The sequence below is a fragment of the Pipra filicauda genome, unplaced genomic scaffold (assembly GCF_003945595.2).
Source record: "Pipra filicauda isolate LSUMZ 115617 unplaced genomic scaffold, ASM394559v2 scaffold547_size326079_pilon, whole genome shotgun sequence".
Classification (NCBI taxonomy): Eukaryota; Metazoa; Chordata; class Aves; order Passeriformes; family Pipridae; genus Pipra; species Pipra filicauda.
In genome coordinates, this window is record NW_024104695.1 from 126,218 (window position 1) to 268,243 (window position 142,026).

General features: G+C 47.0%; 1 protein-coding gene across 2 annotated transcripts; it reads left to right on the forward strand.

The window, feature by feature from the left end:
• Positions 1–4,417: 4,417 nt before the first annotated feature.
• DNAAF9 (dynein axonemal assembly factor 9) lies at positions 4,418–77,788 on the forward strand. Of its 2 annotated transcripts, XM_027721270.2 has the most exons (37): positions 4,418–4,522; positions 14,182–14,261; positions 19,628–19,747; positions 20,829–20,953; positions 24,237–24,333; positions 25,382–25,488; positions 28,579–28,656; positions 30,852–30,950; positions 32,515–32,570; positions 33,562–33,697; positions 35,233–35,314; positions 36,224–36,260; positions 39,127–39,214; positions 39,615–39,691; positions 39,970–40,014; positions 40,482–40,527; positions 40,877–40,988; positions 41,441–41,511; positions 42,277–42,327; positions 43,107–43,194; positions 46,250–46,353; positions 49,199–49,345; positions 52,783–52,871; positions 53,107–53,205; positions 53,451–53,568; positions 54,503–54,591; positions 55,775–55,933; positions 57,949–58,074; positions 60,045–60,082; positions 64,395–64,530; positions 64,878–64,964; positions 66,430–66,536; positions 67,247–67,321; positions 67,468–67,670; positions 69,229–69,294; positions 69,621–69,714; positions 71,171–77,788. In XM_027721270.2, the coding sequence occupies exons 1-37, from the start codon at positions 4,440–4,442 to the stop codon at positions 71,281–71,283; spliced, it is 3,528 nt and encodes a 1,175-aa protein (XP_027577071.1). In that variant the 5' UTR covers positions 4,418–4,439; the 3' UTR covers positions 71,284–77,788. The 2 variants fall into 2 exon arrangements, with proteins under 2 accessions (XP_027577071.1, XP_027577072.1); XM_027721271.2 differs by lacking the exons at positions 4,418–4,522; positions 14,182–14,261; positions 19,628–19,747 and adding an exon at positions 19,982–20,030.
• The last annotated feature ends 64,238 nt before the right edge of the window (positions 77,789–142,026 follow it).

The window sequence follows — 142,026 nt, forward strand, 5'->3', positions numbered from 1 at the left end:
ACAAAAAGGAGGAAAAACAATTCTTAGGAAGCACAGCAGGGGATCACCTTGTTTGTTTACCCCACAAGCACAGCGTGCTTCGTGTTTGCTCTCCAAGAAATCTGAATTATTCCCTTAAAAGCACTTTTAGGGTGGGAAAACAGCTTTGTAGGGATAAGGAAAAAGTGAATTGGAAGCCCCAAAGGATCTTAGGAGTCTGACAGTGGGATTTGTGTAAGCCACGAAACTTCTGTGTTGGGTTTCATTGGGAGCCCTTGTGCTGCCACTGGTACCAGTTACCAGCTGCATCGTGGCCCAGTTGAACACCAGGGATGGAGACAGGTCTTCCAGGAGTCCCAACATCCTGGGAAGTCCTGTAGGATGGCTCATGGGTGGCACCAGAACCTCAAAGCCCTCCCACAGCCGACAAGCCCAGCAGCCAATGTTTTCCGTGGGGAAAGGCTGGGCACATGCCAGTGGCACGGGATGTAGCCACTGATTTTTGTTTTAAATACAATTAATTGAATTTTTAATAAAATTCAGCCTCTCTGAGCAACCATCAGCCCAGGGTGAGAAGTTTAGGAATTCCTCGTGGGTGGGGGAATGAGGGACCTCTCCAGGTGCACATCTCAGGGCGAACCACAGCTATTTTTGGCCCCTGTGTATCCACATTGTTTTCTCCATGGATGCAGCAGGGATTTACTAAAAATAAACAGGTATCCAGGGAAGAGGGTGTGAAGGCAGCTGCTCCCATGGGCAGGTGCCAACGTGGAGGTGCCCAAGCCGAAAACACAGCAAGAAACAGCCCCACCAGGTCATGGGAGCAGAGATTTAACCCAGATTTGGTGGTTAATGTTGGACAAGGTCTAGGTCAGGAGGACCCACCAAGGAACACGCCATCCCTGGCTTTCCCCCTTTTCCAAATCACTCTGCTTTCTTCTTCTTTTCTTTGGGAATTGTGGATTTCATTCAGCTTTTGCAGCCCTGAAAACATGGAACAATAGTGGGATGGGGAAGCTCAGGAAGCTGGGGAGCAGGAACAATGGTTGGTGTTGTGTTCTTTCCCCTTCCACATCCCTCCTTCTCCAGGAAGCCTGACCTCTCTGTTGGGTGTTTTCCAGGCTGTTGATCCGCTTTTGCATCCCAAGGGAAACTCAAGGCTGCAGGTCACAGCCTGGTGAGATGCACCAGTGGTGTGAAATGTCTTCCCTTGTTGGTTGAAAGAGTCTTGGAGGTAAAAAATGGCACTAAATCCCGTCCTGGAGAGATCCCTTTTCCCTCTCTGATCCCACCATAGCCCTGCTGGGGCTTTGGAGCTCTGCACACCCCTGGGCAGGCACGTGGATGCCCCTGTGATGGATCCATGGCCAGCAGGGACTTGGGTGCAGGTCAAGGAGGGGATGGAAGGAGCCAATACAGCACCCCAATTGTAAGGACGGGGCTGTTGCAGGCAAAGGAGGCACTGTCAGGACATGTATCCTTCCTTCCATGAGTGTTGGATGTGGAGGGAGCACGGGAAAGCCTTTTGGAGGCTGGTGGTCCATGGACTGGGATGGGGACAACCAGCAGGAGACTGTCCCACTCAGCACACAACAAGAGAGGCAAGAGGGATGTGTTTTAGGAGCCTTCTGGAGGGAAGCCAAGGGTTTTTAGGGATGTGTTTTAGGAGCGTTCTGGAGGGAAGCCAAAGGTTTTTAGCAGTGCTGAATCCCAAAGGTGTCCTCTTTTCCCTTCAGAGCTTCAGTTCTCACTGCTGATGTTTCCTTAGCAACCTCAAAGTGTGTCCAGGGCCTCCAAAAATAGGGAGAGGCTGGGACTGAGATGGTGCCAACTCCCTGCCAGCACAGGGATGGGGCCGGATGGTGTGACCTGTGCCGTGGGGACGTCCGTACATGGATCCCATCCAAGCTTTATCCAACTAAAACACTTCCCAGTGGCCACAGGGCAGTTGGGGCATGGCCCAGCATATTTATCTTGTCTTTGCTTTGTGAGCAAAGACCAGTTTGGTTTTTTGGGGGACAAAAAGGAAGAGCACTTTGGAATGTGTTCCCACCCTCGCCGGGTTCAAGGTGAGGTGGGTGTGAGAGCCCTTGAGCCCTTCCTGTGTGCTCCCCTGTCCTTTGGGAAGGAAAAAGGAGTTTGCTCCGAGCAGCCCCTGCCCCAGAGCTGCAGATTCAGGGCTTTATGCTGCTCTTGGTGTAATTAAAACAAGATGCAGAGAAGGGGTCTTATCCTGCTCTCCTCCGGGGATGAGGAGCCGGGGTGATTAACAGGGATGGGCATGAGGGAGGGAGCTCCTCACAGATTAACACTGGGGGAGGGGGATTAACTTTCGTGGGGGGGGAAAGGACCACGTGGGGGATGAGAGTCTCCACAGCAAATTTGGTTTTCCTCAGCGCTCACTCAACCCCTTCATTCCATGGGGCAGCTTTCCCTTCCCCTGGGGCTTGAAGATGAGGATGCAGCAGGAGCAGGATGTGTCCCCTGTCACTGGGGGATGTGTGATTAACGGGTTCCAAGCCATGTGTCCCTCACAGTTCGTTAAATCCTGGCTCCAGATCCTTCCCTGCATGGTATAGATCTCAGTCATTTAATTACAGATCCTTGGAGGTTTGGTGTGTGGGACCAAAAATCCCATTCCCTGGAAGCTGGGGGTGCTGGCTCAGTTTTTTGGCAACGGTGCAACACACAGGCACAGAGGGGATGGTGGGAAAATGCAATAACAGTAAAATGGGAAAGACTGGGAAGACTGGGAATGGGGTGTCAAAGCTCAGAGATCGTGGCAAGGCTGGAATCTCCAGGCTGGGCAGGACAGGGCAGCACAGAGGAGGCAAAATACCCCAAATTTGTGGTGTAAAATGAATAATCCATGTGATGGTGGTGCTGGTACCAGGACATGGCCAGCACAGATGGGGGCTGGGTGGAAAGGCAGGTTGGTTTTGGGGGGGTAACAAGAGAGGGACCATGGGAGACAGTGGGGTGCTGGGGACTCACCCCATCCCTGGAAGTGTCCAAGGCCAGGTTGGATGGGGCTTGGAGCAACCTGGGCTAGTGGAAGGTGTCCCTGCCCATGGCAGGGAGTTGAAAAAAGATGATTTTTAAGGTCCCTTCCAACCCAAACCATTCTGGGATTCTCTGGTGAAAGAGGTGCCCAGATGGGGCTGTGGCAGTTTGGGGGCAAGTGGGGTGGGGAAGGGTAAATGAGGAGGGGTGACAGGGGGGGTGCAATGCTGGGGGCACACGGGGGGCCGGGGGATGTTCATGTGCTGCAGGGTTTTTTGGGGGCAGTGTTTCGCAGAGGTCAGGGCACATCACCCCGGGGACCTCCGGGTGGGTCTGTGGGGGTGTGTGACACGCTGCTCCGGGGGCTTTGGGATGCTCCAGGAGCTTTGGGATGCTCCAGGGGGGGAGGTCCGTGTCACACGGCCTCGTGGGGCTCCGGGGGATTCGGGACACACCATCCCTCGGGGTTCCAGACCGGGATCCAGGGCACCCCATCCCTCGGGGCTCCGAGGAGTTCCCTCCGTGGGACCTCGAGGGGTCCGTGTCACCCCACCCCAGGGGCAAGTGGGGAGCTCCGGGAGGGTCCGTGTCCCGCTGGTCTTTGGGGCTCCGGGGGGATTCGAGGGGCTCCGTGTCCCCTCGCTCCTGGGGGCTCCGGGGGGGTCTCTGTGTCCCCCCACCCCGGGGGTCTCTGGGGGTCTCTGTATCTCCCCACTCCGGGAGGTTCCAGGGCGTTCCAGGGGGCTCCGTGTCATCCCTGCCCGGGGGTCTCCTTGTTCCCCCTTCCCGGAGCGCTCCGGGGGTCTCCGTGCCAACCCTTCCTTGGGGTTTCCAGGGGGTCCCGGGGGTCTCCTTGTCCCCCCTTCCCGGAGCGCTCTGAGGGTCTCCGTGTCACCCTGCTCCTCGGGGCTCTGTGTCACCCCTTCCCCGGGGCTTCCAGAGGCTCCGGGGTCCTCCCTGTGCCCCTTTCCCGGGGTTTTTTGGGGTCTCCTTATCCCCATTCCCGGGGGGCTCCGGCGGCTCGGACGAGCCCACGCCCCATCACGGGGGGGGGGAGAACACGACAGCTGTAGGAGCTGGACGCGCCCATGAGCGGGTGGGGGGGTGTGTGTGGGCGTGTGTGATGGCACCGGGGGTGTGCGCGCCGGGGGCTGGAGTTGGGCGAGCCCATTCCCGCCGGAGGGGTGGCCGCCCGCATCGCGTCGCTGTGTTCGCTCCCTGAACCTTTGGCTTGTCCACGAATTCCCGACGCCACTCGCTGCGAGACGAGTAAAAAAATTCGAAGATGGACGCTGCGCGGGCAGAAAGGCGCGGAGCAAGGAAAGCAGCGCGGGTGTCGCTCGGCCTCGTCCGTTTCCCCCCCCGCCCGCCGGCGCGGAGTGGTGCGCGCGGCGCGGGGCGGGGCGCGGCGCGGCCGCGGCGGGGCCGCCCCGTCCCTGAGGCGCATCGCGGTCGCCATGGCGCTGTGCGGCCGCTCCGCGCTCCTCCCGCCGCCCCCGCGCCACCGCGCCCGGCCCCGCAACCCCGCCGCCTCCGTCAGGTACCGCCGGGCACACCGGGGAGGGAGGGGAGAGCGGGTGACAGCCGGCGGGAGGGCTGCGCTGAGGGGGCGTGAGGAGGAAGGGGGATGGGGTGATGCGGGGCTGTCGAGGGAGATGGTGAGGCGATAAAGGGTTTGATGTGGCCCAGACTGGGGTGTTCGGAGAGCTGGCTGTGCTGATGGTGGAGAAAATAGGGTTTAATGGCAATTTGAGGTCGTTGGGATGGGAGGGATGGGGGTGTGCAGGGCTTTGGGGGGGGGGGATAGAGGAGGTGCATTAGCTGCGTTAAGGAGGGGTATTAAGGGAGATGATGGGGCGATAAGGGTTTTTTTATGGCCCAAACTGGGGTGTTCGGGGGGTTGGCTGTGCTGATTGCGGAGAAAAATAGGGTTTAACGCCCGTTTGAGGGCGTTGGGATGGGGAGGAGTGGGAGGAGTGGGGGGTGCGGGGCTCTGGGGGTGCTGAGGGGGGCTGGGATAAACGGGCATTAGGGAGGGGTTTTAAGGGAGATGATGGGGCCGTAAAGGGTTTGATGTGGAAGAAACTGGGGTGTTCGGAGGGTTGACTCTGCCGATTGTTGAGAAACCCGGGTTTAACGCCGCTTTGAGGGCGATGGAATGGGAAGGGCGGGCGGCGCAGGGCTTTGGGGATGCTGAGGTGGAGGGGTTGGGGTATTAAGGAGAGGTTTTAGGGGATAGGAGGGGGCATTAAGGGGGTCGGTGTGGGAGAAGGTGAGGTTTTCACAGAGCTGTGACGCCGATTGGGGATAAAATAGGTTTTAATGCCTGTTCGAGGGCGTTGGGGTGGGAAGGACGGGGGTGGGATAGAGGGGTTGGGGCATTAAGGAGGGGGTTTAAGGGAGATGAGGGGGTGTTAAGGGGCTCGATGTGACCCAAACTGGGGTGCTCAGAGAGCTGATAGTGCTGACTGTGGAGAAAATAGGGTTTGACACCTATTTGGGGGCGTTGGGGTGAGCGGAGGAATGGGGGTGCAGGAGGTGGGACAGAGGTGTTGGGGCATTAAGGAGGGATTTTCTGGCGTGCAGGGGGTGTCGAGGTGTTTTGGGGGGTGTTGCAGGGGAGGTTTGGGGTCATTAAGGAGGTTTTGGTGGGGCTGGAGCAGTGGGAGCAGCGTGTGAGGGGCTGGGAACAGGAGGAAAGGGAGTAGCACAACAGGGACAGGCAAATTTGGCAGGTTTGGCTACCAAGAGGGAGGTGTTGGTGGCCCCGACAAGAGGCCAGGCAGGGGCCTGACACGACCTTGTGGATGTGGGGATTGGAAAAGCCGGAATCCTGCTGGAGCAGAGTGTGTGGGAGGCCAGGATGGATGAGGGACAGGGGGACAACAAGGGGAGTTTGGAGGGGGGCTGATGTGGAGGGAGTGGGCTTGGGGTCCTGTTCCTGTGGGGAGCTAAACCTGGCTCTGGTTTGGGAGGGGATGGGTGTGGACTGCCTTGGAGACAGGGAAAAAGGGCTTGGGAAAAGGTAGGAAAGGGGAATTAGGGCAGGGGTAGCCGAAGTTTGGGATGGAGTTGAGGGATTACGGAGAGGAAGGAGGTGGTGCATTTGTGTGGGCACCTGCTGGGTGGTTGTGGAGGGTACAAAGGGAATAAATAACACTCCCTGAGGTTCTGGAATACGTGGGATAGGCCTTGGAGGAGGTGGCGTGTGGGGACATGTGAGATGGTGGCCTGGGCTCTGGGAGCTCGGGTGTCAGCTCAGGTGTCCTGGGGTTGCCAGGGCTCTGTTTCCCTGAGACTTCAGGAGCAGCCTGAAGGGTTTGAATAGAGGACACGGCCTCAAGTTGTGCCAGGGGAGGTTTAGGTTGGACAGCAGGGAAAATTTCTCCACTGGAAGGGTTGTCAAGCGCTGGAACAGCTGCCCAGGGCAGGGGTGGAGTCACCAGGTATTTAAAAGGTATTTAAAAGACATTTCTGTGGCACTTGGGGAAGTGGTTTTGTGGTGGCCTTGGCAGTGCTGGGGTAAGGTTGGACGGTCTCAGAGGGCTTTTCCAACCTTCATGATTCCATGATTCTGTCCCTTAACGCCACAAAGAACAGCCCAGGAACTGAAGTGCTTGGTGCTTTCAATAGTTCCAGCACAATACATGGAAGTATTCACCAGTGGAAAGCCAGATAATAGGGAAACAGGGACGTTGCACGGGAATTGCAGACAAACACTTGGCCGAGCAACCTGGGGGCTGTGTTTGCTGGAGGTTTTCAATGAAAACAAAACAAAAACACTCCCCCCCAAAAAAAACAAACAGCTTTTTATGTTTAGTACAAGAAGGGAACAAAGGCATTTTCACTTTTTTGGACAATGAGGAATTCTGCTCTGAGGGAGAGAAATGGAGGTTGTTCTGCTGGTAACACGTGGACGTGGCTGTGCCGTGCTGGTTGTGTTCCCTCCCTGCCTGCACTTAGAAGTGGCATTGCTCATGAGAGAGAAGCAAAAGTGACCTTTTCAAGTAATATTTTGATGGAATAAATGAATCTTAATTGTTCAGGAAGAGCTCAGTGTTTCTTTAGAGCATCCAAAAACTCACGATCCGCAGCAGAACGCCGGGATGGGAACAAAAAAAGTGCTGCAGGAGAAAATGGTTTCCACTCAAGCCTCTCTCTTCCTGAGTGATTTTTGTAATCTGAGACCCTGTTTTAGAGTTTGTCATGAGAACATTCGGGCTCTGGGAACATCTGCAAGCTTTTGAGCTGCACTAGGAGCTCCAGCCAGCATCTGGAATTTGGCACTTTAGAGGAGCCGTGTCTTCCGTTAATTTTTTTCCTCCTCGACATTTCTTGTTCTTGTGTTCTCTTTTTTTTCTTTTTTTTTTTTTTTTTTTTTTTCAGCCCAGATGGAGGCCAGTGTTTGCAATAAATTTCCCAAGCAGTCAGCAGATAGCAGGCACTTCATAAAAATAACTTGAAACAAAGCAATCCGTGACCCTCCCTCGCCCTGCCCCTGAGTCCCAAACAGGAATGGAAAAATTCTTCAGACTATATAAAGACTGGAGTAAGGGCCAGAGGGAATTCTTGGAGTTCTTCCACAGGCTTTGGAGTTTTGCTGTGCCATGTGGGGAGCAACCCCAGCAAGTAAAGAATGGGTTTGGAAATAGAAATGAAAAATCCCTTGACTAAGGGAGGTAAACTGCCCAAAAAAGGGGATGTTTTTTTGGAGGGTGATGTCATCCTTCCTGTGTCAGTGTTCAGTGGTGAATGAGTGTTTTCCTTCATTTCTGAGCAAAATGTCTGTTACATGGTTGTTTTAAGTATCTCCCCCTGAAAATGAATGTGGGTTTGGTGTGTCTGGGAGGGCTCTGCACCCTCCCAGTTTGAATTCCCTTTCTGTAAAACAGAGCAGGCAAATCCTCCTCATTCATTAGCCCTGCTGGTAACAGAACACAGAATTCTCACCACGTGAGGAAATGCAAAACGAGTCCTTGGCTTAATTTTCCTGTTGTCTCTTCCCCTGTGCTCAACATTCTGAACTGCCCTGTCGCTAATCACAGCCTGGTTAAGGATGTGGCTTTTCCCCTGTGGCTCCAGAGGATCCCTTGGAGGGGTGTTTGGGAGCACAGTGGTGCTGGAAACAAGTTGTTGTGGTGGTTTCCCAACCGGTTTTAACGGGGGGGACCTTGTGTGGAAAGATGAAGTCTGTACCCGAGTGTTCCTGGTGGAATTATGCCGAGGTTCAGGGATTTTGTAACAGCATGGTCTCACTGGATTATTTTTAAGGAGTGCACTGGATTTTAGCAATGCAAAGGCAGAGGTGATTTGACTTGCTGAAGTACAAGAGGGGAAAAAAAGGGAAGCAAACCCCATTCCTTGCATGTGGATGGTTTTCTGCCATGGGAAGGAAGGTGGCTTGAGGTCTGTGCGTGACTGCAGCCGAAGTTGAGAGGGATGTGGAATCAAATGAGTGATGGGAATAGAGAGGTAGAAGGAAAATGGGCCAAGGAGAGGAGCATCCACCCATGGAACCACCCATGAAGCTCCAGCTCAGGTTCCCCCTTTGCAATTGTTTGGATTGAGCTGATGGAAAAGCATCTTGGAGCTTTGTGGCCACGTGGCTGCAGAGCTCGTGCTCCAGGAATGGGAAATTTGAGGCACTGGAGCTTCACTTCTGATTTTTGAGGTGCCAGCCAGTGCCTTGTCCTTCTAAGCAGAGGCAGAACAATCACCCTGGGGCTGCTGCTTCTTCAATTATTGCCTTTTTTTTCAGTGACAATGTTTTTGGAGGGTGAACAGTTGTAGCCTCTGATGTGCCAACGGCATCAGGCAGTTCCAGAGGTTTAGGAAGGAGAGATTCAGGTTTGCTCCTTTGTGCTTTGAAGGTCTCTGAAATGCAGAAAAAAAAATAAATATTAAATGTCCCTGACCATTGGAAGTCAAGAAGTGAGGAATTTGGTCCTGGGAATGCCCACAGAGGTGAAATTTCTTCGTGTCCAGCTTTGATATTTGCTACTTACTGTTCCTAAATAGTTGTTGGATCTATTTGCAGTCAAGACCTCCAGGTTCATTTTAGATAAATTTGGGAAATAGCTGGAAAGTTTTGTATGTTAAACTATGTAAAAATACATATTAAAATACATTAAATTACATTACATAAAACTGTACTTTAAGGCGGGTGAATGCCGTTGTCTTTTGTGAATGCCAAGCAGTAAAAGTTATTATAAGTTATTTTAGTGAGCTATGAAAAAAATAACAAAACAAAAAAACTGAGAAAGCATGTCACTGTTCAAGCTAAATATTAAATTTCAAATAATCTGCTTTTGACATTAATGGAATTCTGAGAGTCTTTAACACGGTCTGACTTCTGGTTTCTGTTTTCACAGCTCCAGTAAGGTGGTGATAATGTCAGAGTGGGGGAAATCCTGGGAAATCCTGGACTCTGTTATATCAGACAGCAATAATAATAATAATGTTTCTGGTAGAAATTGTGAGATCAACAAAAGACCCATAGAAAACAAACTTGATTTTTGGGTGGGGGGGGGCAGAGTGGAAACAGATGGTAGTGACAGCAAGTTAATAAGAAATGAGATTTGGGGGAAAAAAAATAACTTTCCTGTTTATTTACTGATGTTAAATGGAGCAGTTACTGTTCAAAGCGTTGTCTGAGGTAGAGAGCAGGAATCTGTCCGAGCCCTTCCCTGCAGATTCCCCCGGATATGGGAGGATTCTCCCACGCTTGCCAGGGAGAGCAGCTTTTCCCCCTTGTTCGCTGCCATCCATCAAACCTCGGCCACGTGCGGGTTTTTTGGGAGCCTTTGTGGGGGAGGAGCAGCGGAACATCTGCCACGACACGAGAGAAATCCCCCCCCTCTGGCAGCCGGACGGCCCGTGGGAGGGGATCCGTCGGGAATCGGCCCGGGATCCATGGAAATATCGCTGGATTACCACGGCAGGGGAAGGAAGAGCTCGCACGCAGCGCCCAAATCCAGCCGGCAGCGGGGGAAAAGCGGCGCGTTGTGGGGAAAATAACCGGAATTCAATGGAAAATCGGGCGGCGACGAAACGCGTTCGTTCTTTGTGCTGGAGAAAGGCAGAGCTGTTAATATTCCCTTTATTTGCCAACAGCCGGTGCCTCGCAGCGCCGTGTCTGTCCCCGAGCTGTGACAGCCCGGCTGTTGTAAGGCGAGGTGCTTTGCATAATTAGTGTGAAGACGTGAACAGATGAGCACTAATTCTTAGAAGTTAATGATTGTCAATTATCTTCCACCCCCACCTCCCTTTTTTTGCCTTTGGATCTGGTCCAAGATCAGCAGAAAATCGAGCACCTCAAGGTATAGTTCCTTAATTGGCCCAAACACCCTTTTTATTGCCAGATGTCACCCCAAACGGTGGCTTTGCCTTTTGACCTGCCTTCATCAGCAGTCAGCTCAGCTTTGCTGCTCTTGGAAAGCGTCGTTTTCCTTCTAATTCCCGGCCTGGAGGTTGTTTGGGTCCGTAAGCTGATCCGACTTGACACATGGCTGCAGGATCGTTAGTGCGGACACAAAGGCAGCGGGAAGGGCGAGGCCGCCCCTTGGAGCATCTTATCCCGCCTCCAAACCGTGCAGAAATCACATCTTCTGGCCAAAAAGTGCTGGGAAAATTCCCACTTCCCCTCCCCTGCAAGTTCTTGGCCATTCCTGAAGTTGCTTTGTGGGATGTGGAATCATAAACAGCTTCCAGCTCTTGTCCAAACTCATGGGAATGGAGAAATCGTTGAATGAGTTCAATGGAAAAATCTCATTGAAGGATTTCGGGGCTTCCTTAGGAAAGGCTTCATGAAGCTGTGCTTCCAAACACACCTGATGGAACAAATGACTGTCCATTTAATTGTGGTTAATGGATATGGGGGATCCAGAGCCACATCTTCCAGGGAAGAAGCCCAAATCCCAGAGTGCTGTGCCGTGGTGTGGAAACCTGTCATTTGTTCTGTCCTTCTTGGTGGTTTCTGTTGGAAATTGTGTGGCTGTGGTAAAATGCAGAGGAGTAAAAGTCAGTGCCCTTGCAGGGAGCTTGCTTTGGAGTCGGGAAAAGCCGTGGATTTTTGTTCCCAGGACAGTCCCTTTGTTTTTGTCAGATGGCTGGTTAATGTGAAATGCAAGAAAATGCCTTTTTCCCCCCTCCTGCCCCGACTTTATACCCAGTTTAGCCTGTATTGTTTAAAAGCATGTCATAAGAATTCTAATTATTCTCTTCCCTGTCTCTCAAAGGCATCTTTCTCCAGGCACACAAGTCTGCTGTGTTTATTGTCAGCCTTTGAATGTGATGCTTTATCCACACTCGAGATGACGTTGGGAATATTTCTGGGAAGGAGCTTTTTCCAAGGATTCTCTCACAGAAACCACTTCTTTAAAGGAGGAGAAAGCAAAAATGTTCTGCTGAAGGTTGTTCAGTGTTAAGAATGAAATAAAACCATCTCTCTGGCCATTGCATCTCATCATGAAGTCATGAACTTGTAATTTGCCCTTTTGTGTCAGGACTGTCTCCTGCCACCCAGATTTACCTGGCAGAAGTATTTTAGCAGCTTAATCTGAGAACTTCATATATTTTTAAGGAAGGAAAGAAATACCCACCCCAGAACAAACATGCAGGTACTTTCCTCCCCCAGTTCCTCTTCCCTTTTTTTTTCCCACTGCAGTTGACTTGGACAGACCAGAAAATACTTTCACAGAGCTCAGGAAGACAACAAAATAGGTGTATTTTTTGTTTTTCTCTGCTCTGGTCTCCTTGCACAGGCTCTTAAAGTTACTTTTTACTTTAAAAGATAAATGTGTTTGGGTCAGCCTTTTGGGGAAGACATTGAAATTAAGATGTAAAGATCTTAGGAATGGGTTACCTTGTACCACATATATATATAAAATATACATAATGATAATGGTTTTTAATAAATGAAAATATCTTTCCCTGTGAGTTTTTGACCTTGTTCTTTGTCAAACTGAGTTCTAATCATTCTTTTTTTTTATAAAAGGGATCAGTGTGGGGGGAAATATTAAAGCAAACTCAATTTCTGTATTCCTGCTGTGTTTATAATGCACAAGAGGTTTCAGAAATGTTTCACTCTCCAGAAAAAGCTGTGTTTGGCTGGAGAATTCCTTAAACTTGCCTTCAGAGCTGAACACAGGTAGCAGAGGGATTATTGCATCTCCTTTCTGAGGAGCTGAGTGAAAAATCTCCCCCTTGTGCCCTCAGATAGCAACATTATAACGTTCCTTCTGAGGACAGTTTCTCTCCTCACAACTGGTAAATGTTTTAATAAAAGTCTGCTTGCTGTGTCCCTGCAGAAGTCCTTGGCCAGGCTTTCCCATGGTCCTTCCAACCTGTCCTTCAGTTACTCCGGGAATCCTGGAATTGCAAGACAGCTGAGAAGCATTTTGAGAAGCATTTCGCTGATGTGCAGCTTTGTACATGAAGTTATTTCATTTTCTTGTTGTTTTTTAACAGAGGCTTTAGCAGTTCTGCCTCCCTGCAGCTGGTCCTGAAATAGCTGTGGGCTTGTTTCCATACCAACAAATGAAATAAGTCCAATTTGTGCCCACAGGGAGGTTTTTCTTGGTCTTGTGACATGGGAAGTATAAAAATATGAGCACTAAACAAAAATATCCAAGCACAGTTTGTCTTAGTGGATCATCTCACCCAGCTCATCTGGGGTCCTGCTTGAGGATGGGCCAAAAATCTCCCAGAATGAGATAAAACCCCTTAATTTTGGATAGTTTTAGGTTAGGGTTTGGAGAACGAATAATTAGAAGTTGCTAAAATGTGCAGCATAAAGTTCAGTGTGTTGTTTTCATTCATTTCCTGGCACCCCCTCCATGGGCAAACATCTGATAGCACCTGATTAAGTGTCTCTTTGCTGTCATCACTGGCTTTAATTCCTGTTTCCATATTTAACATCAAACTATCCATTCATGCATCCAGCCTGGTGTGTCACAGGAATCAGGAAGTTTGAGGCAAAAAGAATCATTGAGGGTGACCTAAAAAGGGACAGAATTAAAGCTGGAGTGGTTTGCACTGATTTTTTTTTTTTCTGTGAAAATATTCCAGATATTGCCTGTCCTTCCCTGTGGATGTTGGGTTTCCCTTGGATTGGCCATAATGGAAACCTTTTTGTCCTTCAGAGAAAGTAGAGCACGATAATTGTAGTGTTGCTGAAAAGATCTATTTGCTTTTTTTGATGAAAACAGAAATATTTGACCCGACTGTTGTTGTTTGTTTGAACCGCTCATAAATTCAGCTCGGTTGGAGTGTTTCTGTGAGAGGCATTTGTTTCCCAGAGCCGAACAGTTCTATAAACAAGAAAACACATTCAGGAATATCAACAGTGAAGTTTCTTGTCTTTTATCTGTGTTTAAACAAGCTCGCAGAGCGTTGCCTGGAAGCACAAATGGCTTTGCTCTCTGCCTGCCTGCCTGTCGTGGATGGAATTTTTCCCTGGTTTGAAGATGGATATTGAACAACTGAATTAAAATTTACATTGTGAACTGTTCACTTTGGTAATGAAAAATCTGGGCGAGACTTGGCATCGCTTCATTTCTTTTTTAATGTTGGGCTCGATGATCTTGGAGGTTTTTATCCCAAACTTAACAATTCTGATGTAGATTATCAAAGATAGATTTATAGTTTTTCTAACTGTTTATTTTCATGGTTTATGGAAATAATCCCGTGATTTCCTTGGGCATAGAGGGGGAAAATTCCTGCTTTTAGGATTGCACTTGCCAGAGGTCTGGGATGTGCCTGGATTTTAAGGGTGGAAGTGCCCTGGAGGTGCTGAAACTCATCGTCCCCAAACTCCTGTTGGGATGTGGGTGCTCCTGCAGTCCCAGTGTCACCTTTCTGTGTGGCCATCACCCACCCCATGGCTGCAGGGAAAGGAATTCCTGGTACCCTGGTGAGAGCAAACCTGCCCAGCAATTTTTGCAGGAGATTAGGGATTAACAGAGCACGTGGTTGGAAGGGACAGTTCCAGGTTCCAGTCTTTTCAGGGCTCTGGATTTCAGCTTTTAGTGGGCAAAAAGAACCCAGAATGGTTTGATATGAGGCCTGAATGTGTTTCAAGCACAAAATACCCAAGTTGAAGTTCATATAATAAAGGAAAAAGCTCAGTCAGCTCTTGAGCCTCCAAACCTGACATTTCACAACAGTGACCTTGAGGACAAATTCTCTTCTCTTTTGCAGCTGCAGCCGCCTCCGAAACATTCAGAGTATCCTGACACAGAGCAGCAAATCCCAGCCTGATGGAATCCTCTGCATTTTAGGTTAGTTTGACATTTTTCCCCCTTTTATTCTCACTGCACTCAAAAAGACACCACAAATTTATAGAGGGATGAAGGTCGTTTTCCTGCCCCAAGCCCCAGCCTGGTTTCTCAGGGAAGGAACAGCTGATTGTTGCTCTCTTTTCTCCCTAAATTCTTCAGCCCATTTACTAATTTAATAAGGCAAAGAACTTCAAGGAGTTGCATGAGAAACCCAGGAGCAGCTAGGATTTAACTGCTGGCACATAAACAACCTCAGTGGTTTCAGTGCTTTATTCCTTCTGGAACTGGGAGAAAAGGGAAAGTAGGAAATAAAGGAGCATTTGCAAGTGTGCTCTGGGAAAGCAACAGGGCTTTGTGCTGCTTTATTATAGTTAATATAATGTAATATTGACTATGGTTTCTTTTTATACAGTCAGTGTCAAGATATTAAAGGAAGAATTCAGAAATGATAATTGAAATTTTTTAGAGAAAAGGACGGAGGAGTGATTGTTTGAACAATGGATCACAGTTAAGGATGGAGAAGTGTAGCCCTGAAGAAGCTCTGTGTGAGAAATGATACAGCAGCCTGGGTTTTTTTTTTATGTTATTTTATTTTAGCAAGCAAATTTGGAGCTCAATTACTGAAACACACACAAAAAAGTTGTAAATGTGTATAACGAGGTTGTCCTTTGGCCCGTGCAAACTGTACCACGTGGTTGTTCCCATCCCACGTTTTCCAGGGTCAGGCTTTAAGTCTTTGGCTGAGCAGCAACTGGACAGTCAAGAAGGTCTGTAAGGTCACTGTCAGCCTTCCAGTGGGACTTCTTCATGCAGGATAAACTCCTTGGAATTTGCCTGTGCTGCTCATTTAATGTCATAAACGAGGCTGGGCCATCTCACCGCTGACACCGGAGTGTTCGTGGGCTGGTGTTGGCTCAGAGCTGGAAGTCCCAAGCAAAGAACAGCCACTCCAAACATTCCACAGCTCCAGGGAAAGTGTCCCAGGCAAAAGGAACTGCTTTGTGTAATCCTCAGTGTCACATGGAGGGTTTATTCCATTCATAGGACCGTCCCTCTTTAATAACTAAGCCCTTGTGGGATGGAAATATAGGAACTGTGTGCTGGGGGCAGGTTTGGGCTTTGCCCTGGTCTCTCAGCACCCACAATGGGGCTCTTGTGTGCTCGTGGAGCCTGCAGGATTTCTGCCATAGCTTCCATGTCACTGCTATAAATGCATTAAATCTGTCATCAAATACAAGCTTCAGCTGACAAAAAAAACCAACTCATGTAGTTTTACATCCTGAGTCCTGTTGGCTTGTGTGGAAAGCAGATACTCCTAACTATGGTTTTTTTACAGTCAGTGCATGTTTTATTTCACTTGGCTGCCTTTAATGACCTGAGTTATGCACTTCCTCAGCCCAGCTTTAGTTTCATACTGGGCTGTGAGTTAAAACCAGTATCAACTTTCACAGCTTTGCTTCAAGTTCATTAATATTTGTACTGAAATTAAACCCAGCATTGGGTGAGAACTGACCCAGTATTGATACAAGTCTTTAAATGTACTTACAGCTGATTTGGTTTTTTTTTTTCTAAAAGAATGCCCTAATCTGATTGTGAAGTGGTTGCCTGGTAGCATTCCTGCATTCTTTGCTGGGGAGAAAAGACATCACAACTGACAGGAAAAAGGAATTGGGAGGTTGGCATTTGCTTTTTATCCTCCCCAGAGAGCTTGGGGGACTTTACAGGCTGTGCCAGCAAATCTTTGAGTTTTATTTTATCTCGATTCTGTTCAAGTACTGCTACTTTTTTAGATTATTTTTTCTCCATTGTATGCATCTGCTCAAGTGTTACTGCTTTTTTAGATGATTATTTTTTTTCCTCCATTATATCCATCCCACACAAAGCTCTTCCTTGCTGAGGTTTCTCCCACATCCCGAGAGCATTTAGTTCATTGTACCAATTTGTTCATCCCGTTGCTTTTCCAAACAGAGACTGTTTTAAGGATTATTGTGCATCTTCTGCTGGGAGTGTGTTGGTTTGGGGCACATCCCTGGAGGTGACCTGGCTCCCTTTTCCAGTCTCACCTTCCTGCTCCCTCCTCTGTGGATTTTGCACCAGCGCTGCTGCTTTGGTGTCCTGCCCCCGCTTCATCTTCCCGAGCAGGCAGATTTTTTTTATCTCCCCGCGTTTAGCCAGACTCTTTTCTGCCAATTTAGCAAATTTAATGCGCTCTGACTGCAGGCCAAGGAGCAGGAGCAGCTCCTGGGAGCTGGGATTGAGCCATTGTCTAACGACACCCTTGTGCCGAGCTGGGAACAGGCGGGGGAGTGACTGAACTCCCGGCTCAGCTGGAGACAGGCGTCGGGCTTTCCTAATTAATGGCCTTGCCATTGTTCTGGGAGGGCTCCTGATCTGCTCTCCGGGGTATCTTATCGCTGGCATTGTTCCATTTCCTGTTTGTTTTCCGCTAATGTATCTGTTCTTTAACTCCCGGTGTTTCTGGAGAGTGACGCTAAACCTCTCACTGGGAGAGCTCCCGCCTGCCCCGGGCGCTTAAAACCCCAAACCAACCCCAAATATTCTGCAGAGTGAATGGTTTTATAGGAAAGCAGTGCCTTCCCCCCCCCCCCTCGGGCCTGAATAAATTCACCCGTGTCCTGACAGGAGTTAATCTTATCAGCTGCCCCCCTCGTTTAACATCTTTTTGTTTTCTCTCCCCCTCCTTGTCATTAACTGAAAAAAGCAGGGCTTTGGTGTTGAGCTTGGGAGATCTTCTCTGCTTGAAGCCTGTTGGGCTGGTGCACCCAGATAAAACCTCAAACTCTTCAAGTGGTGGTGACATCATCACTATTTTTTTTTTTTAAATGAGGACAGTTCCTCATTTTTCTTCTGATCTTCCAGAAATTATAACAATGGAATCATAGAATGGTTTGGGTTGGAAAGGACCTTAAAGGTGATCGAGTTCCAGCCCCCTGCCACGGGCAGGGACACCTTCCACTAGCCCAGGTTGCTCCAACCTGGCCTTGGACACTTCCAGGGATCCAGGGGCAGCCACAGCTTCTCTGCCCAACCTGTGCCAGGGCCTCACCACTCTCACAGACAGCAATTCCTTCCCAGTATTCCATCCATCCCTGCCCTCTGGCACTGGGAAGCCATTCCCTCTTGTCCTGTCCCTCCATCCCTTGTCCCCAGTCCCTCTCCAGCTCTCCTGGAGCCCCTTTAGGCCCTGCCAGGGGCTCTCAGCTCTCCCTGGAGCCTTCTCTTCTCCAGGGGAACCCCCCCAGCTCTCCCAGCCTGGCTGTGCCATTATTGCTCCTCTGAGGACCTTCAGGAGTTGCCTCAGTTGGACAAATAATCAGTGACACAGATAATCCCCAGGACATTGTGTGTGCTGCCTTTCCAAGGCTGATTCCAAGGAGACTGATTCCACTGAAATGTAGCTCCCTAAAACAATGGGACAGTTGTTTCCTGGATGAAGGGAATCTCCACACTTGCTTGTGACTGAAGTCCCACCTGGACACGAGGCTTTGGCAGCAGTATCAGTGTGCTGAGTCCCACTGAATTCCAGATTGCACTGGGCCTGCTCTCATGGGGTTGCAAATGTCCATAAAATAGAGGGACAATGTGTCCTACCTTTTGTGCCCTCTCTGTGAGTTCCCAAATCCAGGGAAATCTGGTTATGGAGAAAATTATTGGCACAGCAAAGCCAACATTGCAGGAGGGGAGAAATGAGTGAGTGGGTCTGAGCATCCTTTAGCTGAGTCTTATCCATGCCATGATCTGAGTTAGAGTGATATTCCTGTGTCTTGATATTCCCTGTACCAATTCCCCTGAACATCTCCAGGGATGGGGAATCCAGAGCATCTCTGGACAACTCCAAGGAGTGCAGTGATGTAATTTGGGAATTTGAAGGGATTGCATTTGCCCGTTCCACAACCTTACACCGAATACCAGATATTTTGGAATACACAAGAACTGTCCAAAGGCCAGTTAATGAACAAACAGGGAAAATGAAGAGGTGGGATTCAGTAGCTGGATGCAGACACAGCATCTTGGTAGCACTTTAAAGCTGAAACATAACATAAAAAATGGAGCATCATTAGGAAAACCTGAGATTTATCCCAATTTCTGGTAAGTTCAGGTGACTTTTGACTTCCCATTCAGGTCCTGAAACCCCGACACATCCAGGCCATGTTGTGACATTCTCAGTGTCCTCATCTTTCCTCTGGACAGTGGGAACAAATCCTGATTTGCTGGCAACCCTCCAACTGTATCCTAATGTAACTTGGTGGGAAAAGTTGACTTTGGAGGAATTTTGTGGCAGTCAAGTGACCTCTGAAATGTGGATGTCAAGGCTGCTGTTCATCCATTTGTGGAGCAAACTGGATTATTACAGTAGAATTAGGAATTATGGCTGTGACTGTCACGCAGAGAGATGGAAATACTTTATAAATCTGCATTTATTCCCTTCCTTGTGTTTATCTTTTCTCTCTTCATGCTCCAGATCTTCAGTTGTTTTCACTGGATTTTTCCCAAGGACCAGGAAAGGCTTTTCCTTTGGAATCTCTTTACACTCCCTGTGTCTTGTCAGGACATCTTTCCATGATGTGCCAGAAGTCTGGGCTGGCTCTGGTGACTCAGGGATTGCACCATAACACTGATAAGATAATGTTTAATCATGTATTCCAAAGCAGGAGATTTGGGTCACGGGATTAGTTTGTTAGGAAGCTTCAATCAAGAACATATTAATTAGAATGTATCCTGCATCCAGACAGATGTCTGAATTACTGGATAAAATGGAACTTCTGGTGCAGAGCGCTGCAAAAAAATAGATTTATTTCATTTTTTTTTTAAGCAAAACCTGTGGATTTAGGTCAAAAGTGGGATGTGAACACGTGGCAGTGAACTTGTAAAAATTCCTTTTTTCCTACTCTTCTCCCAGTGTGTTCAACAGGAATAAGTGCTCCCTGACTGTGTGAAGGAGTTAATTAATAATAAGTGCTCCCTGACTGTGTGAAGGAGTTAATTAATATTCCTGCTTTGGGGGCTTCTTACTGGGGGAGAAAACAACCTTTTGAGGTGTGCAGTGTTAGTTCACACAACATTGACATGTGACTGCAGAAAACCGGATTTTTAAAATTTTTTTAAGCAATATCCATGGATTTAGGTCAAAATTCCACGTCAGAATGTGACACTGAACTTGTAAAATCTCCTTTTCCCTACCCTGTTCTCCCAGTGTGTTCAACAGGAGTAAGTGCTCCCTGTGTGAAGGAGTAGAGTTAATTAATATTCCTGCTTTGGGGGTTTCTTATTGGGGAGGAAAACAACTTTTTGAGGTGTGCAGTGTTATTTCACACAACATTTGACCTGTGGTTTTGGTCTTTCAGGGATAGACAGTCGATACAATGAAGGCTGCAGGGAGCTGGCAAACTACCTTCTCTTTGGCTTATACAACCAGAACAACAATGACTTTGAGAGGACAGGCTTTCCTGAGGAGGTGCTTGATGGTGAGGAACCTGCTCAACGTTTTTACCTGCTCTTTAACCTTCCTGGAGGGAAATGGAGCAGAAAAAGTGGGATGGAAAACAAAAAAATTCATTTAATCTCAAATTGTGTTTGTACTCCTGAAAACAGTTCTTAAAGACACCAATGAGGAACTCATTTTTAAATTTAAAAGACATATTTCATGTGTTTTATGCTCCACAAGTCCCTCAAATGTTATAAACTTAACCAGAGGCCATTAGTTGAGTCACTTGGAGAGGACAGGCTTTCCTGAGGAGGTGCTTGATGGTGAGGAACCTGCTCAATGTTTTTACCTGCTCTTCAGCCTTCCTGGAGGGTTATGGAGCAGAAAAAATGGGATAGAAAACAAAAACAGTCTTTAAATCTCAATGTGTGTTTGTACACCTGAAAATGGTTCTTAAAGACACCAACGATTAACTCATTTTTGAACATTAGAAGATATATTTTGTGTGTTTTACACTCCACAAGTCCCTCAAATGTTGTGAACTTCAACAGAATCCCTTAGTTCAGTCCTGGTGTGTGTGCACACGTCATGAATTACTGTGATCACACCTCTGCAGCTCTAAAATACTTGAGCTCTTTTTCACTTCCCCAGCTCACCTTTGTGACATTTGGAAGGTGGCCAGTCCACCGTGCTGGTGGATTATTATTCCCTTATTTGCATGAAACTTTGGATCTCCACCCCCTAGGCCGTGCTGGCCTCTTGGAGCTGGAGCAACTTGCTGATGTGACATCAGGCAGGAGCAGCTGGAGTTCAGAGCTCTGGGAAGGCTCATCCCAACACTCCTGGCTGCTCCAAGGACAGGCTGATGCAAGTGCTGTGCAAGAGCTTGGAATAAGCCCACAGTTGTCTGGAACTGTAACAAGTGCTGTGGTGCTCAGAGCCAAACTGTTTCCTTTTCTTGTTGCAAACAAATCAGGAGTTCCTGTGCACTCACACAGTCCAACAGTTTTCTTTTCATGAGGTTCATGATACAAAAGTGTTTTCTCTTCAGTTTTTTATGCCCTTATCGTTCTGTGTGGGGACTCCTGGTGCTGCAATAATGTTTCTTCTGCTCCTTGCAGATATAATCATATTAATCAAACCTGACAGTGTTCATCTGTACTGCAACCCTGTGAATTATAACCAGCTCCTGCCCTATGTGGCTCACTGGAGGAACCTGCATTTTCACTGTCTCACTGAAAATGAGGTGAGTGACAAATGAGCGCAGACAAGGATCGCTAATGAACTTGTTAATGAACTGATATTTAAAGTGGAACTTTCTTTGACATCCTTCCCAGAAGCCTTTCTTCCTTTTCCTCCTCAGCAGGGGAGTGATCTGGGTGTCTGAGTGGGGATTAATCATTTGCAAGAAGAATATGATGTCAATACTTTTTGTGAAGACAAACGGCTCCCCTCTCCCACTAATTACCATTGTTTTGACATGAGTCAGTGATCTTTTAATGAGGGAAAACATGTGGGCTGTGAGAAATGCAAAATCTGAATCAAGCACCACAGTCAACACTGAGATTTCCAGCAATAGCCCTTTTTGCTGCCAGGGCAGTGTTTGAATTCATTGATTGCCAGTAGTTTAAGAATATTAGAAAAGATCAGCTTAGAAAGCAATTAAAAATGTAGAAATTTTATTATGTATTTTCATTTTAACTCTCAAATCTTTCTTTCAAGAACTAGTAACTGCACCACATGGTGATTCTTGCACCACAAGTTTCTTCTTGCATTTAAAAATGAAGGTGTTTTCTAGAAAAAACTGTGTTTATTGAAGTACTGTTAGAGGAGTTAAAAATAAAAGTACTGCCTGTCTAGGTGTAGAATAAGGACCTTTACATTCCAGTTGAGAGTGGAAATGCTTCTTCCTTAATTGTGTAGTTCCTTTTCTAAGTTAGAATGACACTGAGATCCCCAGGGAGTGGGTTTGGAGCTGCAGTGTCAGAGAAGTGAAGCTGGTGCAAGAATGAACAGGAAGATCAAGGAGAGAAACCTTTTGCTCCCTTGAGCTTCCAGCTTGAAGGTGATGGGGCTTCTGACAAATTAATTGTGTTTTCTTGTGGCTGGCTGATGGTTTAATCACAGAATTAGGAAATAATTCAGGTTATAAGACACCATCTTGTCCAACCTCTTGCCTAAGGCAGGGTGGGTGATGAGATCAGATCAGGTTACTCAAGGTTTTCTTGCAGCTGGATGTTGAAAACATCCAAGGATGATGCCTGCAGAGCTTCTCTTGGCTGTCTGCTCCATTTCCTGGCTGCCCTCACAGTGAAACAGGGTTTCCTTTTGCCAAATCTGAACCTCTCTTGTTTTGAGTCATCCCTTTGTCATGACCACTGTGGAGAGCTTGGCTTCACCATCTCAACAGTATTTTGGTGGGTGTGGGACAGAAGCTCTGAGGTCCCAGCTTTTGGAACAAAGGCTCCATCATCATGGTGTCCTTCCACTGCCCTTACTCCAGTTTGCCCATGTTTTCCTGGTCCCTGGATCCCAAAACTGTTCTCAACCCAGTCCCATCAGCGCTTCAGACAGGGAGAATTCTTGATAAAGACACAAACAACCGAGCTACAGGTTCAAACCTGCTGTGGCAAAACCTAAAGCCTGGCCTTGTAAGGCTTTCCTGCTGCCAAAACCCCTGCAGGAAGGGCAAATCTGCTGGTGTAAAACACGTGTATTTTGGACTCAGGAGTGGAGCAGCTCCCACCAGCCTGTTGCCAGTGCAGCTGCAATCTCAGCTATTGCATTTTAAGCTCCATCTGCTGCCGGGCTCTGATATGATTTATCGGGGTAAGTCCTACCCTTAATCACACAGTGCTGCCTGGAAAGAATGATGTAACCACAAAGGTGATCCATGGGCCTTGTTATTTGTGGGAATGAAGGCAAAGGTTTGATTTTTTTTTTTTTTTTTTTGAAGCTGAAAATGCAGTTTTGCTTCACTGCTGAGCACTTCCAGCCACGTTCCCAATGTATGTGGAGTGCCTGTTTCCCTGATTACTGCTGAGAGGGAAACAAAACCTTGCTGTGTCAGGCTTTAAGTACATCCTGTTTATAGGAGGATTGTGGCTTTTAAGCCCTTTTTTTTTTTTTTTCAATAATAGGAATAACTTTTACTTGCTTTTAAAAACATGGAACCAAAAAAGCACAAAGGTTTTAGGAATAAATAAAGCAGTGCTTTACCTGGCTCTGGCAAAACCTGCAGCATCTCCTTCCTTTCTTCCCACTTGCTTTTGACTAGACCACAGGAATATAGGGGAATATCCTTAAAGGGAGAAAAAAAAAATCCTCATATATTTAAAAAATGCCCATTTTCAAAATGGCCAAATAGGATAAAGTGGTGAAATTTGATGCAGTAAATTTTGGGGTGTCTTGGCCTTACCTTTCATGGAACTGGCTGAATTTATTCCTGCAAGAGCAGCCTGGGAGCAAGCCTTTAGCACCCTGCCAAACTCCCAAGTTTTTATTCCAGTGGCATTTTTGAGCCTTGAGAAACTGGCAGTTGTTTGGGGCTTGGCTTTGAGCTGGGACTTTGATCTGATTTCCTGGGATTGAAGAAGGAACATGGAGGAACTGGGGCTGCATCTCAAATTCAGGCTGGGCTTAAAAGAACTTGTTCCTAAAATAAATGAGTTGGGTGTACCCTGGAGCTCACAGGAGCTGTACTCAACAAGTTCATAATCATGTCATTTGCCTTGATAAGAAGTTCAGAGCACTGTATATAAAAATATAAATAAAATAAAATAGGCAAACCACCACCGCCTTCTGATCTTGCTCCAGAAAACAAGTGACTCTTGGAGGAGTTGGTTCCAGATTTGCTGCTGAACTGTTACCTTTTCAGATAAAAAACAGTGTGTTTCCAGGTTTATTTTTTTCCTGTTATAAGCCTGATTTTAGTGTGATTTGTCTCTTCAGTGTAGTTTTTGTTTTTCTGACCCACAACATTTGTTCCTCAGTCTGCTGAAGTCTTCAGTGACTTCAGTCATGAAGCAGCAAAATGGTGCTGCATGGTGGTGTCTCCTTTCCTTCTCCTTTTCTTACAATCCACCTCTCCCTCTCACAGCTATTCCTTATTCTGTGTCCTGATCATTTTGCCTCAGGGCCATGTTTTTTGTGGCACATTTTTTTTGTGGCACGTGGGTCGGCATTCTAAAAATACCTTTAATTTTTTTAATGTAGTGGATGATACTGAAAATCTTCGCTGAGAGCTGAAAATAAAGTATATAATTATACCTTCATCTACCAGTATTAAAAAACTTTCTCTCAAGTTTTTTTTTTTTTTTCAAAAGAACTGTTTCCAAAAGGATGATTTCCGTTGGCTTCGGTGCCGTCGCTGCCGTGCTGGAATTTCTAACGCAGGGAGTAAAAGAGATGCTTTAGCTCCTGGAAGTTGTAGGTGATATTTTAGTGGTTTACATGCTACATATTCACTTGCTTACCAAACAAATCAGGGCTTGCCTAATCCAGCTTGATTTTTAAATGGCTTCTTTCAGTATGAAGACGAAGAAGCCGCAGAGGAATTCAAGATCTCCAGCTTTGTGGACATGGTCCGGGACTGCAGCCGGATCGGGATTCCCTACAGCTGCCAGGGTAGGTTGGGTTGGTTTATCCTCAGAGCTGAAGTGTTTTGAACATCCAAGTTCAGGGAATGGAGATTTCCTTGCCTTTGGGAAGAAATAAGCATTATGAAGTGTGTCAGTAGGTTCCTTTCAGCCTCTTTTTCCTTCAGAGGTGGATTTTTTTTCTGCCGAATTCTATTTCTGAGGAGTGGAAGCCCCCGGACTGGATCCGAGGAGGGAACACTCACAGTGTGAGGCAGAGGAATGATTTGCATTCAGAGAAGTGTGTTGTGCTGCTACAGAAGTTCTCTGTTCCCATGGAAGCTCCAGAGAAATCCTCCTTTATTTAAGGGAAGAATAAACGTTTCGTTGTGCAAGTTTCCCTTTTTAGCGCTGAAAGAGCTGCCCAGCACGGCTTCCTGTTGGGCTCTGGAGCCAGCCTTGCAGCCTCAGCACTGTAATCTCACATTCCTTTTTTATTCCTAATTCCCAATTGCTTCCTTTGAGGAAGGGGTGATAAGCTCTGACTGCCTGGAAGGTCATTAATGGTTCAGGGCAGGGGGGAAGGACAGAGGTTCTGTGTTAGGCAGGATCTGAAGAAGGTGTGGAGCTTAAGGGTGGCAGTCACACTTCATGTGGTTTACAGCTGCTCCAAGGAGTGCAGGATGAATAATTTTTCTCCCCCCTGACTTAAAATTATAATTAAATGGGGATGATGGAAGAAATTCTTGGCTGTGAAGTTGATGAGGCCCTGGCCCAGGTTGGGTAGAGAAGCTGTGGCTGCCCCTGGATCCCTGGAAGTGTCCAAGGCCAGGTTGGATGGGGCTAGTGGAAGGTGTCCCTGCCCATGGCAGGGGGTAGGACTGATCTTTAATGTCCCTTCCAACCCAAACCATTCTGTTATTCTGTGACAGTGTTTTACTCAAGAATCAAAACCACTTTTCACTTAAATATTTCCAGTTGTACAAAGGCAGGTTAATCGAGATCCTCTGCGAATCCAGGCCAACTGGGAGACCTCCCGGAAAGTTAAACTGCCAGGATTTGTGAGGGGATGTCCCTGTGCTCCCTGTCCTTTGCAGGTCACCTGCAGATATTTGACATGTTCATCGTGGAGAAGTGGCCGATCGTTCAGGCCTTTGCTCTGGAGGGGATCGGGGGCGACGGCTTCTTCACCATGAAATACGAGGTGAGTGCCTCCATTTTCACTTCCTTTCTGAGGCAGGAGTTAATCATGGAATTATCTCACTTGGAAAGTACCTTTTGAGATCGTCTAGGCCTGACTCACAGCTCAGGGGAGGTTCCAAATTGGATGAAGTTTTTCGGGATGTTGTGAAGCTGAGTTTTGAATGTGCCTGGAAGAAAACACCACAGTCTTGGTGGGAGACTGTTCTGAGCTCCACAACACCCTGTCCTGGATAAACCAGGATTATTTGGTCACCCTCTCTAACCCCTTATTGTGATTTAGAACTGTTTTCCTTTCCTTCTGGAGTCAACATTGCCAATAACCCAGTTTTTTGGGCTCTGCTAGGTGGGTTTCAGACCTTCCTAGGTGGGTTTTAGATCTTCTTACACAGGTTCTAGATCTTCATGGATGGGTTTTGGATCTTCTCACACAGGTTATAGATCTTCCTGGATGTGTTATAGATCTTCCTGGATGTGTTATAGATCTTTCTAAATGGGTTATAGGTCTTCCTACATGAGTTATAGATCTTCCTGGGTGGGTTATAGATCTTCCTGCATGGGTTATAGGTCTTCCTGGATGTGTTATAGATCTTCCTAAATGGGTTCTAGATCTTCCTAAATGGGGTCTAGATTGTACTAAATCAGATCCAGACATTCACATTTTTTTTCTAGATCTTCTTAAATGGGTTTTAGATCTTCTTGGATGGGTTATAGATCTTCCTAGATGGGTTTTACATCTTCTTACACAGGTTCTAAATATTCCTGCATGGGTTATAAATCTTCCTAGATGTGTTACAGATCTTCCCAAATGGGTTATAGGTCTTCCTAAACAGGTTCTAGGTATTCCTAAATGGTTCTGGATCTTTCTAAATGGGATGTAGATTGTCCTAAACCAGATCCAGACAGCCACAAATTTGTTCTAGATTTTACTAGATGGGTTCTAGGTCTTCCCAAACGGGTCCTAGATTTTCCTAGATGAGTTATAGGTCTTCCTGGATGGATTCTAGATAGTCCTAAATGGAATATAGATATCCCTAAATGGGATCTAGATTGCCCTAAACCAGATCCAGACAGTCACAAATTTGTTCTAGATCTTCCCAGATGGTCCTAGATCTTACTAGATGGGCTCTAGATCTTCCCAGATGGGTTCTAGATCTTCAGAGCAGGAGGAGCTGGTTAGTGACCAACACCTTGAGATGAGCTGAGGAAATAAGAAGTGACTGTATTTCTTGGGCCATTGGTTATGACACAAGAGATGCATCTGCTTCCCTCCCTGACATTATCTCTTCCTGGCTCAGCAGAGCTCACTGAACAAGGGCAGCACTCAAAATCATTTTGCTCCTGGATTTAATAATGATTTGCTGCTCCACTCTGAGCAACTGGTGCCATTTGATTTGCCCATTTATTAATTCTACTCCAGCACATCGTCTTCAGAGGACAGCTTTGCATTTCTGTGCTTATTTGAAATGCCTTTTATTTGCTTTTCTTGAGCCTGTGCCACAGCAATGCAGATGTCCTACTTTTCTTGTCACTCCTCCTTTTTTACAGCCAGAATAGGCTTTGTCTGACTTGTGACAGCTGGAAAACCCCCAAAGAATTAACAGTACATTGTTAAAAGTCCCATGACATGGAGAACTGTACACAGTTGCTCAGAAGTCTGCTCTGTGAGTCTGTGTCTTTCTGAGCACTTTTCTCTTCCCACTGATACCTTTGCTCAGGTTTTTTTTTCCTATTTCCACCGAGGTGCTGTAACACCTTGTGTGAACCTGCCCAAAACCATGAAATGCAGAGTGCAAACAGGGGAGCATCCTTGTGGAGGAGTATCAACAACCCTTGTTGACGTGTGAGATCACTCACTGACAATTTGTCTGTCCATTCAGGAGTTGTTTGGCTCTTTAATTGCCCTTTAATTACCCCAGTTTATTTCAGAAATCCTTGGAGGCTTTGGAAAAACGTGCAGACACGGGTGTGGCCCAACCAGAACCTCTCCTCTTTCATCCAGGGAGTCGATTCTGTCCTTAAAGCACTTAAAAAGGAGCAGGGAAAATTTTGGCCTCCTGTTTTAAGAGCAATCCTGGAAGCTCTGGCAGTTCAACCAGTTCTTGTTTTCTTCCTCCTTAAAGGGGATTTGAAGTGGGAAATGCCATTCCTGACTCTTTAGCTCAGTGTTTGTGTGAGGTTCTCTGTCAGGCAGCTGCTCTGTGTCACTGCTGGGGAAGGAAACCAGTCTAAGGCAGGAAATACTGTAAATTATCTGTGAATTAATACTTCTGCCATTATTAAAAGGGGGGTGTTTTGGTGCATTTTTGGCTCCTCAAGCTGACTTTCCCTCCGTTGTGTGTTCTGTTAGATTTGAATATAATGTAAGGATGATAATTTAGGGTTTTTTTTCTGGGATTTTAAGGACTTTTTCTCCCTTTCTACACAAGTCAGAGTTGCTCAGGACACTGTAATTTGCTGATGGGTGAACGGAAGTGATGCCTGGGAAATCATCATTAACAAACCTAATTATACAAGTAACTGGAGTAGCTGTAAAGCAGTGGGTTGATAAAATCCCAGTTGGTGCTGCATTTTGAATTAAGTGGGTAGTGGGCAAACCTGTAAATGCAGAAATCATTCAGATACAAGTGTCCCTTCAGGGTGTATTTTTGAATATTGTTCTCATATTCATCATCCTACTACTTGGAAGAAGGTGTTGCTAAGTTGAACATGCTTAGCCTAAATTAACATTACTTTAGGGCAAGAACATGAGTAGGTTGAATAACCCTGAGATTTGATTCTTTCTAAGGCAGTTCTTTGCAGTTAACTCAGTTTGAAAAACTTTATGAAATGATCTGTTTGAAAGATGCAAAGAAAACTTGGCTTCAAACCCTCGCTGGAGATGAGGGGTCACAGGATCCACAACACTTTTATCTGCTCTGTTCTTGTGTAACCAGTGGTGTGAAAACATTTCTAAATTCAGAGTTCAGGAGGGCTCTCAGGGCAGCTCCAAGGCTGTCTCACTGCAGCTTAAACCCAAGCCTGTGCCCTTCTTTGAGATGTTTTTCACAGAAATGTGTTTCAAATCTTTCAATGTGTTTAAAATCTCTTGCAGTTGATGGATGTCAGCGTTGATTTGTGGAAGACCTACAGCAAAATGGATCCTGTCTCCTTGGAGGATTTGCTCTTTGAGGTAAAGACAGTGAAATGTTCTGAATCAACTCAGAGTTGGAGCAAAATTGTTGTGATTTTGTTTGGTTTTAGTAATGTTTATGGACTTAATCTACAGGGTCCTTTTCCTCCTTCTCCCTTTCCTCCTTCTCTTTTTCCTTCTGCTTTTCTTCCTTCTCCTTTTCCTTTTCCTCCTTTTCCCTTTCCTCCTCTTTTTCCTTCTCCTTTTCCTCCTTCTCCTCCTTCTCCTTTTCCTTCTCCCTTTCCTCCTTCTCTTTTTCCTCCTCCCTTTCCTCCTTCTCTTTTTCCTCCTCCCTTTCCTCCTTCTTCTTTTCCTTCTCCCTTTCCTCCTTCTCTTTTTCTTTCTCCTTTTCCTCCTTCTCCTTTTCATTCTCTCTTTCCTTCTTTTCCCTTTCCTTCTCCCTTTCCTCCTCCTCCTTTTCCTCCTCCTTTTCCTCCTCCTTTTCTTCCTCCTTTCCCTCCTTTTCCTCCTCCTTTTTCTCCCCCTCTTCCTCCTCCTTTTCCTCCTTTATCTCCTCCTCTTCCTCCTTTTCCTTGTCCTCCCCTCAAATCTACCACAAACTCTGCAAAACACTAAAATAACTTGCCTTGGATTCCTTGAATTTCTTATTTTGCCTGAAATTCTCCTAAAAACCTTCCTAACATGTGACCTTCATGTCCAAAGTACAGGAAGTCGGGGTGTTTGTGTCTGTTAATCCTCCTTTTGCAGCAAGGAGTGGGAAGAAAAATCCACTTTTAACACAGAGCCATTCTTCCAGGGAAAAAACCCTGATGCTTCCAGGGGAAAAAAAAAAGCACTTTTCAGGATGCTTTATAACTCCTTTAAGTGGGTAACAGTGACACTCAGTGGCTGCCCTGGTGCTTTGGGAAATCCAAACACTGGGAAGTGATTCCTGGTGTTAATGCCATGCTCAGGGCTGGAGGAGAAAGCAGTGCATGAGGCCTAGTATTTATAATTTATTCATATAGATATTTGATGAGTATTAGGATATATTACTCTGATGTTAATTTTTTAGCAGTTTTCAGCTTGGCAGCAAATCAGGCTTTTAAAATGCAGCAAGTTCAGCAGTAATTATCCCTTATTAATAGAATATTGGTAGTTTACACCCATTTGGTTGTTTAATCAACTGCTGTAATGAAAATTAAAATATCACAGAGCTTACAGGGCTCTCAGTCTGAGTAATCACTCTGATATTTCACCTCCCCTTTCCTGTGTGAAAGTGAGATAAATATTTGGGACTTTTCCTACACCTTCTAAGTCTACTCTGAAACAAGCTTATTTATCCTATTTTAACGTTTTAAACCCAAAAGTTGCTGTTAAAAGGACTTCAGATTTTCTGAAAACATCAATTCACGAATGGGCTTTTCGTACAACTTTAATTTTCCAGAAGTTGGTGATTTTAAAAATGCTTAATTTTCTCAGGGAGGGTGAAGCCAGGTGATCTCAAAGAGCATTTGAAGCTCCTCTGTGTTTATATTTTTTTTTGGTTCACCTGCTGAAACCAGGATGTGTCTCATCTTCCAAGTCAGGAGGTGACAAGGGACTGAAATTATTCTTGAGACCACTTTAAAATTGAAAATTTTAAAGGCTCCTTTATCAGCATTGCACACTCATTTCCTTTTATTGATCCTCTGATTTTTTAAATTAATTTGAATGCAACAAATTACCTTTTTTTATTCTGCTTTAGTGAGGTGTTACTGATATTTCCTTTTTTCGCTCCCCAATTGTTTTTACAAATGCAGGGACAGAAATGACTGTGCTTCCCAAATTCCTCACCCTGTTCCTCACTTTCTGTCCATGAGCTTCCTTAGTGTCAGATAGAAATTACTGCAGAACCATAGACTGATTAAAAATTGCAATTTAAATCTCTCCAAGGGGAAGTTTTGTGGAAAATATGAGATCTGGGCTTTGAATTCTCTCAGAGCACTGTAATTCCTTGGGTTAAAAGCAGGTGGTGCAGGGCTGTGGTCCTTCTCCCTCTCCTGCCTTTGCCCTCTCCAAAAAAATCCAAACCCAAACAAACACACAAAAAAAACCCCACAAAAAAAGAGCAGCAAAGTCCTTATCTTTTAAAATACCTTGGTTTTCTTGTATTTCTTGTTTCATTGGGCAGTTTGTGTTCTGTACTGCCCAGCCAAATATCAACATTTGACTCCCTTTCTCTGGAAATTGAATATTGAACGTTTTCCTTGCAGGATTTAATGATTTTTGAACGCCAGTGGACCAACTTTTTTGCAAATTTTGACACCGAAATTCCCTTCATTCTGGAACTCTCGGAATCTCAGGCAGGGGAGGTAGGTCTACTTCAGGAATCCTTGGAAATCCTGCTCTCAGCCGTGCAGAAGGAATAAGGATTCAGCATTAGGGTTATTTTTTTTTTTTTTCCTGCCCCATCTCACCTTTGAGGGCTCTGCAGAGGGACCTGGCCAGGCTGGATCCATGGGCTGATTCCAACGGGATGAGGTTCAACCAGGCCAAGGGCCGGGTCCTGCCCTATGGCCACAACAACCCCCGGCAGCTCCAGAGGGGCTGGAGAGCAGCCAGGCAGGAAGGGAGCTGGGAGTGGGGATGGACAGGGAGCTGAACAGGAGCCAGAGTGTGCCCAGGGGGACAAGAGGGCCAATGGATCCTGGCCTGGCTCAGGAACAGGGTGGCCAACAGGGCCAGGGAAGTGATTCTTCCCCTGGACTCAGCACTGGTGAGGCCACCCCTGGAGTGCTGTGTCCAGTTCTGGGCCCTCAGCTCAGGAAGGACATGGAGGTCCTGGAGCAGGTGCAGAGGAGAGCAACGAGGCTGGGGAAGGGACTGGAGCACAAGTGCTGTGAGGAGAGGCTGAGGGAGCTGGGGGGGCTCAGCCTGGAGAAGAGGAGGCTCAGGGGAGACCTCCTCACTCTCTGCAACTCCCTGACAGGAGGGGGGAGCCAGGGGGGGGTTGGGCTCTTTTCCCAGGCAACCATCAGCAAGACAAGAGGGCTGGGTCTTGAGCTGTGCCAGGGGAGGTTTAGGTTGGAGATTAGGAAGAATTTCTTTGCAGAGAGGGTGCTCAGCCATTGGAATGGGCTGCCCAGGGAAGGGGTGGATTCTCCATCCCTGGAGGTGTTTAAGGACAGACTGGATGTGGCATCAGTGCCATGGGCTGGGAACCACGGCGGGGTTGGATCAAGGGTTGGACTTGATATCTCAGAGGTCCCTTCCAGCCCAGCTGATTCTGTGATTCTATGATTCTATGAAAACCTGTGGTTTGGGTTTTTTTCAGTCACCACCCACCTTAAAAATCCCTGGTATGGTGGTTTAGGATTGCTGGGGCGATTCAGTGGAGTGTTTGCTCACTGATAATTCGATTTAGCTGATTTATACCTGCAGAGCAGATATTTGTGGGTAGATTAACTTCGGGTTTGCTGGACTCTGGTATGTGCAGGGCTTAGCAATTTGGAGTTGCTCATATCAAAATCTCAGATATAACAGAGGGGAACACGAGCCTGGGTGAAAAAACCACAGAATTGGTGCCTTTGAGACGTTTTGTTGCTTTTTTTGAGCAACCTGGACTAGTGGAAGGTGTCCCTGCCCAAGGCAGGGGGTTGGAACTGGAAGGGTTTTCAGGTCCTTTCCAACCCAAATCACTCTGTGATTTTATGGTGATTTTTTACAGAGGTTGAAAGTAGTTTGGGGAGGTTCAGGAGTTTTCTCTGAGAAAGATAATTCAGGTTTGTTCTTAATCATAGTGAGGATATATCATGCTTTCTGTTCTGTCCTGTTACTTGTTAAATTTTTTTTAATAATGATTTTAATATTTAATTTTAATTTTTAAACAAAAATAATAATTTGGGGTTTTTTTTTTCTTTTTTTAATTCTCCACAGCCCTTCAGAAGTTATTTCAGCCATGGCATGATCTCAAGCCACATAACAGATAACAGGTATTACTCATTTTTCCCTGGGAATTAGTACCTCAGTATGTTATTCCCATATCCCTGATGCCAGAGTGCATCAGTTATAATTCCTTTTGGGACCATCTCAGTATTATCACATCTCATATAAAATAAAACCAACATGCAAAGGCACTTCCTGGAAGGGTAAAACTGAATTTTCACGGGATTTAACGCTGTAGTTCTTAAACATACAATGTGATTATGTTTGAAACTCTCCACCTTGTGCATTTGATATGATCCATTTCTTCCCTGTTCCATCCCTGGAAGTGTCCAAGGCCAGGTTGGAGGGGGCTTGGAGCAACCTGGGCTGGTGGAAGGTGTCCCTGCCCATGGCAGGGGGTGGCACTGGATGGGCTTTAAGGTCCCTTCCAGCCCAAACCATCCTGTGATTCCATGACAAAGTTTTAATTGAAAGAGGAAGGTTGTTTGTCTTCTGTTTCAAAACCAAAGTTCTGCTGTTTTGAGTTAAATCAAGGGTTTTTTAGCTACTTCAATGTCTCTGCAGCTTCCTCTTTATTTGGAATAAACCAGTGTCCCTCACTGTTTGCAGCATCCCTTCATGTTTGCACTGAAATAATGAAAAGACAAACCTTGACCTCTCCAGCTGAATCTTGGGCCCAAAGCCAGAACTAAACCCAAAATAGTTTTGTTTCATTCCAATACAGCCATTTCAGGGTTTCTCAAGATGGTAAATTTTAAACATAATCACTTTTCAGTTTACTTTTAAAAAAGGGGGGGGGAAAAACCCCTTCTAATACCATTTGGGAACAGCCTTGAGATTTGTTCTTGTGCCTGACAGAAATTATCATCTTGTCAATGCAAGCAGCTTTTTCTTTTGGAACTTGGTCTTTACAATGGGAAGCTTTGTGAGCCCTGGTAAAATTCACTACTTGGTCCCTCAGGCTTGAAAGCTTTAATTTCATTTGTTTTTAAGTTCCCTGCCAAGTGTTTTGGTGGTGATTCCCTGTTTCCTCCCCAGCCCCAGCCGGCAGCCCTTTGTCCTGTTTGGCAGCCACTCCACCAAGGAAAACTTGAACTCTGGTAACTTTAATTTTCCATCAGAAGGACACCTTGTTCGAAACACTGGCCTTGGTGGGAGCACTGCCAAGCACATGGTAAGGCTTTGGAGTAGTTACCTGAGATTTTGGAGCTTTTTTTTTGGCAGATTTTCTCTTTTTCTTCGTGTGTTTTTTTGTGCTTACCTTCCATGAGTTAAACACCTAATTCTTCTTAACGTAAAAACACGTTAGTTTAACAATTAGTTTAAGGAAGAAATTTTCTTTTTCTTTCTTCTTCCAAGTTATAAGACTGGATGCTTAATCAGGAACTGATGAACGATTTATTTCCTGTAAAAATACAGCTTTTTAAACACTTGTATGTGGGGTGGGGGAGAGGGAAATGCTGTTTGTGAGGACGTTTGTCCTGGTCATGAAGTGAAACCCTTCTATGATGTGTTTAATCCTGACACACAGATATGATTTTAAGCAGATTCCTTAAGAAAGAAGTGAAAAGACACCTTTTTTTTTTTGATATTAGAACAGAATTTTGTGAGTAGACAGGAGATTTTTATGTGTATCCAAATTCCAGCTCGCGTCGATGAAACAAAACCCGGCAAGTGTCGATGAAACCGAAACTCTCTGTGGTGTTCCAAGAATGTTCCAATGAATCTGTGGTGTTCCAGGAATGTTGCCATGAAGTTGTAAAGATTAACTTGTTTCCATTTTCAAGTAAAAGCTTAGTTGGTAAACATTTGATGAGGTCGAAGGCGGCGCAGGGGCCGTGACCGGGGGAGCCACCCCTGGCAATTGGGATCCTCTGGCTGGAGGGGCCTCCTGGCTCCAGAAGGCAACGGGCAGCGAAGGAGGAGAGGTAGAGTGTGGACACCTCCCTGCTCCCTCCAGGGGCTCCGGGAGTGTCCGACAGTGGTGCGAGTCCAGATGGATGTGGTTGAGTCCAGGTCGTCGGGGAGTGGACGGATGAGTGAGGGGATGAGTCCGTGACAACATTCCATGTGCACTTTCCTCAGGGATGGATGGACGTGGGTGTTCTGGACACATCAAAAGCCTGAGAAAGGATTGTTTTGTAGCATCCTGCTGAAACCTCATCCTCCATCTGCTGCTCTAACACACTCTCTCTCTGAAAACACTTTCAACTTTTGTCTTTTCTTCCCCTGATAACATTGAGACCATTTGCTGCCTTTCCGAGTGCGAGTACACTTTTATTCTGATGTACTTGCTCCATCTGTCCTCCTCAGATTCTGATGCTGTTCTTAAAAAAGGTGGTTTATTTACAGGTACAGGTGAGACTGTTGTAATAGGGTGTCATGAAAATAGTAAATAAGACCAGCATAGTTATGGGAACCTGACCCACTTTCCTCTCCATGAAAAGAGCAGTTGGCATAGGAAATTGAGAACCCAAGTCAGAGCTCATCTCCTTCCCAAAGTCTTTCAACCATTCAGGTCGAGTCCAAAGTGAACTAGACCTTTGAAAACGTAAGTTTGCTTTTTCCACCTCCAGTTCCGTGTGTGTCGTAAACTTCCTGTAGTTTGTCAGTGCTTAGAGGACTTAAGGGGAACTTAGTTTATTGGCCATTATTGCACCAATTTGCTTTACTAATGTCTCTTTGTGTCTCATTAATACTGACTACCAGGTAGTGCAGTGTGTGTCTCCCAAGGGACCTCTGGCTTGTTCAAGGACCTATTTTTTTGGGACCAGTCACGTTCCTTTCCTGGGTGAGTACATTAAAAAATGCCGAGGCAGAAACTCTCTTTAATTATTTTTAAATTTGCAGCAATTAAAAGCTGGCTCTGATCCCTTTCTGAGCCTCAGGAGTGATAGGTATTGTGTAGTTCTGTAACCAGGGCATGGAATCATAGCAGATTTCAGGGGTAAAATGTGTCAAGAGGTGAGTGTACCACAGAAAATCTGTCAGATCTGACTGTGCAGGCCTTTCCCAAACACTAGACAAATATTTAAGTCAATGTTCCTTACAGTTTGATAGAAAAAAACTCTCCAAAAATATAGTAATTCAAACTATTTATTATCCTCAGATAACAGGATTTTTTAAAGAAGAGAGGAAATTCTTTCACCCTGTTTTTAATTTTTTAAATTTTATTTAAATTTTTTTTGTTTACATTTCCCTTATCCTCTGGTTTGAGCCCAACATAGTGGGTTACAAACAGCTGTTTTCCCAAATAAAAACAAGCCACATGGAATTTTTAGAGCCCATTTTCTTCCCTGTTTTAAATGGCTGTAAGAATCCTTGGATAAAGTCAGTCCTTAGGGTTGCTGTGTATCTTGAAACCATAACCAGCTTAGAAAATAGCTTAGAAAAAAAGAGAGGATGTTTGGAGCATTGGAATTAGGGATGGATTTGCTGTGGTTGTGCTTTTTCCTGGGCCCCCAGGAATGGCCACACTGGGATACAGGATATGGGGGGAGAGGGCTCCTTGTTCTGACCCCCTGCAGCTGATTTTAGGGGACTCAGTCTTGGCTGCCCTGACACAAGTTGTGCTTTGCTCTGCTCTAAACCTGCAATCCAACTGCAGCAACATCAAATCCTGGATAATCCCACGTGAAATGTGCAGCAGAAATATCCCCAAAGTGCTTAAACCAACCTTTTTTTTTTTGTTTTCACCCAGGAAACGACAACGAGGTGCACAAGGAAGCTGATCAAGTGTAAGCTTTTTATATTATTCCTTAACTCTTCCCTCTTTTTGCCTCGTGGCAGTTGGTCAAACCTGCTTTTAGTGGCTGTTGGCGTTTGCAGAGACACATTTTTATCAGAATAATGTGATTGTGAGAGGGTTTCAAAGGCAAAGTGCTCGTGGAGGGTTTCAGTGGGCAAATTAGGAATTTGCTGTGACCATCCCTTCTGCTGTGCAGCAAAGTAGGAAAGGAAATATTAGTAAATTTTGCTAAATTTTAATAAAAAAATTGTTTTGAGTTACTTGAATAATTTTTAAAGGTACTGCTTATATAGCAAGAGGGAAAGTATCTCAAACTGAACAGGAACATCATCCACAGACAGAAGGAAAAGTAGTTTTCAGACCATTTTCATTAAGTGTAAGATTTTTAGTGAAATGCCAACAGGGAACACTCAAACTTGCAAAGGAATTCACTATGGAAAGTCAGATAAAAGTTAATTTTTCAGTTGGGAAGCTGCAAAGCATTTTAACCTTCTCCAAATCCAAGTGTGTTTATCCATGTCCATGTCCTGCATGTTGGTAGATCCTGTCCAGCTTTAGGAACATAGAAAATCTGCTGTGGTCCTGCTCTCTCTCTCTCTCTCTCTCTTGACAAACCAGACCTTTCCTTAGGGATTTTGTCCTCCTTGGTAGTTGGGATCATTTCAGGAGCCTGGATTTGCTTCTGCAAACCTGCATGACCTGTTAGCAAGAGATTAAAGATGTGTCAGTACTTTAATACTGAACTACTGTTGATTTTGATATAATTTAATACTGTTCTCAAAGACATAAAAGTGGAATTACTGCCCTGAGCAGCAGATTTGTCCTTTTTTTCTAGTAAAAACTCCAACAGGTAATTTTTCTGCTCAAACATTACTTGTCCCACCTCTAAAAGACTTTAAATACATTTCTAGCTGAGATGAGTAGAGAAGCTGTAAACAAAGCAGTTGATAAAGGCAGTGTTTTTATAAGAATACCTTTTTTCTTGGAAGCATCCCTGTGTTGGATGAAATAATCAACAACAGCAGCATAAATAGCTTTTTTTGGCAAACCTGATCTCATGATTTTGGGCTTTTTTTGCAACTGAGTCCTGTAACTGGTTCTTTTTTTGTCAATATTTCCATAAGCAACATTCAGCCCAAATTTGGCTGTATTTAGGAAGCAGGGCTGCAACTTGGCTGGAATGCATAAACTGACTGTACCTCTGAGGATAAACTGGGGTAAACTTTGTAGTTTTATATTTTTTTTCAGAAAATGCCATTCTGTGTTTTGCATTGTCAGTGTTAAAATTTTAAGGTGGGAAGAAGAGTAAAGTATTTATACTGATACACTGATATTAACTGTTGATGATTGATGGAAAGCACAGCCCACTGAGGTGTTCCCTTGCAAATATTTATGTGAATTTGAGGGAAAAGAGGAATGGTCACAGAGTTAGGAACAATTAGACACGTTTCCCATACCAGATGCACTGAAAATACATTGACTGCATATTTAGTCCATGGAATTACATGGAAGAAACCTGAAAAAGTGGTAGGAAGTTTGAATTTTAAAATCACTTGGTGCTATTTGGGATGATAAAAGTCAGGCTTTGGTGCATTTTGAGGTCCCTCCACATTTGGGAGCTTCAGGTGCTCTTCTCCCATCCCTCAGGGACGTTTGCATTTGGCTTCAGTGCTGGATCCTCCTCTTTCCTCCCCCCCTCTCCCCTCCCTTGATACCAAGCAGTGGCAGAGGAGTAATGAGAGGAGTTAAAATTTGGGCAAGTGGGACTTTCTGGTCGATTTGCACATCTTTTAGTTGCAATTCAGCAGGAATTTTGAACTGATGTTTCTTGGTTGGGCACAGGTGGGGTTTTTTTTTCCCAGTTGTTCTGGAGCTGCAAATGTGAAATGGCTGAAAGTCACTCTTGGCTTCACCAACTCTGGTTCCTTTCTGGGCAATTTTTTCAATTCCCTTTTAAGAAGGGAACAGGACTAAGCTGTGGTGTGGATGTCATGGAATCCTGGAATGGTTTGGGTTGGAAAGGACCTTAAAGGTGATTGAATTCCAAGCCCTTGCCATGGGCAGGGACACCTTCCACTAGCCCAGGTTGCTCCAAGCCCTGTCCAACCTGGCCTTGGACACTTCCAAGGATCCAGGGGCAGCCACAGCTTCTCTGCCCAACCTGCCCAGGGCCTCCCCACCCTCACAGCCAGGAATTCCTTCCCAATATCCCATCTAACCCTGCCTCTGGCAGTGGGAAGCCATTCCCTGTGTCCTGTCCCTCCATGCCTTGTCTCCAGTCCCTCTCCAGCTCTCCTGGAGCCCCTTTAGGCCCTGCCAGGGGCTCTCAGCTCTCCCTGGAGCCTTCTCTTCTCCAGGGGAACCCCCCCAGCTCTCCCAGCCTGGCTGTGCCAGGTTGTTGCTCCTTTCATGGCCTTCAGGAGTTGCCTCCCTTGGACAAACAATCAGTGACCCAGATTATCTGGAGGACTCCGTGTGTGCTGCTTTTCCAAGGCTGATTCCAAGGAGACTGATTGCATTGAAATGGAGCTCCCTAAAACAATGGGATGTGATTCTCAACAAAACTGCAGTGAAATTCAACAGGAAAACATGTTTTTACTCTTGCCTGAGCAGGGCTGCATTTGTCTCAGGAGGTACCTCCCCAAAATATTCTGTAACTCCAGCAACTCCCTCACTCTAATTTAATTTTCTCAAACCAAAAGCTTAATTATAAACCTACTTCTGCACTCATTTGAGCCAGGACCCCTTTTTTTATTAAGAGGTTTGTGCAATGAGAGGAAGAACTGCCCCTTTAGGCAGAGGAGGAAGAAAACTCTCCGTGTGTAGTAAATGTGTGTGTTTGATTCTCTCTTCAGTGCTCTGTTGTCGCAAATCTATTCTGCTGTTGTAGAGGCTGTGCTTGCTGGCATTGAGTGCTATGCTAAAACTTCCACTGAATCCAAGGTAAATGAAGCCCCCCCTTCTCTCTCTCGTTGTTCATTTGGATTGCTCACGCTGGGCCATGACATGCAAACCCAAATTAAACCCTGAGAAGAAACCCTTAAACCCCAGATTAATGTCGTGGTTCGTCTGCGTAACGCCAAGGTCAGCCCGTGGCCTCCAACCACTCCCTGAATTCTGCTTAAAAAAACCACCTTTCTGAGTGTTCCTGTTACCCACCTACAATATTTTGCCATCTTTCATGAATTTTCCTGTGAAAGAACAAATTTTAGCCTGGTGCATCAGTGTGTTCCTGTTTAGTGTCTCGTTTCTCTCACGGGTTGTCTCCTGTGGTTGCTGGGATTTGGAAAAGGATGGGTGGGGAAAAGGGGGTTTCATCCTCCATCTCCTTTTTCTTTTTCAGGCAAAGGAGGTGGCAGAGCAGGTGCTCATGGCTGTGTTAGACACCCTTTGCTTGACACAGCTCAAATCTGCTTTACGGTGGGTATTTCCTACAGTTACTGACTGATCTCTTGTCTCCATGGGGAAAAATATCAAATATCAAATATATTGGGGAAAAATATACCAAATATTGATTTAAAACTGGCTACCAAACACTTCACGATGCATTCAGGCTTTTAAAATAATTATAATTGTCCCATTTGCCTGCTTTTTTTTATCACTCCAGTTATTTTGCTCCAGTTCTACTCCTGTTAATTTTTGACGTGTAGAAGAATCCTAAACAACGTGTTTCACCAGTGCAATTTCTCTTCCCGCAGCTCCAAAATTGCTTTTCAAATTCAGGCTGTGAACAATCATGGAAGGTTTGTATCACTGCCTTAGACTTCTTGTTATCAATTAGTGCTTTTAATACCGTGATAAATTTATTTTTCTTCTCTTAGAGCTTCTCTGAGGAAACGTTGCACTCGATTATTTCACACGAGATGTGCAAAAGGCTTTTGTGCATGAGATGGTTGAATGATTTCATAGCTGTAATTCTGTGGAATCCTAAAAACATTAAAAAAAATAAGAAGCAATTGGGCAGAGCAGTTTTATTAACTGTTAATGAGTAGAAGCAGCATGAGCTCATTAAGAGTTCCCTTTTAAAATTTGCTTTTAACTTGGTTGATATCACAAGCTTGTGCTTTTTAACCCCCACGCTGTCTGATTGAAATGGCCTCCACAAATAAGAGCTTATTTTAAATTAAAATAAAATAGCTTTTTTTTTTTGGCTACTTTGGAGCCCCTAAAAATGATCTAACTTCTAAATATTTAATTGTCATTGTTCTAGAATTACCCCCTTAGATAACGAGGACAGCCTGAGTTTGATCAAAACGGTGAGTAAGCCCTTCATTATTTATTATTATTGGTTTTATTTTATTTGTATGGTTTTTATTAGAAAATAGAGCTCAAGTGGCAGGTTTTCTGGGGCGTGTTGAGATCTTTGTCTCTGTAAGAGGAGATATAAGAGAGATCTCAGATGCTGCAACAGATTTAATATTAAGTCAGACCGTGGAAATTGGAATAAAACATTGACGTTAATTAAGATTGATGATCTCAGACTTTCCACCACTGTGGAGAAGTGGTTGTTTGGGGTGCTTAAAACACACAGATTTCTCTGTTTCACTTGAAATATTTCAAGTTGTGCTTTCCCTTCCCTTCCCTCCAACCCTGGGATTGCTGCAGGCGTCCATGATGGTGTTTGACATTCCCGACTTGCTCACGGGAAGAGGATGTTTGGGATCTGTTGTGTTTTCAGAGTCCTTTCTGACATCACAGATACAAGTCAAAGAAAAAGGTGAATATCTGAAATTCTGAGTGTCATTCTCTTGGCTTGGCTGTGCTGGAAGAGCACAAGGGATCCCAGTGGATGTTGTTGCTGTTCCCCTGATGGGTTTGGAGCACTTTTGGTGGGAAGGAGAGCAAAGGAAGAAGCCACATAAACACCAGAATAAATGAGGCTTTCTCTGGAATTGTCCAGCAGCCCTGTGTCTGTCAGAGCACAAGAACACTGGGAGTTAGGCTGTTGTGACTTCACTTAAACACTCATAAATCCTTAAAGCAATGAGAACATTTTCGTATTTCCTGAAGAAATTTCAGCTCTTAAAAGCGACTTATTGGGCAGTCTGAAGTAGGTGGGTGGAATTATGGTTTGGTGGGCGTGGTGGCTTTAGGTCTGAGGCTGGATTTGATGAACTTGGAGGTCTTTCCCATGATTGTCCTGCTTTGCTTCCACGGTTTTCCCTGCAGATGGCAGCATTACTCCAGAAACCAGCCACCTTGTCCTGACTGCAGGAATCCCGAGGTTCACATCCTGGCTGGTGAGTCCACACACACTCACCTGGCTTTATACACCAGGGAACACTTGTTAGGGAAGGAGGGATGGATGAGGGAAAATACAGAACTTGGGCATTGAAGCAGAACGTTAATATGTGAATCTATTTTGATTTTTGAATTTGCACATGGAGTGAAACACTAATGGGTGGAAACAGGCTCTGGATCCGTTCTTAACACAAGTTTGAAATCATTTTTGGCTGTTACAAGTATAACAGAGGGTAACTTCTGGCAAATTCTGCTTATTGTGAGGCACTCTGGATCACCCCAACAGGAAGCAAGGTCTGACTCCAGCCCTCTAATGTGCTACCCTGTGTTAGAGGCAGAATTCCAGTGAATTTAATAAAGCTGAGCAACATTCTGCCTTTGGCAACCCATAATTTACCAGTGGTATAAAGTAAGACTGGATGGGATACACTGTTTTCTGTCCATACAATAGTATTTTAGCCTGTAAAAGCATTTATTGGGGAGAATGTTATGCATTTAATTTCATGCAAGGAACTGTTTTGGTCCCATAATAACACAGTATTAAGAGCACAAAACTGCCTTTGGGCTTGTCTGCCTCTGGTACCTGAGGTTCTTGTTTGCCTCAAAACTTCCTTAATGCTTTTTATTTAGCATTAGACTGCCTTTATTTAACTTGTTTTATTTGACATTAGACTTGCTTTATGTAACTTGTTTTATTTAACATTAGCCTTGCTTTATTTTGTGATATAAATCACAATACAAATGGAAACTCTTTCTGGCTCCAGGTTGAAGACAGTGATGTGAAACTCTCTGAAAAGGCACAGCAGGCGTTGAAGGTAAAATGAAACATTTTTGTTAAACCAAAGAAGTTCCACTTTCATAAACCACTGTGCAAAAAAACTGAGCTCCTACCAAACTGTCTTTTATTTTGTGTGTTATTTCCCTCCTACAAGGCTTGCCTGTTCTTTGAAACTCTGACCTATAAAAAGTACATTGTATGTAAAAGTTTGAGGGTTTCTTTCTGTCAGAGAATGACAAACCCCAAGGGCAAAAAAGAGCTCTAATAAAGCTACAAATTCATGGAAGTCTCACTCAACATTACTCCTGGAGCTCGTGTGTTCCCAAAAACCCCCACAACTCAGTGCCACTCTACATACAAACTTTCTTTTAACTTAATTAGCCTGCTAAATGTCTAAAGGAAAACACTCCGGAAAGAAAAAGGCCTTTGGAATCTGGGAACATCTTAAATCACATGAGTTTCACATTTGTGGTTGACTTTGCGGTTCCCTGGAATGTTCATTATAAGTAGATTCATTTTCCTGCCCTGTCCTTTTAGCTCAGGGGACTGACAAACTGCAAACAAAAAAAGCTCTGCCCTGTGGTTGTGACAATGACTTGGAACTTCACAGCTGCTGGCAAAGCCAAAATGGGGGGAAGGCTCTTCCAAACCATCCTGCCACTGGCCCTGCTGGATCCAGGATAAAACTCTTCATTTCATAAACTTCTGATGGCTGCTGTTTAAAAGAAAAACCTTCTCTCTTGGAGCAAACACATGAGAAAATGTCCTGGTCCTTGATCCAGCCTGTGATGTTACTGTTTGTTTGTTCCTGTTCAGGAGGATAAATCTTTCCTGGGCACTTTACTCACTGGAGGGGATGGAGTGTATCTTTGTTCCAGCAATCCACAGGCCATGCCTGCAGAAGGTGAGATGTGCTTGGGTGGGTTTTTTTTTTTTGTTTGCTTGTTTGTTTTCTTTTTTTTAGGTTTTTTTTTTTAGTTTTTTAAACAAAAGAGACACATTTTCTGGTGAGCCAAACTACACCATCACCTTAAGCTTTCTTTCCATTTGCCTTTACATCTTTCTGCTCTTAAATTCCATCTGTTGTTCTGTTTATCCCCAACCTCTGCTTGAAACTCCTAATCCTGGAAGGAGGATTCCTCTAGGCTTGCTTTGGATGGACAGTGAGGCTTTGCAGACCTGGGAGATGCCTTTTTTCAAAACATGCCTAAAATGGCTGTTTCTGTCTTTAATAGGTGATGTGCCAGATAGTTCCTGCCTTTTCTGTATCTATATGAACATGAGGTTGGAAAGACTGGGCATTACAGTCCTTCCAGCTCAGGAAGTGAAGGCAAATATGGACCTTTACACTGCCCCTGATGTAGGAGGGGATTTATAAACTCATTTACAGCCTTGTATTTGCCTCTACAAAAAGCTCTTCCCAGAGCTGATGTACTGTTCCCACTTTTTCCATTTCTGTTTTCACTCAGGAATTCAGTGTCTCCCAGCACAGGTTCTCACTGTGCTACAGAAAGATGCTTGATCTTGGTTCTTCTCAGGTTCAATCCAGTTACTGCTTTCTGACACAAAATTACTCACAGGAATCTTGGATTATTCCTCCTCTTTTGGCACCTTTTCCTTCAAGAACTTAAGGGAACGTGAATATCCCAGTAATACAACTACAGACAATTTGGGTTGTTGGGAAGGTTTTCCCTCACTTCCCTCATTCCCTCCCTTGTCCCTTGAACCAACAGATGTTTTTAAGGCCTGATATTTGATATTCCAATGTACAGAGAATGTGTCAGTGCTGATGTACAAGAGAGATGATGAATATCTGACATGAAGTTCTCAGCACGAGCTGATGATCTTCAGAGGAGAATTTTCAGCTTTGTAGTTCTGCCATGTGGTGTCCAGGATAAATAATGAGGTACAAGGCAATTAAAAAGCAACTGTCACTTAGAGGAATCTGCTTTTGCTCCAACTGACCAGATTTTAAAGCAAAAATCTTCATGCAGAATATGATATTTAGCTGTTCTGCTGTGGGCACATGTTCACTCAGTAAATAATGAGAGAACGGTGGCATTTTTTTGGCTCTGTTAAAATTTGCTGTTTGTGCCACAGTGGAGCAATTTACTTATTCCCTTTTTATTTTTTTTGGGGGGGAAGATTTATGGAGTTAAATGTCTTGATAACTTTTGGGTTGGAGAGTTCCAATAGGGGGTATCAGGACCATTGTGAGTGAGGGGTTATGTCAGTGGGTGAGGGATTTTCTTGACTCTCAAGTGAAAATGAAGTTGAGCTCGTTCCCTCAAATTTGGGCTCTGATGAGGTTGCAGCTCTGTGATCTGGCACTTTTGGGTGCAAAAGGTGCATAAAATCATGGAATGGTTTGGGTGGGAAGGGGCCTTAAAGCCCATCCAGTCCCACCCCCTGCCATGAGCAGGGACACCTTCCACTAGCCCAGGTTGCTCCAACCTGGCCTTGGAATCTTTCAGGGATCCAGGGGCAGCCACAGCTTCTCTGGGAAATTTATTCCAGTTTCTTACCATCCTCACAGGGAAGGATTTCTTTCCAATATCCAGCCTAAATCTTCACTTTTCCAGTTTGAAGCCATTCCCTGTGTGCTGTCCCTCCATGCCTTGTCCCCAGTCCCTCTCCAGCTCTCCTGGAGCCCCTTCAGGCCCTGCCAGGGGCTCTCAGCTCTCCCTGGAGCCTTCTCTTCTCCAGGGGAACCCCCCCAGCTCTCCCAGCCTGGCTCCAGAGCAGAGGGGCTCCAGAATCCTGGAATGGTTTGAGTTGGGACTGTCAATCCTGCTGATTCCACCCCCTGCCATGGGCAGGGACACCTTCCAATAGCCCAGGTTGCTCCAACCTGGCTTTGGACACTTCCAGGGATCCAGGGGCAGCCACAGCTTCTCTGCCCAACCTGTGCCAGGGCCTCCCCACCCTTCCAGCCAACAATTCCTTCCCAATATCCCATCTAACCCTGCCTTCCTTCAGCTTAAGGCCATTTTCATTAAAACAAAACCTTAATAGTGAACAAGCTTGAAGATGTCATCCCAAGGTGCCATTCCAAGTGGAAAACATCTTTGATTCTTTATTATTTCCTCCCAGCCTTGTTCTGGGAGCTGTGCAGGCACTTTCAGCCATATATTTTAGTTACTTTGATTTTTTTTGAAATGCAACCGAGTAAAACTTGTTTATTTTCTTCTTTTTTTCTTTAAAGAAAATATTTAACTTTTCCCTTTTGCTGACTCACAAACTTCCCTGTGTGGGATGTGATGCTGCTTTTAAATGCAGAGGGCCAGCTGGCAGCCCCTGCTCAGACATTTGTTTGTGGCTTTCTGAAGCCTGTCAGAAATCAGCTGTTTGCTGATACCACTTTCTCACACTTTGATGGAATTTTCTTTTATCCATTATCCCACCCAGCCTTGCTGTTTCTCATTTCCAGCTGCTCTCCTTCATGCAGGTTTGTTAAGAACCAAAATTTAAATGTTATAAATGTCAAAGTGGAATATTTAAACGTTTCAATTTTAAAGTTGACTTTTCAGTTTAAATTCCAGGTTAATTTTTAATTTAAAACTTAATTTTTTAGTTAATTTTTCCCCTCTAAATCAAACTTTAACAGTGTTTGATTTTGCCACTTAAACTATTTGTTCAACGTTTGAATTTCGAGTCATTTGGGATGTAAGCTTTTCTTAAATTCTTGGATTGTCAGTCTTATGTTTCTGGAAGTTTGAAATTCAATGGGATGAAATTTTTTTAACTTTTAAAGAAAAAAAAAAAACCACCTCAGAATATTTATGCTAAAGAGGCTCCAGGGGGTAAAATGAAGCCAAATGCAATCGCAGTGATATATAAGAACCAAAATCCTGCAGGAACATGGATTTTTTTTTTCCTCAGAAAGGAATGACATTCATCACAAGGTGCTGAAATATTGATATATAACTAATATAAATCCTTTTCCTCTCAAACTGTAGGTAAACTGCACTTCTTTTCTGATGGCATCCTCTTTGCTCATCCCCACCACGGCAGCATTTCCATCTCCAAGAAGCACATGAGTTCCATCTCCCTCTATGATGGGGTGAGTGTTTGCTCTGCTTTTCCTGCCATCAGCTCTTTATCAATCTTTAACAATAATTCTGGTGCAAAATCTCCATTTCAGCCCCGTTTCTTACTTCAGTTTTTACCTGTGTCTGTACAACTGTAATAACTGGTGCAAATCTCCACACTTTTGGTACTGATTGACTTAACAAATCAGTGATTAGTGAGTAAAGAGGAGGGAATTTTGAATTAATCTGGGTGAGCAGTTTGGTGTTAATAGTGTGAAAATTGCTTTTGATTGAAGGAAAAATTGCAGAGTGTGACATTCATAAAACATCCACCAGTGTGGAGGGGTGGATAGAGGGAAGGCCGAGGTGTTCTGGTGTCAGGTGGTGTTTGGGAGGGTGAAATGCTGCCTTTTATTCACATTATATTCAAATATCACTTGTTGTGGCTCAGTGGGAACCGAGAGGCCCGTGGTGGCAGCTCAGCTGATTTTTCCTGCTCAAGGCAGCCACTCTGGGTTTAACTATTGCTTCTTCAGAGTGCAAAAGAGATTATTTGGGTGGGCTGCTGTTTTCCTAAAGTGGGGAAAATCCCAATTTCCTTTGGTTGCTCTTTTGTTCGGGTACCTCCAGGTATGATTTCATCCTCTGATCCAGGAAAGCAGTGAAACACGACCCCAGTGTGTGATCCAGACACATTCCAGCACAGGGAATCTCACCCGAGCTGCCTTTCCTTGGACATCACGGGCTGCCCCTTGGAGTTTAAGAAGCTATTTTAACACTGACCTTCCTTCTATTGTTTGAGTCAAGACACTCACTTTCAGAAAGCTTCCTATTTCTGGGACCTGGCCATCCCTGCTGAACTGGTGCCAGATTTTTGTGTGAGGCAAAACCTTGACAGAGAGAATATTATTGTTCTACTGACTTGGCATAATGCAAGGGTGGAGGGTTTGAACTGCTCAGAAGCGACAGGAGAAGCAGGGTAATTGTTCCTTCCTCTTTTCCAAGAGTTGCTGCAACAGTATTCATGGAAAAAGAAAGGTTAATTTAATGCTGGGATTCAAATAAAAGATACAAAGGCTTGAAGTGATGCAAAGTGCAGGTTTTTAGCAGCTCTGTCGCCGTGTTCTGCTTTTTAACTTGAAAATATCTACACTTCTGCTTCAACACGGAGAAACTGGGCACAGAGCTGCTCCTGAGCTCCTGAAATCCTTGAGGCTCGTGGACATGGAGACAGAGTGGATTTTGGCCATTCATCCACAAATATTACCAAGTAATATTTAGATTTCACACCGTTAACATCTTGTAAAACTTGGAATCGGCTCCTTTTAACGTCGTGTCCGTGGGGATTATTGCTGCTGCTTTTTGGCTTTTTTCAGTTTTGGAACCCCAAATGTTTTCCAGGAGGAGGAGCACATTTGTTGGACACTTCACAGGTGTATGAGTTGGCCTTTCAACCACATCCCAGGAAATCTCTGGGCCATCCTGCAGAATCCAGGATCTGTGGGTTCTTAGTCCCAAAAACCATTTTCTTTTAAGAGAAGTTGTTCTCTCGTAGGAGAATATTTTTTGTGTGTTCCTCACTCACCTCAGTGACTTTGAGAGGATTATTTTTATAATTAATCCCTCAGTCAGCAAAGGATGAAGATTCTGTTTGCAAATGTCTCTGAATTGATAGCAGTTCTTATGTAACAGTTCCCCAACTTGAGCTTTTTCTTCTCAAGAATTAGTACATTGAGTTCCTTGCCCAGTTCTGTTGACAGGGAGGTGGATGACATTCCCTTTCTGGTTTGGACCCTAAGGCAGGGAATCCCTGTTTCCCAGGGATGTTTCATGCTGGCAAATTGTCCTGATTTTCTAATACTTTGGTGTGAAAAGAGTTCCAGGTCAAAGCTTGAGCCTGTCTTGAAATCCAGAATCACAGAATCGTGGAAGTGGTTTGGGTTGGAAGGGACCTTAAAGCTCATCCAGTTCCAACCCCTTGCCATGGGCAGGGACACCTTCCACTAGCCCAGGTTGCTCCAAGCCCTCTCCAGCCTGGCCTTGGACACTTCCAGGGATGGAGCATCTAATCTGGGAAAAACAAACAAAAAAACAACCCCCAAAAGACCAAGGGTCAGTGTTTTATAGAACAAAAATCAGACAACCTGAGCTCAGTGCTTCTGAGGGAGACACAACTTGTGGGCTTCAGGGTCCTGTTGGTGAAGACAATTCAGATAAAAAAGCAAGGAATTTAGTAGAACTTGTGCTCAGTGAAGAATCTGAGAGAAAAGGGGCACTTCCAACATGCAAGTGAGCTGCACTTTGAATGACAGGCCTGAGAGTTGTGTCTTGTGCCAGAACGGCCCCTGTCAGGTCAGAAGCTGAAGAGCATGGTGCAGAAAGTTTGCAATAGCACCAAACTTCCAATCTTTTTAGTTATTTTGAAGCATTTAAGTCCTTTTAGGTGGCATTTCATTCATTCTCCATGTGGTGTCTGTGTCAGAGGCGTGTGGGTGTGGATGAAGAAGAGTTTGTTGGGAAGCATTAACAGAAGAAAGGTCTATTTTTTTTTGATGGGGAAAAGAGTAGATATTAAAAAGCAAGCTTTTCTTTTCAAGACAAGACAAAACTTAGGTGTTTAGAAACATCTCAAATCCTTTATTTTAAGCTTCTGATGTCTCCAGGAGCTGCAGAGTAGGAATTCAGGAGGGCTGTAAGTGGCTTCAGTTGACCCTTGTGCTCCATCCCTGTGCCATGGAAACTCAGGAATGCCCAGCTCTTTGTGCCTGGGGGTGACTGTAACAGTTTTTTTCTCATCTCTGCTGTTTGATGCCTGAAACCTTTTTTTCACTTTCAAGAACTGTTAATGGTAACTTGTCCTGTTTTTCCCATTTCTAGGATTCGAACAGTGTTGTTGCTGCTCTCTTCATAGACTTCAAAAGTTCCCTGCTTCCTCACCTCCCAGTTGAATTCCATACCCAGAACAACTTTCTGATGATTGCACTTTTCCCCAAAAGAAAGATTTATAAAGCTTTTTACTCACAGGTAAAGGAAAAAAAAGATTGGTAAGCTTTCCTTAAGTTCTTGTATTGTCAGTCTTATATTTCTGGAAGTTTGAAATTCAACGGGATGAAATTTTTTTAGCTTTTAAAGAAAAAAAACCACCTCAGAATATTTATGATAAAGAGGCTCCAGGGGGTAAAATGAAGCCAAATTCAATCATAGTGATATATAAAATAATATATAAATTATGGGGAACCCCATAATTCCTGTGTTTAAGATGAGACACAAGGGTGAGTTTGGTGCCTGTATTAACTAAGTTTGGAGGGAAGGGGTTTATGTCTCACATAAATTGAGCCACTAAAGCGTGTTGCCTGATGAGTAAATACAGGAAGAGTTAAAATTCTTTCATCAGTCTTCACAAACAAAACCTTTTCAACGTAGAATCAATATAAAATCTGCTGCTTTGGGAGCTCCAGGGTCTCTCTTCCAACTGGGAACTCTGATTCTTTGTGTGACCTGTGGCATCTGCCTTGCAAACTCAAGCTTATCAAGGGCTAGACCATCCCAGGAGTGTTATTGCTCCTGATCTCAGGACCTTGCATGTGTGAGAAGCCTGAATTTCTGTCTGGATTTCTAGGGTGGGGTGGTGTTTGTGCAGTTTAATGCTCCCCATGTGCTTCCCTTTGCCTGCTCCGAGAGCTCCTTTCCTGGGAGCTGCATTTCCATGTGTGTCCTTGGCTGCAGCACTTCCATGGAGTGGCAGAGGTTCTATTGTGTGGGGGTTTTTTTGTGGTCAGACACGTTGGGATCCCGGTTCTTAGGGAAGTTCTGTGGAAGGCTTTAAGTCTCCCATATGGCATTGTGTTATTCCCTAAATGCATTGGCTTCATTCAGAGTGCTGCAGAGGCTTTTAATAAACCCAGCTTGGGAACAATGGTGCTTTTGAGGAAACGAGCCTGGAGATTTTAGGACTTCACAAGGGCTTTTTAGGATGTGATCATCACACTGGACTGGGAAAGACCACCTAGCTCAGTGGGTAGTCCCCACTGGAAGTATTAATGGCACCATAAAATGTCCCCTCCTTTTATCTTAAGTGTTTAAATTCTTCCCACTGTTCCACTCTGTGAATGGCTGGGAGTCTGTTTGGTTTGGGATTTTCAGCCTATTTTATGAGTTCTACTTTTATATCTGTTTTATTTTTCTCTCCTCTCCCAGCACACACCCTTGAGATATCCAGAAATTTCAGACCTATTCTTTCTGCCTTATTTGGCCTAATAAAATAAAACCAGATCCTTTGTAATCTGTGCCTATAAAAAGTTCTCTTTTCTTCTGAATGTTGTAGTGCTTTTCTTTTGATCTTTTTTTTTGGCTGTAGACATCCAAACTGTGTGCAGTGTCTGAGATCATAGAATCATAGATGAGGGGGTTTGTTTCCTGTACAGAGGCATTAACAATTCCCTGCTCTGAAAATGTTCTGAGATCCCCTTGGTTTGCCTTTACTTTTCACTGCTGCCTTGGATTCACAGATTCACAGACCTTCAGGTCCTTCCTCTCTTGCCCATTGATGTTCCAGCTGATTTTAGAAACATTTCTTCCTTTCATGCTTACCTTCCTCTTATTTTTCCTTCCATTTCCTCCCAGAATGTTTCTAACATTCTTAAATTTACTTTTCTATGAGGCATCTCCCAGCTTAGCTCCCCAAAATGCTGTCAGTTCACTTCAACCTCCCAAATTCATTGCAAAGGATATCCCAGGGCATTCCCTGAACAACTCTGCTGCTGGACTTGCCCAGCCTCTGCTGCTTTTTCTCAGAGCTGTCCTCCTTTGAATTCACTTTTTGCCACACAGGGGTTCAATTTCTGCAGTTGAAGTTTCTCATCTGGCCCCACACCAAGTCGCTTTGCTAAAATTCAAGTCAATAAAACAAATCCTTTTGTCTTAAAGATGTTCCCTCCTGAATAAAAACTCTCCATCAGGTGGAGTGCCCCCGACTGTGTGAGCCTTGGAAACTCGTTGTTGTGGTTTGTCAGTTTTTACCTTCAGGTGTTTATTGATTTGCACCAAAATTCTTTCTATAAATCCACATGCCCTTGAAGTCTCACAGACCACAAGGATTCACTAAGATGGAGGTGCTGGTTTTACTCTTCTAAATCATCATACCTCACTTACTGGACCTGTGCTTGGATTATTCCAAGCTTCCTGGAAACAGGGAATGGCAGTTACCTGTTCCTGCAGACCTGGATTTATTAAAAACTGAGGTGGTGGCAGGATTTTGAGCACACAGAGCTGAAATCTGGTTTTACAAATCCTGTGAAAATGGGACAAAACCTTTCACATCCTCCCTCTCATGGGTAAGGGAGAAAGATTTGTTCAGGCTTTGGGATGTGTTGATTTCCCTTGTTTTCTCCACCTTCTCTAAAGCCACAGCAGCTCTTTTGCCTGACCTGTGTTTTCACTTCATCCCCAGCCCTTTTCCTCCTCCAGAATACAGTTTCCCCTTCTTCCCATCCCTTGGAGGCATTTCTTTTAGTCTCTCCTACATCTTTTGAAGTGGCTGTTGTTTTTTTTTTTTTTGGTTGCCTGGATCTTTCTGCACAGGCAATATTGCCTTTGTTAAGATCAGAAAGATCTTTTATTCTGCTGGGTTTTTATCTCCTGCCCTGGTGTTTGGGATGCTGATTTGTTAATGGGAAGCAGTTGTCTCCCCTCCAAGTTGTTTTGTCTCGCAGAAAGTTATTGTGAGAAATGACAATGGCTGTTGCCTTTTCCTTAGGAAAAGAAGGGAAATACCGAGCCCTGACTGTGTGATTCATCTGAATCTGATTTCTAGGTTCACAGTGCCAGTCAGATTAATGTGCCTTGGCTGGAGCAATGGGATGGGAGCCAAAACATCACTCCCTGGAGGAATGAAGGGCTCCCTTTGCTTTCGGGAAGGAGCAGAATTTTTCTTAAATGCCCAGAAATGTTTGCTGCAGTCTTACCTCATGAAAATGATAATAGGACTTAAAAGAGGCTTGAATTAATTCAATTCCTGCTGTTCAGCACTTGGGTTATAAACACCTACATTTTTATCAGGGAAAACTAAAGCGTTTCAGTGAAATTACTTCTTAAAGCAGTTCCAGCCCAGCCACAGAGGTCACAAAATCTGATCTGTGGAGACTTTTACCATCATTTGAATTCATGGAATGGTTTGGGTTGGAAGGGACCTTAAAGATCATCTCATTCCATCCCCTGCCATGGGCAGGGACACCTTTCAATAGCCCAGGTTGCTCCAAGCCCCATCCAACCTGGCCTTGGACACTTCCAGGGATCCAGGGACAGCCACAGCTTCTCTGGGCAATTCTTGCAGCAAACCCAGGATTGTGTAACATTTGATGGCCAGTGAAAATGGCTGAACAAATGGACAATGAATCTCTGAACAAATGGAAAGCAAATTTGGGACAATAACGATGCTCATGCCCAGCTCTGCTTTGCTCCAGGTTTTCTCCTCGTGGCAAAACCAGACAAGCTCAGGATTATCTTTAAGGGTTGTCCAGGAAGAATTCCTGTCTGTGGAACAAAAGAGAATGTAAGTTCATGCCAGTGCAGTGCAATTCCACATAAACTGTGTGCTACAGTCAGAAAAATGCTGTTACTCATTGATTTGGATAAAAATTAAAAAAAGGAATCGTTGCCTTCTTAGTGCAACACTCACTTTATTTTTTTATTGTACTATTTAATATGTAACCACGTGGTTTAAAGAACATCAATGTTTAGGTTTCTCCTTTAACTCATTAATTAATTAATTAATTTGCTTCTTTTAGGCATTCCAGTGTTCAGAAGCTCTTTAATGCCTTGTCTTTTCCTTCTGGGGAAAGATGCAGGGAGCTGAAATTATCCGCTGCCCTTCCAGAACTGGAGAGGTGAGAAGTTATTTTTGTGTTCAGGGGCTGAGTTTTGTCAGAAACGATATCAAATTATTTTGGTACGTGTAGTCATCTAAAAATTGCTTATTAAATAATTCTTAAATCATTCTGTTGTGAGAGGAATTCTTTCCTCTCTAGTTTGACCTTTGGATAATCTTATTTCAGCGATTTCCCGCCTATTTTTACGAATGAAATCTTTTGCTCGTGGTTGTAAAGAAAATAAAACCTTTTCTTTTCTCAAGGTTTGTGAGACATTTCACCATCAGCAGCGTCAGCAACAAGCCAGTGGTGAGGGCACATCTCCCTGTTTTGTTGCAACAGTCAGAAACCACTCCTGAGAGCAAAGCAGAGAGTGAGAAGGTGAGGACAATAATAATAATAATACTAATTCAATACGAACTCAACAGTAATTCCTAGTGTAGAATATTTAATAAATGTTGCCATTAGTGTAATAAAAGCACTGCTGGATGTCCTGTCCAGCCATGCTCTGCCTCCTCCTCCAGCACCACCAGCTCCCACTGTACTGGATTCTTAGAATATAAATAATTTTCCTGGTTACATATTTAGTTTTTTTTCCCACTTAAACAATCTTTTGGAAGTACAAATGGCTTGTGAAATAGAGGCAGAAAATGAGGTGTAAATCTTCAAGTTTTCTCTTCTGTCCAGAGAGACTTGGCCCTAAAGCAGCAGCTTGTTTTTATGAATTGCTGCATAATTTAACTGAATTGTTCTCTGGAACATAAAAGTCCTTTAAATAGCATGGAGGGAGCACATGATATTTAACATTTGCTGATATTATCTGTAGAACACTCCTTTCTCTATAGGGGCAGTAACAATTGGTCAACTTAAGGCCTGCTTTAAATGGCATTTTCAGAGAAAATATTTCCTTGTAACTTCCCAGCATTTGAAACCTGCTGAAAACAACCAAGTCAGAGCAGCAGGAATATAATTCCCTTGGAATATTGCAGTGTGGTGGCACTCATTTCCTGGGATCTGCTTCAGAGACCCTACTGACACTTAATTCATAAACACTTGGGAATGATTTTAAATCTGATTTTAAGGTTGGTTTAACTGCGTGTGTTTAAGAAAGAAAGAAGAACGTGTTTGAATGTGCCCTTTTCATCATAGAAACAAACTATTGGATGTCTTTTCCGGTGTTTCTGTGGTTACTGTCACTTCATTTTGTGTTTTGAGTTAAGATTTTATCAAAATAGAAGCCTTGGGGGTGTTTAATTGTTGTAGCTCATTGCTGATGTTGGACTTGTCCCCTTCTTCCCTGTTCCCTGTTTTCCAGGTGATCATCACCATCCTCACTGGGCTCCCAGGGTGTCGTTCCAGTGATCTCTGTGCTTTCCTCGTCACCTTTACCAAGGAGTATGGAAGGTTTGTACAGTCCTGGTTATATTAATCACCAAAAAAACAACCTGTTTAATTGTTATTTTTAAACCTCATTTCTAATTTGTAAAGAGAAGCGTTATAAGAATAAAGTCAGTAAACATTTCTGAGGTCCTGAAGGGTCTGTTACTTCACTTTTATGACTTCAGGTATCTCACTTAACTGTGTTTCCAGGTAGATTTGCCCTTAAATTTTAAATATTCAGACAGAAAAAATAGCCCAGGAGGTTTCTTTGTTGCTGTTCCATGGTAGGAAAAGCACAGGAATCCCTGCAGATCTCACGTGTACCTGGAATACCACTGAGGTTACAACAGGCAGGAGTAATCTCAGAAGGGCCAAATGAATCCTGCCTTAAGCAAGGATAGAAGGTGCCACAAATTGAAGGAAACGAGTGAAGAGCTTCCTTTTTTGGGGAAAAGACTCTCCTGGCACTCCTTGTTTTTAATGTGACCTGATTTCTATTCTGCAGGAGCAGGGGGTGCGTTCAGGACATTGTTGTGTGGCAACAAGATAAATCTACGGGAGGAATTTTTTCATTCTGTGTGTTGATAGAGCTTCTGGAAAATCAAAAGAAACAGTTGTTATCCTTTTAAATCTTGCAGCCAAACGCCTCAGCATTTCATCTTAGTCATGTTCTGCATGTTTTTCACTTTTAACTCAGCGTCTTGATATTATCAAGTTGATTCAGAGGAGTTTTTTGGTTCTGTTATAGGGCAAGGTGACTTTTGAAGGTTGTGTAATAATACTTTTCATCACGTTTCCTGCAAATGTCAGTGCTGTTTTCCGTTTTTGCAGTGAAATATTTTCATGCCCAGAGTCTTTTGAATTGGATTTGTATCATTTTTGATGTTTACTGCATCGCTGACAGTGATCACAGTTACTGCTGTGATGCACAGCTTTGAAAAAAAGCTGTTCAACATTGTCTTATTAAAAAAACAACCAAACAAATGACACTAATGTAAAGAATGTGCCTGTGCTGGAAAGGACAGAAAGCCAAGTCAATCCCCCTTTCCCACGTGGCCAAGTGGAATGAGCTGATGATGAGATGGTGAGAGATGTGGAATCTTGGGGTTGTCAAAATTTATTTTCAGTCTGTTGGTTCAAAATAAAAAGAGAACAGAAATGTTGTGTCACAGAACGTGAACCCCTTTCCTTGTTTCCTGTTGTTTAGGTGGATTGTTTATAGGCAAACCATGGATAGTCCAGAATGTTTCAGTGCCACCCACTTCCAGAGGTACCTGTCCGGGGTCCTGGAGGCTCAGCAGAACCTCGGGGGCCGTCAGTCCATGTTCTCCAAAAAGAACAAGAGGCTCCTGGTGGTCCTGCAGGGGTAAGTGTTTGAAAACTGTGGGAATGTTGCAGAGAATAAGGGATTTTTCTATTCCCTTCCTATTTCCCAGGCGTTTTTAAACTTTCCCTTTAAGATTCTGAGCTCCAGTGTGGCACTCTGGGAATTCTGTTTTATGTGTGTACTAAACTCAGCTTTTCTGCACCTCTTGATTTTATTGCTTGTTGCTCCTTTGGAAGGAATGTCCATGGGATTCCTTCAGTCATATGGAAGCAATGGGCACTCACAGCCCAGACCCCCCCGTGCCCTGGGCTGATCCCCCAGCGTGGGCAGCAGGGCAGGGGGGGATTCTGCCCCTCTGCCCCTGTCTCAACTGAGACCCCCCTGCAGAGCTGCTCCAGCCCTGGGAACAACAGCACAAGGACGTGGAGCTGCTGCAGAGAGTCCAGAGGAGGCCCCGGAGCTGCTGCCAGGGCTGGAGCCCCTCTGCTCTGGAACCAGGCTGGGAGAGCTGGGGGGGTTCCCCTGGAGAAGAGAAGGCTCCAGGGAGAGCTGAGAGCCCCTGGCAGGGCCTGAAGGGGCTCCAGGAGAGCTGGAGAGGGACTGGGGACAAGGCATGGAGGGACAGGACACAGGGAATGGCTTCCCACTGCCAAAGGGCAGGGCTAGATGGGATATTGAGAAGGAATTGTTGGCTGTGAGGGTGGGGAGGCCCTGGCACAGGTTGGTCAGAGAAGCTGTGGCTGCCCCTGGATCTCTGGAAGTGTCCAAGGCCAGGTTGGATGGGGCTTGGAGCAACCTGGGCTAGTGGAAGGTGTCCCTGCCCATGGCAGGGGGGTGGGACTGAACAGTCTTTAAGGTCCCTTCCAACCCAAACCCTCCTATGATTCCATGGCTGTGCCCTCTGGAGCTGCCAGCACAGAGCAGGGCTGTCAGAACTCTTTGCCTGATGAAAGAGGTGATATTGGAGCAACACTTATTAACATGTTTCTGAGAAATGCCAGTTTTCTTGTGGAATAAAGGTGAAGACTCTGAGCCACCTCTGTTTGACATTTCCATCTCCAGGGTAGCATTTGAGGACCAGGATCACCTGCAGCAAGTTTCCCCCCTCTGTTTCTGAGTCATTATAAGGTGACACAAACTAACCAACACACCCTGACCTGACTGGATGGTTTTGCTTCCCAGGATTCAAAGTGTTCATCTGTTTCACCACATGGAGCTCAGCATTTTCTTCATTATAAACCATTCTGATAGTGCTAAAAATCATCATTTTTTTTCCATTTAGAGCCACATTTACACTTTTTTTCCTTTCCTCAGAGTTAGCAGCAGTGGTGTAAAGTCCAGCAATGTGCAAAATAACTGGTATTCTGTAGCAGCAGTGGCTTCAGGAACAGCTAATTGGCAGTTTTCCATCCTTTCTGGATAGTTGGATATTGGTACAGACAGCTCTAGAGTAGCTGGAATTCTCTAAATAATCCATTAAATTGCTACCTGACAGCACAGTTTTGAGAGGAGGTTGTGACTGGCTGAGAAATAAACACCTGGAATTAAAACTCAGGTTCACTTAAACTTTGTGATCACACAGAAATAGGACCCAGCAGTGTCTGGAGCAGTGAATAAGAATAAACTCATTGATTATATTAAAATTAATAAATACATTAATTACAGAAGCATATTTAAATTGGGATGCTGATAAGTGAGAGGGTGTTGCTTTTTTATTTCTTTTTTTTTTTTTTTAATTTGACTTGTGTTTAATATGCTTGGCATTAGGTATAACTTATTTTTGTTATATTATGCTTTTTCTGCTTCCTGAAAGCTGGACTTTTTATCTTGCTTTTCTCTGTGTGTTGTCAATAATTATTTTTAAGGTAACTCTCAATCAGCTCGATTTGTCTGGATTGGCTTGAATTGGATTTACCAAGTTTTGAGCTGCTTTCTCACTATTCAGTGGACTTTTTTAGGAATCCAACCTTCTTGCTAGTGATGGATTTCTTCCTAAATGGTGGAATGTGCCCTTGTGTTTCTCTAAAACCGTATTTCATTCTCTTCTCTTACAGATACACTGACGTTATTGATGTTGTACAAGCTCTGCAGACTCACCCTGACCCAGATGTGAAATCTTCCTTCCTCATTGGAGCAGTGAACACCTGTGTGGAGCCCCTGAGCTGCTACATGGAGCACAGGTATGCTTTAAAATATATTTACTAGTTTAAAAGCAGATATGTGTGTTTGTAAGATCACTTTTATAATAATTAGGGATATATGATGGTTAAATGCCAGTGAAGTGTCTTAAATCTCATAAAACTTGGAAGTGCTCTTTGATTTATCAGGATGGCACTTGGTTTCCACAAGGTATAGAATTATATTTTATATTAATGAAAGTTTAGCTTCTGGAAGAACAGACTAAATCTGCTTAAATACATAAGTCTAGGTAAGGACTTTGTATAATTTGGACAGCCCCCTGTCCCTCTAAATCGTTTTATTTCTTACAACCCTTTTTGGAATTTGGACTGAAAATTGAGACGTTCGTCTGGGTTTGGGTTATTGATTCTGTCACTGCTTTGGGCCGTTAAAAGAAAGACTTTGCAGCCTTTAAAGGTGGAACTGAAGGGAAGCAATCCCGAATTCAGTGGAAGGGAATGACAAAGCACGGAAGCCAAAGCACTGCAAGTGTTAAAACCCGATATCCTGGGTCACTGCAGAGCCAGGGTGGGGAGGAAACGCTCGCCAAGCCAAGTCGGTGACATTTGGAAACAGTGTGCCTTGGTTGCTGTCTCGTAGTTAGATGTGTGTGCTCCAGACTTCAGCAAACGTGGGAATCATTTCTTAGATTTATCTGTGAAATTGTAACCCTCCCATTTTTTAATTATGCCTTGCAGCTGAGTTGATCAAAGTAAGTCGAAGCAGTTAGAGTGTTCGGAGTTGTTAGCGTTGCTTCTGTTTGTGAGCCAGCTCTGTGCACCACAGCTTAGAGCTGAACTGCCCGAGCAGTTTAATAAAAGTGCATTCCTGAGATTTCCTGGCTGTTCTTAACCACTAACCACTGTGCTGCTTGTGCTTTGCAGTAGTCAATAAATAGACCTTATCTTGCTGCTTCTTCTTGTCTCCGTGACAAAGGTTGTCAAGAAATAATAAAACTCACGTAAACTCCTGGGGATTTGGTGCTGGAGTGCTGCTTAAACTTGTGCTTTCCATAATTGGAGGAAAGACAAGTTCCATTTCTTGTTGGTTTTAACTCACTAACGTGTCACTAGCCCTGGTCCTGAGCAGCATTTAGAGCAGCCCAGCCTGCAGTGCTTTAACAGCAGAGTTTTGTCTCCTCCAGTGCAGGAGCAGTTGAAGGAAGAGACTCAGCCTGTGCTGTGGGTCGTTTTATGTCTTGCTTTGAAGTCTGTTCTGATCAGAATTTACCAAGTAGTGCCAATGGCAGCTCTTGCAGTTGGGCAGCTTTGGTGATTTCACTGTGGGAATGCACAAGAGTGGGTTCAATGTTTGGCTTGAAACTTTTGCAGTCGAGAAAATCAAACCCCTTTCCTGCCTCAAAGTTCATTCCTGTAGAGATCCAGCTCTTCCATGAGCCTGGGATGGAGCTTTTCCCTTCAAAGTTTTCCCTAAAACTATCTTTGAATAGCAAAGCAGAGCAGGGGGGAGAGGGAGTTGAAGTGGGACTCTCTCTAGAGCTTTGTGTGCATGCTAAAGCTTTTAAATTATAAAAATAATGATAAAAATAATTGTCACTTGTCTGACACAGCACCAGAAATTGGCATCATTATTACAATCTTCCCATGAAGAGTTCCCACCGTGCTTGGAAGGCAAAATGTTTTAAGACAAGCATAAAAAAATTCCTGTTGTTTAAATCGGAATTCTGGTGACGTTGAAGCCTTTCTGACTCTCTGGAATACATAATGGATTGTGTGCTGGGAATTAGCTCTTAAATCCATTGGAGAACTAAAACCAGCTACAAAACTAGTTCTTGGGGAAGAAGTCCTGAGAGACACAACCTGTGGGGATGTTCCAGTTGTGTGGAGTGAGGAAAGGAAGCATGAAAATGGTTTGGTTAGTGAGATTGTAGCTGTCAGTGTCCAAACAAATGTACATGTTTTGCTTAAATAACAATATCCATCCTTGATATACAAACTTTTTGGTTTTTTAGGCTTCTTTTTCCCAAGTTCTTGGACCAGTGTTCCCAAGGTAGGTGTCACTTTTCCTGACTTGGTGCTCTGCAGAACAGGCAGCTGAGCCATGTGGCCAAATGAATTCATTTATATTATATAATTAGCTATAAATTCATGTAGCCAAAGGATCATGATAAACTCTTGGAGAACAGACAATCTCTGCCTAAACTATCAAACATCACAGGCACCTGGAGAAGGTGGAAGATTCTGGAGCATGGCCCCTTCCCACCCAAACCATTCCATGAATTCCTGCTTCTGTGGAATAAGTTTAAGTGTCAAGAGCAGAAGCAGATTTGACAGTTGTTCTTTTGTGCAGCTGATGCACAACATTAAGGCAGGACAGAGCATTTCTTTTCAAGGTACCAGCTCTCTCTCCCTCTCAGCATAGAACACGTATTTTCAGGATGAAAATATGAGATATCACTACTGGACTGGTGAGAGAGATCAAGCCAATAACAATATAGAAGCAAAATGACATTATTTATTAAAAGTAATTAAAAAAAGAAGTCCACAGGTAACTCAAATATATGCAGAGGTTTACATATTTTGCTGGATTTTCTGAAGAAGAAACTCTGCTTTTAAGTTTAGATTTGGATCTCCATATATATTTGTGTATATGTATGTAAATGTATATACATGTATATGTAACTGTATATTTACATATATATGTACATATATGTGTAAATATATCTATGTGTATATATACACACATATACATATATATATATATATACATATATATGTATATATGTATTTTTAAGTCACTGTTGTACTGCAGCTGGAAAGTATATAGATGCTGTATATAGATCATTATTTTATTTTTATTTGGAGGAAAATGTTGGTGCTGCAAATTGGGGAAAACTCTCCTGATTATAACCAGGGGGGGATTTTCAGAGGGAAGGAGAATATTAAGAATATAAAGAATTATCAGTAACTACAGAGAAGTTAAAAGTGACAGAATAAAAAAGAAAAATAATAAAATAAATTAAAATAATAAAGCTATCTTTTTTTTTTTTAAAGTGATTTGTACAGACCTAATTGAGGGACAATTTGTCCTTGTTGAAGGAGGAACTAGAAAATGCTCAGGACAGGCACAGCTAATTTTCCTACAGTCAAAATGCTGGAAAAAAAATTACAAATGCTGGAGGTTAGAGGAATATTCTACTGGCAGAGAATTATTTGTGCACACTGGAAAGTTTTGTCCTGTAGTTTCCAGGTCCAGAATGTGACACTGGAGGGCCCAGAGGGCCCCGCGTGTGAAGAAATCGTTTCCCATAAATAGGGGTCATTTTTGTGCAGGAGGTTTTAGGGGGAGAAGTGTGCTTGGAACTGAGATGGGGGACACTCCAGCTTTCCAGGCCAATGCAGAACTGTGTCATGTGTGGTGCAGGGAATTTAGTTCTGTATAATTTATAGAGCCGTGGAGTGGTTTGGGCTGGAAGGAACCTTAAGGATCACAGAGTTCCAACCCCCTGCCATGGGCAGGGACACCTTCCACTAGCCCGGGTTGCTCCAAGCCCTGTCCAACCTGGCCTTGGATACTTCCAGGGATCCAGGGGCAGCCACAGCTTCTCTGGGTGATCTGAGATATCTCTCAACAGAGAGAATTCGTTGTGATTGCACATAATTGAGAATTTAATTCTGGTGCAGCAATAGCGAGATTTACTGAGACATTCACTTTGAGAGATACTGATCCTACTTTTCCATAGGATATTCCATGAGTCTGAGTTGGAAGGGACCCACAAGGACCATCCAGTCCAACTCCTGGCCCTGCCCAGGACACCCCAACAATCCCACCCTGTCCCTAAGAGGGTTGTCTAAACCCTCCTGGAGCTCTGGCAGCCTTGGGGCCATGAGCATTCCCTGGGGAGCCTGGGCAGTGCCCAACCACCCTCTGGGGAAATTCTTGGGGTGTTGTGCACCCCAATATTGTTGTTTGTGTTCCTGTGTCACCAGTGGGCCAAGGCAGTGTTGGGCATTGAACAAATCTGAAAACAGAAACTTGAAAACCAAGTGTGGGCATAGGCAAGTAGGAATGAGTCAGACCTTTGGGATACCTACCTTGTCCACATAAGTATCTTGGAAAATTTGGGGGTGAGTGGGGTTTCCCTTGTGCTGCTGCTTTCCAGGCCTCTTCTGCTGTTGCTTTCTCTGTAACAAAGGGGTCCCTGTGCACATTATTGATGTGACATCATTTTCCATGAGTTACATTCCTGTTTGGAAAGCCCCAAGAGCAGCAGAGACAGATGAGGATGGGGGCAGACTGACGAAGGCTCCAGCAGAGTGACCAACAGGAGCAGTTTTGCTGTGCACATTTGCTTCACCTTTTCCAAAAAAATCCTGCCATCATCTCTGTGCTGTAATTCCCTTTTATCTCTCCTTTCTTCCCTTTTTTAATTCTTTCCTTTCCTGCACAGAAGCTGTAACATGACACCTTCCCAATCCGAGGGCACTTTGGCATCTCTTGTAAAACAGTTTCATATACAACTCAAATTAAGACATCACCATTGTTAAATATGCCCATTGTACATTTGGGAGCAAAGAGGCTCCATTATTTTCCTAAAGCATATGTATTTTTAATCCATCCCTCCTGTTTCTTTCCTGCTCCTATTGAACATGCTATTCCCCAGGCTGCAAGGAATTTTTTTCTTTAGATCAGTGTATAAAGAATCAAACAAAACTGGGTGGTCTCCAAAATGCATCTCTTAGAAGCAGGGATGGCAGTGACAGTTTAAATAGGAATGGTTTGGGTTGGAAGGGACCTCAAAGACTTTCCCATTCCACCCCCTGCCATGGGCAGGGACACCTTCCACTATGCCAGGTTGCTCCAAGCCCTGTCCAACTGGTCTTGGATGCTTCCAGGATGGGATTATGAGCTGATTCATACTTTATCTTATTCATACTTCAGCTTATTCATACTTTTCATTTTAATTGCATGATTAATATCCCCGAACTTGATATCATTTCAAGCCTGCACATAACTTAAATTTTGAATCATGCTTGCTGTTCTCCCCCTTCAAAAGCAAGTGGATATTGGAGAGGACATGGATGTTCCTGAAGTTGGAGTGGAGACCTCTGTGGGAGTTTAAAAGAAGGAGAAATACAGTGATGGAGATTTGTTTGGGGCGTTATGAAAATTTGAGTTTGAAAGGGTCAGTGATGGAAGGAACAGCAATGGGGAGCATATGGTGCAATATAAGTGCCCCAGAAATACTTGGTGTAGGAATTTCTGTGTGAAGAAACCTCTACAGGACTTCTGGAAAGGCCAGGAATAGCTGCAGGCAGCAGATGATGGGATGAACTTCATTACATCTTCTTTAAATGGTGATGGGGGCAGGGGAATTAAATCCTGCTTCAGTTGTTCCTGGATGCTGGAGAGTTTCTGTTCTGCTTTACAGCAAAGTGTCTGAACTGAGCTGCACACCTTGAGCAAAGAAATAACAGTCACCCTAAAATCAGAGAATCATTTAGGTTGGAAAAGCCCTCTGAGATCATCAGGTCCAACCATCAGGCACCACCACCACGTTCACCACTAACCCATGTCCTTCAGTGCCACATCCACAGTTTTTTTAGCACTTCCAGGGATGGTGATTCCACTGCTGCCCTCAGCAGCCAATTCCAGTGCTTGACAACCCTTTCCATGAAGAAATGTTTCCTAATATCCAATCCAAACCTCCCCTGGCACAACTTGAGGCCGTTTCCTTTACGTTTCCTCTCCATTCCTTACACGTTCTGGACCATCCTGACATCCTGGGGAGTCCCAAAGTGTTGGCACTGCAGTGTCTGTGAGGGAACTGGGCTGAAGCTCAAATCATGTATAATTGGGAAGCAGGGATCCTGTAACACTGAAATTAATTGGATTTTTTTCTCTGTTATCTTTTTGATGCCTCGTGGGTTCACACATGTTGTCTGAACACCATTTCGGGGTCTTTCTTGAAAGACAAGAAATAACCCCAAACCCTTCTCTTGTTTTTCAAAGTGGCAGCTGTCAGAGTCCAAAATACTGCTTTTTAGCTGTTTAGCCTCTTTACTGCACGTTGAATTCACCAAGAGGCTTTACGTGTTCGTGGTTTCTTTTAACATAGTCCTGCTCAAATTGATTCTTGTATGAATTCGTTATTTTAATTAATTGAGTCTTTTGAGTCTGAATTGCCTCTGTTAGATGAAAGGTACTTTGCTTGGTTTTTTGTTCTTGTTCTTTTTTTTTGCTCTTTAATAACTGGAGGCAGTGAGAGGGAAGGGAAGTAAGAGAAGAATGGCTGATGTATCACTTAATCATTTCTTTATCGCTGCTTACATGTAAATTATGCTCTGATTTCCTTCCCCAGGACTAGTGAGTAATGTGGTTTTCACAAGTCATGCTACAGAGCAGAGACATCCCCTCCTTGTGCAGCTGCAGAGCCTGATCCGAGCAGCAAATCCTGCTGTTTCCTTCATCCTGGCAGAGAATGGAATTGTAACAAGGTACCAACAATCCCTGTCCAAAATTTATCACTTTTGGCAGATGGGACACGAGCACTTAAAACCTTGTGTTCTCCTGTTTTATTCTGGTGATTTATAGGAAGGAAATGCAGATTTTTCTTAATTGCTTCTCATCTAAAAGGGGTTTTCCCTTTACATTTCTGGCCATATAAATACAGGGATTAGGAAGTGGGGTTTGTTTGCAGAGTGTGATTTATGTTACTGCAACTGCCACACTAGAGGAAAAATACTCTTAATTTTGGTGTCAGTAACACATGTTTTATGTAAGTAAGTAGTGGCTATTTTATGGAATTTATAAAATTAAAAATCTTCATTTTATCTCCTTACAGGAATGAGGATATTGAATTAATTCTCTCAGAAAGCAGTTTTTCAAGTCCTCAGATGATGAGAGCTCGATATTTAATGTACCCTGGCTGGCAAGTATCTAGACTGAGAAGCATGAAAACTACTTTTCCAATTAACTTGAAGATTCAAATGTTTCACTGGCTTCATTTATACTTATTTTTTTTTCCCCCAAGACTACTCACTTGGAACAGGCAGCAGCTTTGTAAATCATTTTTAAGGCAGCTGATGAGTTTTCTTAGTGGGTACACGATTGCCACCCTTTTATGGGGGAAAAGGCTCCTTTCTGGACACCATTTAAATCAAGGGCAAGATTACTGTTGCTTTCCAGAAGAATGGGAAAGAACCCTCTGGGAATAAGCTGGGAAGGCTTGGGATGGGTGAGGTCAATAATGACTGGAGTAATTTCACCCTGACAGCTCTTCAGCCTTTCTGGAATGAACCCGCTCTGTCAGTGGAGCCATTAACAGAACAATTATTCATAAAAGCCAGGACCTCAGTGACAGCCTTGGCACAGGCTGAGGGCACAGAACCACGTGGCACCAAGATTGCCATTGAACTCCAAGGAGATTTTTCATGGATCAGGGCTCTTTACACATCTTGTTGCAGTTATCTGTGCTGCACCTTTTTTGGCAGGAATATAAACCTGTCAGCCCTCATAACTCCTGGCTCCAGTGGTGGCTGTGCTGGGAACATGATTTATTGCTCATACCTTGCCAGGCCTGGATTTGTGTGTGTGTCTTTTGATTCATAAATCTGGTTGTAAATTGGAGGCTCCTGGAGAAAACTGGCACAAAGCTTGGGAGATGTTGGAGCTGCTGGTGGATTGTGTGGAGCCAAAGGGAGAGGGAGAGAAAGCAGGCAAAGAAAGTATTTCATAGAATCATAGAATCTGATTCTATTTAAAACTTTTGGGCAGCTGTTGATCTGTTTGATGACAGTATGAAAGAATTATGTGGGTAGTGTGTTAGGAAAAGGAAAAGGCAGCAGGAAGAGCATCAAAATATCCAGGGAGATCTTTTTGCAGCCTTCCAGTACTTCAACAGGGCTCATGAAGGAGAGGAAGAGTGACTTTTTACATGGGTAGATGGTGGTAGGGCAAGGAGAAGGGTTTTAAAGTAAAAGAGGAGATTTAGATGGGATATTGGGAAGGAATTCCTGGCTGGGAGGGTGGGGAGGCCCTGGCACAAGTTGCTCAGAGAAGCTGTGGCTGCCCCTGGATCCCTGGAAGTGTCCAAGGCCAGGTTGGAGCAACCTGGTCTAGTGGAAGGTGTCCCTGCCCATGGCACTGGCTTGGAAATGATCTTTAAGGTCCCTTCCAACCCAAACCATTCCTTGGCTCTTCCATGAAAAGGAGCCCTGAGCACTTGGAACATCCTGACACTGTTGACGCCGCATTTTCACGGACGTCTTGGAGAAGAAAGCTCGGCGCTTTCCTCCCTGGGTGGGAGGGACCAGATGTTCCTTTGAAAGCAGTTTGGTGGGTGAAAGGCACCAGCTCAGGTGTTTTCTTTGTTTCTGGGTTTGTTTCTGCCCCAGGTACGAAGGCAAATACGGGGCCGGGCCCGTGTTCCCCCCCATGGTGCAGATCTGTGTGTGGTTCAGCCGCCCCCTGGAGAAGACCCGATTCGTGACCAAATGCAAAGGTAGAGCTGAACTTTGCCCCACTTGACTGAAATCCAGCCTTGAAATCCTGAGGAGCGGAGGGGAAGGAAGGCACTGACGTTAACACAGTTATTTACTTACTGCCCAAGTCAACCTTTAATTGAGAATTCAGCTTTCCTTCCTAAAAGTACAGTAAATTCTGTTCCTCGGTGTCTGCTCGGGAAAACTGACACTTGATTTCGTTCAGATAAAAATCTAATTTAGTTTTTGGGTTTTAGGACTGGGACAGTTGTGCTTTTTTTTAAAATTTTTTTATTTGCCATTTATTTTTTATGTTTAATTTTATGTGGTGGTGTTGAAATACAGTTTATAAGTGACCATCGGCCTCTGCTTTTTATGCCAAATAATTCTTTGTAGCTACTGGAAATTAGGCTGAGCTCTGTTTTAGGCAGATAGGGTAGACATATAATCATGCCTTTCCTCGGCCAAGCAGTTTAAGGAGGACCATTTTACTTCCCACACACACTGAAAGCACTTCCTTGTGCCAAATACGTGATATTTCCCAAACCCCAGAGCAGAGAAATGAGAACACAGAGAAATGTTATATGGTGGAACTCAAGGGACACAGCAGCTTTTCCCTTGGAAGCACTGGAGTGTGAATTAGGGATCAGTAGCTGAGGTCTGAGCAGAAGCTGCACCAAGGAGAAGGAAAAATAAGTGAGATAATGTATTTTTCTTCTGTTTCAAACAGCCATTAAGTCGTTGCTCAAGCCAAGCCCTTTTTCTGGGAACATTTATCACATCATGGGCAAAGTGAAGTTTTCAGGTAGGAGCAAATCACTACTGAAGGGTTGTTTTGGGGTCTCACCGTATGCATTTAAGAACTTATTTCTGTGCTGGGTTGTGACTGTTGATGTTAAATGAGATCAACAATTACCAGGGCATTTCTTCCTTCTGCCTTCTCCTTGTTAGACTCTGACAAAGTGATTGAGGTCTGTCACAACACCTCGTCCAATTCCCTGAGCCTGGTGCCTGTCCAGGAGGGGCCAACTCCTCCTGACTCCAGAAATGATCCCAGAGACTGCAGCAGTCAACAGGAATACTTCCTTGTGTTCATTGGCTGCTCCCTGAAGGAAGAGGATATCAAAGATTGGCTCAGAGAAACTGCAAAACAGGTTTGTGGGCAGGTTTCCTTTTGCTTCAGCGTTTGGCTGAAGAAATCCGAGTGTCTCCACAAAACATTTGTATTTTTAATCTCTTTTTAATTCTACCAAGGCGTTGCCATTCTAGGGTGCAAATGTATTTCGCAAAGGGGGGACTACCAGTTTCTGTAATTGCTGTATTGTTTTAGGACTTGCTGCAGCTCATTCATGGCTTGATGTGCTCCTGAATGCTGGAGCAATATGGATTCTGTCCAGGATAAACACAGGATGATGTAGCTGAGCTGTGATTGCCAAGAGCTCGAGTGTGGGGTGAAATAAATCTCCTTCAAGTACCTGAACGCTGCAAAGCAGAACATTTGTTTTGATTCACTAATTGAAACCTCCTTGGAAGTAATCCACTGGAATGGAGGGATCTGCGCACTTTGTCACCCTCAATTAGCCAAGTGTGCAGCTCTGGGAGGCTCCCTGGGTTTCTGCATGGCTGCTGTGCCGCGGCAGTAGGAGCTGGGGGAGGGAACATGGAATGTGCACCGTGGCAGGATCCCAGAAGGCACAGTTTGCACACAGTACTTGATAGAGTCTTAAATTCCCAGAATTACAGAATGGATGGTTTGGAAGGGCCCTTAAAGACCAGCGCATGTCAACCCCCACACCTTCCACTATCCCAGGTTGCACAAAACCCCGTCCAGCCTGGCCTTGGACACGTCCATGGATGGTGCAGCCACAGCTTCTCTGGGCAACCCGTGCCAGTGCAAAGTTTGGAAAATTTATTAATTTCAAATACTCATGATTACGTCTCTTTGCCTTAGGATTTGTGTAGTATTTCTAAAAATTTGTGTAGGAAGGGAAAATGTTTCCTGCGAACTGTTGGAGCAGTTTTTAAGGATCCTCAGGTTCGCACCTCATTTCTGGCAGGTTGTGTCCCTTCAGGGGAGTCATGTATGTTTTGGGGTTGTCTCATGCTCTGCCCATCGCACAGGGGGACCACATGGAAAGAAGTGCTCTCCCACGCTAACTTTAACCATCGTAACTTTAGGAAAACTTGGGACTTAAATGCTTATCTCAAGTGTGAAGTGTTTCCTCTTTGAGCAGTTCAAGACAATAAATAGTCTTTACAATCTCCCCAGTCCTGGCTAATTTAGGGGTTTAGGTAGTTCTGAGAGTTACCACTTGCTGCATGAAAGAAAGGAATTGTAGAACTTCTCAGGCTCAAAATGAAGCTGTTTTTCTGTCCCTGTGCCAGCTTTCTTCATTTCTTACACTAAAGCTGCATTTAAATTACATTGTTTAAAAATACAGGTAGAATTTTTCTTTTCTAAGTGCTTTTTGTAAAATCAGTGAATTTTTATTTTTGCTTTCACAACATAGCACCTCAATATAATTTTAGAAATTATGAGAATAATTTAGAATTTGTGAGCACCTCAATATAATTTTAGAGATTAATGTTTGATCTATTTTGGGTTGGTTTTGGGGGTGGTTTTTTGTGGATTTTTTTTTTTTTTAAAACTAACTAAACTGTGCTGTCACATTGTCACTCAGTAATTGTGCAACTGTCTAATTCTTCCTACAGAAACCTCAGAGGAAAGCCCTGAAAACCAGAGGAATGTTGACCCTTCAGGAAATAAAGAACATTCACGTGAGTAGAAGCAATTCCTTACAAGCCCCTTTTTTTGGCTGATTTCCTTAAATATCCATCTGGATGACAGAGCACCTGCCACAAGTGTGCTGAGCACTGAATTATTACAGCACTTACTGTCTTTGGAGATCCTTGGAACACAACTGGATTGGAGGTATAAATCTTAGAGCTTCCAGTTCCTCTGGAAAGCAGGAGGAGCTGTAAAATCTTGGCCATCTGTAACAGTCCTTCCATTTTAATTTTACCTAATCGAATCTTTTAAGGCCTGTGTTTGCACAATTCCCAGTTTGCAGTGTTTCATTTGTGGTATTTATTCCCTCATGCAGGTGAAACGTCACTTGGATCCGCTCCCAGCTGGTTATTTTTACAACGGGACTCAATTTGTGAATTTCTTTGGTGACAAAATGGATTTTCATCCCTGTATCCTTTCAAAAACGGGGGGTTTGGGGAAAGGTTTTGAGCTGTGCAGTGTCAAAGCACACGTGGGAAAGAGCCAGTTCCTTGCCACTTAAAGCTCAGGGTTGAATTTTTCAGAGATAAGATCTGAGAAGCAGAATAGAACCAACGAAACAATCCCCAAACTGCTCATGAGCTCACTCAGGGAATAATTTATGGGCCACAGCTTGTCAGAGGAATATTTTTCAACCCAAATTGGGCTGTAATATCCCTAAGTGCCTGGGCATGATTGATAAAGCTTTCAAAAGAATGGAATTTTGTCTGTGCACACACTCCACTGAAAACAATCGTATTTTTGTCTTTAATATTATTACTCTGGCATTTCTTGCCAGTGTTCCAGTGTATTCCTGTTCTTGTTCTCCACTTGGGGACATGGGTCAGTGGTGGCCTTGGCAGTGCTGGGTTGATGGTTGGACTTGATCTTAGAGGGCTTTTCCAACCTTAATGATTCTGTGATTCTCTCGTTTTCATCACTTCTCATCGCTTTTGTCTTTGTTTCATTACTGATTTCCCATTTGGTTTTATATTCCAACTTGACTTTTCGCCATAATTCAACAAAGTTCACGAAAATCCAAGTGGCTTCTGTGACGCTGCTTTGGAATAAGAGCAAACAGTTATTTTCTGTGTCCTATGGGACAACATAAAAAATTAAAACAGCAGACTTGGACTTCAGGATTCACTGGAAAAGTTAGGGATGTTTATTCCTGGAAGTGTCCAAGGCCAGGTTGGACAGGGCTTGGAGCAACCTGGGCTAGTGGAAGGTGTCCCTGCCCTTGGCAGAGGGTGCAACTGGATGATCTTTAAGGTCCTTTCCAACCCAAACTACTCTGGAATTCTGGGATTCTTTATTCCCCCTCCACCTTGGTGATTGGCAATGAAAGCTCCAGGCCCTGGTCAATCCTTTCAGCGGGATTTGAATTTTAGGCAGAAATTTTTGGACTTCTGTATCACCAAAATACCTGTAAATACATTCACAGAGTCATGGGGTGGTTTGGGTTGGAAGGGACTTTATGGACCATCCAGTCCCACCCCCTGCCAGGAGCAGGGACACCTTCCACTAGCCCAGGTTGCTCCAACCTGACCTTGGACACTTCCAGGGATCCAGGGGCAGCCACAGCTTCTCTGGGCAACCTGTACCAGGGCCTCCCTACCCTCCCAGCCAGGAATTCCTTCCCAATATCCCATCTAACTCTGCTGTAGTTCTTATATCCTTCCTCCTGCCTGGGAATTATCCCTTGTGCAGCCCCTTTTTTTCCCTGGTCCCACAGTAGTTGTGCTCAGCTCTGACTGCACGACTCCAGAAGGTCATATATTGAATTCCTGCTTTCCCTGAGCATCCCTGACCTGCCACATCCTTCAAACCTGGATGTTTTTTACTAAATGCCATTTACACTGATGTTTTCCCTTAATTTTTCCCAAGTAATGGACCAATTCATGAACGATTACCTGGAAGAAGCCAACAGGGAGATCGAGAAGTACAACAGGGAGCTGGAGGAGCAGGAGTACCACGACCTCTTTGAGCAGAAGACATAAAGCACGTGGGTCCTGGGGGTTTCCAAACCACCCAAAATGCTCTTTGTCCTCGCTGGGTCACTAGAAATTGAGGGAATTGTCTGTTTGTTCAGCACTCCTTTCCAAACTAAGAGATCATTCCTGTAAGGTTGGCGTTTAACACGGGATCTGCTTAGCTGTGTGTCCTGTCAGGTTTGCTTCCACTTCACCTTAATTCCAGACTGTCCAAAGCATCACCTGGATTCTCTGGGGGGGGGTTGTGGGGACTTGTTCAAAAGAAGAACGAGAAGAAGAAGAAGAAGAAGAAAAAGAAAAAGAAGCAAAACTTTATTTATTTCCTGTAGTTGGGAATGTAATCGTGGAATTGGGCTTTGTGCAGAGAATCAAACTGCTCTGGGTGTCCCTTGGAATTTGTGGCACAGGAGCATCGATGAGCAGTGCTGGATATCAGGATGTGGGATTGGGGGTGTTCCCAAAGCCAGAAATGGGGGAACACTTACTCAGAAAAGTCCCTAATCCCACAGCTGTGGGGTGTTCCCAAAGCGAGAAATGGGGGAACACTGGGAAGAACTCTGAAGAGTCCCCAATCCCACAGCTTTTAGGATGTTCCCAAAGTGAGAAATGGGGGAATGATTCAAAAACTTAGGATCTGTAAATCTGCAGCTGCCAGGATATTCCCAAAGTGAGAAAAGAGGGAACAGTTACTCAAAAAAGACCCTAATCCCACAGCTGTCAGGGTGTTCCCAAAGGGAAAAATGGGGGAATAATTAAAGAATTTAGAATAATAACTAATCCCACTGCTTTTGAGTGTTCCCAAAGTGAGAAATGGGGGAACAATGGGAAGAACTCTGAAGAGTCCCCAATCCCACTGCTCTTGGAGTGTTCCCAAAGCGAGAAATGGGGGAACATTTCAAAAACTCAGAATTCCTAAACCTGCAGCTGTTGGGGCGTTCCCAAAGTGAGAAAAAGGGGAATGATTCAAAAATTTGGAATCCCTAAATCTGCAGGTGTGTCAGGGTGTTCCCAAAGCGAGAAATGGGGGAACAGTTACTTGAAAAAGTCCCTAATCCTGCAGGTTTTAGGGTGTTCCCAAAGCAAGAAATGGGGGAGCGATTCAGAAACTTGGAATCCCTAAATCTGCAGCTGTGGGGATGTTCCCAAAGTGAGAAATGGGGGAACAGTGGGAAAAACGTGGAAGAGTCCCCAGTCCCACAGCTGTCAGGGTGTTCCCAAAGCGGGAAATTGGGGAACACTTCCTTGAAAGGATCTCCTTGTCCCACAGCTGTGGGGTGTTCCCAAAGCGAGAAATGGGGGAACATTGGGAAGAACTCTGAAGAGTCCCCAATCCCACAGCTATTGGAATGTTCCCAAAATGAGAAAGGGGAGAGCAATGGGAAAAATGCAGAAGAGTCCCTGATCCCACAGCTTTTAGGTTGTTCCCAAAGTGAGAAATGGGGGAACGGTGGGAAGACACAGAAGAGTCCCCAGTCCCACAGCTGGCAGGATGTTCCCAAAGCAAGAAGTGGGGGAACATTTGAAAATTCAGAATTCCTAATCCCACAGGTGTCAGGGTGTTCCCAAAGCAAGAGATTGGGGAACAGTTGAAACATTTCTATAGAAGAGTCCCTAAACCTGCAGCTGTCGGGCTGTTCCCAAAGCGAGAAATGGGGGAACAATGGGAAGGACTCTGCAGAGTCCCCAATCCCACAGCTGTCAGGGGGAGAAATGGGGCAATAACTAAAAAGTTTAGAAGAATAACTAATCCCACAGCTGTTGGGGTTGTTCCCAAAGCGAGAGATGGGGGAACATTTAAAACCTCAGAATTCCTAATCCCACAGCTGTCAGGGTGTTCCCAAACTGGGAAATGAGGGAACAGTTACTCAGAAGAATCCCTAATCCCACAGCTTTTAGGTTGTTCCTAAAGCAAGAAATGAAGGAACAATTCAAAAACTTAGAAACCCTAAATCTGCAGCTGTGGGGATGTTCCCAAAGCAAGAAATGGGGGAATGATTCAAAAACTTAGAAACCCTAAATCTACAGCTGTCAGTATGTTCCCAAAGCGAGAAATGGGGGAACAGTGGGAAAAAGACATAAGAGTCCCCAATCCCACAGCTGGTAGGGTGTTCCCAAAGCGAGAGAAATAGGGGAATGTTTTAAAAATTCCTAAGCCTACAGCTGTTGGGGTGTTCCCAAAGCGAGAGATGGGGGAACATTTGAAAACTCAGAATTCCTAATCCCACAGCTGGTAGGATGTTCCCAAAGCGAGAAATGGGGGAACAATTCAAAAACTTGGAATCCCTAAACCTACAGCTGTGGGGATGTTCCCAAAGCGAGAAATGGGGGAACAGTGGGAAAAACGTGGAAGAGTCCCCAGTCCCACAGCTGTCAGGGTGTTCCCAAAGCGGGAAATAGGGGAACAATGGGAAGAACTCGGAAGAGTCCCCAGTCCCACGGCTTTTAGGTTGTTCCCAAAACGAGAAATGGGGGAACAGTGGGAAAAACCCAGAAGAGTCCCTAATCCCAGAGCTGTGGGGTGTTCCCAGAGTGAGAAATGGGGGGAACACTTACTCAGCAGAGTCCCCAGTCCCACAGCTGTGGGATGTTCCCAAAGCAAGAAATGAGGGAACATTGGGAAAAATATAGACGAGTCCCCAGTCCCACAGCTGTCAGGATGTTCCCGAAGCGAGAAATGGGGGAACATTTTAAAAATTCCTAAACCTTCAGCTGTGGGGATGTTCCCAAAGCGAGAAATGGGGGAACAGTGGGAAAAACGTGGAAGAGTCCCCAATCCCACAGCTGTTAGGGTGTTCCCAAAGTGAGAAATGGGGGAACATTTTAAAAATTCCTAAACCTACAGCTGTGGGGATGTTCCCAAAGCGAGAGACTGGGGAACACTCACTCAGAAAAGCCCCCAGTCCCACAGCTGTGGGGTGTTCCCAAAGCGAGAAGTGAAGGAACACTCCAGCCCTGCCCAGCCCTCGGAGGTCTCACCCTCTGCACAGTTTGATCTGCACTCGAAATTCCGACTTTTCTAAAGGAAAGGGTTTTATACATTTCGGGGGGGAGGGAAATCGGTGGAGAAATCCCAATTTCTTCCCAGTGCTCTTTTTGGGGTTCCAGGAAATATTCCATGGCCGGGCTGCATCCGCACCTCGCTGCTGCTTATTCCAGTCCTTATAAGCAAGGCGAGGGAAGAGGGAGATCCTTTAGCTGAAGGATTCCTTTTCCTGGAAAACACTGATTTCCAAAGGTAAAAAATAGGAAAGGATGGACTTGAAACAGGGAGGAAGTTTTTCGTGGGGCTTCCAGAAGGATTTGATGTAAACCAAGTTTTATAGTTCCTAAATGCTACGACAGGAATGTTGGCGGCTTGTCCTAACTTAGCTCAGTTTAATTTTAAGTCAGGCCTTTGTAAATCACTGACTGAAGGTTTATAAAGTACCTCAGCAGCTACTTAATTGCAGGTATTAATTAGTGGATCTTATTGGAATAAGCAGATGGTGTGGTCAGAATTTAGGTGGGAAGAGCCCAGGAAGGGTTTTTTATTTTCATAGTCCTGCCCCTGAGGGACAGTTCAGTCTTTTAATACAACTGTAACTTTTATTTTTTTTGGTCAGATCTGTGTAAACCAGTGAGAAACAGACTGAAAAATCTCTTAAAGTGTTTAAAATACTTACAAAGTGTCTGCACAATCTCGTTCCGTGGCAGGAAAATGAGATTTAACCATCCAACCTAAGGCTGATTCCAGTTTATGCCTCGCTTAAGAGATGGATTTTTTTACCTTTGGAATACGAGATGGCTGAAATTGCAATAACCTGAAACGCCTTTCAGGTGGTTTCAGCCCTTTTAGGTGGTTTCACCCTGGAATTCCAGGTGCTGCAGGCTGGGATGGAGACGTTGCTAAGGTTTCATTCCCAGTTTTCCCTCCCTAGATTTAAAAAGCCGAATTTAGGACTTTATTATTTTAAGGGTTTTTTTGCACACCACGAGACTTTATATAAACTCCTTGTGTCCTGTTAGAGGCCAGTAAAAGCCAGCAATTAGTTTGTGTTTTAGGCTTCCCGGGATATTCCCTGGATCCCAGGGGTGGAGCATCCTGAGAAGGCTCGTGAGTTTATCTATGCATGGCTGAACTTTATAGTCTTAATATCCTGTAGTGCCTGTAGAGCAAAGGTAGCAAAGCAGTGGATTTAGGGGGGGAGGGAGGGGGCTGGCAGGTGTTCACAGCTAAAACAGATGGAATGATTGATTCCAGAATTCCTGGAGTTATCCAATCCTGGCTGCAATAAAAAAGGGGGCGTTAGGGAATCGAAATCAAATGAAGAGTTTGTGTCGCCGATAAAACTCCTCGACCTGCTCCTTTCCAGCCCCGGTTGTCTCATCTGCAAAGCCATATTTCTAGAGTTAGTGGGATGACTGTGTAATGTCAGAAGAAATTCCAGAGGTTGGGACTTTGTGGTGGAGGCTTTGTCTCGACTCCTGAGTAAAAAAAAAAAAGAGTAGATTTAAGTGCAATTGTTTGAAAAATAGATGAAGATGCTGTAGCTGCTGGGGTTCTGCTGAACTCTTTTTAAGAACTCCAATTTGTGCAAGCTCTCAAATCCATGCTGATGGGGCTGATCCAAGCTGGGATTCCAAAGCCCTGTGAACAAAAAAAGAAAAAGAAGAAAAGGAAATAAATATTGAAAATTGGGCGGTTTTACTGTGCAAATTGAGCTGTTCCTTAAAAACTGGAGCAGGAGAGCTCGGAATAAAGGCCTAGTATCCTTCTCTGCTGTGCTGCATGTTCATGGTCATAGCTGTGTATTTACAAAAAAAAAAAAAGACCTTTCACCAGACTGGGAAATGGCTCAATTCATGTATTTTTGGTATTGAAAGAAATTACCTCAATTTTTTACTTTTTATTTTTTTTTTGAACTGTGACTTTTCAACCAGAATTTCAAACAAACAAAAAAAAAATACCGAAATAGTGAAACTGTGACAGTTGGTATCCTTGAAAAACGTTGTAGTGCCTTGGAGTGACACCATTTATTCCCCAAATAAATGAGTGTCGGGGGGGGAGGGGGTCAAATCCCCCCCTATTTTTTTTTTTAAAGAAAAACAGTTTTGGTGAAAGGACTTAAATTATTTAACCTAGTGACAGATATATAGCACAACTGGTTAAACTGTTGAAAAGAAAACTCTTTGAGGACTAAAAATGTGTCAATGCCTGATGCTGCTGATATTTGAGAGCGGCTGCTGGTTGTTGGGGAGTTATTTCTGAACAATCAGCAGAGCTTTTGTGGTTTTTTTTATAGAAAAGTGTAACTTTTGTACTCTGGTCAGAGCTGTTTGTACTGTATCGACCCCCAGCCAAGGGGGAATCTGATTCCTCCCTCTCTGGAAGTGGAGGGGAGGATGGAGCAACTCCCAAGGATCTAATTTTTGAATATTTTTAGCTACTGTACAACTTAAAAAAACCAAAACAACAACAACAAAAAAAGCACCATTTGAACCCACCAATGTTTGGATACAGCAAAAGTGCCATTACACTTCCTTTCTCTTTTAATGTGTCGGGAAAATTTGTGTCCAGGCATTTTTTTTGTGATCCTGGGGGAAAAAAAAAAATGTGCTGAGAGTCCTCAAGGGGTTTCCACGCTTCGCTGATCTCCACGTGAGCAGCTTGTGGTGGTGTTTTTTTATTTCTTTCTCCTCACCAGGAATGAGTGTGATCAGAAGTTACTGAAGTTATAGGGAGAAAAATAAATAAATAAATAAATAAAAATGTGAGAAACTTAGGAGAGGAACCTTTGCAGCTTGAGCTGCTCTGCAATCCGGGAGTATTCGATATTAATCCGTGCAATTTGGTATTTAATCCACTTTTTTTTACACTTTGCATTAACACAACCGGTTGCAGGGGGGAGTTGAGCTGTGTTTTAAGTTCCCTCATAAGTTGGTTTTTTTTTGTTTTGTTTTGCTTGGTTTTTTTTTTAATTATCGTTATTTTTTAACGGAAAACTTGTCTGAATTTGCACAGAAAATTTAAGCTCTGGAATACTTTGGTATTTCTGAAAAAGGGAAAAGAAAAAAAAAAAAAGTTGTGGCTAGTATAGTGAATTGTGTAAACTGTGAGTTGGTAGAACCACGTGGTCGATCTTAATCGTAGATTGTTCAAGATGTACCTCAGAAAGCTCTTTGGTTTTTTTCCACAGCACTCAGATGTAACACTTCTCACTTGACAACGTGCCAAAATTCACTTTTATACTAGTTCTCAATGCTTTAATATTTGCAACTTTAAGTTAAAAAACAACAAAAACCCCCCACGTGTTCTTTACCAACACTACTGTAACTTCAGTTCAGCTGAATGGTGTGATTGAAGCTTTTTGCCTCTCGTATTTATTACACAACTTTGAGTCAGTAAAAGATAAAATTTGACCTTTCCATTTATTTTTGTATTGTTTTACATGTTTATACCTTGCAGTTTGTGTGACTTTTACACCTGTAACTCAGATGTGATGGAAAGAACCAATAAACAGTATCCATCCACTGCCTGGCCTTGACTCCTTTAATTAACTCACTGCTTCCTAAACTGGGATTTTTAAACTTTCATTTAAAATTCGTTCATTTTTTTGAAACAGGCAGAAAGGTGAGTAGTTTATATTTGAATTAAAATACAAAGATTTAAGGGTTTATGGGGTTTTTTAGCTGCTGGTTTTAGTTTAGACCTCCCTGCTTGTGCTTTTAATGGGGTAAAATTTAAATGTAATTGTAGGAGGAAGGATTATTAACCTGCTTTGTGCTGCTGTCTCTGTCTTCCAACAGCTGCACATGAGCATGAGTTGATCACTGCAGACACACAAATGCAGTGGCAGCCTCATGAAAATGAGGATGCAGCTCCAGGCTCAGCTCCCATGGATCTGAAATCAGGCTGCCACAGAGAGGCCAATCCCACCTTACCCTCCTTTCCCTGCCTCGGTGGCTGAGCTGAGTCAGATCAGTTCTGCTGATTAAATTCAACCTGCAGGTGATTTGCTGTCTCCTCTGGCATCACTTTTGGATTTCTTGTAGGAAGGTTTTGTGCTCAATTTGATTTTTGTGAAGGGTTTATGTAAACCCAGCCTGGTTTGCATATTCCAGGTGTGCACACAAGAAACAGCAGCTTCTGGGGCATTCCTGCAGTCCAGGAGTGTTCCCTTGCTGTGCAGCTGGGTTGGGAAAGCAGCTTCCACTTGTAAATCAGGAATTTGTGTCCCAGCCCCAGGGCAGTGCCCGTCCCTGTGCTGGCACTGCTGGGGCACCTCCAGCCCTGGGGGCAGCTCTGGGACCCTCAGACAGGAGAGACATGGAGGGGCTGGAGCGTGTGCAGGGAAGGGAACGGAGCTGGGAAGGGGCTGGAGCAGCAGGAGCAGCTGAGGGAGCTGGGGGGGCTCAGCCTGGAGAAAAGGAGGCTCAGGGGGGACCTTCTGGCTCTGCAACTCCCTGACAGGAGGGGGGAGCAGGGGGGGGGTCGGGCTCTGCTCCCAGGGAACAAGGGACAGGAGGAGAGGGAACGGCCTCCAGTTGTGCCAGGGGAGGTTCAGGTTGGATACTGGGAAAATTCCTTCCTGGAAAGGGCTGTCCAGCCCTGGCACAGCTGCCCAGGGCGGGAGTGGAGTCCCCATTCCTGGAGGGATTTCAAATCCCTGTGGATGTGGCACTTGGGGACAGGGGTCAGTGGTGGCCTTGGCAGTGCTGGGGAACAGTTGGACTGGATGATCTCAGAGGGCTTTTCCAACCTTGACAGCGCTGTGATTCCATGTTGATGGAAGCCACCAGTTGTTGCTTCAGCATTGGATCAATAAACAGGATCCATCCCAAGGACACCAAAACCTTTCCCAGAGGGGTTGGATAATCGACAAGCTTTGAACCACCAGCAGTGCTTCCTCACGGGGGATCAAGGTTGACTCTGCTCTTGGTGGCCTCAAGAAAACAGTGTTTGGGGGCAATCCCTGTGTTGCAGGATCAGAGGGACTATTCAGGAGCTCTGAGGAGAACACCCAAGGTGTGGTGGTTTTATCTGCTCCCAGTTTCAAACCCTTGCCCATCCTCCGGTGGAACTGGCAGTTCCCCTCAAGGCTGGATCTCACCCGCTGCAGTTTCCACCCTCTGCTCACCCCATGACCTCGTGTGGGGCCCTGACCTCCATCTCTCTCCTCCAGACTGCGGCTGTTAAGTGTCCACTGATTTTTAAAGCAGCCAAAACCTCAGAGAGGGAAGTTTTGTGTGTGTGTGACGTGTTTGAAACACCACGAGCACGTTTAAAAACTTGTCATTTCCGTGATCTTCTCTTTCAGGAACAAACCATAAAGGTCCCAGAAGGTCTCCTTTTTGATCCAGCTCCTGTGAGGGGCTCTACAGGTCCATCCTTTTTTTAAGTGGTTACTTTGTGTGCTGTGTCCTATTCCCACATTCCAGTGCTGACATGGGGAACGGAACAGGTGAAGTCTCTGTTCCAGCAGGTCAGGCAAGAACAAGCTGAGATCCTCAGGGATCTTTTCTGCCTTAAAAGAAAAAAAAAAATCTTAAAATTTAACTGGGTTTGGATCTTTTTTGATCCAAAACAACTTCTTATTGCCTACAGTAAGGAGCACGGATGGAAGGGTGTCCTAGGAGCTGGAAAGCTCCCTGTGGGGAAGCACCTCAGGGGGTTGGCTGGTTTGTCTCCCTTATCATCCAGAGTGTTCCCTGTGAACTGGAGTTTCTCCTTCAATAACTCCTTTTCTAGGGAAAAGAAATTTGGAATATCACAGAATCATGGAATTGTTTGGGGTGGAAAGGACCTTAAAGATCATCCTGTTCCAACCCCTTGCCATGGGCAGGGACACCTTCCACTAGCCCAGGTTGCTCCAAGCCCCACTTGTAGGCCACTGGGATAACCTTTGCTTTTCTGGTCCCTTGTGCTCAGGTATGAAACATTCCAAACCCAAAGTTTTTGGAGCAGTGGCCAAAGATAAACACAGATTGGATGCTGGGAGGCAGGTCTGGAATGATGGGAGCATCCTGCTGTCTTGAAACTCCTTAAAAAGGAGTCAGCGAAGAGCAAACCCCTCAACTAATCATAGAATCGGAGAATGTTGGGGTTGGAAAAGCCCTCTGAGATCATGGAATCCAACCATGGATTCCAGCACTGCCAAGGCCAGCACTGACCCATGTCCCCAAGTGCCACAACCACAGGGATTTGAAATCCCTCCAGGGATGGGGACTCCAATACTGCCCTGGGCAGCTGTGCCAGGGCTGGACAACCCTTCCCATGGAGAAATGTGAAGTTTAAAATGCTCTGAGAGGGGCTGGATAATGGGGATAAAGGGAAACTACCAGAGTTTGATTTCCTGAGAGCGATGAGCTTGATTTTCCTGGATGAATCCAAACATATCCCTTGAGTCAGGGGTTTTAGTCCTGTTTCTTGCTCTCAGTTGTCTCATTTCGGTGACTCTGGTTGTGTCTGGAGAGGTTTCAAGCTCTGCTTGGCTTTCCACGAGCTCCTCTGCCTTCCCTGTGAATTCGTCTGGAATTTCTCTGCCTACGTGTCCACCAACAAACGGTTCCTCTTTAATCTTCATAATTCTACAGCCTAATTAAAGGAATGAATTCCCAGCAGGAATTGCCTGGAAAATGGAGCACTTGTTAATTGAATAGCCCTGGGCTTGGCTCCCATTGTCCACGTTCAACAAGGTGCTCCTGTGATCCCTCCTATTGAATTGGCTTAAAATAAACCTTCGGGGCAGTTTGATGTCTCGGTAGGAAAGAAAACACCCAATGGGCAAGGCCTGGAGGGTTTCAATGGCTTTATTGCTCCAGGACAGACAGAGGGGAAAAAAAAAAAAAAGCATGGAAAGGAAAATCTGGGTGCCCCATTCATGGCTAGGAAGTCACACAATGCATTGTGTGGGTCAGTGTAAAACCGCCCCACACGAGCGAAACAGGAAATTTCTAATAGTTCCAATGGAGCTCTACCCCACCAAAAACCTGCCATTTTTCTGCTTTATCAAAGTTAGTTCAATATTTGCTTTATATACATCCTGTTCCTGACTTTGATTCCCCCACACACTCACCTTCCTGCCTCCAAAAACCTGATTTATTGCCGAGCCCTTGTGCTGCTCCCAAAGCTTTGGCTGCGCTGCTTTAACTCTTTATCTTGTCAACCCCAGACGAGGGTTTGGCCAAGGGCTTTCCTTCTCCTCTCCTCCTTCCCTGGAACCCTGGAGAAAGGATAAGTGAGGAGCTGGCAGGGATGGAAGGAAGGGTCACAGGGTCTTCAGGAGAGAGAGCTGTGGAATATCTGAGGTGCTCCAGTGGGTGGGTTTTCCACGTTGTCTCTGATTCCAAGCTCAGTGTCCTGCTGCTGGAGCTTGGATGAACGAGCACGGGAAGGAAAAGCGGGTCCTAGTTCCATGTGCTCACCCTCTACATCAACTTCCTCTTTCCTAAATCCCAGCTTGGGATCATAAAATCATGGAATGGTTTGGGTTGGAAGGGAGATGAGGGATCACCTCATTCCACCCCCTGCCATGGGCAGGGACACCTTCCACTATCCAGCATTGCTCCAACCTGGCCTTGGACACTTCCAGGGATCCAGGGGCAGCCACAGCTTCTTCTTGTTTGGCAACCCAGGGTTCGAATTGGGTATTTTGCATCTTACTTTATACTCTATTTACTTTATGCATATGGAATTCCTAGTCCAATATAATTTTTTCCCCCCCCCCCCCCCCCCCCCCCCTCCCCCCCCCCCCCCCCCCCCACCCCCCCCCCAGCCCCCCCCCCCCCCCCCCACTCCCATCTAACCCTGCCCTCTGGCAGTGGGAAGCCATTCCCTCTTGTCCTGTCCCTCCAGGCCCTCGTCCAAAGTCCTCTCCAGCTCTCCTGGAGCCCCTTTCGGCCCTGGAAGGAGCTCCAGGGTCTCTCCACAGCCTTTTCTTCTCCAGGCTGTGGAGGTTTCACTCACCCTCCAAGGTGCTGGATTGGGATCACTGCCCTCCCCATGCTCCGAGGTTTTTGCAGCCCTCACCCCATCCCAGGGAAATGGGGAGGAAGTGCCCTGCTCCAGGGCAGGAGGGATGTCACCATCACTCAGGGAAGGTCCCAAAGTCAGGTTTGATGCCGAAGACTGTTGAAAGACGTGTTTCCTGTGCAACAATAGGGAATTCTGTTGTATTTCCCTGTGGAACCTCTTGAGATAAGGTTGAAGTCCATCCTGTAGCAGCAGACACAGCCCTTCTGCCTGTGCTGGCACGAAGAAGAGCACAGAGACAGAATTACAAATTGTGGTACCTCTTTTATGACTTGAGCTGTCAGAGCTGACCTGCCCCACTCGGTGTGTTCCACCCTGAACGGACCGCCAGGATCACAGGACAAGGGGGAAGGGCTTCAAAGTACCAGAGGGCGGGGTTAGATGGGATATTGGGAAGGAATTCCTGGCTGGGAGGGTGGAGAGGCCCTGGCACAGGTTGGACAGAGAAGCTGTGGCTACCCCTGGATCCCTGGAATTGTCCAAGGCCAGGCTGGATGGGGCTTGGAGCAACCTGGTCTAGTGGAAGGTGTCCCTGCCCATGGCAGGGGGTGGAAAAACATCATGTTTAAGGTCCCTTCCAACCACAACCATTCCATGATTTTATGATTCCCTGCAGCTTCCTTTCTTCTGGAGATGGGGTTAAAAAACTTCCTTGAATTATGTTTTCTTTCCCCCCCTAAAATAAATCCCAAATCCCTGCTGTCTCCCTGCCCCAGGAGCTGCTCCCTGGCAGTGGGATGTGGTCAGGACACAGTGGGGCTGATAAGAGACTTCTCCAAGCCAAGGCCTGGGCTTGGTTTGTGCTGCAGATTAAAATCGTGGCTGCAAAGCAAACGAAACACAAAAGTTCTGGGTTTGGTTTGGGAAGGGTGTCCCTTCCGCTGGCTGTTTGTTTGGGAAGGTGAGGTGGGTGCAGGCTCTAATAATAACCTTTCCTGGGAACATGATGGCTCTCAGAAAGGTCAGAGAGAGAGAACAAAGTGGCCCCAGGCAGGGGATGGGACTCTGCGGGGGATGGAGTGGGCACAGAAGGAGGGGGGGTGCCCCTCACCCCAACCTGGCTGTGCCAGTCTCTGACCCATCCTGCAGGCTCTGATGGGCATCACTGTGGCTCCTGAGTCCTTTCAGCCTCTTCTCCCAAGGGAAGTGATCCTTACAGGGCTTAAAGCAGCGTGGAGGGAGAGAAGATGAGGTTGTGGCTGCCCCTGGATCCCTGGAAGTGTCCCAGGCCAGGTTGGACGGGGCTTGGAGCAACCTGGGCTAGTGGAAGGTGTTCCTGCCCATGGTAGGGGGTGGGACTGGATGGTCTTTAAGCTGGATGATCTCCCAGCCCAGGGTGTTCATATCCAGGGAGCGATTGTGGCACTGGGAAGCAGAGGGAACACCTTTTTATGGGGTTTCTTTCTTCCCATTTCATCCTGGATCAAACCACAAGTTTCCTTCCTTACAGTTGTAATCAGCAAATCCCAGAATGGTTTGGGTTGGAAGGGAGATGAAGGATCACCTCATTCCACCCTCCTGCCATGGGCAGGGACACCTTCCACTAGCCCAGGTTGCTCCAAACCCCGTCCAACCTGGCCTTGGACACTTCCAGGGATCCAGGGGCAGCCACAGCTTCTCTGGGCAACCTGAGCCAGGGCCTCCCCACCCTCATAGCCGGGAATTCCTTCCCAATATCAGTTCTAGAGGCAGCCCCACTACCCCGTGCTGTGGGACATGGTGACAGAGGAGGGACAAGATCATCCAGGATCCATTAAACTCTATCCTACCCTCTCTATTCCCTCTGGGATCAGGAGCAGTCACTTCCCAGGGATCCCTCACTGCCCCTGGCTCAGGAACAGTGCTGAACTCGCCCATGTGCCGCTCTCTTGGCAGCCAGGGAGGGGAGGAAAACAATCCTTTCCAGTCAAAGTTTCATGTGTGCAAAGAGCAGCCTAGAGGATTCCTTTGGCACAGCCTCCCACAGGGAATGCAGCTGCTGGAATGGGCCAGGGAAGCGCTTCCCCCCTGTCCTGGGTCACTCTTTAGTTGGGAGGGGACATTCCTGACTGTCTGCAGCCACTCTGCCATGGTCAAGCATCTCCTGCTCTCCATGGAGTTGTTCCCATCTCTTTCCTGCCTTTGGGAATCCTGCCCATCCAGCACTTCCAGCACAATCTGTGCACTGGTGCAGACAGGCTTCAGAAGCTGAGCTGTGAAGATGCTGCTTTTGGGACTCGTGGTCTTCCCCTGTCCCTGTCCAGGCCAGCAATCCACACTCCCATCCCACCCGCAGGACCGTGAGGAACAAATCAACGTTTTCTTTGGGATCTGAACATGGAAGAGGTTTTGTAATAACTTAAATCCCTGTTTTGCTGCTCTGGGTGTGCAGTTGTCCATGCAATGTTGTCCCTACCCATGTTTTCCATCCTTTTTTTCCCCAAAGTCCCCTGCCATGAGGGGACGAGGATGCTGGAAATTGCCATTACTGGAAGTTGCCATCCCTGGAAGTGTCCAAGGCCAGGTTGGACAGGGCTTGGAGCAACCTGGGATGGTGGAAGACATTCCTGCTCTTTGCAGGAGGGTGGAACTGGATGATCTTTTAAGTCCCTTCCAACCCAAATCTTTTGGGGATTCCAAGGCAAAAGGGAAGCTTGGTAAAGGATGCTCTGACCTTTTCCTCAGGAATGCATTCCTTAAAGGTTTGGAGCCATCCTTGAGGCTGTCAGTCATCCTTGGAGAGTTCTGACACCTGTACAAGCCTAAAGTTTATGGAAAACTGATCTCAGCCTGTCAGCCAGGACAGATTCACTTTTGTAACTTAATTAAATTGCCTCTTTTCTCTCTTTTTTTTTTTTCCTTTCTTTTGCCTGTGTGTCAGAGCCTTTCAGTCCTTCCCGTATCACGTGAAGCCAGATTTCCTCTTCCATTTCCAGTGGAAGAAAAGGGAGCTGGGGAAGCCTGTTCAGAAAGAAAAGCTGCTGGGGTTTGGGGGGGTGGGGGAGAAAGGGTGGTTTCTGATGGAAAGCACAACGGGGAAAAGTGAGTGAATCTCCTCTCTGGCTTGGGAGGAAAAGCTCAGCTTAAAGGAGACTCAGAACACCAAAATCTTTCTGCCTGATCCTGCTTTCCAGTTGACCCTGCAGGTGATGTAAGGAGGGGACAACCTTTGATTGGGGTGATAAATCCAGGTCGGAGCACTTGGGAGAGCCCAGCGTGGCTCTGAAGGCCTGAAGGTCCTCAAATTAGGGGAATGTTTCAAGGCAAGGAGCAGAGGTTGCTCTGTCCTCCTCCCCAGGGGAGATGAAAAGGAGCTGGAGAAGGAAAGCTGAGCTCACAGGTGGTCCTGTGGTGCCTCTGATGGAGGATATTTTGGGATCTGAGCTGTGTTTTATCCCCATTTGGAGGCACCTGAAATGTTCAATTCAGGATGTCTCTGGGGAAGGCTTAGGGAGGAAAAAAATAAGATGGGATTCAGCACATTTCTAGCAGAGATACTGGAGCAAAACCTGAACTTATATATTATTAAATATATGTTTATTATATAATTATAAATTTATTATTTTTATATATTTATAATATATTATAAATACAAATATATACAATATAATATATAAAATTATATATAAATATGTATCATACATATATAATACATAATAAACAATAAAATATAAATAATAAAATAATAAATATATAATAAATATAATTATATAATATATAAATATATTATATATAATTATATAATATATATTACATATAAGATATAGAAATTATATATACAATTATACAATTATACCTAACTATATATAATATCTATCATATATAATAAATAATATATATAAATAATAAAATAATAAATATATAATATATATAATTATATAATATTGAACATTATATAATATATATTACATATAATATATAGAAATTATATATCTAATTATATATATCTATAATATCTATTATATATAAAAAATAATATAATATAAATAATAAAATAATAAATATATATAATTATATCATATATAAAATTATTTATAATATATAATATATAACATATTATATATTATATAAAATTATAATATATATTTATAATATATATATTTATAATAATAATTTATTATTATTATATTTATTATGACCTGAAAACAGCCTTCCAGCCTGGCTGTCCCACCTTGTGGTGCCACCTTGACCACAGGAGACCAAGTTCTCCAAGGAAAGAAGCGTTTCTGGAGACAAAAAACCCAAACTAAATAAAAAAAGAATACCCACAACTTAAAAAAAAAACAGCTAAAAAAAAATTCATTGTGTTGTGTTTATAAAGCACAAGTGAAACAAAAGGTCTGGGTACTGAAGTTGGATGTTCCCTCATGTCCTCTCTCAGCTCTTGGAAAGGGAAAACCAGACACAAGTGTGGAGTTTGAGGTTAAAAAGGGTCCACCAGGGTTAAGGAGCCTCCCAAGGAGGTTTGTTCAGCACTGGCTCCCCTGTTGCTGCTTGAACTGTGGAGCCCAGGAGGGTCAGAGGGGTTTGGTTGTCACTGGGCTGGGCAGAGCCCAGCTCGTGGTCATGCTGAGAAATGAGAACACAACCTGCTCTCCTTCATCCAGAGGCTCAGGAGTGCCGTGGATCCATCAGGAGATGCAGCAAAAGTCACTTTTAAAAAGAGAAAATCCTTCAGGAAAGATGAAGCCAGGCTGGGAGCGCTGGGGGGGTTCCCCTGGAGAAGAGAAGGCTCCAGGAAGAGCTGAGAGCCCCTGGCAGGGCCTGAAGGGGCTCCAGGAGAGCTGGAGAGGGACTGGGGACAAGGCATGGAGGGACAGGACACAGGGAATGGCTTCCCAGTGCCAGAGGGCAGGAATAGGTGGGATATTGGGAAGGAATTCCTGGCTATGAATGTGGTGGGGCCCTGGCTCAGGTTGGGCAGAGAAGCTGTGGCTGCCCCTGGATCCCTGAAAGTGTCCAAGGCCAGGTTGGAGCAACCTGGGATGATGGAAGGTGTCCCTGCTCATGGCACAGGGTGGAATGAGATGGTCTTTTAGATCCCTTCCAACCCCAACCGTTCCATGACTCCGTGATTTCTTGGCTGCAGGGTCTGTTTTTGGGGGTGGCCTTGTCTTCCTGCCCTCAGGATTCCGTACAGAGGAAGGAGCCCTGGTTCATCCGGGGAGATTCTGCCACCACCAAAAGAGGGAGGGGGGATGTTGTTGTCCTTGGGAACAAAACCCACGGGAGCAGAACCCGAGTCACCCAGGCTACCAGGCTTTTATTCCTGAGGGGCTGATAGCAGAAGTCCTTTTTTTTTACAGATATTTGGAGCACACAGTGTCCCCAGGGATGGGAAACAGCCAGAGCCAGGGCAAGGAGGGCTCTGGTGAGGCAACAGAAACGCTGTAAATGTGATGCCACAGGTTCCTCCTCACTCCAGTGCTCTTGGCAAGCCTCTCCCCAGGAACTCTGCTCCCTGACACAGGGAGAAGTTGTTCCTTCTCTTTTGTTCTCGCCCAACTTACGTCCCGTGGAGATTTGTTTTTGCAGCTCCTGGGGATGAAAGATCCTTGGCTCACGGTGTGTCCATGGTTGGGCAGCTCTGGTAAAAGGGGGCTGTACCTCAAACCCTTAATCATGGGGGATTTGGGAGGCGTGTTTGCCTACCCAGGACATAATCTCTGGGTTCTGTTGTTATAGAAATGCCCTTTGAGGCTTTCCCACCATCCCTTGGCTCTGGAAGGTCTCTGCTGCCTGTGCTTATCATCTCCTCCCTTTTTTCTCTGGAAAGTGGGACTTCCACAACCAGTTTCAGTTGTGCTACATCCTCCTGCTCCTCCCCGGGGATTTTCTGGGCTCATCTTTTCCTCCCGGCCCCGTGTTATCAATATTGTGTCTCCAGCCTGGAGAGGAGGATGGTACCTCCAGATGTCTGTTTATCTCCAGTCCCTCTGGTGCTCCAGCCCCTCTGGAGACACATCCCACGGCCAAGTTTTCCCTGAGAAATATTTTTAACCCTTACTCCCTCCCACTTGTCTTCCCAGCCGGATCCCCGGGGACCTGCTGAACGAGTCTGTTCTCACTCACACGTCTCCTGTGACTGCACCAAACAGCTCTGCCTGCAGAAATAAACCCCTTACACGTGTTTTTCTTGTCTGTACCCATTTTTTTTCCTGGTATTTTTGCATGAAATCCCAGCTGTCAGGCCAGAGAGGGAAAGTTCGAAACCTACTTGAGTTTTAACTTGAAGTAGACAATTTTTTTCGCCACATCTTTCTGTATTTTGTACAAAATTTCATAGCAATTTGAGCCGTGTAAGAACTGTTTTTCCTGGTGTGTTCTCTGCCCTGACTGACCAAGGTTTTTGTGTTGTTCTCACACTCATTGTGGGTTTTATTTGACGATGTGCAGACAGTTATTTGGCTTTTTAAAGTCATGAATCCTACCCCAGGGCAGATATGGGTTTGGCTGTATCCTACCTTAAAGATCATCCCATTCCAACCCCCAGCCATGGGCAGGGACAACCTTCCACTAGCCCAGGTTGCTCCAAGCCCAGTCCAACCTGACCCTGTCATGTGGACTCTGACCCTAAAGTTCATCCCAGTGGGAAGACTTGACCCCATGACCTCCTGTCCTGGTGTCCTGGTTGTTCCTGATAACTCAAACATCCTCATTTCCCACCAAAGATGCTCAAGGAAGTGCAAGCACAGGTGGCAAAGGATGGGCATCTCACATTTTGATAGCGCTGAAGTGCAGAAGCACGGGAAGAAGGTGATGAAAACACAATTTCCATGGAAAACTCAATGGTGCAGCCTCGCTGGATAAGTTCAGCCTAAGCACGTTAATGTAATTAACATTTTAATGCAATTAACATGAATTACACGTTAGTGTAATTAACATGAATTACACTAAAGGTAAGATAAACAGGCAGGCCCAGCAGAGGAAATTGTGTAAATCCAAGGAGCGTTTGGGCTCAGTATTTGTTGGACATCCCCTGTGGATCCATGGAGGAAGATCAGAGGTTGGTGACACTTCTTTGGCCAGACTTTGGCCAGGCACAGGCTTGTGGTGTGCAGGGATCTGGTTCAGCCCTTCCCGGGCTCACCTGCTTTGATTTTGGGTGTGGGGGAGTCTCTCATCTGAGATGAACTTTAGGATTGGGTGCAGCCTCCTTGTGTAGCCATGGGCTGCATGGGTGGCTTCTGTGAAGCTGCTGGAATGCTCCCCCATGTCCATGGAGCCAGTGCCATCCAAGACAGAGCCAAGGCTGAGCCCAGCAGGGACAGTGGGAGCCCGTCCAGGGCCACCCCGCCCCGCTCCCATGTTCATATTCCGGCCATCCACAGCCCCCTGCACACCTGGAATCCTCCTCCTGACTTTCTGACCCGAGTTTGCTCTGAACTAGGTGTGTTTTCCAGCTGCAGGCACGTGCTGTAATCCAGTTTTGCCTAATTTAATCCTGCTGGGCAGAGGGGGCAAGCGGAGGAGAGAGACACGTGGGTTTGTCCTCTCGCTTATCGTTGTTTTTCCATGAGTGATTCTCACCCCAGGGCTGTTATTTTTGGAGACTCGGGGCTCCTGTTTATTGCAGAGGCTCCTCGAGCCCTGGGCTCGGGATTTGAGGGACGTAAATCTAAACAAGGATGACATTTCAAATAGGTTACGGGCTGTACCCGAGCGCGCGCGGGGAGGAAATAGGAGCGGGCTGACTTCAGAGCCCTGAGGCGAAAAATCCCCCGTGGGAGTGTCATTAAAGTTCTCAGCACCTCCAGGTAATTACATTCTGACATAAGCTGTTTGGACCACAGTTCAAGGTAACTCTAATCTGGAGCTCGTTATGATGGATAAGGAGGAATTAATCACCGAGCTGGGAGCCGGTTTTCCCCGCAGGCTCCTGATCGTGACCTGCCTGCTGGAATTCGGGCAGGGAGGGGACAGTTCCAGCTGACAACGTGTGTGAACACTCTGATACGAAGGGTGGTCAAGGGGGTTGGGGGGCACAGGTCACAAAAGTTAACAGCAAAACTGACTGGGAGGGAAAAGGACACGGAGAGGAGGATGGAACTGGGAAGGAAGAGTCATGGAATGCCAGAATCACAGAGTAGCTTGGGTGGGAAGGGACCTTAAAGCCCATCTCATTCCAACCCCTGCCATGGGCAGGGACACCTTCCACTAGACCAGGTTGCTCCAACCTGGCCTTGAACTCTTCCAGGGATCCAGGGGCAGCCACAGCTTCTCTGCCCAACCTGTGCCAGCCATTTCACTTGCCAGCCAGTTTTGGTGCTCAGCTGCTGGGGGGAGCTTGGGGGACAACAGTGACTACCAGCAGTTTTCCACGCTATGGCTTTTAGGGCTGGGCCCAGGATTGTCTGCTCAGCCTCATGGGGGAGCAGAGGGGTTTTTATTTTGTTTATTTTTATAATTATCCATTTTGTACGTGGTTATTTCTCTATGGTTATTGAGCCACGACCAGGTGTGTGACGTTCAACAGGGCCAAATGTCAGGTCCTGAACTTGGGTCACAACATTCCCCTGCAGCTCCAGGCTGGGGCAGAGGGGCTGGAAAGCTGGGAAAGGACCTGGTGGTGCTGGTTGACAGGGGCTGAACACGAGCCCAAGGGTGCCAAGAAGGCCAATGGCCCCTGGTCTGTGCCAGCCCTGGTGTGTCCCAGCCCCAGGGCAGTGACTGTCACCCTGTGCTGGCACTGCTGAGGCACCTCCAGCCCTGGGGGCACTTCTGGGACCCTCAGACAGGAGAGACATGGAGGGGCTGGAGCGTGTGCAGGGAAGGGAACGGAGCTGGGAAGGGGCTGGAGCAGCAGGAGAGGCTGAGAGAGCTGGGGGGGCTCAGCCTGGAGAAAAGGAGGCTCAGGGGGGACCTTCTGGCTCTGCAACTCCCTGACAGGAGGGGGGAGCTGGGGGGGGGTCGGGCTCTGCTGCCAGGGAACAAGGGACAGGAGGAGAGGGAACAGCCTCAAATTGTGCCAGGGGAGATTTAGTTTGGATATTGGGGAAAATTCCTTCTTGGAAAGGGCTGTCCAGCCCTGGCACAGCTCTCCAGGGCAGTGGTGGAGTCCCCATCTCTGGAAGGATTTAAAATTCCTGTGGATGTGGCACTTGGGGACAGGGGTCAGTGGTGGCCTTGGTAGTGCTGGGGGATGGTTGGACTTGATCTCAGAGGACTTTTCCAACCCAAATGATTCTGTGATTCTGTGTTTCTACAATTCTGAAAGACACTCAAGAACTCGGAATCACCCTGTGCTCCTCTTTCCCTTATCCATCCGAGTGGATGGAATATGGACTGGCCAGAACCTGGATCAGAAGACAAAGATCTGAGGATCTGTACTTCTTAAACTCTTCTCTGGCACCACAGGCAGGAGTTCAGCCTGTGTCTATCACTGCAAGCAATTCCCTTAGTTCAGAGCAGCCCTTCTACTTTATTCTTCAGGGGAACCTTCCAACACCCAAGTGTGGCTCCAGCAAGCTTGGTGTGAACTGTGAACCCTGACACATCAGGTGCAGTGACTGATTTTCAGACCAGAAAAGGTTCAAACCCACTTGAACTTCTGCTACAAGTCAAATTTAAGTTGCCACACCTGAAGAAAGCAAACCGTGTTCCCCCACCACCTTCTGTGCAGCATCAAAAAATAACCCAAAGTTACTGGAAAGGAGGACCAGAATCCTCCTTTCAAGCATCAGTCCAGTGCCAGCATTGAGAAGCATTTCCATATTTTTCTTTTAGCCCACCTAGGTATGAACAAGGGGTTTGCTTTCAGCATTTCAGTTTGCTTTTGGTGTTTGTGGTGCCTTCCAGCCCGTGCCAGAGTTGAAGAGCGGAGCTGCCTCTGCTTTCTCCTCAGTGATGAGATGTTTTGGCTGCAGAGCTGCTTCCTTGCCTGTTCCCTCTCCTTGTTTCCAGCCCTCAACCCTCTGAAGTGGATATCTATGTGTCCTCCCTGATAATGAAGGCCTGGAAGAGATTTTAAAGACACAGACGACAAAACACAGCAGCTCTTTACTTTCTTTCCCCTCTCCTGTGCCCGAGCACAGAGTTTCTCTGCAAGGAGACCTTACATGCTTTACTATATATTTACATTTTCAAAATCTTGCTGCCATCTGAAGCTCTTGGCTCCAGCCTGGGCTTTCTTGGGGTCTTTTTTTCTTCTTTATTTTATTTTTTTGTCTGTTTGTTGTTTTGTTGTCGTTATCCTCTGGAGAGAAAGAAACAACGCGGGGTTTCCAAGCCCTTGAATAAATGTCAAATAAAACATTCCAGGCAATTATTCAAGCTGGTAATAAGCAGTGAGACATCCTTCCTGTAGAGAAGCTGAACAATGGTTTCCTCTGACAGAAGCAAAATATTAGGAGCCTTCCATGTGTTGGTGCTGATTCGAGCGGCGGCAACGTCTCCGAGAGGGACAGGAGGCCCCAGCGAGTATCTGGATATCCTGAGGGAAGAAAAGCTCTGTGGGGAACACCCACACTCGTCCCGACATGCCATAAAATTCTAGGAGTTTTGTCCACGTCTCCTCAACATCCTCAAAGCTCTGAGAGCGTTTGCTTCCTTCCCTGGGTTTTTTGGTCTTTTCCGGCACATCCAGGCTCAGCCGGAACAGCCCAGGGAGGCAGGTGAGCCACCCCCACCTCAAACTCCAGGATGAATTCCAGGGAGGAGCTGAGCTGCCTGTCTGACCCCTGTCCCTGCAGTCTCAGTGAACACATCCCCTTCCCAGACCATTTTTGGGAGCTGCTCCAGCACTGTCTTCTCTTTCCCAAGGGCGACAGCTTGAAAAGCTTTTGGCTTTTTGATCCTGAGCTCTGCTCCTGGATCAGCCCCTCTCCTCCACGGGCTGTACATCATGGGGAAGGGATTCCATCTGGGATCTGAGAGGCCACGGATAATGTGGTCACAAATATGGACGAACTCCTTGCGGGTCCTTCCTTCTCCCACAAATCACCACCAGGATTTGCTCTCTCCAGGGGGTACCTGGTGCTGGTGGCTTTGTCCTTGCTCCAGCTGGTGCCCTGCTCGACCTCAGCAGAGGTGTGAAAGGCGACGTGGCCCTTCCCCAGCGTGGTGGTGATCCGGGGGCAGTGTCTGGGCTCGGAGAGGCCGTGGCTGCTGGAGCCGATCCCGCTCCCACAGCTCCCGCTCAGCCCTGCGGGGAAAAGCTCATTCTGGTTCATGGGTCCCAAACAACCCATGAGGAAATTGGCCCCGTTCCTGAGTGGGATGCCTCCCAAATCCTCCACAAACACGGAGAGCTGGAGTGACCCTGGAAAGGGCAGAGCATGAGGCAGCTCAGTGTCCCCCCCTCAGCTGGAGCAACCGGGTGGTTCTTGCTCTAAATCCTGATTAACCGGTTCCTACTTGGCCAGCAAGGGTTGGGATGTCTCTGGGGAGCCAGAAGCAAAGGTCCCTGTGGAGCCACAAGCAGCTCCTCTTTATGCCTGCTCTCCTTGGTGCCAAAATCTCTCACCTTTTGCTGAAGACCCCCGAAATTAAAGGGGTTTTTGGGTGGTTTCTCTCCATTTTGTGGCTTCAGTGGCCTCAATCTGCTGAAGGACCTTAGTGAGACCCTTTTTCACCCCTCACCTTTTTTCTTCTCTTCTTGAAAGAGAATTAAGATATCACTAGATCTGGAGATGAAGGGGACAGGCACAGTTGTCCTTTGGGTCCTGAGACACCCAAAACAAAGCTCATGATGTCCCATATGGGGAAATTCTCCCCTGGTTTCTTGAGCTGGAGTCATTCCTCCGAGCTGCAGGTTTTATACTGTGGGGTCAAACCAACACACAAACTGGGAGGATCAAAATATCCCAGCCTGGCTTGCAGGAGATCCCAAATCACTGACACGTTTTAGGAATTAATTGAATTTTACCAGTAGTAGTAGTAGTAGTATGATTAAAATATTTTTGTCTAAATTTTTGCCTTCCTAGCTCACAAGCTTCTGGCTCAAAGCGTGTGCTAACCAAGGAGCAGGACATCCTTTGGGAAGCTGGGGATGGATAGGTGCTGGGACTCCTTCCCAAGGATTTTTGTTCCTGGGATGGACATAAGGAACCTCCTGCTCAGGGTCACCACGGATCACCCAAGGCCTCCCCAGCAGCCACCAAACCTTCTCCCCCAGGCTTTGAAGCCAACCTGGATCCATCTTCACTCCCGGGAATGGAGCAGCTCCAGGGAGGTCACCGAGGAAGGGAAGAGCCGTGCTTGCCTTGGATTCACCCCCACCCTCCACATTCCACGTCCTGCTCCCTGCAAATCCACCCTGCAGCCCGAGGGAGCAGCTCCTGGAGCTTCCCAAGGGAATTCCCCCTGCTCCTGGGCAGCGGGGATGGCTGGATTTTGCAGTGGAGACAGGGAAAGGTTTTACAAGCCCTGAAGATGGGACTGTCTAAACAGGAGAAAATTCTTTACAGAGAGAGTAATCAGGCATTGGAATGGGCTGCCCAGAGAGGTGGTGGATTCACCATCCCTGGAGATTTTTAAACGCAGATTGGACGTGGCACTGAGTGCCATGATCTAGTAAATGGACTGGATTTGGACCAAGGGTTGGACTCGATGATCTCGGAGGTCTTTTCCAACCCAATCGATTCTATGATTCTATGATTCTATCATCGCCCCACGTGAAGATACAGGTATGGGGCAACCTGGCTAGAAAACACCTATTTAATGATGTTTTCTACCTTTTTTTCTCCAGGTTTAGATGAAAACACGGGGAAAAACGGCCACAGAGAGCAAGACTTGGAGTCCTTTTGCCCTCGAGCTCTCCCAGAGCCCGTCCCTGGCACAGGGATGAGCTGCGTGCTCCAACCCAGCGCCCTCCAGGGCCGTGCAAACGAAGCTGCTCCTCATTCCCGGGGCTCCCTGAGTGCCCAGGGACGGATTGTGTCACGTCCAGCGTGTGGCTGCTCTGCATCCTCCCGTCCTCACCGTGGATTTGCTGGAGAGAGGCCGTGGGCTGGGCTCGGCACCCGCCGCGCACAATGTCCATTTGTTTGGGGTGCTAACACGGAGTGACAAAGGGCTCCAGAGTCACGCTGAACAAAACTGTCCCCTTGCTAATTATTAGATTATGAAATGTGTTTCATAATGTAATGAATAATGGGGGGCTGGGGGGGGAGAGACACGACACATGATTATTTCTTTTTTTTTTTTTTTTTTGCTGTTCGAATTTGGATTTTTTTTCATTGTGTTTGCCCCGGAGTTTCTGTTGGTAGGTTTGAAAGAGAGATGTGAAAAGAATGGGAAAGGCTGGGTTCTATTTGTGCCTCGCCTGTTAAAGCTGTGACTTGGCTCACACAGTAAGTGCAAACAATTCTCTCCTGGCAAGTGTTCAGTGGAGACATTGCTGATGACAGACTTTATTAAGTGCAGGTTTGCCTGTGATTAAATTCGCTCCGGGCTGGTTCCTGAAGCTGCTGGCCTGGCTGGATGTGCCGTGTTGGGATCTTTAGGAAGACAGGAAAGAACAGAACATTTCATGCAGCGGAGCCAGCGATGATGAGAGAGGGAAGCCAGCGATGCCTTTTGCTCGGGGAGGGAGACCCGAGGAGATAATTAATTGCTGCGTTTAAAACAAACATTTGTTTGGTTTATTGAGTTAACCCAAGCCGTGCCTTGGAGATTCCTGGTTTCCAGGCAGGCCAGGTGGGGCTGGGGGGGTGTGTTCCCATGTCAGCACACTCAGGGCTGCAGGGGGGGCAGTGGATGTTGCATTAATTGTTTTGGGGGGAAAAACCACCATAAAGCACAGGCATGGTTCTAATTTCTCAAAGCCTTGTTTAAACTCTTCCCTTTTCCCATTCCCAGCTATTGTATGGACAGCACAGCACCGATGACAGCCTTTCTACACACAAAAAAAATGCTTTATAGAGACTAAATTCCATGAGTGATGCCCTCATTGCTGCCCTTCCCAACCCTACTGGCCTGGGCCACGTTAGGAATTAAAAGGGTTGGATGTTCAGGGAATGGGTGCCAGGTATTCCCTGAAAATCAGGTCCCTTTGCAAGGTGTCCCACCTCCAGCTCTCATCAGAGAGTGATCTGTGGGAGGAATCTTGGCTAAAAGTTTTGAAGCATTCGAGGGAAATGGGAGCTGCTTGGATTTGACAGATCAGGAAATGATCCACAGGAGTCAAAGAGGAAAATTAGACTGATTTTGCAGTGAGACCTTGAGCATTTTCACACTGAGGTTGCCTCAGATGTGCCCTGTGAGGTGATGTCTTGCTTCCAGCAACCTGGATGGATACACCCACAATTTTGCATCAAGTTCTGCTTTGGATTAGACATCTGGGAATTCTTTTTTCCCCAATCTGGGTTTCCAGTGTGGTGTTTAAAGCACATTTTTGATACAGGGCTGGTTGTTGAGGCTCCTTGCAGTGGTTAAACTGTTCAGGTCAAGCCCAGGAATAGCGTTCTTTCCCTCCACAAGAGGAGAAATCCAGGAAGGAGTTTCTCCCAAGGCTCCTGCTTTTGCCCTATGGGTGTTGTGTGACCTGGAGTGGAGGTAAAATTCTCTCCCCTGGTCGCCCTGAGGTTCTGCAGAGGAGAAGCACCACAGGAGCTTTATTTCAGTCAGAATCAACCTTTCATCTCTTCCCAATTTATTGTGATTTGCACAGGCCACTCTCTGCTCCAAAGGTCCTTGATAACCCACCTCAGCAAAGCACCCTGGAAACCCTGGAGGAGTTTGATTTCTGGGTAAGTAATAACCTCCCTCAGCCAAAAGCTTTCCAGGGTGCTTTGTCTGCTGCCCACTCATTTTCTGTGAGGCTGATGACTCCCCCCAGTCTGAGGTTGCTTTGTCTCCCAGTTTATCTCTCACTAAAATAAACTGCAGGAAAAAAATCCATCTACTCTCGGGAGAATGGGTGTACAGAGGGTGTCCAGGGAAAACGAATATTGTGTAGATTCCCTCTGAAAGAAACCATTATGAATCCACAGCCAAGGAAAAGCAGCTCCATCCCCCCTCCCTTCTTTTTTAAAAACTGGAGCATGAGCATTTCAGGGGTTTTATCTGGGAGTCTCCCTGCCCAGCTCAAGGACACAATGGGGATTGTGTCTCAGGTATGTCGGAGCTATTTTGCTACTGTTGGTGAGTTTGGATGGGAAAAGTCAGGCACAAAAGGGCTTAAGTGATTTGGCTCAATTAAGTGTAATTTATGGGCCCTAATTCCCAGTTTACTAATCACAGCATCACACAATGGGCCCTGATTTCAGAAATGGCTTAAATATGTGCCTCGGCTCTGCTTGATGTTAAACGTGTGCATAAAAATAGACAGATGGGCCATTTTGAAAGGGGGAATGTTTTCCTCAAGCCAAACTTAATTTCTTAAGAGCAAAAACTGACTTTTATATCACCAAAACTGAGCCCTCGCTTTGCATTTGCCTGTTTTGAGGAGGGAAGGGTTCAGAGAAAGGAGGGGGAAGTCTGAAAAAAAAAAACTCTGGTGTTTTAAAAACTCTCTACTCTTCCAGAGAGATGGAGGGGATGTAGGAGCTGCCCATGGGGGTCTCTGGGCCAGTGGGTCTCAGTGAAGTGCTCAGGGTCAGTAAGGGAGAAAAAAAAATCCTCCTGTCTGCAAGGGAGGAGAGGAACCATAGGAAGAGCAAGGAAAGCTGTAGTATCATGATGGGATGGATGAGAAGGGAAAGGAGCTTCCTCCACACCATCAGAGCTCCACCAGCTTCAGCAAGGGAGGACTGAGCTCACATTTGGCTTTTCATTTTCTCCTGCCCTCATTTTTCTCTCTGGTTTTCCTGCAGAGGTGCCCAGCTGGGAACTGCAGCTCCCAGCCCTGCCACAGACCTCTCCCAGCAAACCTGTTCAAATGCCCCTGTGACCTGCAGAGATGATTTTACCCCGTGATTCCTCTACCCAGGCCTGTCACTCGGGGATACATTCCAATATGACACCTGATCTTGGTTCAAAAGCTCTTCCAAGGGTTTATGTGTGATTTAATGCACGAAACACCTCTTGGTTCCAGTTTGTGCCCACCTGGACTTTCCAGCATCACCCCTGCTTAGGGGTTTGCTGAGAGGGTCAACCTGACATGTACTGGGGTCATCCTGGAGAAAAGGAGGCTCAGGGGGGACCTTCTGGCTCTGCAACTCCCTGACAGGAGGGGGGAGATGGGGGGTCGGGCTCTGCTCCCAGGGAACAAGGGACAGGAGGAGAGGGAACGGCCTCCAGCTGTGCCAGGGGAGGTTCAAATTGAACATCAGGAGGAATTTTTTCCTGGAAAGGGTTGTTAAGCACTGGAAGAGGCTGGCCAGGGTGGTTTGGAGTCCCCACCCCTGGAGGTGTCCAAGGAATGACAGGATGTGGCACTCAGTGCTCTGGGCTGGGGGACAAGGTGGGGATGGGGCACAGGTTGGATTGGATGATCTTGGAGATCTTTTCCACCCTTAACAGCTCTGTGATTCATCCTGTGCAGTCCTGTTGACCTGAAGGTTTGAGGACAGTGTGTTGGACCCACAAGGAGCTGACATCCCGTATCCCTGCCTCTTGCTCCAGGTGATGTTTCATTTTCCTTCTCTTTTCCCCATGCTCACCTAAAAACAACCCTCACTCACTGGTGTTTTAAACTGTTCTCAGCAAGATAATTACCTACTAGAAATTCCACAATTATTTCATTATGCATTATTACAGACCTTAAAAAAAAAATAAAATTAAAAACCCAATCCCATCATGCAGTTAATGGAAATTATGGAGTTCTACAAATAACTTTCATGAGAGTCATTATTTGCTGAGAAATCCCAAGTAATTACATGTGGAGCCACATAAGAGCAGAGCTGCTGTGAAAAGGAGGGTTTGTCACTTTGTAAGTGACACTTATGGCAGATTCAAAACAAGCTGCAAGGGGAAGGTCATTGTCTGGAAGGTTCCTGCCCCAGCCCAGGGAATGAGGAACATAATGTGCATGTTCACATGGAGATGGTCCGTGTTTGCTTGGGATCCCTGAGCCCCCACCAGGGCTGAGGGTGAGCAGAATAATTCCATGGATCTTCTGCCAGCAGCTCCTGGGGATGTGCCTGAAAACAGGGGCTCCAGGCCTGGTGAACCCAGACTTTTGGGAGCACATTGGAAGGGTTGGGGGTGTATCCAAAGTCAGGATGAGCCTTGTGTTTGGGAACCAGTGGTGGCAGGGGGAACACTCCCCTGAATTCAAGAGGGACACATTCCAATTCAGGATTGCCATAGGAATACTGTGGAGCCTCTGTTCTGCTCTCTGTGTTTGGGCTTGATGATCTCAAAGTATTTTTCCAACCCTAATGATTCCGTGCAGGACACGAGGATGCGTCTTACCTGGGCACGGATAACCTGCCCCCTGCACCCCAGCAAGCATCCAGGAGGCACCACTGCCCTCCCAGCTCCGTGGTGTTCCACATGTTTTTGCTGCTGGCACCAGTGGCCTCCACGGGAGCCTGGGATCCAGCCAAACCCCAGGATCCCCACACAGCCCAAACCTCCCTGTCTGGGAAGAGTCAGCAGGGGAGAGAAATGCAGAGCAAACACCGCTTTGGACTTGCTGTCCTGGAGAGCAACCCAACCTCCATGGTAAGTACAACCTCCTCTCCTCAAAGCCAGGCCCCACCGTTGGCCAAATTCAGCTTTTCTCCAGCTCCTTTCTTTCCCCACAGTGGCTCTCAACCCTCATCCCTCATATCCCTGGTTCTGGTTAATCCAGCACAGCCAGAAATGCTCCTCCATCCAAGCACAGGAGGAGGAGGAGGGAGGCAGCTGCCGTGCCCAGGGACAGGGAGGGTGCATACAATCACAGAATCCTAGAAAGCTTTGGATTGGAAAGGACCTTAAAACTCATCCAGTTCCACCCCCTGCCATGGGCAGGGACACCTTCCACTAGCCCAGGTTGCTCCAACCTGGCCTTGAACACTTCCAGGGATCCAGGGGCAGCCACAGCTTCTCTGCCCAACCTGTTCCAGGGCCTCACCCCCCTCACAGCCAGGAATTCCTTCCCAATATCCCATCTATCCCTGCCCTCTGGCAGTGTAAATGACTCCGGTTGTGTGGCAAACCCCATGCCAGGTGTCCATCCCCACCTCAGATCTTTAAGGGGGAAGAAGAAGAAAGCCCAAGGTGAGTTTTACCTGCCCTTTTCCTGGTAAAAATGGGCATAACCAGAACACACAGCTCTTCCCGTTTCCAGGACCTTCTCTGGCATCTGGATCTTCTGGGAGAGACCCAAGAATCCAACCACACCATGTTCTAGGAAAGGGAAAATACCACGCAATGTGAGGCGAACATGAAGGCTTATTATTTCCAAAATGACCCCATTCCTCCTCCTGCCCAGCCCAATTTCTCTGCCCACCCACCCTGGAAAGCCACGACAGCATTTCTATCCAGCTTTATTCAGGAGTTTGACAGTTCCCCATGCGAGGGAAGAACTGCCAAGGCCCCGGGGCCATTCCCAGAGCGTGGAAAGAGCCACTGCCCTGCTCAGGCGAGGTACAGGGACACTGGTATTGTCTCACACACATGGATGTCGTAGGGAAAAGGACCACGAAGCCACTGCATTGTGCTGGGATTCCCGTGTCCCCAGACGACCGCTCCCAGCGCTCCTCAGATCCATTGGATTCACACTGTCAGGGAAAGAGCCTCCAATGTGCTGGAGCACCAGAGCCAGGTGGGCTTTGCTGGTGTCTCTGGGGCTCACCTGAGTTCAGGTGTCACTTCCAGGGTGGTGGGAATCAATCCCTACTCCAGGCACTTTCCTGAATTCCAGAGCGGGACGTTTCAGTTCAGGACTGTGGAGTCTGTTCTGCTCTGTCTGTTTAGACTTGATCTTAAAGGTCTGTTCCAACCTGAATGATTCTGAGCCTGAATCCAGGAGGTGGCTTATGAACAGAGGGCTTTTCATGTCTCTGAAACCACGGGACCAGACTTCCAGATGTTGTGGCAGAGCCAGAACCACACTGTCCACGCCTTCTCCAGCTTGCTGTGGGATTTTTGGCAGTGACTGGGGGGGGATGGCCTGGATGGATAACCTGGGATGCCCAGACTTCCTCTAGGGTGGAGAGGATGGATGAGTTAAAGGGAACTGGGTGGGTGGGTGAGTGCTCCACATGTTGGGCTCGCTGGAAAGAAAATGTGCACCACAGAAACCCCCCAGAGCTGTGGTTTTGCCCCCCCCCCACACTACTTCTAATTTAAAATGAAAAAAACCACTGTTTGTGGCAAAACGAGGTGTTGTCCCCATTTTCCTAGGCACGGGTCTGTGAAAGCCTGAGGGCTGGAGTTGCAGGCTGGAGGAAAGGGAGGTGGAATTTCCCATTCCTTCGGAGCTGCCGGTTGGGATGTGAAGTGTCCTTGCTCTTGGGATCTCTCTCTGTCCACTTCAATGTGTCCTCTGACCCCGGGATGGGTCTCTCCAGCGGTGCCACTTTGCAACACTCAGCTGTGGACAGCAGGTTTCCAGTCCTGCCCCAGTTCACATCTCAGTGATTTACACAGAATAAAACCAGACTCGTGGCCCTCGAGATGCTGTGAAGCTCCATCAAACCCAGGCACCAAAATGAGTGGAAAGTTTTTTTTGCCCTACCGCTAAAATTTCACTTTTTAAATCCCCACCTGACCCCTTCCTGCCCCTTCCTCCCATTCAAACATTCCCGTTTCCGGGCTCTTCCCTCCTTTGTGCGGGAGCATTTTGAGCAGCAGGCTTTTCTTTCCCTGGGTTAAATTTAGTCCAGCTCGTTCCCCTCAATGTCCTGCCCCTGCTCTTTCATTCCTCAAAGACTTTCCTGCCTCAGCCATGTGTGAGATGGTTTCACACAGATGGAAATTCCTCTCTTTTTTGCCTGTGGGAGATGCTGCTGCTGTAATGGCTGCAGGTTTTCCTCGGGGTGTGGGTTTGGAAAGGGATAATGCAGCCAGGAGAGCACCTATGTCTGAATGATGGTGCTCCTGCTGCTCCCTCACGTCTCTGCCGTGGGGCTGTTCCGGGTGTGCAGCTGCAAGGCAGGAAAATAATATCAGTTATTCCCAAGGAAAACCAAAAATACTCCCCCATCAAATATCTAAGTACCCGTTTGAACGTCTCCAATTCCTCCCATGGCTGTGCTGTGCTTTGTTTCAGAGATGGAAAGAAGTAGGTCCTGACTGAGAGTTGCAAAGTTCCCAAATAATCCTGGTCTTGACTATCAGGGAATCACGGAATGGTTTGGGTTGGAAGGGACCTTAAAGACCATCCAGTTCCAACTCCCTGCCCAGGGCAGGGACACCTTCCACTCCAAGGTGGGCTGTACCTGAAGGCCCTGAGGAAATGGCTCAGAGCATCTTGTGTTGCCGGTTCCAGTGTTTGGAGTGGAAGGGTGGAGCTGCTTTCCCCAAAACCACCCAGGGAATGATCCTACCAGGACTTTTTCCCGTGGTTAGGATGGAAGGATGGATGGAAGGATGGATGGATGGACATAAGCAACCTTCAGGCTACTCCTAAATGGCCAAGAAACAGGTCCAGCTTTGCACTTGCAGTTCCTGGGGCTCTCCCATCACCTCCTTCTCCCTGGGGAAGGGCAGCAGGGCTTGGTGCACGGGGAGAGGGGACAATCCTGCACCCACAGCTCCACAGCCACCCCCAGAGGTGCAAACCTCTGCTCAGAGGTGGTCAGCAAACTGCTCTGCTGCTGCTCCTGGCACCAGTAATTCCTTCCTCTTGGAAGAGACCGAGTGCACTGGGTTTCAGTGCAGCTGGAGCTTTGACTAAGCAGGGAAACAACTTGTTCCCCTGACTCCCCACTGCCTTGGAGGTATTTTTGGTTGTTTATTACCCTCTTATTCCTACCTTCCAACTCCCTCCTCCTCCCCTCTCTTTTTAATAGACTAGGTAGACTCTGAAATCCTCAAGCATCCCTCTTCCTGAGGGAGATTAGCCCCAGGCCAGGTACAAATTACGGGTTTCAACAACAACGGAGAGCACAATTATTGCTTGTGCCTCTTTGCTCTCGCTAACGAGTTGACACATGAGAGCTGCAGACCCTGCACTGGGTCAGCATTTGCTGCTGAGGAAACTGTGCTGACCCCGGGGGAGGAATTACACCATCAGGGCCGAGGGAATGGGGAGGAGTTACAAAATTCCATGCTGTCCTTCTGGGCTCCAGAGGATGCGGAAAGTGGGAGCATCACACAACGACAGGCAGCCTGAAAGGAGGACACAGCTGATTCCTCTTGCTTGAGGAAAAGCAGGATTTGGGCTGCCACAGGTATGAAGGGGTTGGTGGACATGGTCAGACTGTGGCTGTTGCTGGATCCATGTGTTTTTTATGCAGGAAGGACACTGGAATCACCAGCTCCCAGGACAAACACAGCCTGTGCTGCCTCGGGGTGTCCTGTGCTCTGAGACACTTCCTCTCCCCCTTACACCCTTTCTGGGAGGTTTTCCAGGATCCCTCTGCAATCCTGTTCGAGATCCTGAAAAATTCCTGTCCCATGATGAAACCAGCCCTCCATGTGAACCGGGGGGGGGCTCAGCCTGAAGAAAAGGAGGCTCAGGGGGGACCTTCTGGCTCTGCAACTCCCTGACAGGAAGGGGGAGCCGGGGGGTGGGTCGGGCTCTGCTCCCAGGGAACAAGGGACAGGAGGAGAGGGAACGGCCTCAATTTGTGCCAGGGGAGGGTCAGGTTGGATACTGGGGAAAGTTTCTTCTCTGAAAGGGTTGTCAGGCATTGGAAGGAGCTGCCCAGGGCAGTGTTGGAGTCTCCACCCTGGAGGGATTTCAAAGCCATATGGATGTGGCACTTGGGGACAGGGGTTAGTGGTGGCCTTGGCAGTGGTGGGGGATGGTTGCACTGGATGATCTTGGAGGACTTTTCCAATTTTAATGATTCTCTGGCTCTATCTGCTGGTGGCACCACCTGTACTCCTGCTGAGCCACCCCGGGACTCACCTCTGGCTCTCGGGTAGGACCGGGGTGTCTCTGCAGCTGAAAACCTTCGAGTCAGAGAAGAAATCCCTCCTGGTCTTTCCCAGGGATTTTTAGCCTGCTTCTCCCAAACTGCCAAGTCCTTCCATGGTGAGGGAGGGCTGGAGAGCAGCTTCCCAAGGTCACGGATGACTTCCAAGGTGGCCTTTGGAAGGTACTTGTTTTGCTGCTGTTGTTAACTTTGTTGGCCCAAAACGTGAAAACCACCTTGGAGGGGGAATCCTTGGGTTTGTTTATTTTCCAAGGTCGTTGTCATTGCTGGAGTGACACAAGGGAAGCCTCTGATTTGCTTTGATAATGTGGAATTTGGATGAGTTGCCTCTGCCATAGCTGGCCTTCCTCCGTGCAGTGGGAAAGGGGGTGAAGAAACCCCAGAGATCTGTGGATGGACGGACAGATTACTTTTTTTCCAAGGGAAAAACACGCTCTACACCAATTGCTTCAGAGCCTGCCTGTCCCTGTGGTTAATTACAGCAAATCAGGATTTTGTCATTCGGGTTTAACTGAAAGTACTGATGTTTTCCCTATTCCAGAGGTAGAGCGGGATGACAATGCCATGGAGAACCCTATCTCCAAGTGCAAATACTTCTGGTTTTAGGACAGTTGGAGAATCAATGGTGGCCTATTGGCAGCTGCACCTCTACACTTGGATGGAGCAGGAAAATCAGGGTAATTCCCTTCTCCAAGAAGCATTTCCATGTGTTGGAAGGGCCTGCAGGTGGGTGCAGGGAATGAGTGGGTGCTTCAGTTTCCCTACATGAAACTAGGACTAATCATGGAATATTCCTCCTTGCTCCCAGAGCCAGGATTAAAGGAGAATCCTTGAATCCACTAGTTCTTTGTAGAATTAATAGAATCAGTGCTCCTGAGAGGTAAATCTGCCAGAAAATGACAGGACGAGAGGAAACGGCCTCAAGTTGTATCAGGGGAGATTCAGGTTGGACATCAGGAGGAATTTCATCATGGAAAGGGTGGTCAGGCCTTGGAAGGGGCTGCCCAGGGAGGGGGTGGATCCCCATCCCTGGAGGTGTCCAAGGAAGGACTAGACGTGGCACTCAGTGCTCTGGGCTGGGGGATCAGTCAAAGCTTGGACTCGATGACCCTGGAGGTCTTTTCCAAACTAAATGATTCTGTGATTCTGTGAAAATCTTTCCTTCGGGAGCACCCCCACCTCCCACCCAGTACGTTTTTGTTTTGCTCAGATTCACTTCTGCCCCTTCAGGTTCTGCAGGAAAAAAAAAAAAAGTCATTTTTTGGCATTATTGCTTCGCACTTGAAACGTGGGTGTGCTGGGGGAGAAGTTTGCAGGAGGAAACGTGAGATAAAAAAAAGCAGAAGGAAAGGTTCAGTCCAGGAATGGCTGAGTTTTGGGGGGTTAAAGCTGTGGGCAGAGGCAGCTCTTGTGCTCCCTCGACATCTGCACGGCGCTCGCTGGTTTTATCTTGGTTTAGCTTCTATTTGCTGTTGTTGTTTTTAATCATAAAATGACTATTTGTGCCATGCAAACAGCAGAGCCTGCTGTGAGCCACTTAGCACAGCCCAGAAATGTCACTCTCCGTATTCATCCGGCCTCTCCCATGCTGGGATTTCAACAGCTGCACTGGGGCACTGGCCTGGCTCTTCCAGGAACGTTGGATGTCACCCATCCCTCTCTTCACTAACCTGGTTTTCTGTCCTTCTTGCTTTCAGGATTGAGGCTCCCAGAGGCAGAACAGCCTTGTCCAGGTGGGATAAGAGGTTGGGACCGCTCCAGACTTGCCAATTTTTTTGTCTTATTAACATACACACACACACACACAAACACTGAGAGGATTCAAACAGCACCAGCGGGTCAATCCACACTGGATGCTCGGATTCACTTTGGGGTGGGGTTTAGAGAGCATGGGGGTGATTTGTTGAAGGTTGGACTTGATCTCAGAAGTCTTTTCCAACCTGATTCTCTGATTCCACACGGGGCATGTCCCCTGGGTTCGTCCTGAGTGCACAGGATGATTTTCTTTGTGGGACAGTCACACCAAAGCCCAGCCAACCATGTGCCACGGGGGGGTTTCAGGTTCTCCATTTACTCCTGGACCACATCTGAGCTCAAAGAGCCGAATTGTTCCTGCCCAGCTGTTGGCACATCCAAATTGTCCTTGTTCCTGGCAGCTCCTGCGCTCAGACACCCCTGTCACAGGCTGACAGGGATTTCACCCGAGTGAGCAACAAGAGGCCACTTCTGAATCCTTCATGGTCATTCCCTGACCTCAGCTGGGACTTGGCAACTCAAAAAACACAAACAGAGCCTAGAGCCCCAACCTTTCTCCACTTGCTTCTGCAGAGTGTACTCTATGTTTGAGGAATTTGGGGGAAATCTAAGCCCGATTTTTTCCCCAGCTGTGCTTTCTGAGCACGAGTCCCTGTCCTGGCTCCCCATGGGGCATTTGGGAGAGAAACAGTTTGGGATCAGGGCAGAAGATCCCCCCACAGCACTGAGCCCATTTCAGAAATACTGGGAAAACACTCTCTCTCGTCTGTGTTCTCTCCAGGTGACCGAAAATGTGAAAATCCTCACTTGCCCACTTTTATTCTGAGCACTTTTTGTTGGGTTTGATCTCGTGTTTTAATTCAGTTCCACGTTGCTTCTGTGTTTGTGGCTCCAAAAGAAATGTAGGCAAAAGCACCACTTTGATATCAACCTAAACCCTTTCCATCCTCGTGCCTTAACATGATGCCTCATACACAACCTCGAGCTGAGAAATCCCTAAATCCCTGCTTGCCAGGGGTTGGAGAAGAGGATAACAGGGCACTGCTGCTTCCTTACTTTCCCCACAGATGTAATCCATGTTTGGAGAAGATGGGTCCCATCCCAGGGACAGTTGTGCCATCAGCAGGCTCTTGGCTCACATTCCCAGACAGGCATTTTGCTCTGCCCTGAGCCCATAAATACAATTTTAAAGCACCCTGGGCGACATTATTTCTGGCAGTTTTCTGGGAGTCCGGGAATTGCTTCGCCTTTATGAGCTGTAGTGGCAGGAACTCTGAGGTAAAACGGACCCAGGGGAAAACCCTCCAAGAGATGAGCAGGAAGAGACCATCTGACATCCCTGCAGTGCCCCTGTCGTGGGAATCAGCCTGGCAAGGGAAGGGAAAGGACCTGGGAAAGGCTGAGCTCCTAAAAGGGCTGTTGGGGTGCAGAGAGTTTGGGGTGAGGAAGGTGGAGATGGTCAGGAGACGGGGGGAAGTCTCCCACGGCAGGGGTTGGAATGAGATGATCCTTAAGGTCTCTTCCAACCCAAACCATTCTGTGATTCCATGATAAAGAGGCCACCAAAGCAGAGCCACATTGGACTCTGGCCATTCCACATGGGGATGTGGCACATTTTCCTGCTGTGGTACAGGGATGGAGCCAAGGGAATAAATGCTAAGTGAAAAAAAATGAAGAAACGCAGAATAAACGAAGAAATGCAGAATAAGTAGAAAATTAATAAATGCAGAATAAATTAAAAAACCCGGGGAGAAGGCCCCCAGTGGGTCTGCGTGGTGGCTGGAGTCCCTGGAGAGATCCAGAGCAGCACATGTGGGGCTAAAAGCGAGTCGGGAAAGCCTTTGGAAAAGGGAGATGTTCCTACTCACTCTGCTCCCGGCACAGCCACGGCTCCACGACTTCTGCAAGAGGCAGGTGGCTCCCACCAGCCTTGTCTCTTTTATCCATGTGCCAAACCAAGCCTGGCTTCCTTTTTTTTCTTTTTGCACCCTGCAAATGCCAGGAGGGCTAAAAATACCTCCGAGCACCGAGGAACGTGCCAACGGCGCCGCTGCCAAGCAGAGCCCCCGCAGCTCTGGCACTGCTGCCGAGCTCAGGGAATGTTTGCAGGAGGGATAGAGGGGAGATAAGAGGCTTTCCCTTACCAGTGGCCAGGGTTTGGCAGGGCAGCATGGCTGGCTCGTGTCCTTGTCCCCTCTCTGGGCAGGGGAGCTGCTCAAGGCGGGAAGTGCAGCCGGTTTGGGTGTTTTCTGGGTGATTCCGGGTATCTCCCACATTGGTTTTATTTCTGGGCATCTTTTCACTGCTTTCTTACAGTTATTTGAATGTCACCATCCTGGATTTGCTCCGATAGGGATCTGGGGAAAGCCAGGAGCTGGTGGAGTTGTCCTTTTTCCCTCTCTCCTTAGCACTGCTTCAGCATCTTGGGAGATGCTCATGGAGCAATTCACACCTTTGCAACCATCTGCATCCACCCTGAACTCACTGCATACCTGATTTTCCCACTCTTCTGCAAAATTCCCTGCATCTGCAGGACTGGAAGAATTTATATTCTGGATTTGTAACCCTTTTATTTTGCTTTGCAACCCTTGTACTCGGGGTGGCGCCCTGGGAAGTCCCCCCTGCACATCAGGATTAAGGACACTGTCTCACAGAGGTGACCAAAAAATTGGAAACATGGATGTTGGAATATTGTTCTTTATTATTATCTGTGATCCACTAAGTGGCATCATATCCCTTGTTTCTGTTCACTCATCTTAACTCTGTCTCCAAATATTGAGAATTATCTTTATCAAGTAGACAGGAAATAATAAGGGAGGAAAAATATTTGCCAGTTGAAGGGAAATGTATTTTTGGAAGAATTTTTTCCCCACTTTTTTTGGTTGGGGAAAAAAAAAAAAAAAGAAGGAAAAGATTACTTTGGGAAAGAAGAGAAACATTTCATTTAAACTCCCTCCAGATCTCACCCCTCCAGGGGTCACTCCCTCTACCTGGGGTTTGGAATCCACGGGTTCCTGATCCTTCAGGGTCTCTCTGACCCCTCTCAGTGCAGGGCTGGCTCTGTTTGGGATTTAGCAGCTGCTGTGTCATCAGGGTTCCAGCTCTGAGACCTTTTCTAATTTGCAGAAAATGGTTTCAAAATGAAATTTTCACAGCGAGCGGGTTTTTGGCAGCGGGAGGTTGGCAAAGGAAGGGCCTGGATTTTGGGGAGAGAGAGAACGAGATTCCACAGCCCGGAGAGGTTTCCAGTTATCTGCGGCAAATAATGGGTCTGGTTTGGAATTAGTGATCCTGTGCTGGTCTCTGCCCAACCCAGAGAGCTCTGGGAACACTGCAGAAGGCTCTGGTGGGATTTACACCCCCCTGGCTGAGGCAGCTTTGGAGCCAAGGTCAAGAGGAAACAGCTTCAAACTGCACCAGGGGAGGTTTAGGTTGGATATAAGGGAAAATGTCTGTATGGAAAGGGTTGTCCAGCCCTGGCACAGCTGCCCAGGGCAAGGGTGGAGTCCCCATCCCTGGAGGGATTTCAAAGCCCTGTGGATGTGGCACTTGGGGACATGGGTCAGTGGTGGCCTTGGCAGTGCTGGGGGAACGGTTGGAGTTGATGGGCTTAGAGGGCTTTTCCAACCCAAACAATCTGTGATTCCATGATGTGGCTCATCCATGCTCACCAAGGAACCAGCTGAGGGTGGACTTTGATCTCTGATATGTAGAAATTTGTCACTGTCCTTGCTGAGCAACTCTTTTGCTGGATGACTAAAAGTGGCGAGATTTAGATTAGAAATCAGGAAGGAATTTTTTGGCTGTGAGGGGGGGAGGCCCTGGCACAGGTCACCCAGAGAAGCTGTGGCTGCCCCTGGATCCCTGGAAGTGTCCAAGGCCAGGTTGGACGGGGTTTGGAGCAACCTGGGCTAGTGGAAGGTGTCCCTGCCCACGGCAGGGAGATGGAATGAGATGATTTTCAATGTCCCTTCCAACCCAACCCAGCCTGTGATTCCATGGTGTCTGAAGGGTGAACCAAAGCTTTTGCAATTGAAATAGAAGAGAAAACCCATCCCAGAGAGACCAAGGCATTCATCAGGTGATGAACCATCACGAGTCACCACGGCTGTGCAGCTCTATCGACCACCCAACAGAGGCAGAGGGGTTTTGCAGGTGCTGCAGGAAAAGGTGAGCTTGCAGGGAGAGTTTGAGGGATCAGACATTGATGTGATCCTGTCTGGGAGCTCTCCTGAGCGTGCAGGCAGTCAGGGAGAACAGCACAACATTCCTTGCTTGGGGATTGAACAGCTCCTGGAGGATGAGCCTGGGGGTGGAGGTGGGATCAGAGGTGAGACAGAGGTGGCACAGAGGCTTTAGATGACACACCCCAGTCACTCGCCCCCTCCTTTCAGGGGAGGAATAGTGCAGAGAGGTTCAGGATGCAGGATGCAGGAAGAGTTGACTTGAACACCCCAAGGAGCTAAAAATCCTCCTGCAGGGAGGTTATTGGGCAAGTTCAGTGGAGGCAAATCTGCATCAGAGGAGCCAGGATGAGAGGCTGTGGCTGTAACCCTGGGCAGGGACAAGGGCCCTGACGAGCTGCTGTGCTGGGTGGGTGGGTGGGAAATGCCAGGTGGGAAAATGCAGCTCCAGGGAGGGAGGAAAAACTGCCCACACCAACCGAGGCTGCTGCGGGTTTGATCCTGATGATCCACCCAGAGCAAGAAAGGCCAAGCTCCGTATTCAGGGCGAGCTGGAGGTGGGTGTTTGGAGATCAGGTCGAGACAGATTTAACTGGGCTGTCCCCACCTTGGTTCCATGGCATGGAATAAAATAGAACTGCCCCACGGGGTGGGACATGCCCACCCCTGAGCCTCTGCTCACCTTGCAGGGCAAGGAAGAGTTTCACACAGACAAAAATATCTGTCTCTAAACTGGCTCTGATCTCCTGTTCTTTGTTTCTACCCTGCAGAGCCATGAGAAACTTGGGATTCCGGGGCTGGAGTTGGACATGGTGCCTTCAAGAGGGATCAGCAGTGGGCTCCTGACAAAGGCCAGGGGGTTGTGGCAGCACTTCTGCAGCCTCCCCACGTCGAGAAAGTCGTTTTCGTTGTAACCTTCTGTTTTATCTGTGAAATCTTCCACGCTCGGGGAGTCTCTTGGCTCGAAAGCCAGGAGCTGGTTTTTGGGTTGCTTTTTAGGTTATTTAATAAAGCACTCAGCAGGAAGCCAGAATTTAAGAGATGGGAGGGAATTGCTCACCCTTCAGACATTGGCAGCAGGCCACTTTTCCAGTTTATTTCCCTGGAAAGAGGGGATGAGTAGATGGAAATGGAGCAAAGGCAGTATTTTTAAATCCCCCAGATAAGCACCTTCACCTATTGTAGGTCAGGGATGGCTTTTGAAGCCAACAGCCTTCCTCACCTGGCAGATCCTGAGCCCAGAGCTGGCAGGGAAATCCAGAGCTGGATTTGGAACCAGCAGTGGGCTCTGTTTGAATGACAGAGTGAGGGAACCACAATCCAGATCGAAGCACCCTGGGGAGGGGATGAGTTCACTCCTGACACTCAGACACTGCCAGAGTGTCCTTCCTCCATCTAAACCCCTTCTTTTATCTGGAGTCTGCAACTTTCCAGCCTACAAGGGATGGCTCCTGGACACTGGTTACCCACCCTCTTGATTCCAAAGCCATTGGATAAATAGTCAAATGACCTTCAGCACTTTCCTAAAGGGGCTCCAAGAGAACTGGAGAGGGACTTTGGACAAGGGATGGAGGGACAGGACAAGGGAGAATGGTTTCCCACCCATGGCACCATGTTTTAAATTGGAGGTCTCTCTAATACTGTATTTTAAAGGTTTTTCTTTAGAGTATTCATGAAGATAAGAAAGTAGGAGACCAGAAAAAAAGAAATTGAAAACTGGGAGTTCTGCTTTCTCAGCCAAGGCTGTAAGATCATATTGGATCATGGAATCACAGAATGGGTTGGGTTGGAAAAGACCTTAAAGGTCATCCTGTGCCACCCTGTACCATGGGCAGGGACACCTCCCACTAGCCCAGGTTGCTCCAAGCCCCGTCCAACCTGGCCTAGGACACTTCCAGGGGCATCCACAGCTTCTCTGGGCAACCTGTGCCAGGGCCTCTCCATCCTCCCAGCCAACAACTCCTTCCCAATATCCCACCTAATACCCCTCTGGCAGTGGGAAGCCATTCCCCCTTGTCCTGTCACTCCAGGCCTTTGTCCAAAATTCATCTCCAGCTCTCTTTCAGGCCCCCTTCAGACACTGAAAGGCCACAATAAAGTCACCCAAGGAACAAACCACAGGGATCTGGCACCTCCCAACCAAACACGAGCACCTGCCGGGCAGAGCTCACCCATCTTCTCCAGAGAGCTGGAGCTGCTGTGGTGCCAAGGTGCATCCTAAGGAACAACAGGGGAAATAATGCCTCAGACACCTCTGTCACCAAGTTGCCTCCTCTTATGCATGACTGTCTTTGATGACCTTTTCCCAGAGCCTTCTCTTAATGAACAGTTATTTTTCTCAGGCTGAGGAGGGACGTGGGGCTTTCGACACTTCCCTTCGCTCAGAGTTTCCTTTGTTTTTCCTTTGCCTTGTTTTGTTATTCCTTTCAGGTGAAGACTTGAACCAGAAATGAATCAACTGCTTTTTTTTTTTTTTCTCCCCCTTTTTTTTTTTCTCTTTGTTGTTTTTTTGTTTTGATCAAAAGCACGAAACATCCCACAGAGCCTGGGCACTTTCTGCTCTCTGAGCTCACAGGACTGGCACCACGATGTGTTTGATGGGCTCCTAATAACACAGCAAAGAGCTGTCCCCTGGCCCCTGGCACCAGTGGGACACTGGAGGCTTTGAAGCTTGGGCAAGGATTTAATTGACATCACTGAGCTGGCCCCGTGTCACCGTGCTGGAGCTGTCAGGCTGCTGCAGACAGAGGGGAGGGACATTGTGAGTGACCTTTCTGTTCTGAGCGTGCTGGAGTAGTGGGGAAGAACAGCCAAGGATTATTAGAGGGGTAGAGCAACTCTCCTGTGAGGAAAGGCTGAGAGAACTGGGATTGTTCAGCCCGGAGAAGAGAAGGGTCTTGGGTGGCCTTTCAGCACCTAAAGGGGCTCCAGGAGAGCTGGAGAGGGACTGGGGACAAGGCATGGAGGGACAGGGCAAAGAGGAATGGCTTCCCACTGCCAGAGGGCAGGGATAGATGGGATATTGGGAAGGAATTCCTGGCTGTGAGGGTGTTGAGGCCCTGTCCTAGGTTGGGCAGAGAAGCTGTGGCTGCCCCAGGATCCCTGGAAGTGTCCAAGGCCAGGTTGGAGCAACCTGGGCTAGTGGAAGGTGTCTCTGCCCATGGCAGGGGGTGGCACTGGATGGTCCATAAGGTCCCTTCCAACCCAAACCATTCTGATTTTATGATGATTCTGGGATTACAGAGCTTATGTGACCCCTGGTGCATTTCTGTGCTTTGCCAGAGGGGATAGAAGGAACCTTAAAGCCCATCCCATTCCATTCTCTGCCATGGGCAGGGACACCTTCCACTAGCCCAGGTTGCTCCAAGCCCCGTCCAACCTGGCCTGGGACACTTCCAGGGATCCAGAGGCAGCCACAGCTTCTCCGGGCAACCTGTGCCAGGGCCTCCCCACCTTCACAGCCAGGAATTCCTTCCCAATATCCCATCTAAACATCTACTATCTAATTTAGTTTAAAGCCATTAAAGTCTTCATGATTGCACAGCATCCCCAAAGACAGGAGATGTTGTGGATATCCAGGAAGCCTCCCAGTCGTGTCTTCTGGTTTTACAGTGCTCCTTGTCTCCTTCCCACCCTCCAGGAGCCCAAGCAGCCAGGACGGGCTGCCAGCACAGCAATGTGCTGCCCTTGTTTATTTTTATGCATCCCTGCCCTGTCAGGATGGAGTGTGTGGGAAGAACAAGTGATCCATCCTCACATGCTGGAAGGGAGGAAAGAAATAAACAGTGTTTTAGGGGGCAAAATTGGCCTTGAAAACCTGCAAGTCTGGATTTTAATTTAAGCCTTGATTGGGCCCAGAGGTGACTTTACAAGGAAAATGGAGAGTTTCCTGCCAGGCAGGAGAGAGCTCTGAGACAAGTAGCCAACCCTTCTCCAAGAGGAAGGATTCATCTTCCTCAGGAGCTTGGGATCAGCAAAGCAGAAACTGGCAGTGCTTGGACTGCAATCCTAGAATCATCAGAGAATCATGGAATGGTTTGGATTGGAAGGAACCTCAAAGACCATCCAGTCCCACCCCCTGGCATGGGCAGGGACGCCTTCCACTAGCCCAGGTTGCTCCAAGCCCCATCCAACCTGACCTGGGACACTTCCAGGGATCCAGGGGCAGCCACAGCTCCTCTGGGTAACCTGTGCCAGGGCCTCCCCACCCTCCCAGCCAACATTCCTTCCCAACATCCAGTGTTGGGTCATGTGGGGTTTGTGGATGCTGCTTAGGTTTTCCAAGGGTTTTTCCCCTTTAGAAGGACCATGTGTGTACTTGGTGCTTCAGTGCAATAGTCTGATTCAAACTGGAGTCAGCTGTGGATCCACTATACTCCCCCCAGGACTGTTTTCGTTGGATTGATTATCTCTGCTGGTGTAACAAGCAGCTCTGAAATCATAACTCTTATTCTTCATGGATCTCCACAGACCCATTAAACTCCATTGTAATCCCTAGGATCCCTGGAGTACAGGAAAATTAATAGCAGTGCCTGTGCTTTACCATTACAACCAGGCAAAACTCAGACATTCCTTTTTACTGGAAAGTTCAAATCTCTGGAAAACAGTGATTCAGAATTACCAGCTCTGAAGAAAACAGAAACCCTGAAATAATAAAAGTCCAGAAATCCTCTTTCTTGGCTATTTCCAAAACTGCACGTTGAGCCTCTCTAAGGGAGATCAGCCTCTTTTAATTTACTCTTAGTGTTGTATTAAAAAAAACCAACAAAACAACAAACCAAAGCAACCCACACCACAAACAGCTGCTGCTCTAATTAGCACGGAGTGAAACAGCTTCTTTTACCATCTAATTCCAAATGTCAAACAACTCCCAGCAGCGAGACACACCTCAGACAAGCAGATAAGATGTTTCATTAGAGCAGTGGCTGCTTTCAATATTGTGGAACACTGATAGCAGGCTAAAGTAAAAGCAGAAAAATAAGGAGCAGGAGAGGGAGGCAGGAGGAGAAATCCTAGAGGAGGTGGGCACCCAGCTGTTGTCCCAGGAAGACCATTAGGTACAATTTTTCCCCCCCTCTTTTTATTCTTTTTTTCTTTTTTTTTTTCTTCCGGCAAATCGACTGATTTCCAAGAGAAATTCTCGGTCCTGCCCAAACTTCATTTTTCCTGAGAAGTCCTGATAAACCTGCAGCCCACATGGATTCTCTGTTTGCTGGGAAGAACATGCAGATCCTCTGCAGACCCCCAGGAGATGAGATGGTCCATTTTCTGCCCATTGTACAGATAAAGAAACAAGTCAGATGCGACTTAATCCCTTCTTTGAGGGGCTGGAACTGGATGGTCTTTCAGGTCCCTTCCAAGCCAAACCAGCCCATGACTCTGTGATTAATCTGTGTTTAATCCCTGGCTCGTAGGAGCTGCAGCTCCTGAGCTGAGGAACGTGAGCTTCGTAAATATTCAGAGGACAACCCCTGCTTCACAAAAAATCCCAGCTTAAGTTCCTATAATCATAGTCAGGGGCTAAAACAAGAGCAAAGAATGCAGGAAAATGGAAGAAATTGGAAGAAATTCCTCCCTGTGAGGGTGGGGAGGCCCTGGCACAGGGTGCCCAGAGAAACTGTGGCTGCTCCTGGATCCCTCGAAGTGTCCCAGGCCAGGTTGGATGGGGCTTGGAGCAACCTGGGCTAGTGGAAGGTGTCCCTGCCCATGGCAGGGGGTGGAACTGGATGCTCTTTGAGGTCCCAGGTTGGAACCACAGAATTCAGGTGTGGCCGTGGGTTGAGCTGGAAGAGTGAGGGGGGACCTTTGGAAGGGGTTCAGAAGAGTCCCACATCCTGAGCACCTTCCTGCTCAGCACCACACTTTCCCAGATATTTTTTTTTGATCGGGGCTTTCTGCCAAAAAAACGATTACAGGGATTTCTGATCTACTCCGACCTGCAACGGTTTGTGCCAGGGAGTGTGGGCAGCGAGGGTCAGAGGGGGTTTGGCACCACAGATGGGGTGAAGAAAAAAAGGTAGGAGGAAGCAGCACACATGTGTTTGACTTGGCTGGAAGTCCTGGGAGAAGCTGGGAAGCCAGCTGGAGAGTTCTCCCTGTGGGAGGTGAGGAGTTTTCCTGCCTCCCTCGGGTGTTTTTCACAGCTCCCCCGGGTCTGACAGACACAGACGGGTTCCATAGAATCACGGAATATCCTCAGTTGGAGGGACCCACAGGGATCACCCAAACCCACTCCTGGCCCTGCACAGGCCCAGCCCCAAGAGTCCCCAGAGGATCAGCCAAACCCTCCTGGAGCTCTGGCAGCCTTGGGGCTGTGCCCACTGCCCTGGGGAGCCTGGGCAGTGCCCAACCACCCTCTGGGGGAAGAACCTTTGCCTGAGATCCAACCTGAGCCTGCCCTGGCACAGCTCCAGCCATTCCCTGGGTCCTGCCACTGTCACACAGAGCAGAGCTCAGTTCCTGCCCCTCGGGGTTGCATCCAGGTTTGCTGTAGGATGCTCATCCCACAAGTGCTGTGTCTGTGGGACAGTTGCCATCAGGGGAGGGCTCTGTGTCTCTCTGCTGAGTCAGCACTGGTCACAAGTCATCCCGAAACCACTGCAGTCATCTCGATGTCTGCCCTGTGTCATCCCATGGGACAGGCAGGGACACCAGGAGTACTCCCCACACAAACAGAGGGCAGTTCTGGGCTGCTGCTCCGAGTGAAACCAAGTCTCCTCATATTGTTTGAGTAACAAACAGAGGAAATCTCCGTAATCTCTCTTCCCTGCCACTCCTAGGGAGCTATCTCGGTGCCTTTCCTGTGGAGTCCTCTGCTGTGGTCCTGCCTGTGGGAACTGCTTCCCAAAAGGATTATTTAAGCTTGGAGAGGTTCTCCTCAGGGGTTTTTTTCACTGAGTTCCCCTTTTGTACATCTGCCTTTCATGGCAGGAGGAGAAGAAATGGAGTGATCTCCAGTTGCTGGCTGTTTGGTGAGCTGGGATGATCTGGCAGCTCCTCTCCTGGCAAAGCTCAGCTGGAGCAGTGTCACCACTTCTCCGTGGTCTGGTCATTGCTGACCCTTCCCCAGCTGCTGTGTGCTTGGAGATGTCTTTGTCCATGAATGCAGCCTCTTCAACCTCCTGTCAGGGAGTTGCAGAGCCAGAAGGTCCCCCCTGAGCCTCCTTTTCTCCAGGCTGAGCCTCCCCAGCTCCCTCAGCCTCTCTTGGTGCTCCAGACCCTTCTTCAGCTCTGTTGCCTGTAGCTGAAACCACCTCAGGTCACCCCACAGTCACTGAGCCTGGAGGGCAGCTGAGGATCCTCCCTCTTCCCGGTGTAAGATCCCAATTCCTGCCTGTTCAACTCCTGCCTGTATTCTCCCTTTGAGCACATTCCCACCCTGCTCCACATGCACTTCCTCCTGCTCCCAGCCAAACAAGCCTTCACCCCAGCAGGCACAGAACCACTCCCCTGTATGGTTTTTTTGGGGGAAAAAAGTCCTTTTTAAGTCTTGGATGTTTAGGAAGACCCATGGCCATCCAAGCTGGGAGCATGGATGCCTTGCAGCCTTTCCCAGCCAGAGCACATCATTCTCTCCCAGCAGGGCACACCTGAATTCCAGACACCCTGGAATAGAGGGAGGACATATTTCAGCTCCCCCAAGTCCCCCAGTTTGGCTGCAAACTCAGATTTTCCCTTTCCTGCTCACTCTGGTACCACTCCAGCATCCCTTTCCCCCAAGTGTGACAGTTTGGGTTTAGCCTCTTAAAACAAGTCTGATCAGAACTATCCAGGAGGCTCCAGCTGTGGTCTCACAAGTCTGATACAACAGCACCAAAGTTTCCTGAAAGCACTGAAACTCCTTGCTCAGAACAACCTAATATGATAATTTTTTTGCCTCAATTCCATAGGAGATAAATATCCCCTATCTCCCCATTTCCTCCTCTTCTACCATTCCCCAACAGTAATTTTCCCCCTTTTAGTTGAAGTTTTTGTTTAATCCCCTCACACACACTCTCACACAATATTGAATTCTACCCTTTTTAGCTCAGGCATTTTGTCTTTCTTGATAATTTCCAGGTTTTCCCTCTGCAGAGCCTTTATCTCTGTACCCACAGCAAAAATCAGTTCCCTGCTCTTCCTTTAGTCTGAACTATAACTAAAATATATAAATATATGAAATATAAATAAAATATAAATATATAAAATATATAAATAAAAATATAAAATATATAAATATATATTATATGTTATATATTATATATAAAATATAAAATATATAATATATTATATATATTATATGTATACAAATATATATATTTTTTAAAATGGTGCTCAATGTCTCACATTTCAATTCCATTAGAAACTTAATTCCCACCCATTGCTTCACTTCCCATCAAACCCTGGTGTTGTTCCCCCCCTCCATCCTCAGCTTGGTGCCTCCTCATCTTCACAAATTCCAACCAAAGCCTCTTTTCTGAGGACATTACTGGATAAATAAGATGCCAGGTATGTCAGCAAATAGATCAGAGAGGTTCTGAGACAGAAGACCTCCCATAATTCACTTTTCCTGGAAAACTCTGGTTTATGGCAGCAAATTAGGGAAGGAGGCATAGGAGGGAAGTCACTGTGGCAGCTCCTGCTGCCAGGAATGATTGTCTTGAGCAACAACTGGTTTCCTGCCACAACAAACGGGGTTCATCCTGCCTGGGGTTTGATGTCCATGGGGTGGATGGAAGAGTCAGTGAATCCCTCTTTGAATCCCTCCAAGTTCTGGCAAATATCTTGGCATGTGAATATTTTAGAGGTGACTTAATAACCCTCAAAAAAAATTCAACCCCCAACCTGTGCAAGGAGCAGAGGGTCGTTGTGTGTCGGCAGGACACGGGATGGGAGGTGGCAGCACGAACCATCTGCAGCTTGTGAGGTGTGGATGAGCCCACAGGGAGAACTCTCACAGGAGAACTTCTGCTCTGGAGCCAGGCTGGGAGAGCTGGGGGGGTTCCCCTGGAGAAGAGAAGGCTCCAGGGAGAGCTGAGAGCCCCTGGCAGGGCCTGAAGGGGCTCCAGGAGAGCTGGAGAGGCACTGGGGACAAGGCATGGAGGGACAGACCAAGGGGGAATGGCTTCCCAGTGCCAGAGGGCAGGGATAGATGGGATATTGGTAAGGAATTGTTGGCTGTGAGGGTGGAGAGGCCCTGGCACAGGTTTCCCAGGGAAGTTGTGGCTGCCCCATCCCTGTTTGAATCCCCACTTAGGGTCAACTGGCCACAGAAGCACAGAATGATAAAACCACGGAATGGTTTGGGTTGGAAGGATCTTAAGGCTCCAGTCCATTCTCTACCATGGACACCTTCCACTAGCCCAGGTTGCTCCAAGTCCCATCCAACCTGGCCTTGGACACTTCCAGGGATCCAGGGGCAGCCACAGCTTCTCTGGGCAGCCTGTGCCAGGGCCTCCCCACCCTCGCAGCCAACATTTCTTCCCAATATCCCATCTAAATCTCTCCTCTTTTATTTACATTTTAATGTCACAAAGCCCAGTGTTGCCTCTGCCTTTCCAATGCAACTCCAGGCTCACACCAAGACCCCGGATAAATTTTCCCACGAGGCACTTTGGCCTCAGAAAGACAAGAAAATATTCAGTGTGTGTGTGTCACGTGCAAGTAAAACATTCAGTGGGGAATGAACCAATTTATAGGGTCAGAACCCCCTTGTCAAAGGTGAGATGAGAGTTAGGAAAGACTTGCTAAATTTCTCAGAGCACTGAATGTTCTTTAATTGGCATTTTCTTCGTGCTGATCTGTTTGTGAGGGTCCCCAGGACAGAAGAACTTTGCTCCATCCCGGGCGTTTTTTTGTACTATAAAATCTTCCAGGCACAAGCTGAGGTTTATTTTGTCACCCCGGGTGGAAAAGGTGCAAACACCACAATGAATTTATATTTTCTGTTTCCTTGGATGCTTTCCTTCTGGGACTGGCTCCTCAGCACGGCATTAATGGAGCCCCCTCCCAGGCAGGATTGTCTCACCAGCCTCATTTGTGTGCTGGGAGATAAGGGAATGAATTTGGCTGGTTGTCAGTTAATTAACAGGCCACTGATGAATTTGTGCCACTATCAGCAGGGTGTTATCACTCTCCTGGGCACCTGCTGTACACTGGGGGTGGGGGACAGAGAGTTCTGCCACGTCCCTGCTGCTCAGCAAGTGGCCCCTGGGATCTGTGCCCACCTCCTACCACCGGTGCTGCTCCCAGATATCCCCAAGCAATGGATATATCCAAAGAAAAATAAGTAATCCAGGGCAGGACACTCCCATGGCCTCCATCCAGAAAGGCTTGTGCCCCCAAACTCTAATTATCCGGGGTGAACACTTGCAAGAAAACCACATTTTTAATTTTCTTTTTAGATATTTTTTTTCTGTGAACAAATTATACAAAATTCCAGGGAGTGCAAGTTGAAGTTCTGCCTTTCCTGTGAGTCCTGTCTCCTTCAGGGGTTGGAATTCTTCGGCTGGAGACAGAAATGAATGGATTTGCCCTGATCCTCGCCCCTTGCACAATCCTTTCACTCTTCCTGGGCACCAAAACGAGCTCAGCCCAAGGGTCAGGGGGGGTTTCATTGAAAATGGGCAGCATCTCCCAGGGTTTGGCAAGGCAAGGACACACTTCCTTGGGAACAGATGTAGCTTTGGGAAAATCTCTTTGTGCTGCGTGTTTTGGGGACCGAAAAAACCCTTTTCTGAGCAGAGGATTCATCTGCCAAGGGATGAGTGGAGAGAAAGCACATGGAAGGGGAAGGAAATGTGAGTAAATGGTCTATGTGTGCAGAGAATAATCTGAGCTCAGGTATGAAAACAATGATTGTTGTTTGTGGGGGTTTTTTAACCAACTTTAATTCTTCAAAGCCTTCCGCTCAAAGAATGTATCTCTGTCTTCTTCCCCCTCCTTCTTGTGTAGAAGGAAAGAATCAGAAGAAGTATATAACAGTGATGAGTCATTTTAGACTTTGGTAACATTTATTTGTGGGTTCCTCATCCCTGGAAGTGTCCAAGGCCAGGTTGGATGAGGTTTGGAGCAACTTGGGATAGTGGAAGGTGTCCCTGCCTGTGGCAGGGGGTTGGAACTGGATGGTCTTTATTTCCACACCATCAACTGTGACATTGGACATCAGACAAACATCAGGTGAGCCCTGTTTGTATGTTGGGAATGCTGCCTGGGAAGCAGGGACTGAGAAGGATTTGGGGAACGAATGTTAAGTTCTGGTTCCCAGTGTGATGCTGTGACCATAAAAGCTCTCAGGGCTTTGTGTGTGTGAGGTGGGGCAGCTCAGGCAGGAAAGTGGGATCAGGCTGGTGACCCACAGCCATGTAACCCATCACTTCAAGAAGGGGAGGCCTGAAAATGCCATTTTTGGATACATCACAATTCTTTTTCAAAGGTTCCTCTTGATTCAGCACAGAAATGGCCTTCAAGGCCACTCTTTTCACCCCCTGCAAATGCAGCCCAGATCTCCTTGAGGTTTCAACAGTCATCTTAGCTTCACTGGGAATAACAAATTCCAAGGGAATGCAGTTCCTACGCTTTCAGAGTTGATGAAACATTCATGTTGTGTTGCTAAACAGGATTTTAAAGGAGCCACGAGGGGACTGAGACAACCAAACCCCATGGGATTTCAGCGAGGGGTGAGCGTGGGCCTTGTTCTCATGGAAATAGGTGGCTTTTCTTTAATCTGTTTTGCCCTCTAAGCTACAGAAAAAAAACCCCAAACCATTACATCTTGTGGCGAAGGGAAACATTTGTGCAGGTCTCCCTCTTCTTAGATAATAATCCTCAGCCATTTCTGGTTTGTTGTTTACTTTTCTTTCTTCTTTAATTGAAGCCCTGCTGTGAAGGATTAAAAGCAAACTCTTTTGAAGAAGGGGATGCACATGGTCCCAAGTAAATCTGTGCAGGCTTTCCCCACTGCTCAGAGCTCTGGGATTTACTGATCTGGGCCTTTCTGTGCTCAGCTGTTTTAATTAAAATTTGGTCTTTGCTCCTTTGCATCTGCATCCCTCGATTTCCTGTGCTCTCTGCCAGGTTTGGAAAAGCGCTGCTGGAGAACCTGGAGAGGAGGGAGCGGGGCATGGACAGGAGCAGCTCTTGAGGTGCACCATGCTGGTGGTCCCCCATCAGCTGGACATGTCCCTGTCAGCAGCCCTTGTCTCCTTGCTCCCATTCCATGGCTGTCAGCGCCCTGCCTCCAAGCACGGGGCCAAGGGGAAATCCCGGAATGAAGCAGAAAGACTGGCAAGGAGGGAGAGGTGAGGGGCAGGGAGGATGTTTCCACACTTGGATGGGAAGATCTAGGGCTTAAAGGAGGAGAATAAACCAACAGAAGGAGAGCTGTCACGACTCAGAGCCAGGCAGCTGCTCCCTTTGGCCCAGGGTCACCCTCAGCTGTAGCACATGGGCTTGGGTGGGTGGAAACACCTGAGGGTGAAATCTCCTCCTCCCCTTCACCCTCATGGGCAGATCCAGGAGTCTTGGGAAGCCCCTCTGTCCTGTCCAGCCAAGTGTAAGAAGAAACAAGGCTTCAGCACAGGGATTTCGGGGTGAAAGCCAGGAGGCAGCCGGCCCTGCTTGCAAGGCTTGTGGGAGGGTCCAGCCCCTCCAACACAGCACAGATCCTCCCCTGGCAGATATTGGGAGCCTCCACTCAGTTCAGGTTCAGTTTATATCTAATAAGACCTTGCAATTAGTTTTAAAGTGCATTGGAGAAGCCAAGGGAGCACCAGGGAGCAGAAAAGGGCGATTTCAGCTGATGGCAATGAAGAGAAGAGCAGCCTTTACAGGAAGAGGATGAACAAGGACACCCTTGTAGGAGAATAATTTGGCAGTGATTTCTCACTGGTTGGGATTGTTGGGGTATCAATAACAGGCCTAATGGCCCTACAGTCCCAGATCCAAGGCTGTTTTGCAGTGTCTGCTGAGAGCCACTGACTTTTACTCTCGCCGGCAGATCGTTGTTTACGTCTCGTGTTTCGAAATGCAGCTGGTTCCAGCCTCCCATGCCCATGTGCTGCTCTTTAGCAACACAAACAGCACAGCCAGATCCCACTTAGCAGTGTTTGCTCACTCCCCAAACACGCAGGGCTTGGCTCCGGGCACGGCCGCTCGTTTCCGACGGATCCTGGAGCACAGCGGAGAGTCACGGGTGGGTTAAAGGAGGGCAGAGCACCTCTGGGATATCCCAGGACGAGAATGGGCTTGAATCTTGTGTCCAGGTCAGGGGTGTGCTGTGGTTCATCTTCTTGGCGTGATCAGATCCCGTTTCTTTGCACCTTTTGTTAGTGGTGGGCTTGGCAGTGCTGGGCTTGGTGGTCTTGGAGGCCTTTTGCAACCTACAGGATTCTGTAGAATCATCGAATCATTAAAGCTGGAAAAGACCTCCAAGGTCATCAAGTCTAACTTTGGACCAATTAACTAGACCTTGTCCCCTAGTCCAGAGCACTGAGTGCCACAGCCAGTCCTTCCTTGGACATCTCCAGGGGTGGAGACTCCACCACTTCCCTGGGCAGCCCTTGCCAAGGCCTGACCACCTTTTCCATGAAAAAATTCCTTCTGATGTCCAACCTAAACCTCTCCTGGCACAGCTTGAGGCCGTTCCCTCTCCTCCTGTCCCTTGTTCCCTGGGAGCAGAGCCCGACCCCCCCCCTGCTCCCCCCTCCTGTCAGGGAGTTGCAGAGCCAGAAGGTCCCCCCTGAGCCTCCTTTTCTCCAGGATGAGCCCCCCCAGCTCCCTCAGCTGCTCCTGCTGCTCCAGCCCCTTCCCCAGCTCCGTTCCCTTCCCTGCACACGCTCCAGCCCCTCCATGTCTCTCCTGTCTGAGGGTCCCAGAGCTGCCCCCAGGGCTGGAGGTGCCTCAGCAGTGCCAGCACAGGGACGGGCACTGCCCTGGGGCTGTGACACACCAGGGCTGGCACAGACCAGGGGCCATTGGCCTTCTTGCCCACCTGGGCTCATGTTCAGCTGACCAGCACCTCCAGGTCCTTTTCTGCTGGACCACTTTCCAGCCACTTTCTCCCCAAAAGCACTCTTGTTCCTCCTTGGGAGTTTGTTATCAGCCACGGGAAGCAGGGACACAGCATCTAGACAAGGTGGGGGGGTACAAAAAGCTGAAGAACTGTAGCAGAAGCACTAAAGTGCTGTGTAAATGTCATATTTTAGCCAAGTGGGCGATAAGACACCAATCAGTGAGGAGATCTGAGAAACAGCAGCTGAAACCTCTATTTTTGAGCTGAAGGAAACAAAGGGAAAAGAAGAAATTTAGAGGAAGCAAGGGCAGAGCACTAAGTCAGCCCAAAGCTTGTCAGTTCATCTTGTACAGGTGGGCAATTCAAGGTCATAAAGTCATAGAATGGTTTGGGTTTAAGGGACCTTAAAGATCATCTGCTTCCAACCCCCTGCCATGGGCAGGGACACCTTCCACTAGCCCAGGTTGGCTGGTGGTCAAATAGACAAGAGAAATTCAAAAGACCTGGACATTTTGGCTACAGTGGCACCACTTTTGAGCCCTTAAATCTACAGAAAGGAAAGACCAGCCCCCTCTCTGCAGGAACCCCCTTCATGCTCAGGGGAGATTAAATTTCCTCGGAGAGACTCACACTTCCTGTCCTACACACCCTCAGGAGCTGCTTTCCATAATTCCAGTGCTACTTCCCAGGAAAGGTTAAAAGCCCTCCCTTCTTTAGAGCAGGCAGCACTTTTGAATAGATTTATTTTGAGTGTTTTCATATTTGAGCCAAACAAAACACGTCATGAAAGAGCTGCCGCACTCAGGTCCAGCTCCCAAGGAGCTGCCCTTGGAGCGCTGGTGCTTCCCAGTGCAACATTCCTGCTTGCTGGGAAGAGAGCAGGGCTCAGAGGAGAGGCAGAAAGGCTTAAAGTACCTGTTTTCCACCCTGGTCCCAGGTTCTGGCCGCTGGTGGAGCTGTGAGGGATGGCTGAGTCATGTTTTGCAGGATCCCTCCAGAGCTCCTGACACCCTCTGGTTCTGTGTTTACACAAAGGAGGTGCACCCCAGTGCCAGATGTGCCACATCCCATTCCCCTTCCACAGGATCCATGGGCTCTCCAAGCCGTGCCACGTTTATGCAAAGACTCCCAGTTACGCAATCCTTCCCATTCTCTGCAGCCAACACACATCCAATTAAATCCTGCAGTTACCATGGTTTCTTCCTCACCAGCCCAGGTAGTTTAGATGTCAAGTTTGGGTTTGTGGAAGTGCAAAAAAAAAGAAAAAAAGGTGTTTTCTTGTTAGGAAAGTGCTCGTTAGGCTGACGGTCTTAAAATATTTGTGCTCAGCCCACTTTGTGTCGGGGGTTTGATGCCGTTATTTTGGGGTCCTGAAATCCATGGAAAGGGAAGAGCCTGTGGATGGTTCACCATGACAAATGCATTGTTTTCAGAGTCGATCTGAGCAGCCAGAGAGGGGGACTGGAGCTGGGGAATGTTTGCCTGAGTGCAGGAACGTGCCGTTGGAAACAGTCCGTTGTTGGTAAAAGCTGGATTTAATTGTAGTCTCTTAAAGTCCCTGAAGGTCATGTAAAGGAAAAAAGCTTTACAACAAAACATGCCTTTCAGGGCAGAGCTGGAAATGAATGTAGAGCCTAGAAACAGGCTGGAGATGCCTGGAGTGGATTAGCAAACTCTGACTGTTAGTTCAGCATCCTGCTTTTCAGGATCCTTGCTGAGCAGAGGAACTCAAACCCCGTCTCCATGCGACACTTCAGGGAATCAGGAAATGTTATCCAACTAATTCCTCCAACTTTCCCAGCAGGGAGAAGAAGAGGAGACTGCAGGCAGGTCACAGGAGCTCCAGAGGTGGAAGGCAGACATGAAGTCAAGCTCAGCTGATCCCATGGCAGGTTGAGGCAGAGCAAAGCTTCGCCTGGGCTGTGACAGACACAAATATCAGAGTTCACAGCTCTCCAGGCCATCAGTTCCGGCTTCTCCATGTGCAAATCTGCGGGAAGGCACAAGGAAAGAAAAGATTAAGACTCACAGAAACATTGGTAGAACTGCAGAGAGTCAGAATCCATCATAAATGATGGCCATCAGATAAGGGATATGATGGGTGGCCAGGCCGAGCCAGGGAGTTGGCAAGGTCCAGGAGGAATTTTATCTGGAGGGATTCATCAGCTTTGGCTTCTTCTGTTTTCTTCCTCCTCTCCACGTTCAAGGAAGATGAACATGGAAAGAGGCACAGAGAGGTAGTAAAAAGGACACTTTATTCCACAAAAAAAAAATAAAAAAAAATCCCTCAAAACACCCACCAAAAAAAAAAAAAAAAAAGATAAGACAGGAGTCTTTGCTGTCCACCAGAAGTAGACATAATGTCATGATAAAATTGGATGAAGAATGGGTTAAAAAACTGTCAGATGATCATCCAAATAGTTTCATCTCTCCAGCAGATCTTGGTCTGGTCTGTGCCATGCCATGCTCTCCCTAAAAAGGCCTGGGAACACTGCAGGGGACTGCAAGAGTCAGGGCCTCTCACCTGTAGGGAATACAGAAAAAATGTCCTATTTTATGAACCCAAGCCACTCTGCCCCATGTGTCTGCAGGGCCAGAGGAGAGGCCTTGGCCCTGTTTAATTTGCTAATCAACACTTTGCCCTGCCCCATGGGCTGTTTTTGTAGGGCCTGGTTGAACTGAAGGGGTGTGTTTGGTGTGAATGACAGAGAAGGAGAGGGAGCTTTGGAAAACACCAGGCTGTCTCCACATCCACTTGTGCCGAGAGCTGGGGAGGAATAAATTTTGGGTGAGGCTTAGAAGGTGGCTCTTTAACGCCATAACCGTGGGGTGGTGAACAGGCTATTGATCTGGGTGGGCAACTGGAGGCAAGAAAGGGGTGCCAAGCACAATGTGAGCATGGACCTGCTCCTTCATGGAGACACTGGCTGATGGGAACAGGGTTGTCGTGCTCAGAGGACTGATGTTTTGGGAACGCACACAGGATGGAGGGGATGTCTTGCAATGGCACTGCTGGAGAACTGCAGCCACCCTCTGGTTTTACTCCCATGCAGAGTGGAAGTTCATGACCTCTCAGGTCAGGGGAAAATCAAAATTACAGCCAGAACCCTGCACCTCAGCCAATGAATCCAGGAACGAAAGGCTACTCCAGAGGTCAGGGCATAGAATTGTAGAATCATGGGATGGTTTGGGCTGGAAGAGACCTTGAAGATCATCTTACTCCACCCTCCTGCCTGGGCAGGGACATCTTCCACTAGACCAGGGTGCTCCAACCTGGCCTTGGACACTTCCAGGGATCCAGGGGCAGCCATAGCTTCTCTGGGCACCCTGTGCCAGGGCCTCAACACCCTCACAGCCAGGAATTCCTTCCCAATATCCCATCTAAACCCACTTGCTTTCAGTGTGAAGCCATTCCCCCTTGTCCTGTCAATGTAGTTCCTGATGAAGAGTTCCTCATCCACCTGGGATGAAAGTCCAGGCACTTTTTATTATGAAGCCTGCACAGAATCATGGAGTGGTTTGGGATGGAAGGGACCTTCGAGATCACCTCATTCCATCCCACTAGCCTCCCACTAGCCCAGGTTGCTCCAAGCCCCGTCCAACCTGGTCTTGAACACTTCCAGGGATGGGGCAGCCACAAGTTCTCTTGGAAAGCTGTTCCACTGCCTTGCCACCCTCCCAGCCTTCCTCCAACCCACTGGAAGGGGACTGGAGTTCCCAGCTCTCCCCTTTGGGCAGTCTCTGGTGAGCGTGGCCCGAGCAGTGTGAGCCCATGAGATCATCCCCTTCCCCGAGGTTGGGATGGAACAACATTTCACCACTGGTGCAAACCTCAAAGCCAAGCAAACCCACTGAAGCCATAATTACGTCTTCATTGTGCAGGGCCAGGCTGTGAGTGGCCTGGCAACGTGCCCTCCATTCTGCAGAGCCCATTGCCTTTATCCTGCATTGCACATTGTGGGTTTGGGGGCTGGTGGTGCCGCCGTAACTCAGCAAGGGCATCTCCATTCACATCCCTCCCCTGGCCGTGCCGGGAGGGCCATGTGGATGGAGAGCCCGTAGAGAAGGACTTTTTGTTGCCTTTCTCCCAAGAAAGCCCCTCCTGGCCACCACATGGAGTGATGTAAAAGGGCTTTGTGTTGCCTGTCAGCAGGAAAGCTCCAGCTGGCACCGAAGAGGGCACGGAGGAGGTGGGTGCTCAGCAGGGATGAGGCAGCAGAGAAGGAGCACTGCAAAGGTGGTGGTTGTTTAGGTGGGTGAAGGTCCCAGGAGGTCCAGAGGTGGAAGGCAGAATGTGTCAGAAGTTTGGGGGGGATGGGGCAGGACTTGTGCTAAAGACATTTTGGCAGTGGAGTGGTCTAGTGAGGAAGGTAGAGGAGATTTGCTGAGAAGAAAGTCATGCTGGTGGCAGGATTAAGGCCACGTGGGTGGATTGATGGCAGGAGCAGAGAGACCACAGAATCACAGAATCACGGAATCACTGAGGTTGGAAAAGACCTCTGAGATCACCAAGTCCACCCTGTGACCAACCCCCACCTTGTCCCCCAGCCCAGAGCACTGAGTGCCACATCCAATCATTCCTTGGACACCTCCAGAGATGAGGATCCACCACCTCCCTGGACAGCCCCTTCCAGTGCTTAACAGCCTTTTCCATGAAGAAATCATTCCTGAATGGGATACGGGGTGTGAGTCAGAGCCAGCAGAGCACTTGTGGTGCTTGAGGATGGCAAAGGAGTCGAGGGCTCAGAAATGTGGTGGGGGAGATGTCATTGGTGTCATTGACTGGACACTGTGTGACCAAGAGGGACAAAGTAAATGTCGTGGAGATGGCAGGAGAGGGAAGAGGGGATGAGCTCTTGAGGAAGGGGAAGGGCAGAGTAGAGGGAGATCTAACTGTTAAACAAAGATGAATGAGTGAGAAGAGCTGAGTCGAAAGCTGGGGACCACAAGAGGAAGGGTGAGAGGAGAAGGGTTTGGGAGAGGCTGTGGTGTCCAAGCGACATGCTACAGTGAGGAGAAGAGAGGGAGGTGAAGGGATTTGAGGCAAAGGCCCTCAGAGAAGAGGAGAAGCTGGATGAGAGCTGAATGTGGAGCTGGGAGGGGAAGCGAGGAGGAACAGGCAGGACTGTTTGTTGCAGAAGAAGGGAATAGGAGGCAGCTGGGAAAGGGTCTGTGTTTTGGGATGAGATATTAAGAGAAGGAATGGGTTGAATGCTCCAGAAATGCTGTGGACATGGTGCCTCCATGCTCTCCCTCGTGCAGAGCTGGAGACAGCAGTCCTGCCCTCTCAGGGTAGTGGTTTTCCTTTCTGCTTGGCTTTACATCAAATCTACTTTTTTCCTCTCCTGAAGGCTTCCTCAAAGCCAGGAGAATGCCAATGGACTCTGGAATTGTTTGGCACTTACCAAACCCGTCCCTTGCCTACCCTCCAAACCCAGAACAAGTAAACTCAGACCCTTTTTTTCTTTTTCTTCCCCCCACCTCAAAATTTTGAAGACACTGGGAAAGGAATAAGGTGTTCAGGTTAATGCTGGATGACAGGGAATCAGTGGAACAACTCCTGGGAGATGGAGTTTTCTGTTGATGGACAAGAGAGGATGAGTTTCACAGGAGTATGTAATGACCCCAAGGTATTGCTGACCACAAGGAATTCCACTGACGTTGCAGGAGTGGCAAAGGATCACCTTTCAGTCAGGGATCTGTGACTGTCCCTGACTGGAAGGAAAATCCAAGACTTACTGAAGCTGATGTGACTTGGCAAGTCCTGTGTGTCTTGTCTCTGGGCTGCAAGATGCTGATGGTGGTTGGGCCGCAAGATGTTGGGTTGAACCAGCGAGGGGGGGATGAGAAACGGGCACAGGAACATGCACAGTTCAGTGCCATGAACTGCTGGGCTGTGGAAATCCAAAGGAAATGTGAAGCCAGGCTAAGAATAGCCTGCCAGCCCAATCCTCAGCCAACCCAAGGGAAGAGGGACACCACGCAAACCACACCAGATATTTTTAGGGAGAACAAGATCTCTGCTAATAATCAGGCATTTTCATGCCATTTCTGCAAAATGTGTTTCTTTCCCACAGGACAGGCTGTCCTGACCTCCTTCCTTGGGAGGGCTGACCAGGAACTGAATGGGCTCTGTGGGACAGCAGCAAGTCCATGGAATTCCCAAGGGATCTTGGCCATGCTCTGACTTCACTTCAGGAGCCAGGGCCTTGTCCAGGGGAGTTTCTATGGGAGATCTGGTTATCTCCCAGATAGTGACTCCCAGTGCACTGCAGTTCATCCTCCAGTGGGGTTTATTAGGGGAAGGACTTAGGATATACATGAAGGGCACCTGGGACACATCTGGCACATGCTCCTGTCAGAGTAAGTAGGGAAAAGCTCATTATGAGAAGATCCCAAAGATCCTAAGACTGCTTAGGATGAAGAATGGGAAGTCTGTCCCAAAACAACACATGGGACAATGATAAATTATATTTAGACACTACAAGGGTAGTTTACCCACCAGGCTGGGACTCAGCAGCTCTTCCAAAGTTCCCTCATGCGAACTCGGATAAATTAGTTCACCTTGTGTCACCTCAGTGGAACGGGGACACTGCAGGCTCCTGTCAGCACTTCTGTGTGTGTGTCCTGCTGTGCACATGTCATGGTTTGAGATAGCCCCAAGTGGTGACAGCCCTCGTGGAGAGCAACAAATCATTTGATGCCACTGAAAGGTGTCAGAGCTGAGTGGAATGAAAGCACATTTGGGCATCGGAGCGTGTCATTTCAGGATGTACCTGAACGAGGAGCATCCATGAAAACATCACCAGTATTAAAACCCTCACTGGGAAATACTCAAAAGGACCCAGTTTGAAGCAAAATCACGGAGAGGTTCCCTGCAGAAGTGACCCATGTGGCTCTGCAGAAGACACCCAGATCCTCCTGCCTCTCCACGCTGTCCCAGAGGGAAGATAATGGATGAAACGACCTGATTCCTCCAGGCAATCCCATCAAATCAACAGAAAAACACCCTTCCCCTCCCCAGCTCTGGTGTGACAGAGAGGCTTCTCTGGGAGGGTAAATGCTCTGTGCAACCCAAATGCACTTTGTCACATCAAGGGCAGAGAGCATTTCGGAGCGCTTTGGCTCTCCCACATTTAGGGAGAAGAGGAATGAGCAACCTGAGTTGCCATGGCAAATAATACAGCAGCACCCCTGCTTAATGCCACTCTGCAAATACTCTAATATTGAATGACTGTAATTTTGCTTTGGAGCCTGGAAAATAGATTCTGAGACCAACTGAACAGCAGCTGATGAAAGTAATTTTGCAGCAGCCTCCTTACCCAGCCAGTCAGGCAGAGGCCAGAAAAATAAGAAACGTTATGGTTTGAGTTTTTTAAAGCATCCTGAGACAGAAATTGGACGGTAGATGTGCTATCAATGCACTTAGTGGGGATGTGGGTTCGGTGGTGATTAATGGCAGGAATGCCTTCAGTTTACATCCCTGTTATTTATTGAGTATTGACAGTGGGTTGAGAGCAGCACATGGCAGAGGAGAAGTCCCAGTTCTCAGCACAGGGATTTAAACAGCTCTGAGGAGCAGTTGAGCTCCAGGGGAAGCGCTGAATGTGGTGGGGAGTGCTGGAAAAACAAACTTCTCCAGGATCCCCTTCCCTTCCCTAGTGCTTTCTCCCTGATTTCTCTGCCATTCCCCTCTCTCAGCAGCTGTGGTGGTTGGAGAGCATAAATCATCCTCTCTGTAGCTTAGCCCTTGCCTGGTGTGCAATCAGTCCATGCTTGCCCAGACTTCTTCCCAAGGAAGCTGCTCCATGCCTCAATTCCAGTGGAGGGGAGGGACAGCTCCAGCAGGGTTGCTGAACAGATTCAGAGGAGTCCTTTCCTCTGCAGTCCTGGTTCTCCCTGGCCAAGTGATGCTTCTCTGTGCTGCCTTTTTGGGGCAAGGAAGTTCATCCCAAACCCAGAGATGCTGTTCCTCACCTGGGTTTGCCCCCTCCCACCATGGGATGTGGGGTGATGACAGGCTGAGGTGACGTTGCCCCCACAGAGGTCCCGCCAAGGTTCTTTTATCACCGGTAAAAACACCCGAAAGGTAAAACCACTTCAAACTGTCCCGCTAAAACTGAGCCCAGCTGGAACATTGTCTCCTCCAGCTGCCCAAATCCGGGCTGTGAAGGATGAGGGGGTGTCAGGCAGAGCACAAAGCCCTCACAGACACCAGGCCTGGAGAAGGGTGGTGGGATTTCCTCCAGGCAGGAAAGCTGATGGAGGTGATGGAAGTAAAGGAGGAGAAGACGTAGGGGAGTAGGATCAGTCTTGGATTGTAGTCCTGGACTGTGGGTCAGGGAAGAGAAAGCTGGGGAAAGGCAGACCTAAAGGCAATGCCTGTGTCCTCTCAGGCCCAGGAAGCACCATGGAGCATCCCCAGTGGAGCTGGACTGAAGTCAGATCCCATCAGAGATCAGCATCCGTCAGATCCATAGGCTGTGTCCTGGAGTAAGTGGGGAACTATAAATTCCCTGGAAGGAATGTGCTTAATCTTTATCCAAGATACTGATATTAGTCTTTATTCAAGACATTGACCATCCAACCAGCCACCTGACATGGTGGAATCTGGATTACACTCATATTCCCTGGAAAGGGAAATACAGACACTGAATAAGACTCCTCAGAGTGTTTGGGTTTGGGCTCTGAAGAAAAAAACAGCCCCCAGAATCCAATGGATTTGGAATATATCCAGGTCTTGTCCTGTTGCTGAAATCAGCACCTCAGAATAGGAGAAAGGATTAGCAGGTGGTGGATTGTTGACTCCTGTCTCTGGGGGTCTCAGAAGGGTGGAAGACTGTGAGGAGCAAGGGGTGCAGGCATGTTTGATTTCTTTTTTCCCTCTTAAAAAAAAAACAAAACACCAAACAACAGAACAGAAGCAACAGAATTTTTTATTTCAGGAAAGTAATAGAAAAGTTGTGCAGAAATACCTCAAAAAAAAATAAAAAGGAAAAAAGAAAGAAGAAGAAAAGAAAAAAGAAGAAAAGAAAAAAGAGGAAAAAAAAAAAGAAGAAAGAAAAAAGAAATGAAAAAAAAAAGAAACAGAAATGAGAAAGAAAAAAGAAAGAAGAAAAGAAAAAAGAAGAAAAGAAAAAAGAAATGAAAAAAGAAAAAAGAAATGAGACAAGAAAAAAGAAAAAAGGAAAAAAGAGGAAAAAGAGAAAACAACAATAATAACAGAACAAATAAAAAGAAAACAACGCAATAAAAAGAGCAACAATAAAAGCACACAGAAAATGACAAAATAGTACAAAGTGCCCCCGAGTAAAGGATCCCAAATATACCCCTAAAAATCCTCACTAAAAAAGCGGAAAAAGATAAAAAATACAAGCTAACCCGACGCCATCCCATCCTCACCCCTCCTCACCTCCACAAACACGCTCCTCCCCACTCCCCCTCATCCCACCCCCCCCTATCACGTCCACTCCCCCGGCCACGCCACCTCGCCCCTCCCCCTCACACTCCCCCGCCCCCGCCCCAGCACCGCCCCCGCACAACGCCCCCTCCCCCCTCCACCTCCACCCTCCCCCTCCCCCTCACCCTCCCCATGCAGACCCCCCCACGCCAACCTCCCCCATCCCCTCACCTACCCGCCCCCCCTCCCTCCCCCCCTCCCCCTCCCTCCCGCCTCCCCCCCTCCTCGTCTCCCCTCTCCACCGCACATCCCGAAAACCCCTCAACCCCCTTTCTCCTTTTTTTTTTTGCCCCTTTTACTCTCCTTCCCTTTCCCCCCTCCCCTTTCCTTCTCAGAGGCAGCCGTGGGCTCCAGTTTCTCCATGCTGTTTCTCCTTCCTCCCGCTCTGTCCCACACTCTTTTTCTCGCAACCCCTGAGCAGTCTTGTGCTGTCAAGTTTTCTTTCCTCCCTGTGGTTTGGTGGCTTAGGAAGCTGGAAAACCGGATTGCTGGATATTCTTCTGCACAGCTCCAAATTATCCTGCTCTTTTTTCCCCCCAAAAATCGCTTCCTTTAAAAAAGCACCACCGAAAATCAGAGACATCAACCTTCTTCAGGACTTGGGAGAGGGCTGAGACAAATAAGGGGTGGGCACCCCAGAGCTGGCCGGAGCACTTGAGTGCAGGAGAAGACCTTGTCTCTAAAACTTGGGTAGTTTGGACAGCAGGAAGAAAATGAACTTCTATATTTCAGGGCAATTTGCTGAATTTCTCTGTGGCAAAGCCTGGACCTGGGAAGGCTCAGCACTCACAGAACTGGCCTCTCATGGCATGTCATTGGACTGGTCTTTGCATGAGCCAAGCCTCAGCCTCCAGGGAAGGCTGGGAGAGATTCTCCACATTCCAGGACCGTTTGCTGTGATGTGAGTGCCCACCAAAGAGCCTTTCCCTCTGTGGAGTTACTCCAAGCCGGGCGTGGAGGTAAAGCTGAGCCTTTGGGACAAGGAAGGGCGAGGCATGGGGAGGAAAGGGAAAGCATCCACCCACCTGCTGGACTCAACAACCTTAAAGATCTTCTCCAATCTAAACCATTCTGTGATCCCACGATCCCTTCCCAAGGGCACAGCATCCCCCACCTGCAGCCTGTTAGGATGGAGGCTGCTCAAAGCTCAGCATAGGCCCCAGGAGTGGTGGTTTCCACCCCTTTCCTCCCAACACTGGATAGCCACGACTCCTTATGTTCTGCAAATCCCAGATTTGCAGAGGAGGACTGCACACAGATTTGGACGTGGAGAGCTGTAGTTTCACCCTTCCTTGTGCCTCCCCTCTCAGTCTCTGTTGTCACTGAGAAGGTATTTGATTGCTTGGCCTTCATGGCGCAGTTCATGCCCTACAGAGAGGGGTTTCTTTTCCTTAAAGTGGAATTATGGGAAAGATGGGGACAGACATTTTAGTAGGGATAAGGAGTTGTTGCCAGAGAAGCTGTGGCTGCCCCATCCCTGGAACTGTTCAAGACCAGGGTGGAGCAACCTGGTCTAATGGACAGTGTCCCTGCCCATGGCAGGGAAGTTGGAACAAGATGATCCCTTCCAACCCAAACCTTTCTGTGATTCCGTAATTCTAATGGGTTTAAATTAAAACAGGGTAGATTGAGACTGGATATTAGGAAGAGCTTTTTACAGTGAGGGTGGTGAGGCCCTGTCCCAGGTTGGGCAGAGAAGCTGTGGCTGCCCCTGGATCCCTGGAAGTGTCCAAGGTCAGGTTGGAGCAACCTGGTCTAGTGGAAGGTGTCCCTGCCCTTGGCAAGAAGATTGGACTAGATTAACTTTAAAGGTCCTTTCCAACCCAAACCATTCCATGATTCCTCCCCTCTCAGAGCAGCAGAGTCTGCTCTCTGCCTTGTGGGTTGCACACAAAACATGTCTGAGAGGATTCCTCAAGTTGCCAAGACCTTCTCTCCTTCTCCTGGAACCTTTGTCCCACTTATCCTAATTGCTTCAAAGCCATCAAGACTAGGTATCAAGAGAAGGCCGTCAGGGCTCTGAGAGCAGCCCGGTATTCCCAGTTCCAGGGGACATTTGCTGTGGAGATGGTTTTTAAGGCAGGTTTTCATTATGTGGAGAGCGTGTCTCCAAACCGTCCTGCAGGGTGGCGTGGTGCCTGTATTTACAGTGCTGGCAGCTTTCAATAGCAATCTATTTTTAATGAATCCAAGCTGGAATGTGGTGCCTAAACCCTTGATTTAAGGCAGATTTCTAAAGGGAAGATTTACGCAAATTTGCTTGATTGGAAATTAATTACTGCAACAGTCAAGTTGGGCTCAAATAATCTCTCGGAGACGGCCGCAGGAGTCAGAGAATTCCTGTCGGGGAGAGGACACCAATTTACATTCCTTGCGTTTCCATTTGGAAGGTTTCCTAATGCCAGGGGGCATCACAAAGAAAGCAGAGGGTGAGGGGGGCCGGGGGCACACTGGGTCTGCCAGGGTGGACTTGATCTGAGAGGGCTTTTCCAGCAGAAATGATTCTGGGTCAGTCCCCAAAACCCTCCCGAGGGAGGCTTCGTGCCTGAGTTATGGCAAACCCTGGTTGCACGAGGTGGGTGAAATATTCCAGAGCCAGTTGTTGTGCCAGCTCTGCCTGATGCTCCTGTGAAGCCAAAGGGATTCTGGTGCAAGAGGGAAAACGTGTCTTGGTGAGTGAAACGCTTTGATTCGAAGTGTGGAGTTTTTTTACTTAGTAATCTTGTTTTGCTGTGTGGAGCCTTATTAGGTTTGCCTGGGAAGCGGAGGGTTGTTGAGGGCATGGGGAGGCTCCTTTGGGCTCTGGTCCTGCTTGCATTTCACAGATCCTCTCCCATTTCCTAAGCCAATAGCCAGATTTTGGGAATGGGAAAGGAGCTGCAGCAGCTCTGGGGTTCAACAGCTGATGAGGATATGAAATGTTTCAAGTCACCCTTGCAGCACTGTCCTCAGCCACATACACTGATTATTTCCTGTTTAATTGCACTCCAGTCCTTAAAGTATAAGAGGAAAGCAGAAGTTTGGTGTGCTCACAGACATGTGAGTCCCTCTCCCTCCCTGTCATGGTTTGCCAACCTAGTATTCCATTTATTTATGGTGGGATTGAGACACAGGGCTCTCTCTTCTCTATCTGTGCATTGCATGGTGAGCTTAATGAATCACAAAATCAGTCATAGAGTGGCCTTGGTTAAAAGGGACCTTCAAGATTATCTCGTTGCAACCCCCTGCCATGGGCAGGGACACCTTCCACTAGACCAGGTTGCTCCAAGCCCCGTCCAACCTGGCCTTGGACACTTCCAGGGATCCAGGGGCAGCCACAGCTTCTCTGCCCAACCTGGGCCAGGGCCCCACCACCCTCCCAGCCAACATTTCCTTCCCAGTATCCCATCTAACCCTGCCCTCTGGCACTGGGAAGCCATTCCAGTCCCTCTCCAGCTCTCCTGGAGCCCCTTCAGGCCCTGCAAGGGGCTCTCAGCTCTCCCTGGAGCCTTCTCTTCTCCAGGGGAACCCCCCCAGCTCTCCCAACCTGGCTCCAGCATTCTAATCAACTTGGTGGCCCTCTGGACTCAATCTCATCTCCTCACCATGACCAGGGCCCCCCAGCACCTCATGGCCTAACATTTAGTTTGGTTTAGTTACCAGCCAGCACCTTCAGGAATCTTGTAGGACACTTTATCTCCATTCCTGACCTGGAGAGGCTCTGGCTTGGCCTTTTCAGAGGGTCAAAATCTGCCTCTGTTCGCAAGGTCTGAATCTAGGAATGGTTGTGAGCGAACCCGAGGCAGGAGAGAGGTGGCATAGAGTGGGGAAAGGAGGATCAGGTTGGGAAACCCATCAGTACCTTGGCATGGTGCCCTCAGCCTGGCTCCCACAGTTGGGAATGATTAAGGAGATGGAGTTCTCCTCCTTCCCCGCTGTGTCCTCTGGGCTGTCCGGGCTGGCACAGACTCCGCTCGGGCTTTCTCTGTTCTCTCAGCTGAAATGCAGCTCCTGTGACAAAAGGGAGGCTCCTGCTCCATTCCTCCTGATGTTTTCAGCAGTGTCTGCACCTCCTCAGCCTCTCCACTGCCCCACATGCTCCATGTCCCTTTTTCCCTGCCTTTGTCACTTCAGGAAACAGACCCAAGACAGGCAGGATGGTCCAAACCTCTGGAGCGCTGAAGGCTCCGTTCCTCTTTGAAGCTGGTTTGTTTTTCCAGCCCTTTCCAGTTTGCTGTTGGTCTGTGTGACATCTCCCCCACCAAGTGCACTTCAGGAATTTCTCTGATCCTTTCCTGAGCCAGAGGGGGAAGCAGAACATGTCACCCCTTCTCCTCCCAGAACTCAGGAGAGGAAATACTTGTAACTGAGCTGTTCCACCCTTGGACTGGACATGACACCTCGTGGGTGGGCATTGAGGTTCTTCCTGTTTGCCCACAGTTACCAAGAGCTTCGTGGTGACTGGAGCTTCATCCCACGGGCTAGGAGCTGCTGAAACACCTGCCAGCTCCTCGAGGGGTTTCTGGGGTTTGATCCCAGAAATCCATCTTGCTTGAACCAGTTGCTATCTAAATGGGGTCCAGCTCCAGTGCAGTGTAATTAATAGACAGAAAAGGAGCTGTTTGCAAATAAGGATATTAAAATCATCATCTGTCCTGATCTGATAGGTCACTTTGGCGACTCTCTGCCAGTGGACAAGAGGGAAAATACAGGAATGTTGTTGTGATGCTTCCCCAGGCTGAGAGAAGAGAGGGCTCTGGGGTCACCTTTTAGCACCTTCCAGTGCCTAAAGGGGCCTTACAAGGAGGCTGGAGAGGGAATTTTCACAAGGGCCTGGAGTGATAGGACTACGGGGATGGCCTTAAGGTGAAGGAGGGCAGGTGTAGATTAAACATTAGGAAGAAATTCCTCCCTGTGAGGGTGGGCAGGCCCTGTCCCAGGTTGGGCAGAGAAGCTGTGGCTGCCCCCGGATCCCTGGAAGTGTCCCAGGCCAGGTTGGAGCAACCTGGGCTAGTGGAAGGTGTCCCTGCCCATGGCAGGGGGTGGAACTGGATGATCCGGAAGGTCCCTTCCAACCCAAACCATTCTCTGACACTCCCCCAGCCTCTAACAATTTGTTTGGGGTCTTCCTGAGCCATTTTGCTCCGTATTTTTAATATCCCAAGTTGCGTTTTTCTTCCCTGAATTTCTCCCACCACATTTCGACCACATGTAAAGCACAGGAGTTCAGCTGGAGACCCAAATTCTGCCCCCCACCTCTCCACAGGTGACCCCAGTGATGCTGGGCAGGTCACTGGGCAAGATTCCTGCCTCCCATGAGCACAGCTCGGGATGCTGAGGTCTGACCCGCCGTGGTGCTGAGCAGCCAAAAGGACTCCAGACTTTTCTGGAAAGATAATTTGGAATCCAATCAGTGCTCTCCTCCAGCTTCTTGGAACTGCCAAGTGGCTTTGCAACACATTGGGGGGCAAACAGATGGAGCACAAACTGAATTTCCTAAGGAGATCTGGGTAGGAATAAATAATGGGAATACTAACAATGATGAGTAGACAAGTATTTTGTTTTCCTGCCATAGGACGCTGTGGGTACAAGGAATAACAGAGAACATTAAATCTGCTCTGAGAAAGTGGCTGACAGCATCTTTTTCAGCTAATTAAAGTAATTCTGGGCAGCTTTTTCTTGCTTGGAATTAGACAGGGTAATTTAATCATATTTAGGTCACTCTCAGTGCACACACTGTATTTAGCAATGCAGGGGGTTTTTTTGACTAATGTGACTGTCTTTGCCTGCACTCAGGAATATCTACAGATTTTTCTTTGTAGATAAATTTATCCCTGAAAGAAAGATGAAAGATGAAATCTTGAGAATTGCTGATGGTTGTTCTCATCACCGAATTCAGACTCCCCTTTGAGCCTGAGGAAGGGAAGGATGGCCTATATTTTGGAGGGGGAAGAAGATCATGAATAGCTTTGCACAGACACAAAGATGGTGTTTTCTCTTTTGTTGTTCACTGTGCTCTAATTAGTTTGGCATTAATGGGAATTAAGTGTCCTATTTAGCTGGACTAAGTGCCCATATTAATGTTATTAGTGAACTCAGCTGCACTGGATATTCCGGAGCAGGGGGGGCTCAGGCAGGAGAAACACCTCCAGCACCACGGGCTTTCCATGTGGCTTTTCCTTCTCATCCAATGAGCAGTGTAAGATCTGGAAAGCTGAAAGGGAATAGAATAGGACAGAGGTGCAGCAGACTTAATGATCCTTGGATTTCCATCAAAGTTTTGGGGAGAAATGGAAGGAATGATGCTGGGGGAGGTTCAGCAAGGACAAAAAGCAAACAGACCCCGACCTGATGTGAAAAAAAAGCATTTACTACACCTGAGAAATTCCTGGCTGGCACCAAACAGAGAGTCCAGGGACAAAAAGATGTCAGAACTTGGTCATCCCAAGGTCCATCCAGCACAACATCCTGTCCCCAAGAGGAAAGGAGGGGATGATTAGATAATTAGTGAAAGAAAGATGACGAGCACAGCGGTCCAGCCCCTGCTGCTCCCTCCAAGCCTGCAGCAATCTGCAGGCTGGAGCTCCAGGGCCAGAGAGGACACCTGGAACACCACATTTGTTGCCTGTGGTAGAGTTCTCCTCCAAAATTTCATCATCACCCCAAAAGCCTATTGACAAGGTTCACTGTGAGGGTGGTGGGGCCCTGGCCCAGGTTGGGCAGAGAAGCTGTGGCTGCCCCTGGATCCCTGGAAGTGTCCAAGGCCAAGTCGGAGCAACCTGGGCTAGTGGAAGGTGTCACTGCCCATGGCAGGGGGTTGGAACTGGGTGATCTTTGAGGTCCCCTCCAACCCAAACCATTCTCTGATTCTAAGATAATTTTGTCCTCCTTGACATCCAGGTTCCACCAGACCCCAGTATACTTAATGGGAGAACAGCACTCACTGCTCAGTGCTGCACCCTCTCTATCTTTGAATCAAATTAAAGCAGCATCTACCCACTTTTCCACAAACTTAGACCTTGCATGGATGGCTCCTGGTGACAGCCCCTAATTTAAGGAGGTTTGCTGCTCTCCTGTAACACTCCTGGGGTGACATTGTGTTTATTCTGGAAGGACCTTGGTACTTGCTGTTGAATTTGTGCCATTTTTGTGGCCCCAGGACTGTGCCCATTGTGTTTGCCCCTCATGGATTAGATGACACCGGTTCATGGCCAAGGGCTGTAATTCCATAGGGATTCCTACACCTGCTGTGTTGCTCCTGATCTCTGTTCTCGCTCACATAGAAGTGAGAAAAAAAGATCAATTCCATGAGGTTTAGGTTTGTGACAACTGGATTCAGTACCTACACAGGCAGCTTTAGTCCCTGGCTACACCAGGCCACCAAAACAACCACACTCATGGCTTGGTTGTGACACTTTTTTTCCCCGGGGAAAACATGATTTTTTTTCCACTAAAAAAAATTAAAATTTAAATATTTTCATTGAAAAAATGGCAAGTTTTGGAAATATCACTGAAAATTGTCTCTTTCTGGGCCTTCTGCACCATTCAATGAGCAACAGCTCATGGCTTTTCCCATCCCATGCCAGGTCCCCTCAGGCTGCACGACGAGTTTCTGTGGCTCTGGTACATCAGGGAATCTTTTGTCCAGCTAAAAACCTTTCAATGAGAAGCAAAAGACTTTTTCCACAAAATTGGAAAAAAAAAATAATTAAAAAATGTCGATTTTTTTTGTTATTTGTGTTATTGTAGAAATTCAAAAGCACCGGCTGAGGATCCAGGCAGGTCCATGGTAATAAATAAGATGGAAGGACAATCCCTGTCCCAAATAGCTCTTCAACTGACATGCCATACAAAATGGTTTTCCAGGAAGATTTCTGGCTGTGTCCACTGATAACAGACATCTTTGTTGGTGGATGTCACTGTTTTTTATCCAATTTATGGGGCTTTCATAGCCTGGAAAACACAAAGACCACGTCAGTGCCTTGTATTTATGACTCAGAACAGCCTCTCTCCTGTGCTGACAGATTGTTCCCATGGGTTAAAATCCTCTGGAGTTGTAAACACCTCATCCACATCCCTGTGTCACCAAGGCAACCTCAGCGCCCACCCTGGGAACCTGGACACACATTTTGGCTCTGAAATGCTTCCTAAAACCACCTCCAATTAACTTTTTTACCAGAGATAAGCCTCTGAAAAAGGCAACTTTTCTGCACTCCGATGGGAAGCCCCTAAATTGTGGATTGATTTAACTCTGGCCTGGCCTGCTGTTGTTTCCAAGCACTCGGTGACAGAGGAAGGTCAGAGGGTGCCAGAACCAACGGCCAGCCTTGCTCCAGACCTTGCTTTGGACATGAATCATTCCCAGCTGTCCCAAAGAACGATGTAAGGAACTCTCCTCTTGATAAATTAGGCAATTCTCCCACAGGAGAAGTTCCATCCTAATGGGCTGTTGGTAGCTTGGTTGTGCTCTG

What these genes read in the sequence shown, in the direction of transcription:
- DNAAF9 (XM_027721270.2), top strand. Translation starts at nt 4,440, where the DNA reads ATGGCGCTGTGCGGCCGCTCCGCGCTCCTCCCGCCGCCCCCGCGCCAC. An exon ending in GCCTGAGTTTGATCAAAACG is followed by an intron (nt 40,528 to 40,876) that starts GTGAGTAAGCCC and finishes GGATTGCTGCAG; the next exon opens with GCGTCCATGATGGTGTTTGA. An exon ending in TCTGTGGAACAAAAGAGAAT is followed by an intron (nt 52,872 to 53,106) that starts GTAAGTTCATGC and finishes TGCTTCTTTTAG; the next exon opens with GCATTCCAGTGTTCAGAAGC.